This window comes from Anopheles moucheti, chromosome 2, assembly GCF_943734755.1.
Source record: "Anopheles moucheti chromosome 2, idAnoMoucSN_F20_07, whole genome shotgun sequence".
NCBI classification, from domain to species: Eukaryota; Metazoa; Arthropoda; class Insecta; order Diptera; family Culicidae; genus Anopheles; species Anopheles moucheti.
In genome coordinates, this window is record NC_069140.1 from 93,144,509 (window position 1) to 93,279,709 (window position 135,201).

The window sequence follows — 135,201 nt, forward strand, 5'->3', positions numbered from 1 at the left end:
TCGGAACGGTTTTTTTTACAAACTTGTAACTTACACCTTTCTAGCTTATGCCCATACTCGCTACAGTACGAGTTGAAGGTAGCAAGTATATTAATACAAGCGCAGCCATCTATCGCCATGGATCGATAGAAAATTTTACAATGGAACTAGAAACCCATGTACTTCTACCACTAAACGATCTATGGGTAAGGCGTAGAAAAGCTTTAATAAAACAACCTCGCATTCATTTTATTTTCCTTTTCAGATGAACATCGGTTACTTTGTCCGTACGCGCAATTCGGAAAATTGGATCTACAATAAAACGTTCAATTTCTGCACCTTTCTGGTGCGACCGAGTATCGATCGGGCCGGGGCGATTGTGATAGAAGAATTAAAACACCGTGGCAATGTGCCTGCCCGTTGTCCGCTCAAGCCGGAACGGTACATCTTCAAAAACGTCACGTTGAATCGTATAAAGCTACCAGCCTTCCTGCCGGAAACTAGCTTCGGTTTTACGGTACATTGCCTCAGAGGTCCGAAACATGAACCAGTGTTTCGTTCATACTGGTACGGACGATTAAAGAAGGTAAGAGCATAGTTGTATGCTCAGGTTCAGGATCAGATTTAGCTTCAGGAGTATATGGTATACAATGGTCAACAGTAATTAATAAATCACACTGGATCGGCACATATAGATACTAAAAAAAAGATACAGCCCATAACAGGATATACAGTATTTGCTATTCTTGTAACCCATTGAATGACACACTACTCGTGTGGTAGATTATTTTCATGTAACGGGGTTGGCCCCCGCGGTGCATTGGTAGCGGTGCCGGTTCAAAATCCCACCCGAACCAATCCTCCGTACGCAGGACTTGACTATCCAGCTTAGTTTAGTCTCTCTAGACCTCTCGAGCTTGTTGTGCCAATAAAGAAGAGGATACTCTGTAACGATGTACAATAATTATAACTTTAATACAAAATGATGTTGGATGTTGTAGATGATTCTACTACAGACAACTGGTTGAACCGCTCGTTGTGGTAGACAAACCTTACTTTATAGTTTCTGCTGCCTGGTCCGAAAGCATAAATTTAATCAGAAGAGTCATACGGTCCAACTCTGAGACGAATCCGTAAGATTTCGAATACCTCTCCAATAATTCGCTCCTGATCTCCGTGATCACAGTCGTCAGAGGGGTTGTTCCTTAAAGATATAGGGAAATTTTTACGTTATTTGATTTTTTTTAGTTTTATCTCCATCACCTTTTTTTTCTTTTAATATATTTGCTATGTAAGTTAGGTTTAAATACACAATAAAACTATACTTGGGATTGAATTGAAGAATGACCAGGATTTATATCTAATTAATTTAATGCTATGGATAAATAATCGGCATAGCTTCAAGACTTAAATAAAAACACTCTTTAAATATAAAAAAATTGTCTTACTTATTCATGGTTCAACTGCTTTAATTTAAACATCATGCTACCTCGAGATCATTTGGGACAATTATATAGCGTTTTAGAATAATTTCGATCAATCATTTGCAGTTTAATGCTACTGAATTGTTAACCCAGAAAATGGTTAAATAACAGAAACGATGCATCACTTCTAGACATCTCCTGCAGGAATACCCTAATTGCAGTACATGAATTAACGCTCGGTGCTATTACTTAATAATTAAGTCTGCCTTAAACACTCTATTATTATAATGTTTTTTTTTTGTTAACTAGAAAGCTACTACATTTAAATTTAATGCATCTTTTAGTCACTTGAACATGGTTAATACATTGTGATCTACATGGTTTTATAACTCACTTCGCAACGAACTATTCCACCCAATTTTTCAGTTCAATCAGTTTTAACCGACAAATTTCGATGCGTACGTTAATGAAATGGAAGATTGCTATATTCTTTCTGCTCTGCACAATCCTGGCCGTATCGTCAAACCGTTCGTTCAAAGTGATACCGATCATAACGGAGGTAAAGGTTGAGGATAACTTGAACTACCTGAACTCTTCCACCAGCATAATCACCACACCAACGGAGAGTAAGGTTGATTTGGCAATTACGACTAAGCAACCATTTGCAAATCTGTGGGTACGTGAAACGCATAACAATGCTTCTCCCGAATCGTAACTTAAAAATGCTTCTCTTTACTATTACCAGATGAATATCGTTGTATGGGTTGATGTTGCTGCCGGAGCAATAAAAGCTCCGATGCAAAATCAAACCATCGATTTTTGTCGGTTCCTGCAAAATCCGTCCGTACACCGGTTGGGGCAGATAATATACCGCGAGGTGAAGCGCACCGGAAGCATACCGACCAAGTGTCCGATCGCTGCGCGCCTTTACAAGTATAGCGGCGTTTCAACGGGTGCAATTCGTTTACCATTGTATTTCCCCCCAGTTAATTACGTTATGCACATTTATGTGGGTTTCAAAAACGACATAATCTACCATTCTCGTTGGTATGGTACGTTAAAAAAAATTCAATGTACGTCCAATACACGCTGCTAGGGGCTGGGGCCCTTTTTTCTGAGTTTTTGGAGTTGACTAGTCGTTGTTATTTGTAATAAAGTAGCAGCAAGAGGGGTTACAATTTGAATCCGAGCTTCATTTAGTTTAGTAGCAGTAGCACAAAACAGCACCCTATAACACAAACATATTTTTAAACATAACTTCAATATATCCTTATTCTATATGAAGCATCACGAAAATCTGTTTCATGTAAGAACATTAATTGCAAAACAAATTTAGAATAAAAATAAAAATTACAAGAGGATTGTCTCCGATTTCTCGGTTCATCAAATGTTAAATTAAGGATGAATTATTTACGAAGTAAAATATAATCCCATAATATATTCTGAATGTAACAATGAAAATAGTATTACAGTATTACTAGAAATTCGTGATGGTGCCACACACTAGATCACTAGACCTGCGATACAAAACGATGTTACTCCTCGTCCAAAGTGTCGTGTTACTCACCAATCGTCTAATAATAATGCAGCCATTTCAACCCGGTTTGTTCATAATGCATGCCACACAATTAAGAAGACACTCTTTTTAGGTCTCCGTACCAATAACCATTAAAGACGAGTTCGTTCGTTGGTGGACCACGGTGAAAATTAAGATCAAACCGGAAGCTGCTCTCCGGCAGAAAGCCGGGCAAATTTAAACGTTCAAAGCTTGTGTTGAAAGTATATGTTCCGTTCAGTATTGGGCATCGCTTCGGCAGAGTTCCTGGTTGGTTTAAATGCTCGTAAATCATTTTCAGTAAACGATCGGTTGAAGGTTGCCGTAGATATGTGCAGAAATTAATCGTCCGATTGTAGAACGCTTTGTCGTATCTGCCAGCCAGATTGCGAATATAGTAGATGGTAGAAACCTGCGTAAAATAGACAGAATTAGTAAACGAACTAGTAATTTAACAAAAAAACGTACCATTGCATTGGAAAATGTTTGCAAAAGTTCAACGCGAAATTCTGCCATGCTACTCGTCATCGATGGGCCATAGCGTCGGATATTCGCAGAAGCATTGGCATACTTGTGATTGTTGACTATTTCTACCCTCCTCACTTGTACAGTAAGCTGTAAATGAGAGCAAAAATCAATAAAACACATTATTCCAGCCGAAACGGATCCAAACCTTAGAGTCAGTGTATGCAGCCAACAGTAGGCAACAGAACAGAAACAATGGGATCCTTTTTCCGCTCGTCATTATTGTAATTCACGTAGAGTGTAGTGCGTAGTATCTTGTAAAGTACTACCCATAAAATCTCAATATTCCATTATTTAACGTCTATCTATGCGTTCCGATACGAACCAAAGATATTATGTCTGGTTGTACTTCCATCAGGTGAAAGGATAATTAGTTTTATCATCCTATTACTAAGATTATCCGTAGGTTAGGTTAATAGGTTAATTAAATTTCGATAAACACCACATTAAAATACTATTTACCCTTCAAAACTCTTGTGCAATTTTCGATCAAATCAGAATGCGTTTGTACTATTAACCGAAACCATATATCGAACGCCGTATAACTCAGGATGTTCAAGTGGATTTTCACTATAGGAGTTTACTGTCTCACCTTCGTCACCCTAACAAACGGTGCGCGATCATCATTACAAGTAATTGTACTACAGTTCATACTCGCACAAAATACTATAAAGGAATTTGCTCCATCTTTTTTTTCAGCTTATGCCAGTACTGAGTAAGGCACAGGTTGAAGGTAGCAGATATGTAAACGCCAGCGTAGCCATCTTCCGGCATGGGTCGTTTAATAATTTTACCATGGAACTCGTGTTTGATGTGCTGCTTCCACTTGTGAATATTAAGGTAAATGCAAAGAATAAGCAAAGTAAATGTTCGTGTAACTGTGTAACTCTCGGATTTTCGCAGATGAACATCGGTTACTTTGTCCGTATAGGCTACAAGGAAAATTGGATCTACAATAAAACGGTCGATTTTTGCACCCTTCTGGAGCGACCGAGCATCGATCGGTTCGGGTCGTTTGTGATTGCTGATTTGAAGCATCGTGGCTACGTGCCTAACGAATGTCCGGTAATGCCCCAGTTAGTAGTTTTCAAAAATGTTTCTTTAAATCGTGTAAAGCTACCAGCCTTCCTGCCGGAAACTAGCTTCGGTTTTACGGTGATCTGCTTCAAATACCCCAAGTATGAGCACGTGTTCCGCTCGTACTGGTATGGCCGAATGAAACGGATCATGGCATAGATATATTTTTAGCTTCGTTGTTCGATGCTGAATGCATTATGCGGAAATGTTATTTAGAATTGCGTCATACATAAAAGAATTTAAATAAAAGTAAAAGGCAGCTATACTCGCTTGAGCTGTTAGTCCTTATAAAGATCAATGTCCTACCTAGAACGTTTCGAAATTATCGACCGCTTACAACTGTCAAAACGAGCATACGGCGTTAACGAACCTATGACTGCGATTGCAATTAAATTCAACTTAAATTACAATGATTTTGACTAGTACCTATCGACGTATGTCTATCCAGGACCACTCTCTATCATGTTCGATTGTTCCCCTTTTGCTAATTTTTAAATCGAGTGATAAGGCCCGTCTGTTTAACCAACCACTTTCAACATACATACAATTTCAAATACAAACAAAGCTTCAAGCTGTGACACCAAAGGTCGTGGATCGTTAATAAACCGGGCAAAGCCAATTACGCGGTGTTTGTAAATCTCTTAATACATATTTAAATTGCTCTCTAATTTAGTAAAAAGTTTTATCCATTTTTTTTTACATATCATTTAAACAGTCATTACAAAACAATTGAAACGTGATTAAAATCACAGTCTCGTTCTTGAAGATGATGCTGATATGATGTCCTTTTTAATAATAATGTTTTCTCAATAAATATGCATTGTTTCGATGTTTAATGTTTCAATTGGTGAAGTTTGTTAGCTATGGTACGTACGTTCATTGCAATTGCTTGTGTGATGCTGCTCCAGGGATCAGTTCCACAGTTAATAGAAAGAAAGGTACAAAACGTTACATTTCATTTTGTTAATTGTTATAACTATTTCAACAACTTCCACACATCGGCAAGCTCATTCCCGTACTGTCCGCAATGGAACTGACCGGAAGTAAATATTGCAATTTTACCGGCACACTTCGTACAACGCGCAACAGTTCCTCGATGGACTGGCATCTGGACGTGCTCCAACGTGTCGTGGACGCTAAGGTGCGATAGCATGTTTAGTTGGGTCGACAGTGTAGTGTTTAAAATTCCCGGTATTATCGCTTCAGATGAATACTGGGTACTTTATCCGTACGAAAACGACGCAAAGTTGGATTTACAACAAGACGTTCGATTTCTGTCAGTTTCTCGTGCGGCCTTCGCTCGATCGCTTGATGAACCTTATACGCGATGATCTGCGGCACCACGGACCAATGCCAGCCCGCTGCCCTGTAGAGAAGGGACTTATAAGCTTTCACAACTCTTCGCTAAGCTACATGAGGTTGCCATCGTTTCTGCCTCCCTCAAGGTTCGGTGTGGTGCTGGAAATATTCACGGGCAGGCGGATGGAGTCTGTGATGCGAGGAGTTTTGTTAGGTAAACTGACAGTAGTGCCTTAGTTGAACGTGAATTGGCACCAAACCAAGGTTTCTACTTTATATATGCTAATCCTACATTGAATATGATACGAGGAAATACAGTAAAATATTTTTTTTGGGAAATTTAAATGTTGCAAACCTATATTATGCCCTAAAACAAAGGTCTTCGTTTTCATCTCTAACGAATGTGATAAAAATCCTCATACCCAATGTTACATCAATTCCATTCAAATCGTAATAACCTGTCCATCATTAGAATCAATAGCTTGATCGCTTTGCATTATCGACGTATTCTATCACACGATTGCGTGATACTTAACAAACTTAACATTACGTTGCCGTTACAAACCAACGATTCATTTTGATCTCCTTTCCGCGATGATACACACCAACCTCGATCAGAAACTCGCCGGATGGCACCACACTCATCATCAAATGGCGATCATCGATTTCAAAATTCCGCACCTCGTAGTGTCCCGTCTTTATTGGGCAACGTGTGGTCAGGTTGGAATGTTTCACCAGCTCCGAGGCAATGTAGCGATCCAGCAGATTACGCGACCTCCGAAGCTCCTTCCCGCACAGCTGCTGTCTTCCCGTGTACATCATCTGATGGTATTTTCCAGCCACTCGCTTACACAGCCGTACATCGTACTGGAATTTAAAAACAGGCACATGAACAGGCTGACCGTTAAGAAAGGAAGTTTGGCGAAACCCCCAAAATACTACCTTACCTCAACGTTTTTGTCAAGCTCTTGCTTCAGATCCAAATCAAAATCGATTGCCGTAGTTTGGTCTAGCCGACGGACACGCAAATCCACATCTAGATATTTTGGATCCCAATCGTCCGTGTAGTTGGTAATGCGCACGGATGCCTCAAGTGGTCGAACACAAACAGTGCCCGAAACAATCACCGTTATCCACACAGTCCAAAACATGATTACACTCTTCTGAGTAAAGTTTCAAATTTACCTCTAATATATACAACACGTGCATAGCACGCACTGTTGCTAACGAGAATCTTGTTAAGAGTATCAACATAATGTAGTACATTAAATTTTCGACAAGGCTCATTTAGTAAATGCGGCATCATTCCGTTAGTACGACTGATGACTTTGTAACGAACATTTGTAACGATCAAAACATTCGTGCATTCAATATGCATTTTATACACTTGGCAAGGTTTGCACATTCTGATGAATATAAATGTATCATCAAGCATAACATTATTCACTGAAAAACAACGAATTATTAATAACAGTATGTACAAAAAATTTAAATGAACCATTAGACTAATCTATCTGGATGTCATAATAAACGTCATTTAAGTAGAAAACAAAACAATAAAAAAATATTATAATGCATAATAATGTCAATTTTAAAATGCTACTACGTATCGAATTTAGCCTAACTGTAGGACAATCTTATAGAATAAAATATGTAGAAAAAATAACAATATTTGCCACAATTTTGCTTCGTTATGCAGGTTTGCTGCTTTGCCCTGGCATCTTTACTTGAAATCGCAGATGATAATTGTGAGTGGTTGTTGATTGTCCAATTCTAACGTCGTTGGATGTTTGCATCAGTTCGTTCGTCCTGTTAGAAGCGACTGTATTTTTATATGATCCTTAAAAAAATATTTTTAAAATAAAATTAAGTAATATATACATAAAACAGTCGCAGCATAATTACCTCCGCCATGTGACGTTGTGTGAAGCAGAATTTTTGCCCAACTGTCCACCGTTGTTTCGGCACCGGTCGTTGCGGTTACGGGTGTGTTACAATCGATGGCATCGGGTTTCGTACCGAAACTTGCACCAGCCGAAGGTTCATCAATTATCATTACCGGTCCACTCGTACCTTCATCAACGTTTCGGACAATGGCCAAAGGATGGTTGGTTGGGTGCATACGACTGCTTCTACACTTCCCGGCATGGGCGGCCGCTTCGCACGTTCGCAGCACCAAACGGTCGCCGGCTTCCGTTTTATAGATGACTACCGTTGACCCGGTCCCATCCATTTGTCCCTTAACGATGCCGGATGCACCGGCCGTCCTATCAACGCCACCGTCTTCCGGCTTCATCAGTTGGTAAAAACAGGCGAAAAGTCGGAAATAATATTATAGACGATATATATATGTCGATAGTAATTAATGGAAAACGATTAGCAGCAGCAAATGGGTCACATTTCTCTTGCCCTACCTCTTGTGCCCTTTGCCAACTACACACTCAAGAGTTTAAACAAATTCCGTTAAAGCCTTAAAATTGGCAAGCGACTTTTTGCCTAGTTTTGTTTCTTTTCTTCACCATTTAGCAATGCTTTCAGGAACTATCGTTACCTGATCGATTATTTCGTACGACAAAGAAGTATACGCTTCCGATGCAACGGAATGTTCGTCGAGTGAGGCAGACGTGATTGAACTTTCTTCACTGTAGTCTTGACTCTGGACAGTGTCTAGAGCTTTTAATCCAGATTCTGGAGCATCCTTTGGAGCAAACCGTTCATATTTCGTAATTTTCCAACCAATGGGAGCTATCATTTTCGGCTCTGGAATAAATAATGTCATAAGTGGGGAAAGTACCCAGACACTTTTTTATTTCCAGCCCAATTACCAGCCTTTTGAACGCCTTTTTCCCGGGTATTCGAACGTTCGTGTTTATTCACCGGCGTTTGCGTTGCCATCGTTTGAACTACCTTCACATTATGATTTTCTTTCGAACTTTTCACTGCAACCAACTCATGTTTCGAATGCTTTGCTCCTGCTTTATTCGCTGCTTCCAGGTACCGCCTAATTCTAGCCGTGAGTTCGTAAGGTCGTACGGTTATTTAAAAGGGATGTACACAAAAGCTTATACTAATGATTGATCTGTTTTAACGCGGTTACATCGTTGAATACCTGTTGCAATCGTCATCATCATCTTCAATGTCTTCGCGCTCCGTTGACTCCCCATCGCGCGAACGGATCTGTGCAAACCTTTCATCGGTGATGCGGCGTCTCAGCTCCTGCACCTGCACACTGTACTCGCTGGCTAACGCTTCACTGCGGCGTGCCGTTTCCTGCTCTTCACTCAACCGTCTCCGCAACGAGTCCACCTCCGTGCGCAGTTTTTCCGCCTCCTGTTGTTGATTTGCTAGCGCAATACGGTGCTGCTCCACTTCGGTCCGGCTAGCGGTCAACAGTTCCTGCAGCCCGTCCACCGCCGCCCGATCACCGGTGCGGGTAAGCGTTAGTTCCTTCTGCAGGGTACCCTTTTCACGTGCAAGCTGCTCCCGAATGTTAGAATGCTCTTCCAGCTCAGCCTGAAGCTTGTCCTTCTGCAGGTCGAGCTTATTGCACAATTCCTTGGTGGCTTCTAAATCCATCGCCAGTGAATTGTTTTCTTGCCGTAGCCCGTCCAGCTCCGACCGAGCAGCGGCCAGGTTTGCCGACAGCTCGTTTATCTGATGCTCGCACTCGCGAATATTTTGCTCCCGCTCGTTCATCAGCTCCACCATCGTTGCAAGGCGCTCTTCCGCTTCCTGCAGCAGTTTTCTTTGGAAATGTACGGTGAACACAAAATGAAATAGGGGATTGAGACGCTACGGGGAAAATAAATACCCAATAAAGGGTTCCAATTTGTGGCTAACCAAAACAAAACACAGACAACTCAGCACGATTTTCTACACCACTGCGGTACTATGGTAAAAATCTAATTATCTTCGATACATGCGTCTATACCTACGGCAACCGCCCGACACCATACAAACCAATCCATGTGCATCCACCAGGATTCACCGTTACGGGGCAGCCAAAATAATGAAGGTTGAAAGTTAATTCTAGTTATTTTCCAATTTACGACACTCTTGTGAATTTTTCCCGTTTTTTCTCTTTGTTCTTCATGGTTCATCTATATCCTAGTTTTTTATAGCCCGACAAAGAAAACTATCCGTCTAGTGATATGTTTTTTTTTATCTCAACAGACCCCGAATAAATAACTTCTACTGGTGCATGAAAACTGCAATAGAGCGAAAATTGCCACTGTAATTCATACACACTGCAATGTGATAGTATACTATAGCTTATTGTTATTATAATTTACGGATACTTAATAGAAGTTTTACATAACTACTAAAATATGTGCTGTCGGAATGATGAGTGAAGCAATGTTTTCAATACGATAAAACCTACTGAACATTTGATATCTTGTACATACCTTGCCTCACTGGTTTCTGCTTCGAGCGTATGATTGCTTGTCTCCAGGACGTTGACTCCTTCCGAAAGGGATCTATACCGATCGAGCATCTGCTCTCTTTCACGTTCCTGAAAAAAAAAATGTTGATACAACATTACTTTCACAAAGACAGCAAAGAGATATGAACATAAATGGTTTAAATTTTTTAGAACCACCCATAGCATGTGATATAATTTTTTTTTAAATTCATGTTAAACTTTCCCTTAAAAGTGAAACACTCATAATTTTTCGCACATAAGGAATGGTAGAATTTAATTACCTTCTCTAATAGCAATTCCTCGGCCCGCTGCATCTCCTGTACATATTCACGTAATTGCGTTTTCATCCGTTCTACTTCCTGCTGGGCATCCTTAAGTTGTCGCTTCGTTAGCGTCAGTTCGGCAAGGGCGTCCGTCAGCTCGTTCGACAGGCGACTGATATGGGGAAAGGAAACAACCCACCCCACATCGGTGGAATATGAAATCAAACCGACGAAGAACTTGGCATTAGTTTGTGGTAGAGAAGTGAAGCACGCGAGGGTATGAAACTTCATAGTGACATTGATAGATAGAGGGGATATGATAGATTCTCTCATTGTGAAAATTCACAAAAGAGTTTAAAATAGAGTTCAGAGTTTTGTTAAAAGGATACGAATTAATCAAAATTGAAAAAAGAAAAGCTCTATGCGGAGAAAACTGTGAAAATTTAATTGAAGCATTTGCTTTAGCGAAGACACTCACCCATTCTCTGTCGAAGCGTTATCGTTTTTGCGCTTCAGTGCCGCCATCTGTTTTTTAAGCGTGTCCGTTTCAGTGGAAACGCTTCGTAGAGTGCTTTCCTTATGTATGTTTTCCGTGCTAACGTTGCTGTGAAGTAGAAAATGAAAACGTTAAAGATTTAAAAATCTATAAGTTTTGAAGCTAACGTTACTAGCAAATGAAAAAAATAATAAAAATATACGATAAGAGATAGTTTATATAAATAATTAAAAATAAAGTATCCAGTAATGGTATATGGTATATAGTTTCAAATATGATAAGTTTTGTATTGCTTTTTTTAAAAACACTATGTATTAAATAAAAAAAATTAGAGCTTGGTTGAACACGCATAAATACTATGTATACAGAAAGAAAATTGAATAATAATCATTTCATTTTCCACCACTAAAGGCTCTCTCAACATGCTCCATTCTCTGCAAACTCATTGTAACAGTAAAACATTCTAGATCGTGATGAAGCAAAAACCGAACTGAAAAATTCCATTTTACTTTTACTCTCAATTCTGTCTGTTGGCTTTCATTCAATTGCTTTTTATAGCTTTTCGTTTCGGCTCATGTTGGATGTTGGAGCAGTATTTTGTTTTGTATTTTTCTGGCTGTCTGACTGTCTAGACAACTCTTGAGGACAGGAGAATCTTTCATCCTTTCAACACCTCGTTTATGCTCATTTCATGCTTTTTTCCTAGCAACAGTCTTGAGATTTTTCAGTTTTTGTATCACTCACTCTCACTCTGCTCTGTTTTACTCCCACCTTCTCTTTTGATCGTCTGCTTGCTTTTGCACCGTCTTTCACAATATGCCGCGCTCGCAGAGTTGGAATAACTCCGAGAGCTAAACAACGATGACGTTTACAACCACCAAACCAGTGACCAGCGTGGATCGTGATCATCGTTTCCAGCACTAAGCCCGATCGATCTCAGTCTCGCTGCGTCTTGCGTCCGTTACGATCGCGTTTCGTCTTGCTCGGAGTGTTCGTAGTTCAGTGGTATAGAATCGTACATTACAAGCGTGTCTCGCCTACATTAGAATTAACAAACAACATGCCGAGCAGCCAAACGATCCAAAAACTCATAAGCAACCAAAAAGGATTTGGTTTAACACTTCTGTAACAAAGAACGCATTAAGAGCGCATTCTATCCCAACGCCTAACACCGTGCGAGATCATGAAGTTATCCTTAAACAGGTTTTCAACACCCACAGCTGAATGGTAGATGGAACACGACTCAGCGTCATCGTAGTGGTGACGATTCCTTAAAATTCGAACTAAAGGAATCATCGTATGCGGCATTCAACATAAACCTAACTGGCTGTCGATCACATATTCTGGAAGGTTTTCTATGTACAAGTGTGTGTGTGTGTGTGTTTTTGTGTGTGTAAATTCCATGTACCATGTTCCAACCACGGCTACCTGTGCGTCGATCCTAACTGTCCACGGAAAGCAGAAGGCACAAACGTGCGCGGTGGTGGTAAAGATTCCGTTTCATTCAACTTTATGTGCGTGATCAACGGTGCTTGTGCTGAGTGTTGCTGTGATCGCGCTGAGTGAGAGCTTTAAACGCAATTCATAGCGTTTGTTGGAAAGCATAGCCATACCGTGATAGTAAGATTTGGAATGTTTAAATCCATCTACAATTATGTCAAAGAAAGTGTTTTGAAAATATACCTAACATCGTAAAGAAGCAAAGAATAGCTGCCCACATCCAGCCAACGCAGCACAGTAGAGTCGGTGGTTCTTTTAAATGCTTAATGTGTTACAATAAATACGTAAGTTTACATACAGTTACCTGTTCTGACTAAGAATTTCATTTATCACTCTGTACGGGGTTCGTCGCTTAACCCTGGGCATTTAAGTCTTTTGATTAACACGCTAGAAAGCAACCGTTCGATGCATAGAACGTAATAAATGAGTTTTAAACGAAGCATTGCAATGGCAACTAAAAACCTGACGCGTTATTCTTGTTGTCCCACCATTCTAACAAACCTCCGGAAACGAACCACGGCTTGCACAAACAAAGCAACGGTTCAAAGACCCAAAGAAGGGACTCATCAAACAGACATCGAGACACCGTAGACGGCGATAAATAATAACCCCTGTTTCAACACCCATGGTGGTTCTACCCATAGTGTGCTTTTCCCGTACCGCCAGTAAACCCCCGTTGAGCGTGAGTGGCAGAATGGACGACTGCAATGTTCCACTTGGCACTTTAAATTTGTTCCTAATGGAGAGGAATTTCCAGTGAGCAAAACCGGACAGCCGGCCTGTTTGGATTGCCCATGACAGTAACACCAGATGGAATTGATTAGCATACATTATCGCCTCTCCTGTCCAGTGTACAACATTTCTTTCGCAACTCAATCAATGGCGAAGTTTTTTTTCTCTCTCTCTTTGTGGAACACAATTTATATTTTTTTAAAAAGGTGACAAATTGTTGTTATTAAGAGCAAACAGGACCAAACATCTTCTATTTGTACTAGATTCTCTCTCAGATTCAAATGAAGAAATCTGTCCGAATAAAAAATGATAGTGATTAGACCGGCTTTAATTGCTGCCGATAGCCATAGATGAAAATAAAAGGATCCACACACTGCTCACGTCACTTTCCAAATCGAAATCGATATTTGCGAAAAACGAGAACCCGTCAAGCAAAGTACACAACACACGCCAAACGTAATTACTTTCATCTGTTCATCGATTCCGTGTATTTCGTGTTCAAAACCGATTAACCTCCATACGTTCTGCTCGAATTACAGCCCGAAACGATACATGCAATCGATGCACATTCGAAACCGAAACTTGCAAAATTGTTAATACCGTTGTTGCAGCAGCGCCTGTTTTCACTCATCCCCTCACACCCATCATCAGACACACACGTGCCACGTTCAAGAAGCCGGCACTGGGATTGCTCTTAACGAGCGAACCATATTTACCGCGGGGTTTCGAGATTTTAAATGAAGAAAAGCAGTCAGACCATTGCAAAGCGCCACAGTGTGCGGTATGGATGCATTGGGAAAGCAACCCCTGCCAGGCCGGTATGTTCGACATGTGCGCGCTATTGCAAACATCTCCGCGCAAGCAATGCAACATTTGTTAATGAGATACACACAGCGGCTGAACGAAACAAACAAAATTGCAGCAGCCCCTTAGCCCCCACCCCCAAAAAGCTGGCGGATGCTTAGCCGCAAACAAGACCGATCTTAGAAATTGTTCATTACGAAGAGAATGAGCCCGGGGGCGTGCCAGGCAGCGAAACGAGAGAGCATGGGTGTAAAACGAATTTAATTTCTATTTCACTTAGCATCATCATCCAACAACACCACGGGCAACTGTTGCTAATGAAGCGCGCGCGTTTCGTTTCATTTCAATTTTCCTTTCGATGCGGATGGTTAATAAGTCAAACAAAAAGCCGGCTGCAATGTAATTGCATAGCCGTCGAGTTGTATGGTCTATTAAATCTACAAAATGTTAAAGAACAAAGACTGTTACAAAAATCTTAAATGAAAATTATTTGTGGTGTTGTACACCTCAGATAAGATACGTAACAGTATCGAATAAGTTGTATTTATATCCAGTCATCGCATGAGATCATAATACAACGATGATGATCGACCGTGAACCTTCATCCATGCCCTTGTGAACAAAACTTTCTCACTGATTTCACCTCATCAAGCGATATTTGCCATAGTTCACATCCTTGTGCCTTGAACTGTGGCCAATTCAAAGTTAAAATCGTCTTACTAACCTTCGCGTTTTATTACGCATACATCCTTGAGAAATCTTTGTTAAAGCACATTCGGCGCAAAGATAAAATAAGAACAAAAACGCATAAAAACATCCGCTTCTAGTTTCCCTAACATGCTATCAACCTTCACAAATAAACATTTTACTTTACCGGCATTGATCGGAATTTAAATTTCCATTAACCGTGGCCGGTACCAGGAGGGACAACTACGAACGAAACCTCCGCTATATCACGTCTACCCGGATTTGCGTAATTTAGTCCAAATTTCGTGCGTCAAATAACCTTGTTACAAGCAAACGACCATGAAAAAGCACTTGGCTCATTGGATTTGTCACCAGAAATTCACGTGTATCTACTACCAATCGCACTACACTTAACAACTGAACTAATAAAGCTAAGTAAACACTCTATGAAAGTGATTTTCTGTTCCACTACATTCAATAGTCAACAAAAAGCACGTAGCTTCCCACACAATGGAAGCCTTAAATGTCACCCTCGTGTTGTATGCTGGTACAGGGCATGCATGCATAATTATCATGCAACAGAAGCAACACATTCATTGTCATTGCCTCTCGCAGTGCAACGTATAAATAGAAAGGTCACCGAAAGACTTACTGCATTATCGCTATTATAATGTATGCGTGGATTAACTAAAAAAAATGGACAAATGGAGATAAAGAAATAAGAAATAATGAATGAAACTCATTTCACTGGAGTTCAACGTTAAATAAGTCTTCAGGAAATAGGCATCGATATCATGGCCAGGTATAGACCAGTTAACTGGAACCTTATTAAGTTTAATTTAGATACTTAGGTCTACATAAAAGAAGAGTATTAAAGTTCATCCAAAAAACTTAATTTGATCATATCTCAAAGACTGACTTTCTCACATAGGTGAGAGTATCAATAACATTATTCTGGTATCACTTCCTATGATCTCTTGGCTTGATGAGCTGTGGTCAGCTTAGACTACAAGACCATATCCTTCATCAAGCCGGGAACTTCTGGATGACATTTTATGACTATATCCCAAATCTTCCTAAGCTGACTGTCAAACATCTTCTTGGGTAGCAGGGTCTACGTAAGTACTCGTTTCTTACTTACGTTGTTGCCAATATACTGCAGATCTTGATTAAATCTTTCGTATTACTACTACGTCCAGATATTTCTTCAATCTTTGGAGACGTTCAAGGCACATCAGAAATTCCTTCAGATGTGAACGCATACGTTACACTGCCACCACCACGAACATTGCCTCTCTTACACACCACAAAACATTGTCACATCTGTCTATTAATAACAACAGTTTAATGGCTTTTTGTCATTATTTATCCCTCACTTGCAGCTATAATCGAGGCGATCGATAAAAATTAAATATCCTCTATTACAGCCAACCTCCATTACAATTACCGAAACGGATGTACGATGCATGCAACGAAAATGTATCTTCCGTTGTTGTTGTTTTTTTTCCTTTGGCCACCATCAACGAATTTGAACAATTTCCGACCAGCCAAGGCTACATCACAAACGCTTCTTCTTGGCACACGCTTTTCAGCAAAGTTTCCCCGTTTTAATTTTTTGTTCGATTTCGTAACGGCATGGGTCGGGAGGGCATGGCCGGCGAGCAACCAAATTGACTGACGGCGAAAATCGTTTTCGGAATCGGAGCCGATGATGTACGACGGAACCGACCGGATCGGCCGGTGTTCCGGGCGTTTGCATTCGCCTGTCTGATCCGTATTACACGTCATCTTCCCAATGCCTTCCCAATATTCTCTCCTCTGGTCTCGCAGCAAGTGAGAAGAAAAAGGAAAATGATCGCTCAGTTTGAACCGCAAAAGCGAGACGCTTCGTTCATCACCATCCAAAAGATGCAACCATCTTTCATTGACGGATACGCTTTTATGCAATGCAATCGGGGTGCAAAAATGGAACCACACCGAAGAGGCAACATTGCCAAACAAGAGGCTGCGCTGAAGCGAAGGAAAAAAGCTCAATAAGCTGCACAACTGATTCGAAGATGGATTAAAAGCGTGTGAGAGGTGAGTGAGAGTGAGTGAAAACTGGAATGGCAATAGATCAACGCAGTTCGGAAGGAATGTGCTCGATCGCCGTGCCGGTGGAAAGAAATACAAACCACCAAGCGTCCCCAACGCCAGGCCAGTACAAATCTCTTTAAACCCACACTTTCAAACAATCCATGGGATCGGCTCACATGAAAAAGGAAGACACTTTTCCGTCGGTTCGTCAACATTATTTCCCTCTGGTAACTGTCTGTCTGGCGGCTCAAACGATCGAGTTATGAATTCGTTTTCAACGAGAACCGGTTTTCGATTACATTAGTAACCTCTTCCTGCTCTCTTTAACCCGTTTGCATCTAGCGAGGAACATCGACAATAGAGCAGTCTAATGTTTATCGATACAATCGCAGCCAAAGAATGGACATGAATGGCAAAAAGTAGTTCTGTTAACATATAGTTACATTAATGTAATTTTCGCTGAAGTGATCATCTTACGTCTTATTAATGATCTTTACGAAACACAGCAAAGAATCCAATTACCGTTCGGTTGGAAAACGATTTCCAACCAGCGTGCATGCCACATTATCATAAAGGTTCGTCGCTTGGTCGTGATTGAAGTCTTTCGAATTTTGAAATTATTTGCTCTATCTTTCCGATGCAAATCATCGCCTTTAGCCAATTGAAGCGTACACATGCCCAGGATTTGCTTTTATCGCACTGTGTCTCCCCGGCTTCTGTATCATTTCTGTTTCTGAAGCCTTCCTTGTTGTTGGTTTAACCTTCCCACTCACGCTCACAATTTTCTCGCCATGTGTTTGCGATTGCGTAACTGCACAAACCGGCCAATGTGTGTACTAGGTCGATTGGAATATGCAACCGAAACGAAACTTGTTTTATCCCCCCAAACTGCAAGTTGTGGGTCGCTTTTCCCACTGCAGTGACATTTCGCCGTCGAGAGCGATGCTTTCTTCCGTGCCGTCGTCGATTCACTTTGCCTGTACAGAAAGGGTTTTACAACGTTGCTGTATTCTCTTTAAAATTTAACCTATTAAAAGCCCTTTTTTAGGAGGCCTGACGTAACTTTCTAACATTATATTACCGTTTCTGCCCAATGGTGGTACGCTCAAACGACACATATTGCAAATTCCATCCACTCCCATTTTCGTCCGTCAGGCGCGTTGGCGAATATGACGATGAAAGTCCATACCGTATGTAGCCGAACCGTACGTAGCCCAATCGCACTCCCGGGAAATGGACGATGTGCGCTACCTGGTTCGCTTTTATGGATCCCCCCCTGGTGGAGGAAACTAGGTGAGCAACATCCACAGCTGTGGAAAACAGGTACGAGTTACCCGGTGCGGATTATCATTGCATCCGTGGTAAATTATCGATTACTGAGGGGGTGGGTTTAGCTGGAAATTAAATAATCACACACAGCACTTGATTGCTCGTAGCCCACAGGTGGAAAACGGGTATAAAATCAAATATTCAACTGTGCCTTTTTTCCCCAGTTTGGTCCAATTTTTTAATCTTGTCCAGGTGTTTACGTTTTCATATTTATAACCTAACGCGAGCTTTCACACAAACTGCTTTTTTCCGCAGTGACTTTTTTGTCCAGTTTGACCTCTCTTTACCTCTACCAGCGAACATTTACATGAATGTGTATCAAACAGGAAAACATTGCTTCGAATTATAATTAAATGCTTAAAAGCACGGATATTCCTCTCCGTCTCAGCGACATGGGAAAACAAGAACAAAAAAAACTCGCAAAGAATAGTTCCTTCCGGCTAGTCATCATCTGCAAATCATGGCCAGCGGTACCTTCACTGTGTCTCATTTATCTTTACTAATTCTTTCCCCGCCTATATACACCGCCAAACCCCGATCCCACTAACCGGGTCATATTGCAAATTCAAACGAGACGCGAAACACGACTAAACGAACGAAACGACTTCCCATCCGTCACTCGCGTGACGTGCCCATTGTCAAGCCCATTGTTTGCGCTGCAAGGCAAAACCCCGGCATCTGTCGCCCTTAAAATGTCACAGGTTACAGGCCTTACAGACACAGCAAGCAAAACAAAAGGAAAAGTGTTTTTCACCTCCAGCGACCGCGAAACGATTACCTCATGCAGTCGACAATTTGACATTCGCTCCGACAGCGTGTGTTTGTATGGATGTTTGTGTATATATAAATCAAACAAACCTACAAAACACACCCCTCAGTCTCCCACACACATCCCAAAGGATGGGATGTTGCAGTCTATTGCGCTCGAAAAAAACAATCCATTGAAAAACGAAACGATTCACACATTCAAACGAGCACACAGTCGCAATGGGGGGATGGAAATCGATTCATCCGGAACGATCCATAAAACACACACACACACAGTGCCGCCCATTAAAAAGAGAATTCTAACGTGACATTGATTATTGTTTAGTAACTACAACTGACACCATAATACATTACGGTGAAAGTAGATAATGCCGATATAAATTTCACTTTTGCCTTAATTATGTTCGATTTAAAGCAAACACTTGCGTAACAAAAAGGCCGACCAAACGTTGCAGCTCATAACAAAACGAACAGAAACAAATCGGTGCAAAATCCGCAAACCAGAAAAACCATCAACCAGCCTCATCAGCTGACCACCGGATCTAATATCTCGCTGGTTGGATGGATCTTAAAATAGCATCGCATGTCCACGCTCGTGTAAATAATTTGCGGTTTTAATAATCGTTTTAATCGTGGCCACGGAGCGCGGAATATTAACGCTTGCCAGCACGACAGAGCAAGCTCTGATGGTAGCCAGTGATTGATGTGGTTTTGTTCGAATGGGATCGAAATTGCTTCCTGAGATAACTGCGATAACTGCGACCCGATCAGAATACATCCACTCAAGGTTGGCAATTAGTCTAAAAATCAAAAAAAAAAATTAAAAACTGGGAAATATCTCAATCAAGCGTCACAATTTCCCACACAAATGTTGATTAATTAACGTTTGCTTTCGACATCCACAACTTGTGGCACGACCATCAACACAATAAATCCCATTCCAAGCAATCGTGAAATAACATTTCGCACAGGCTGCATAAAACCTAATTGTAGAATTTGCATAATTTTTCTGCAATTGTTTCCACGCTTAGAGCACTCACCGACCCCCACACGGTACAGCATTGCCTAGAGGGTGAGGAAATTATACAAAAAAAAAGCTCACTGCTTTAACATCGTAACCTCGTTCAACCAAGGCCGTTCGAATTGAGCATGATTGCATGATCTTTATGATCAGTTCTACTACTCTCGAACTTTAATGTGGGGCATACCGAGATTAACATACTTCGCCCGAGGGACCTCATTAAATCGGGATCAGGAAATAAGAATCCTCACCTTTAAAAGCTTTAATAAATTTCCACCTTCTGTTGCTTTTTAAATACCAACAGCACGTGCCAGCTCTACCATGATCAGCAATTCAATCGGAAAGATCCAATTGTGTTCCTCTGGGAAAAAAACTACGTGGTTGAGGGAAAAAGGTTTTGAAACCTCTGGCTTATCCACCATCCCAAAACAAAAACAGTTCATCTCATTAGCTTGGTTTTGATTTCATCTTTACCACCATAAAGAGAGAGAGAAAAAAAACTCCACACAACTAACACCGTTGCATCAGTTGGGGACTAATCACTGCGGGAATCACTACTACCCCAAACTGGATGCACAAGACATCCTCCTACCGTGGAAAAAAAAACTACACCTAAAACACTCTTACTACCTAAAACACATTTCTATCAGCACACGATCACCATCTTTACGACCTGCAATGATGATGACAATAATTTCGAAATTAATAGCACCCCGCCATCCGATTGCGTAACGCTTTATCACCTCTAGCCTTCCACATCACCCCGGTGTTGGCCGACAATTGGTGCCAAGATTTGTAGGTCATCTGCCCCGCACAGCAACACCGAGTTGGATAGACCGTTGATGTACCGATCATGGGATCGGTTGGAAGATTCGTGTCGAAGCGTTGCATGTTACAGTCACATACGCGCACGTTCGTCCGCCCGATTCCACGTTGGTCTTTAAACGCCAAAAAAAAAACCACAAGGCGTTACTTCACCCGGCGTTCGATCAGAAATAGTCGTCGATTGTTTGGGCTACCATCGACAACTCCCCGAGTCGTGCTCTTAAGTGTTGTCTTTCTTCACAAATGCTATAAAAAAAGCATCCAGCAACAAGCCGTGCGCCATCATGGTTAGATAGGGGCCACTCCAACGTAGGTACTCGAGCAAGATCGAAGGATTTGATCCCGCGGCCCTATCCGTGTGGCCGATACCGTTGCTTTGATTTTCCCTTGCGGTTGGAGTTATGTAACTATCACAAAAAGATAAAAAGAAAAGAAACTTCATCATATTCCCGGATCGACAATAGCAAAAGGGGCTGCTCCTGCCACAAAACCGGTGGTCAAGTCAACGTTGAATGTTAAGTGCTCCGCACCACCGTTGGCTTCGTATTGACGCGCCTTTGCCCATGTACAATGGTGTCAAATGCAAAAGGGTCTGTAATTACAACAACTTCCGGCATTGTGTGTTTTGAACCAGTGGCGTTGGTTTCCATTTTTTGGCCCATACTCAGCACATCACGTCGATCGGTTTTGCTCTTTTTAGCTACCGCAACAAAAACGCAATTGATAACACAATAAAAAGGCAGCGAGCTGTATGATGCCCGCTTCGATTATGATTGTGCACATGCACACTCCTTTTTACATCATCGCCTAATGGGTCTGTCGATAGAGCTGCAATCATCTTGTCACCATCCGAATTCAAATCATTACTGCCGACAAACGGATCGTGTCAATGTTACCTTAGTTGCAAAGCTAACCACCAGTCATTAACTTCATGAGGATACACACACCACCGGCTGGGTCTTGCCAACAACAATGAAAACGTTATTAGTTAGCTTACAACAATGGAATGGTTTAACGTTCGTACAAACAACCAACGATCATCACACCGTCTCCTCTGTCAATGGCGTTAAGATTTCCTGTTTTTCCAACACCAGAGAAAAAAAAGGTGTCAGAAAACATCGTTCGATTTTTAATGCATTTTACAATAACCTCCGACTATAAGTTCAAACATAACACGCGGAATGTTTTCTCTTACAAACAAAATAATAAAATTAACTACAACACCAATCGTTTTATGGTTAAAATTATTATGGGAGAACAACTCCCAGGCAGGTGTGTCACACGCAAGCACAGAATGTGATTGATGTCGGTTGTAAATGAAAGCGTATTCATGTTTTATTTATGACCGCACCGTCCACGGTCGATCGGTTTCGCACGATCGTACCAGAAAACCTGCATGACCGGGTGAGTGACGAACCGTTTAACGGCTTCCGAAACCCGTGACCTTGAAACTGGGCGCTTTACTACCGATCATAAACGATATGTTGCTTCCACTTTCATCGGTTACCTTGAGGTTACCCATCACCATCCCAGCAGCAGCCCGCCATCAACGAGAGATTTTGCGACATTCGGTGCCCGTAACACGAAACCAACCGCTCGAACTGGTGTTGGACGTTGCATAATATCTGGAGCAGATGGCAAGCGCACAAAATGGCACTCTCCCACCTCCCCCCGAAAAAGGGGTTAAATCATTGCGCCCCGAAGGTGGAATTTGGTGGAGCTAAACACCAAAACAACACCAACGAATTCGCACTGTTACGCAGCATTCGCGAGTGATTTTGTGAGTGCATCTGGAACTATTTCTGGAGCACAAGGGGCCCCGGGGGTGGAAGCGAATGGACTACATGAAATGTAGGCCATCACCACCGTGATCGTGCGAAATGGCACGAGCACTGTATTAAGCAATGGTCAACAAACGTCACACGCAGCGTCACATTCACTTTCCCTGCGGGAGATACGGCATTACGAGCCGGCGAGGTGAGGCCGGCAGTTCCAAAGGCCAAGCTAAAAACGGTCGCTCATTAAAAACCGGTATTTAGAAGACTACTTCTGCCCGAAAAAAAAGGAGATCAACAGATGTTTGTTTTGTGTGGCTCGGTGGGTAAGCGCCACCTTTTATGGATCTACGCCTTGGGCCTGCAGTGGGGAGGGAGTGATCTGATAACGACCCGACCCGATATCGGAGCGTCAAGATGCATGCTGCGTGCCACCAGCGCGCTCCAATAGATGGAAATTTATTCATTAATCACCGAGATCGTGCGGTGCAATCATCGATATTAGCTGAAATGAACATCGAAATTCACAAATAGCCGCTGATGATGCGCTGTCAAACAGGGTGAAATGTCTTATCTGTTCAGCAAGAAATAACAACCATCGATTGACGCTACCGGCTGTATGAATTTCATTTCGGCAGATGTTGCCTTTGTCTGCATCTACATGTGTTAATTAGTATCACACAGAGAGCTAACATTATACAGCTCAACACTACATTAGCGATACAAGGTGTAACTGTTCGCTAAGTAGTATGTAACATTTATGACGATAATTTACTTCTAATTAGCAAATGAAAACCTATAAAAACACCTCCAATTAACACCGCACGGCGCTGTGCACCTTACTCTACTCCAACAGCACTGTGATGAGGCATGCATCCGTATGGATGTGTATCCTGCTGACATTCTACAACCTGCAAGCGACGTCACTGGCGGCTATCGTACCACCGCCATGGAGCGATCCGAACAAGAACCCCTGCGCTGCTCAACCGGGCGGCTGGCAGCTTCTCTACTGGCCGCCGCTCAAACGCTGCTTTAAAATCTTCCAGCTCGGTTATCCCTGTCCCGACACGATGGAGCTCAGCCCGGTCGGGGCCGGCACGACCGGGCTCGGTTCCACCGCCGAATGTCGATGTCCACCGGGTACCGCCCAGTCACCGCTAACCAAGAAATGCCACAAACTCTTCGAACGGGGTCCGTGCGAGTTCGGTCAATACTTTGCACCGATTGCCGATTCGGCTGGAAGGAGTGCCATGTAAGATATACTTCCCTTTCCAAACTCTGCCTAAAGCTCCTTACATGTAGCCTCCTTCCCCCCCCTTTTATAGACCAAAACAACGCTGGGGTGTCTGCAAGTCGACGGAAATCTGTGACAGCGGAATGATCTATTGGCCCCAGGACAACAAATGCTACCAGATACACACCAAAGGCCCTTGCCCGAAGGGAAAGCTCATCAGCTTAGATAACAACGGGATTGCACGGTGCAAGGTGAAGAGAAACGTCTGTTAACGGAAAACAATTACCCTGCAATAATATTGTATCCTTTCTCTAATGCACAGTGCGAAAACGAAGGCGACTTGAGCAACTACTTCCACGAGGACACCGAAACTTGCCATGAGTTTTTCACCAAAGGGCCCTGCCTCGGTACGGGCGAACTATTTCTTCCCTCGCGTAAGTGTGCCTGTCACGAGCGTTTGCCACACTACCACAACGAAACCAACCAGTGCTACGAACTGGGCACGATCGGACCGTGCCCCTTCGGCCATACGTTTATCGTGGCGGACAGCAAACGGCAATCGGAAGGATCTAGCGGTGGCATGAAAGCGGAATGTCGCTGCAAGGATGGTTATGTGCAGTGGAAGGACGGCTACTGCTACAAGCTGTACACGCAAGGGCCGTGTGAGTTCGGGTCGTTTGTCACCGAAGCAAACGTATGTGCGGTAAATCCGTGCGACAAAGGACGGCTGTACTTCCCGCAGGAGAAAACATGCTACCGGATCGGTTCCCAAGGTCCGTGTACCTTGCATCAGGTGGTCATCTTTGACTTTACCTCACGTCCCTCGCTCGACGGCATCTCGTACAATGGTATGTGCGGGTGTTCGGGCGTCATCTCCAATCTCGACCAATCCTGCACGGATGAGGCGGATCAGATACCGCAAAGTGCGTGCGACAGTACGCCCGAAATGGTCGAGGTGAATCGTCAGTGCTACAAACTGTATACCCGCGGACCGTGCGGACCGGGTCAGTGGCTGGAAGCGAAGAAAATCCCCACGCGCATACGATCGGCAGCATGCGTGTGCCGGCCGGGTTACACGCCGTATGAGCAACCGCTCGCTAACGGTGTCATAGGCTGCCAGGCGCCCAGTGTCGGCATTGCCAGGTACTTAAACCAACGGCGTCATCTACACTCGCGAGCTCCCGGGAATCTCACTCTTCCTTTATCCTGAGTGTCCTAACCTAAACATTCCACGCACGCTTCCTCACAGCCCTCGTCTCGCTTTGTAGATACGCTTTTCGCTGTACCATCATGTGTCTATGTTTACTATCATCTGCTATCATCATCATTTGTTTCTGCTTCTTTCTTTTTTCACATTCGACACTATTTTACTGTTCATATGCTCATCTTCGCGAAAGATGGTTCATGAGCTTGCTAGGCTTTGGAACATCCGACCCGGACGAATACTGAAAATCAACAGAACTACAAACATGCCTGAACGAACCGGTTTCACTATTCATGACACACCGAAGTGCTTCAACCATCAAGCCCCATTACCACTATGAACATACCAGCACCAGACTGTAGCACGATCAAAAAGCAATAGCATAATTCCCTGTTGTTTGCACGCATTGATTGCTTCCATATGCACTCCTCAAGCGTATAGTTAAACCAAATGCACATTTCCGATACTTCATCGCTTTATACATCGATTCAGCAGCTATGAATTTTCATCCCATTTGAAAGTACCCTGCGAATTTGATCCAAACCAGTGTGCCATAGGACAACAAGATGGACAAATCAATTACCATGGGTCGTCTCTGTGTAAATCGAGCACCATTCATTCATTTCCTATTTAAGTGCGTAATGTTAGCTACGATATTTGTAAAAAGAAAACACCATCGCATCTTTGATCTAGTATCTAAATAAACTTAATAATACAAATGATATCTATTTCTTCATAACGCACATAGTATTTACTTGAGTGAATAAATTTATAATACGAGGCCAACATTGTTTCCCCCAAGAGCTTGTAATACATTCCCAGTCTTAAAATAAAAGCGATGCATTGTAGAGTGCAAACGAAAACTACTATTAAATGACCGTTTCGTAATTAGACTGAATAGTGTATAAGTACGTGTGTAGAAAGATATAGTTCTACAAATAAATAAATAAATACAGTATAAATAAATAAACATAACATTGTGCAGACTTACTCAAGCTTCCGTTGCATCCTATCAATCGTAGACTGGAGATCTTTCCTTCTCGTCTTCAAGTCGGCCAACTCCGCTTCGGCTGCGTACAAACATTCCGTTTTTTTGTCCAACTCCATCTGAAGGGCCAAGTAAAATGAATTATAATTCTGGTTGTTTTTTGATGAGATGTACTGCTTTATACCAAAAGTTTGTCTTTCTCTCGTACTAGCGCTGCGTTCGAAGTCCTGAGCACATTAACTTCTCCTTTTAGACTGCCAACCGCTTGCTGCGCATCTTCAGCGCTGCTGCCAGCGTGGAGTAGCTTGCTCTCGGTCGTACCAAGCTGTGTTTCGGTGCACAGAAGGCGATTTTGATATTGCATCAGAGCAGTATCCGATTGTTCCTGAAGTATTCTGGAAATCATAACAATATTATACGAAAAGCATGAACGAATAATCTCCGCAAATAATGTACAAATATGGACTTACTTCAAATGTGAGTAAGAAAGTTTCAATTTGCTATAGCTATCCTCAACTTCTTTCACACGATTTTGCAGTTCTCGATTTTCTTCCTTCAATAGCTTCGCCTTCATTTGAGTAGCCGCTTGTTCACCATGGAAATTACGCTTTTCTGCTTCCAGCTTCTCTATCTGTACGCTGTACTCAGCTACCAATTTATCGTGCTTGGTCTGTTCTCCCTGTTGATTGCGGGTGGATTGTTTTAGCTTTTCGCGCAAAGCATCACGCTCCTCTGTGAGTTCCCGGATCTCACTCTTGGCAACATCCCGCTCGCGCTCGATTCGATGAATGGCCGCTTGTACGGAAAGGCTCGATTGTCCCGAACCGACAGAATCAGCCGTCTTCAACCTTCCTGCGCCGGAACTGGACGCCGTAATAGGTCGATTTGGCTTGCGCTGAGAATGCAGCTCATTTTTAAGCTCCGCCAGTTCGTGGTCCTTTTCTAAGCTTTCCCGTTTCAATTGAGTCACAACACTATGCTGCCGTTCCGCATCCGAGCAGTATCGATCGCGCTCTTCCTTCATGTGGTGCAATTTCTCCTCCAGATCGGTACATCGATATTTTAATGATTGTATCTCCACCTGACTTTCAGCGCTGCTAGTTACCATGTTTTTGCCATGATGCTGATGTCCCTGTGTTTGATCTAGGGTGGCATACTTTTGCTTTAGCTTAGTATATTTTGTTTTCACCTTTTCAAAGTCCGCTAGAAGCGTTTGTTCGCGGTCTTTCAAATCGTTCAGCTGCCTGTAGAGTTGTCGCTTTTCTTCGGTCGATTGCTTCAGCGCATTTTGAAGCATCACATCGGACGGGCAGGCAGATGAGGATATGGAGCTATCGGATAAGTTATGAATTTTGTTCGCACCCGAGCACAGCTCTAGCAGGGATTCAAGTTCTCGCACACGCAGTTGCGACTGTTGTAGCTTTATCTGCAAATCCGAGTTTTTACGATCGCGCTCTATAATATTTAAGTTTGCTTCCGATTCCACCTTCATCGCAACGTTTTCAAATTCACGTAGCTCTTTCTCGAGCTGGTGATTCTTTTCCGACAGTCGGCTAAGCTTCCGGACGGTACGTTCCTGTGTTTGTTGCACCTCGTGAAGCTCCTGTTGCAGCGATAACTTTTCCTGCTGCAACGTGCTAACATCGTGACCGAGCTCGTTAACATCACGATAGCAACAGTCTTTAGCCAGTGCCGCAGCTGGACGTCCCCCCGCAAACAATGTACCGAGTCGTTGTATTTCCCTATCGCGGGAATTCACCTGCAACGGAATAAACAAATAATAAATTATACGCTGAACAAATCAAATGACTAATGGCAAAGTGTGATTCCGAAATATGCTCTCACAACTTTTCATCTGCCAATAAAACTTAAAGCATACAAAATAAAAATATACAAACTCAATCTTAATATTGTTTACGCTTGTCCGTCAACCACTGCCTTGGCTGCTAAAACCTTCAATCTAACTATTACATTCTATACCCAGGCGCTTTCACACTATTACCCCGTTCTTATCAGTTGTTTATGATCTGAAAAAGAATACATCAAGTCCACAGTTGCTATTTAATCAACAATCTAAACAAGCCGACACTTAGTTAGTGCTTTGCTTCTAACAATGCTTGCCACGCTCAGTCGGTGAATTACATTGCGTTAGTTAGTTGCAACTAAACATAGCCATGTTCACCTACAACTCTCTTACATCTGAGCTAGCGAAAGCTGTCCAGGTGCCGGTCAACGGTCCCCTGGTGGAGGTCCTCCTAAACGATCCGTCAGATCTTCCCAGCGGAGCCGCCGATCGACCAACACCGCCGGCGTATTGTGTGCTAAACGATAACTACAGATTATCCGCCGACAGAATACGGAACCTCACCGTCTACGAGGACGATTTGTGGATCGTGACAGCCCCGAAATGTGGTACAACGTGGACCCAGGAGATGATGTGGTTGCTTGACAACGATCTCAACTATCAAAAGGCATCCGAAATCAATCTCATTGACCGATCAATCTTCCTCGAGTAAGCCTCTAAAGCAGCGTTTCCCTCGATTGTTTCTACAAATTTAGATCATTTCTTCTATGAGCCAGATTTTGCACTCTAGTGCCTTCATTCGATCAAGATACCATTGCGCTAGTCGAACAGATGAGACGTCCGCGACACATTAAAAGCCATCTACCGATGGCACTGCTGCCCAAACAACTGTGGATGGTGCGACCTCGAATCGTGTACTGTGCGCGTAACCCGAAGGATATGGTCACCAGTTTCTCCCATCACTATCGTCACATGCACGGATACATGGGCACCAGGGAAACTTTTCTCGAGGCAATACTCCAGGACGTCGTCATGTTTCAACCCCAGATACCACACACGTTAGATTTTTGGTACATACGCGACGAGCCGAACGTACTTTTCATACACTTTGAAGAGATGAAGCGGGTAAGAATCGACACAGATAAGAAATGATTAAATATTTGCACATTAACCACTCGGATTACTACAACCACAGAATATGGGGAAGGTACTTGAAAGGACCTGCGAATTCCTCGGCAAAACATACACTCCAGAGCAGCTCAAACGGCTTGAAGAACATCTATCCTTCGAAGTCATGAAGAGTAAGAATGCTTGCCAACCTTAAGATAAACAGTGTCTAAATCTACCATATAATTACTATTTCCGAATATCTAGAAAATGACTCTGCCAATAACTCCATACTGTTGAAATTAATGAAGTCTATTTCGTCAACCGAGACAAAAGATAGCTTTCAGTGAGTATGCATAATAGTTGTTAAAAAATCATTTGAACCAATTTACACATTTGTTTCCACTTCACAGATTTATGAGAAAGGGACAAATTGGATCCCATCGTGAAGAGCTCTCCGGTGAATATATCCAGAAACTTAACGCCTACATTGAACGCCATTTAAAGAGCAGTGGCTTTAAATTCATGGAGTAAACAAGAAAATAGAGATCTTTGCAGCATTTAATATGATATATTAAATTAAGAATTGATTAAACTACATTCCTTTTACGGACCAAACTCAATCATGGCATCAATCACAACCACAGAAGTATGTTTCTGTTCGAGCCTTCTTGAACCAAGGTCACCCGAAAAATACAACTTAATAAATTCTTTACTTGTATGCGTGTTATACTGCGCGGTGCCAAATTCGACGCAGAACTAAACAAGCGGAATAGCGTTGGCTGCGTTAGCAAACAGGTTGCAGTGTTCGTTGTACAGTTACAGTGGCGGTCACACATTAAACTTTAGAAGAAAACTGTTCCAGTATCCATCCAACACAATCAATATGTTCTCAATTAAGCCATTAGATTCGGCACTAGCCAAAGTGGTTGAGGCACCAATGCATGGAAGCACAGTAGAGGTGCATCTCAACGATGGAAGCTATCTGCCAACCGGAGAAAACCCCCGCAAGCCGACACACTGTGTGCTAACACCGCAGTATGTGACTCAGGCCGAGCGCATTCACAACTTCACCGTGTACGACGATGACGTATGGATACTGAGCTTCCCCAAGTGTGGTACCACCTGGACGCAGGAGATGGTGTGGTTGATAAGCCACGATCTAGATTATAAAACAGCATCCGAAGTGAATCTGCTTGATCGTTCGATATTTCTCGAGTAAGACCCGTGATGAAATGACATATTTATACTGGTTTAATGAAGCCTAACGCAAAGTCGTTTTATTTTAGATTTTCCGCGTTCGTGCTCAACTATCCGGGCGATACGATCGACCAGTTGGAGAAGGCAAGCCGACCAAGACACATTCAGTGTCATCTACCGATTGCCCTACTGCCCAAACAAATCTGGTCCGTTCGGCCAAAGCTTATCTACTGTGCCCGTAATCCCAAGGATGCTACCGTAAGCTTTTTCCATCATTATCGCCACATTCACGGTTATCAAGGAAACATGCCAGATTTTCTGGATGCTGTGCTAAGTGATCAGATACTGTTCGGACCACAAATACCGCATACGCTCGACTTTTGGAACATTCGCAAAGAGATGAACATACTTTTCATTCACTTTGAAGAAATGAAAATGGTAATATCCACAAGAAAAGGTACAGATTCGGAATAATTAATTAAATGGTTCGATTGGTTTTAGAACATGAATGCTGTGCTGCGAAGAGTTTGCAAATACTTTAACAAATCTTACACCGATCAGCAGCTGGCGGAGTTGGAAAATCATCTATCCTTTGACGTTATGAAAAGTAAGTAGAACCCTTGGCTTCAGGATCACCGAACCACAATGAAAAAACACTGTTTTCTTACAATCCAGACAACAAATCAGCAAACAATTCTTGCGTGCTGGAGCTAGTAGAATCACTATCGGGGAAAAAGGTGGAGAATTTTGAGTAAGTTCCTTAGGTGTTTGATTAAATGCATCCTATATTTTGATGCATTCCATCATACATTTTCTGCATCTCTATCTCACCCAGATTCATGCGAAAGGGAAAAGTCGGCTCTCATAGTGAGGAACTGTCTGCCGAGTACATCAAACGATTTACCGATCACATCGAGAAGCATCTTCAAGCAAGTGATTTCCGTTTCAAATAAAGATGATATACTACACGATACCCCTACAAGATCAACGATCTAAAATACAGAAATAATCATTAAAAATAATTATCCATAGTTGTTATTTTATACCGTTTTAAATATCAACACTAACTGGCAGCACTGGACACGATCAAGCGATTGTGGGACCGGAATTGATGACACGCATACACATAGGCCTTTAAACTGACGGTCAATACGAAAGCAGTAGATAGAGAAAACGGTTCAAAAACAAGACTATTGCGTACGCTGGGTAAGCATCAACCTGCTGCGGTTCCATTCGTTTCGCTACCTTCAATCGCGCAAGTGCCACTCTCGAACGTTTGTGCTACAGTGATACGTGCTCTACGATCTACGATGACATTCGAATACATCGATATAGAAGACCCAATATTTCAGGCTACCTGCCGCGAACGTAACGAGGAAGATTACGTGCTAGTGCGTTGCAACGATTATGATACCGTTCCGATCAATATCCCCAACTGGACCCCGGAACCAGTATGCTTGTCAAGACGATACGAGCGTATCGGGCAGACGATCAAGGAGATGGAAGTGCGACCGGATGACGTTTGGATCGTAACGTACCCAAAAAGTGGAACCACCTGGACGCAGGAATTGATCTGGTTGGTTTGCAACGGACTTGACTTCCAGCAGGCGAAAGATGTTTCTATCGATGCGCGGTTTCCCTTCATTGAGTACGTCACACAAAATGTTATTCTACTTTAAATGCGCACACGTCGCTTAATCACACACGTTCCGTTTTGTTGCAGCCTATCCGGGCTCCGTGATCTTCCGGAGCCGTTTAATCCACTGCGCGATGCACTCGAGATGCCTTCGCCGCGCTTTATCAAATCGCACCTACCGCCAGCCTTTCTACCGAACGCTCTGTGGACGGTGCAACCGAAACTCGTGTACGTACGCCGAAATCCGAAATCGGTCGCAGTCTCTTACTATCATCACTCCGTGTCACTGCACTGCTACAAAGGAACTATGGAGCAGTTTATTCGTTCGATGATAAACGAATTGGTTTACTATTCACCTTACCATAAGCATCTGATCGAGTACAGTGAGCTACGCTATCCCAACATGCTCTCACTGAGCTTCGAAGACATGAAACAGGATCTACCGAGCGCCATTAGACAAGTATGCCAATTTTTCGACAAAACGTACAGCGACGAGCAGATCGGGCAGCTCGCCAACCATCTAGGTTTCGATCAAATGCGCCAAAATGCATCCGTCAACCGACGGCAGTGGATTGAGTACAATCTGAAGCAAACCAATAGGGCTGATAAGCTTAACGAAAATGATATGCAGTTCATTCGAAAGGGTGAAACGGATGGGTGGAGAAAGGAACTATCGCAGGAACTGATTGAGGCCATAGATCGCTGGACATTGGAGAAGGTACCACAAGACAGCAAATATGCACCATTGTTTCATTGAGTGTTTCAGATAATAGTACAAGCATATTTGTTGTGTTAATACTCTTTTACGATAACGACAAATATATGTGTGCTAATTCGAATAGAGCAGTTATCAGAAGCTTTGTGATTATAAGTCAAGATAAGAATATGTTATATACCGAATGTTTACTATGAAGTTTGATAATAAATATCTTTCAAGAAATTGGCATCATTATCAGCATTAAAAATACCACCAGCTGGATAAAAATAACTAGCGGGGATGGTGAGTTAACTCTGCTCGCTTCATGTATAACACATGACCTATATTTTTCACTTATCAAAAAACAAATGCAACTGGTATTTTTATGAAACGAAAGAACCTTTTCATAAACAACTTCTTCTGCTTCCTAACTGATAAGAATGTCGCTACACTATAATGCAGCTTTGTGTGCGTTTGCAGCAGCCAAAATCTCAAACATTGGAGTAAAGCATATACTTATCTTTTACCCACAGTGGCGGTTTATTGCGACCGTCCCACTTCGCAGACTTTCACTTTCGACCTTCGCAAACGTCAGAGCAAATTAACGTCACGGCCACTGCGCAAGAAAACGACAAGAGCTTACTATTACGGAGTCTGTGGTAGTCTCGATTCTACTCTTCGTGCATTCACAGCAACACGGTAGAGCACTTAAGTAAACATTCGAAAGATCGATCAGTTTCGATCTGACCCTCCGTCTTTTAGCACAGCAAACAGCAGCACCATGTCTAGCTCTTTCACTATTGCTGATATTGATTCTGATCTATCCTGTCCTGGGGCGTCCTCTTACGTCAAGATACAGCTTAACGATCTGACCGATTATCCCTTGGCCAGCGCACCACCACCAGCTATCATTCCGGCAAAGTTTCGCAATTATGCACAGCGGGTACGCGACTTCCAGGTGTACGAAGATGACGTGTGGATCGTAACATATCCAAAGTGTGGCACTACGTGGACACAGGAGATGGTCTGGTTGATTGACCGTGACCTAGATTACGAAACGGCACGGAACGTGAACCTCAACACACGATCCATTTTTCTAGAGTAAGTTTGAATCTTTGGTTCAATTCTATTTCCATTTTTGCAAATAAATTCCTATGTGGTACAGAATTGGTGGCATTGCCGACAAGATTCCTGTGGATACAGTTACGGTAGCAGCCAACTTGAAGCGTCCAAGACACATTAAATCCCATCTTTCGCTGGCACTACTACCAAGACAGCTATGGACAGTGAAACCCAAAATTGTTTACGTGGCTAGAAATCCGAAAGATGTGGCAGTGTCGTATCTTCACCACTACCAAATGATTATGGGTTATCGCGGCTCGAAGGAAGCCTTTTTGGATGGATTACTGGAGGATCGGGTAATGTTTTGCCCACAGGTGAAGCATGCCCTTGATTTTTGGGCCTTGAAAACGGAACCAAACGTACTGTTTCTGACTTACGAAAGTATGAAAAGGGTAAGGAAATTAGTAGCCGACACTTATTATTGTACAGTTCATAAAACTGTGATTTATTCCACAGGATCTCCGAAGTGTTGTACCAAGGGTGTGTGACTTTTTCGGCAAATCTTACACCGCCAATCAACTAGACGAGTTAACAGTGCACCTATCATTCGACCAAATGAAAAGTATGTCACTAACAATTGGTGGTCAAAACATTATGCTTAAATTACATGTTTACTTGTAGAAAATCCATCCACCAACAATGACGAAATGGTGCGAAATGCAATGAAAATGAATGGCCGAGAAGGAGAACACTTTGAGTAAGTTACTTGACGGCTACATTTGTAACATTATATACTTATTTACATTCCCATTTCTAAAGATTTATGCGCAAAGGAATCGTGGGAGACTTTCGAAACGAACTATCGCCGGAGTACATCGAGAAGTTTGATAACTTCATCGAGCAGCAGCTTGCTGGCAGTGACTTTAAATATGATTTGTAATGCGAGAAATACAAAAAAACAAAAACAGGTTGAAACGAAACGCTTTGCCTAACAGCAAACCTTACAACTGCCAACAACTCATGAAACATTACTCAGGTCGTGTATAATAAACAATAAACATGTTATCGTAAAACAATTGCACTTATACTATGAAAGATTTTATTTATGCCTATTACAATCAGTTTGTGCTACGCGTCGAATAGAAGTGTATTTCTGCAGTGAATAATTTGTTTCTAATTTGTTCGGAAAGAATAGAATAGTTTCAAGCACTAAGTGGTTAATGCATATTTTTACATCAATAATACACCTCAAATATGCCAAACTCTTAACGTTCGATATTGTATATCATAATCATAGCCTAGACAAGATTCTATTACGAATTGAGTTTGATGTTCAGTTGTACAAACAAAACATTCCAGCTGGAATAAATTCAGCTCAGCTTGACTCACCAATTTCCCAACGGCTCAACGCCACTTCAACAATTCCCAGACAGATTCTGTTATCAGTGTTTATACGTTCTATTTATCTGATTTAACTACCATCATCTCAGAAAAACAAACAGTCGTATGCATAATTAGCGTAAAGCATAATCAGTTCTCCTATAATCGCATATCAGTGCCTTGGCAGTTGTACAACAGTGACCAACTATTGCACACTTCATCCTCAGGGCAGACTAAAGATGGCATCAACATCATTCACATTCACCGACGTCACCGACGAATCCGTTGAGCGCAAAGAGAATTCTCGCGACGTACTGGTGCAATTGACTGATCTGACGGATTATCCGCTGGATGCCACTCTAAGCCCACCAGCTCCAATGATTGTGTCCGAAAAATATCGCAACTTCGCGCAGCAAGTGAGAGATTTCCCAGTGTACGAAGATGATGTGTGGATCGTGACATTTCCCAAGAGTGGCACTACCTGGACCGAGGAGATGGCCTGGTTAATCAATCACGATCTGGACTATAAAACAGCGCGCAACTCCAAATTAAACACTAGATCAACTTTCTTAGAGTATGGATAAAATTCCGGCTAGCGCAACCAAGAAAGATTATTCATACTATTGTTTTCATCCACTGCAGGTTTAGTGCAATTTCAAACCATTCTACGATTGATACGTTTAACATCGCTTACAACAGTCAACGTCCACGTCAGATCAAATCTCACCTACTGCTTCCGCTACTGCCGCGTCAACTGTGGACGGTAAAACCCCGTATAATCTACGTCGCACGCAACCCAAAGGATGTGGCCGTATCGTACTTTCACCATTGCCAAATGTTGGTTGGCTATCGCGGCAATAAGGAAAGCTTTTTTGAGGGATTGATGAACGATCGTGTTACATTCTGCCCGATGATTCAGCATGTGCTTAATTTTTGGTCGTTGAAGGATGAACCAAACGTGCTGTTTCTAACCTACGAAAGCATGAAACGCGTAAGGCAAGCACTCGAGGCTCGATACCATTTACAACACTCATTTGCATCTGTTCCATTCACGCACAGGATCTAAGAGGAATGCTGCCACAGGTGTGTCAGTTTCTGAACAAATCCTATACCGACGCCCAACTTGATGAGCTAGCAGTGCATTTATCGTTCAATGAGATGAAAAGTAAATCGACACTCCACACTGCGTGGTATTCATAATTCTCTAACAAATTATATGCACATTTTGTTCTAGAAAATCCGGCCACCAACAAACATGAAACGGTACACAGAGCCCTACAGTCATTTAACCGTGAAGGTGAACACTTTGAGTGAGTCACAATTTTCCTCTACTTTACCTATTTCGAGGTGACTTAAGCGAGTATCGCACGTCTCCTATGTTTTAGGTTCATGCGCAAAGGAATAGTGGGTGATTATCGCAACGAGATGCCGGAGGAGTACATTAGACGATTCGACCAATTTGTAGCAGAACAAACTGCCGGCAGCGATTTCAAGTTTGACTACGACTAGAAGCATACGACTCAGCATACGACTCAGCGAAGCAATCGTACAACAGATTCCAGTACAAACAGATGAACCAGTTTTCACTACCAACCAACCATCTCGCCGTACTCGCGGATTGCTTTCACTATCTCCAATAGTGTGGTCATTAAACTTGCACCACTTATCGGTTACATACGCGCCGTGCATGGCCTTGTCCCAGGTCTATGCCTCAAGTACATAAGGAATAAATTATCTGTCCCATTCCGCATATGCTGTTTGCAATCTTCTTGTCTTCTGTCGTGAAAACCATAGAGAACTCAGGAGGTAATTTCTCCTTCTTCTATTGAACGCAATCGAACGTACCCTAACGTCCAGCGTGATTGGAAAACTAGTTCGTTAGTTTAACTTAAGCTGTGCTAGGAGTAACACACGTTGCAATCCGGTACAGCTTCACGATGATACACTGCGAAAAGTATAGTAACGAGTATACCGATCGAATTGATTGTCCCGGAACGGAAAAGCACTATCGTCTGATCCGGCGATCCTTACCGATTCTTGATGGAGACAAACAATCTCCAAAGCACGGTGACCAGTGGTGTATTATGATTGAAAAGTTCTTGCCTCTCTTGAAACCGATTCAGCAGCTGCAGGTATACGCGGATGATGTGTGGGTTATCACGTTTCCAAAGTGTGGCACCACCTGGACGCAGGAGATGGTTTGGTTGCTGAACAACAATCTGGATTATGCTCGCGCTGCAAAACTAACGCTCGAAGAACGTTTTCCTTTTCTGGAGTGAGTGCTGTAGTTCTTCCCCATTATTTCTACCACTTCAAGAATAACCTTCCTATCAAGCTAATCTTAAAGACTCTCAGGTGCCCTTTCCCTGATGGATGGTGATTCCGTCGGTCGAGTGCAAGATCTGGCACGTCCACGACATATCAAATCCCACCTTCCGACAATGTTGCTTCCGGATGCGATTCGTTCCGTCAAGCCCAAAATCATCTACGTTTCGCGCAACCCAAAGGATGCGGCCACTTCCTTCTACCATCACTACCGAAACATCGTGGGATACGATGGTCCGAAAGAGCACTTTTTCGACGCATTTCTCAACGACAGCCTCATCTATGCGCCCTTCGGTGAGCATGTCCGTGCGTACTGGGAATGGAGTAACCGATCGGATGCAGACAACTGTCTGTTTTTAACGTACGAACAAATGAAACGTGATTTGCGCGGTGTGATCGGACGGGTTAGCACATTCCTGGGCAAGCAATACACCACCAGCGAAGTAGATGAATTGGCAAAACACCTTTCGGTGGAATCGATGAGAAGTATTTGGCCTTATATACCATCTTTGTTGTTGATTGAATATTAGATAAGTATTTTGTTATCATTTCAAGACAACAAATCGTGCAACATGGATGACCTGCTAGAATGGGCTAGGAATACAACTTACAGTGAGGAGCGTAAAAAGCACACGAAAAATAACTTCAAGTAAATGTGCTTCATGAACGCATCACCAATCAATCTTCCTGGATATTAATGTGAAAACTATTTCCGTATTCTATTCCAGGTTCATTCGTAGTGGGACGGTTGGATCGTACCGGGAAGATATGAACGATGTATACGTCCAACGTTTTGAGGAGTACGAAAAAGCCATCACGGAAGGAATCGATTTTGATTTTTTCTTCTAACATTTCTATTCGAATAATGATTAAATGGAACACGGTTCAAGGTTATTCGCCCCCATTCTTTTAACCTAATTGAAAGCCTATAATGTGCGGGGTTCCCCTAACCAAGCGTGACAAGCTGAAGATACAATAAATTCTTTCACCTATCCTTCCACCTACCTGGTTCTTGAGGGCATCTATGACTCCTTGCTGGTTTTGCGTTTCTACGCGCAACCGTTCGACCTCGTGCAGTACATCGACTTGTTTCAATTGGTTGCACGGACAGCGGCACGTCTGTGCAAGGGCTCCGGACTGTTGCATGCCCTGTTCGCAGCACTTTGGCGGCAGGTAGAAAGTGCCCGCTCGTACGGTTGATATGAATGGTTTTCGCTCTGTAAACATCAAATAGTACGGATTGTGTTATTAGTGCGTCGATATGATGCAGAGGAAATTCATTACTGCTGCCAACACCACCACACCACGAACAATGTGCTATATTTCACACGCACTTAATCACCTGCCCTTTACGACGATCCTTGACGCACACGCAATGGCACGCAATCGTTATTAATCGATAATAGTACCTCCTCAAAAAAACGAATACTCACGCTTGTTGGTGCTATCCTTGCGCGATTTCACACTGTCGCTGACGCCTGTTTGTAGCTCCCGGATTTTACACTCCGCCTGGAGACATTTTTCCTCCAATTGTTTCTTTTCCGCCTGCAGCGATCGTACACGCGATCGCAATTCCGTGTTCGCCAGGATGTGTTTATCTTGCTGCTTGATCAGCTCCAGGTGCAGCTCATTGCATTCGGCCAGTAACCGGGAGTTGTCACACTTGTACGGTTCCACACCAAGCTCCCAGGCAACCTTTTCCTAGAGCGTCGAAACAGGGCAGTGTAAAAAATAACAAATAAAACATGTATCTAAATTCCACGATCGCGGTTTTACTACTGATGTGATGGCTAACGACACTCAATGGTTACTACGATCCCCGTACCTGATGCAGCAGCTCAATTTTGTGATTGGCATTTTTTAACTTTTCCGAGGTTTGTATCAGATCATCCAAAATTGCTGAAACGATCCCGATGGCACTCAGTGGCAGTGGATGGCCAAACCCAAGCACATCAAGCCGCTTCCGCAGTTCACTGTGGCGGCCTTCAATATCCATTTGCATTATGCTATTCAGTCTAATGGTTACTTGAACACGTACTTTAAACACTGTTAAACTAGGATGAACACATTCTGGTTGCGGACAAAATTGCTATTGAGACACACGCCAAAACATTGCGCTTTGGACGATTCAAAATAGCAACGGTCCACCGCATTTGTTTACAGTTTTTGACAGTTCCGTCGCAAACAAACCGAAACACCAAGCAGAACATTTTTACTTTCGCGCCACCGCGATGCTGGTTTCGGGTTGGCCACAAAATCGACTACTAAATTACATCAACTAAATCAACTAATGACTGATTTATCGTATTTACTCAACATTGAAAAATATGCATAATAAAATAAGGCGGATTTTCAATCCTCTTCACATGTCATTTGGCTATTTGTCAGCTGTCAAACTACAGAAAAGTCATTCGCCTATTCGGCCGGGTGTTGTGTATTTTATTTACAGCTTCTAGTGGTACAACTTGACCGTGAACTTTATCTGCCCAAAAAACTAGTTTTTTGCAAACGTGATGCAAAATTGTTCCGCTTCTTGTGAATAGTTTCTTTCCCCATGCGCTGCCAACATGTCGGAGGTAAAAAGTAGCCAAAGCAATAGCGGCACTAGCAAGAGTTCGTCGTCATCGCTCATCACCAAACCGGCTAATTTGGAATGCAAAGATTTGGAAGAATATCTTAAATCACGACCACCTGAAGTCCTCGAAAAGCTGTACAACTATCCAGCTATTTGTCTTGCGGTGTATCGGTGAGTAAAGAATCGCGATTCCGCGCTAACTGTTTTCTAACGTTGAAGGTTGGTATTTTTCAGAGAGCTTCCCGAGATAGCGCGTCAGTTCGTTATAAGAATTCTGTTCGTCGAGCAACCGATTCCACAAGCGGTCGTGTCCTCGTGGGCGTCACAAGTCTACGCAAAGTATGTCTATTCGCGCTATTCTTAGAATTATTGGACTTATTTGAATACCATTCCAGGGAAAACACATCTGTCGCGCAGGTGCTCACCGAGCTTGGTGTATGGCGCAGCGCAGCCTACCCAGGAGGGCTGGCAGCTTGGGAGCTGTGCCCGACGTTCAAGAAGAACCTGAAAATCGCACTACTGGGTGGCGGGCGCCCGTGGTCTATGTCGAACGCGCTAGATCCGGACCAGAAGTCGCGCGACATCGACTTCCTGGACACGTACGCCATGTCTCGATGGCGTTGCGTGCTGCACTATATGGTTGGTGCCGGTAGCTCCAAAGGGATGGAGGGTGAAGGCATTTCACCTGATGCCGTACGCATTCTGCTACATGCCAATCTCATGAAACGGGACGAAACCGACGGTAGTCCGGTCATTACGAGACAAGGCTTCCAGTTCCTGTTGCTCGACACACAAGCGCAAGTGTGGCATTTTATGCTCCAGTACCTAGACACGTGTGAAGCACGTGGTCTCAACCTGCCCGAGTGTCTTTCGATGCTTTTTCAGCTCAGTTTTAGCACGCTCGGAAGGGATTACAGTTCCGAAGGGCTGAGCACGGGTCTGCTCACTTTCCTGCAGCATCTGCGAGAGTTTGGACTCGTTTACCAACGGAAGCGCAAAGAAGGGCGTTTCTATCCGACACGCTTAGCGCACAACATTACCTCGAAGAATGCATCCCACGCGACAACTCTGGCACAGGATCAGGAATCCAATGCCACCAAGGATAAAGGGTACATCATCGTCGAAACGAACTATCGCGTATATGCGTATACCGATTCCAATCTGCAGGTCGCCCTGCTCGGTCTGTTCACCGAACTGCTGTATCGCTTCCCGAATCTGGTCGTTGGTGTACTATCGCGCGATTCCGTCCGGCAAGCGTTCCGTGGTGGAATAACGGCAGAACAGATCATCAGCTATCTCGAACAGCACGCCCATCCAACGATGTTGACCGTCGAGCAGACTATTAACAGCAAATCCTCCCTGCCGCCGACTGTAGTCGATCAAATTAAGCTGTGGGAAAACGAGCGGAATCGTTTTACCTACACCGAGGGTGTCGTGTACAATCAGTTCCTTTCACAGGCCGATTTTATCACGCTTCGTGATTACGCACAATCTATCGGGGTAATGATATGGCAGAATGAGCGCATTCGTACGATGGTCGTGACAAAGAATGGCCATGACGATGTGAAGAAGTTCTGGAAGCGCTACTCCAAGGGTGGTAGCTAAGTTAAGGATCATGTTTGTTTAAGTTATATTAAGAAACTATTTGCCCCGATCGTGGAATAAAGCATCTGATTCTATGCCAACATAATTTATTGTACACAGTATTCAACTCATAACGGTTAGGATTTAAGGAATTTTCGATTTTCCCAACCTTAACTCCGCTGATGCAAATGTCTAAGTTCAAATAGCGGCGACCTAGCTATCGTGCAACGAAGACCCCATTGAACTGTCGTTAGAATGACACCGATCAATCGTTATTTGTTCTATATCTAAATCGTACTATCTTGTCGAAGGATTTGTTTCTTTACTTTGCATTTCGGAATAGGTAAAATGAGAAACGACATGCTTTACGTTTCCGAAATCAATTTATTCTCCACAACGCTTTACCGTAGCTGCTACTCGTTTCATTCTCATCTGGCATTCAAAACGGGATACAATATGTTTCCGTCTTGCTTTGTCTGCCCAGCCCGCTTGCTGCCTAAACTGAGGAGCTTCCCTAAAGAATTCAATGCTGATGCATAATATGATTCCGGAACGTCCTCACCCGAGCCTTCCACAGTTTCAATCCTAAAGTTTCTCGGCATACAGTTGCTAAATTTAGTGTCATGTTTGTAAAACCATCATAACACCGTCGGAAGGGCGGCAGTGACAGTCTGTGTTCCAAATGCTTAAGTCCTTTTTTTCATACTAATAGCATAAACGAATCAAATAAACTATTCTTGAAACCATGCTATACTGAAGTGTTAGACGTAGTATCATGACACAGAATGTTGTGGTAACGAGTTCTTATTCCAATTAATGGTTTAAGGGTACAAACAAAACTTTTTTTTCATGGAACGCCCCCGGATTTCAGTCTATATTCTACCGTCCTAATCATTCCGATACTGATCAAAACCGATTTCCACCCCGTTTTGACTGATTCTATGCAAATGCTTTTACTATCGATTTAAGTATATTAGTGAGAAAGGCAACTGTAACAAAGAAAACATTTCGATGAGTAATCTTAATCAGTAGAAAAAAAAGTAAAATCAAAACACAATTCCGTACATTTGCAGCAGCAACGCCAAAGCTTGTTTTCTTGTTACTAAATATCGATAAAAAAAATTGAAAAATACATGAGTAATATGAGACGCAAAGAAGTAAACGCACACGCACAGCTATCATTCTCGTCAAGCAGGAAAAGCAGTAGGGCAGCTTATGCTTCACATCCATTGTGTCGCTTACAAAACCAGCGACACGGAATCTTGTGAAGAATGTTTAAAATAGAGAAGTGAAAATTTTAAACCATAGGAGACATATATGCCAATGCATTTCGCGTAGTGGCTGGCACATTCACCGCGAGTTGTCCACCAGTGGGCGTGCCCCTTTAACTTTGTGCTGTGGTTTAATAAGCTTCTTTTTAATGTATATACTTGAATTATGGAGCGACACCAGACGGTTTACCCACATAAAAATCCTAATAGAACCGCACATTTGGTGACCTAAATATCTTTTCCTGGCCATATAATGCACACTGCAGCATACCGTCCATCGATTTTTCCTTCCCACTCACATAGACGACTCTGCACTCCCTTCTGCACACACGGGATGCCAAAACACGCCCATATGATAAATTACTATTTCTCGACCCTCCATGCGTCCGGTTCAGCCTTCCTTCAGTGGACAATTGTTTGCTGGGTAAGGTAGACCAGCAGTGCCTGCAACCGCTTCTTGATCGTTTTCTGATCGTCAAGCGTACAGCCGAGCAGGACACTCTCAAACTTCTTGTCCGTACAGATCGTGTTGGGATCGACGTCCGTGTAGACGCTCGTATCGGTGGTGCTGCACGCATTCAGATACTGTTGGCACTTTTGGCGCGAAATGACAGGATCAGCACTCGCGATGATCACATCGATCAAACTGTTAACGTGATGCAGTGATTCTTCCTGTGCCTGATCGCGCACGGTACACACGTTCAGTTCAACCGTGCCCAGTCGGCTACTTATCCGCTGTACGTAGCAATCAATCTCATCACGCTCATCTGGAAGAAAAGGGAAATGCGTTGGTTAGGGTTGTAATGGATGTACATTAACGTATGTAGTTATTGTTGGTTATTTCCAGAATTCCAAAGATTTCAAAGTGCATCTAAGTTATTCATAAAGGTCTGTATTCTTTGCAAAACTCAAGATTTTATTGATTTTCAACTGATTGTTCCCAAGCACAACCTCAATATGTTGCCTTAAATCGCATCTCAATGCCAATCTTCAATCTCGTGATCGCTCTGTGATCGTTATGAACGGGACTGTCCAAAGTGGTGTTAAATTGTTTTATTTTTACATACGTTCATGAGCAGTAAGATGCTCCACACATTTTACATTGGAGTAAATGTCCCTAATAAAATGTCATGCAAAATATGAAATTTTCAACCCACACTTTGTGTTCCAAAACTGAAAAAAACAGAAGAAAACCCTCGCTGAAACATGCCTTACAAGGAGAGTTTTGCATACAAAGCATGAAAAAAGGCCACGAAGCAAACCGGTTACACAAGTGGATGGCACCAAAACTGGTCAAAATATGTGTGTTCTCCTGTCACAATCCTGCTCTTCTACGTGGGTCTATTTATTTTGGGAATCGGCTGTACCCCAAAACAACAGAAAAGAGCTGGCACGCATCCAACGCTTTGTTTCGCTTTGTACTCTGCCTTTTTACATTCAAACAAAATTATTCACCTTTTGATCTAATATGGTAACAATGAATTATTTCATTTTCGAAACATGCAAATGTTTTTAAACAGACAAAAGTGTTATTTAAAAATGATAAAAAAGTACTTCGCTAACATTTCTATCGGTACAACACATTTTAAAGTTACTGTTTTTGCAATGTAATCTGCAATGAGGATCGTGGCAAAAAAAAGTAGAGACGCGTCTTCCCTGACCTATCTCAACATTAGATGAGCATGCGTCGTCTTTTTCACACGCACACCAAAAACAATTTAACCACCCCGCATCGAACATGATAATCATAACGGCCTGTGCGCGCATATCAGCTGGAGAATGAAAAGAGCAAGAAACAAAACAAAGCTCGTAAGAAGGTGGAACAACAATAGAAGAAAACAAACATTTGGTGACGCGCAAAAACACACAAATCCCACATGTGGAATGTTCTCGAACGTACTCCTATGTTCTCGAAGCTTTTTTTCTGCCGTAAATCTAACTAGATCGGACCGATTGCTGTTCCACAAATTGCTAATTATTTGTCGCCTTGTTGAATTGTTTCTTATCAGCGATAGTAGACTTCAATTATAGCGCATTTTTTCATGCAATCGCTCAAGACTTACTATCGTTTAGTCCGGTGAGGTACTCATAGTTCTTCAGCAGATCCACTGACATGGCCAGAAAGTCCTTCTTGTCGCGCAACACCATTGCCTCCTTGCGCAGCGATTCCACCTTCGTGTCCAGCTGGTCAAGGATATCGATGAACCTGTGCGGAGTATAAATTAGAATACTGAATCAGGAAAAGGATCATAATAAGAGTTGCCACTATATGGATGGTTGGCTGCATCTTGCAAATACGGAAGGTAGGAAAAATGAATTTCCTGTTACATAAATATACACTGGACGAATGTGAATTTTCAAAACAAAAGGGCAAAAGCAAAGAGACCTTTCCATCGGTGGTTTGTTCATAAAGCTGTTGTTAGCCTCATCAACACGGGGCGACCGGGGGCACTCAATGCCTGTCGCAGCACTTCCAGGTGCAATACCATTTCCACTCCCCATGACACCTGCCAGAAGGCCGCCCGGCACAAGCTGAATGTCCACCTCCATACTTTCGGCGCCGTGCGATGCCTCTTGATTGCTAGATGATGATGATGCTGCACCAAACGCGGGTGTCGATATCATTGACGAAGGTTCTTTGCTGTTTCAATTGTTCCCGGTTTATCGCCGAACACCACACTGAATTGCACTGAAGCAAATGTCTCACGAAGGCAAGTACACACGGTGTAAGTTCAGCGCTTTCCGATTGCTTTGATCACAATTGTTTCTCACCACTAGCCGTCTTCACTATGTGAACTCTCGCACGCAACAACACTATCTGCATGTGTAAATTGCGTGTGATGCTTGAAAACTTTGGGTATTTCTGCTGATGTCCTCACCAAAATTTAGCGATTGCTAAGATATCTTTACATTTCCAATTCGTACCGGAACCGAAGGAAAAAAAGAAGAAACGGTAACGTTTTAGTATGAAATTGTATGCGCACTACATTTACCTTGTCGTGCTGGTCACTTCCGACGCGCCGAACTCTTCATCGAACTGCTGATCGAAACGGCACCGTTTGGCACATCTACCCCTGGAACGGGCCCACTGCTGGTTCATGCTTCTTTCAGTATTGGCCAACCACCTTTAGCCCGCGGGCTGCAGCGTGGTGGGTTCTTTTGCTGCCTCAACAATCTTTTCCCTAGCACGTACTATAACTTTTTTTACTTTTACTAACAGTTTCACATTTATTATTGGTTTAACACTACTGCAAAAATCGCTTTCGTAGCGACAAAAATTGGACCACTCGCTACGCATCCACACTAATTACGCGCACCGAATCTATACGGAGCAGAAGAAATCCTTCTAGAACATTTTCGGGCCACAAGGTGGTGTGCTTCCACACATTATCCCAGCAGCGCCGTGGCTTCCTTTTTACACATTCGCAACACTGTGGGGCTAGGAAGCGTCTTCCTGTGAAACCTGCACCACGACCAAAACTCGGTCAAGGACGGAAAGTATAATTTTCGTGGCGGACGATAAAACAAAACTACTGTACGTCTGTTTCCCTTCTATTGTGCACTACACTGCACCAACACACATACTGCAGCTTCTCATCTTTGGCGGACTGTTTACATCGTTCGCCTAATGTCAGTTCAATACAATTTTCCGGCCACAACAAAGGCATTTGCAGTGCCTACTTTTCACCTATTCTAATCCTTAATTCCACCTTTGATTCATAGAAAAATGTGCACACTCCATACTACGACATAACTATTACTATTTCCACACGTTCTTCAAACATTTTGTTGATAAAATTGCGCTACTGCTCTAGCGCTGCGTACGGTTGACAGTGCCTTGGTTGAATGGGTGAAAGAAGGAATTTTCCAGAAGAAATCCTACACGACGGATGCGCGAGATACAGACACAACCTCTTGTCACCAGCAGCTGATGAAACCGGGTTTTTTGTTTGACCAGCAGACACACATTGGTCCAACAAAATATGGGTGGAAAAACCGCATTGACTAATGTTTTACAGCAACCGAAAGCAAAGTGACTAGTTCATGTGTCGGATAGGGGTAAAATTGCACCTCGTATGCTACAACATCGATTATTCTACGGTTCTTGAACGGTCAACGAACGCCACGGGCTTCTCGTGCGTAATTGCTGCATGCATTCTAGTGAACTACGCAGTACGACGGAGTTGCACAGCAAATGCATCGCACCAGGCATGGGGGAAGGAGCACAACACACAATGTACTGGAAGAACGACACATGGAAAGGGAAAGGGTAGGCCGCCGTGCCTTATCGACACTACCACCTTGTACTTGCCTCTACATTGCCCTTATTTTAAGAACAGAACATCGCATGTAAATCCATACCCAATTCACACCTAATTCTTCTAGCCGGCCCCTACTTTACATAAACAATCTATCATCCTTCTATCGTTACGCTATACGTAAATACAACAAGTACACCAATATTTTAGAAAAAAATCAATGTTGATTTTGCCGTTGTCAGGGGACAATTTTACCAGTGGACGGGTTCCGTTTCGATGCACCAGCAGCTCATACATACCGGAGAACAGCCGTACGGTGTATTTTTGCGAATCAGAGTTCGTACGAAGGAAATACAGCATAATGGTGCACCATGCTTACCCAGAATTGTGTCGATCTTTCTACTAAAATGACGAAATCTGCAACTTTACGATTGTTTTCACGCGGAGCACTTTTCTCGCGTTTCGACTGCGCCTGCTGCGTTCTGTGTTTGACGTTTGACGTTTCTGCTGTTGATGGTAGTAGCGAGAACACCACACGGCACAGCTTTTTGTGCTCGGAACGAAAAATAGGATGTGGGACTTGTAAATGTCTTCGCTAGTTTGTATGCTTTGAAACACAATTTACACCACCGGAAAGGGATTAACCCCTTGTATGATCGACGGTGGGAGAATATACTGTTGATTGGGGAACAATTGTAGCTTCAGGTTTCTGCTGAACAAACATGTTCAGAATTACGACATTACCGCTAGCTATACTGGATTTTGCAAGGAAGGAAAAGATAGCGTCTAGCAGATGATCAAACACAACCATCTGCTTCTGTACAGCTTTGAAACAACATTAGATAAGAGTTAAATGAAACCAAAACCTCCAGAGTGTAGACAAATATTCTTGATGCGTGTCTTTTGAAAAAATAACTTATTCTTTAGAATAACTCATATATAATCTATAAATAAACTCCTCATTCTACTGCGTTTGTTGTACTTTTTATCAAATAATAATGTAATCTTTTTAATTTTTAATTTAACGTACAAACAGAGCGTGTTTTTAAATTTGACATAAGAACTGGAAAACCCACGGAACGAATTTCAAAGTTCGAAAATATCCAAATGACAAATGACAGTGTCCTTCTTTTTTTTTCGTCAGAGGAGAGAATCTTCGTAGAGAACCCACATCCTTAGTCAAGGAAGCCTGCTCAAACAGGAACCACCACAGTCAGGGAACAGCCCGACTCGCCGGAGCGCCTACGGACTAACAACTCTTAAAGCCTCGAAACTTATGTCGGATGGCCCGCTAGAGCATTTACGTCAGCGATAGGACCTCTGGGTATACAGTAGATCGCCGCAGTACGCCATACTCGATATACGCGATTTCGCAATACGCGATTTTTTGAAAACGTGACAGGTCATAGCGTTTATCATTGTTGTTTGATTTCTACTCGGGCAATTTTGCTTTGTTTTGGGGTGGATGAAGTTTTCAACATGCATGATTAAACGAATGAGCCTGTAACGAACTGGATTTCAAAGAAATTTTAGATTGTTTTTCTGATCAACTCACGAGCTGTACTGGTTTAGTATCTCAAAGCAGCAGTTTTGTAGCGTCGGAAATGGCAGCAAACAATAAAAATGTACGAAAAAAGTGTGCCATATCAATTGCAGAAAAGCTCGAAATCATAAAAATGTTCGAGGAAGGAAAAAATTATGCAGCAATAGCCCGGCAAACAAAACGTCCACAATCAACTGTGCGGACCATTATTCAAACAAAAGACACAACAAATGTAAGCAATCGAGTTAGGAAGGAAATAGAGGTTTACAAGAACATATACAATGAAAATAAAACTGTTAAGAAACAACTATTAATGGATAACTTTGTTCAAACATCGTAGCTTTGTATTAACGTACAACATTGAACATTTCTGAAATAAATGTAATGAGTTATACATTATTATTTAAATGTGTTATTAGTTTCTTTATCATAGTAATGAAGTAGTCATAATTATTCTGGAAAGAACACCTAACTTGCTTTGATTAAATACATAATTTTGTTTGGTGTTTAATTTATGTTAACTCTTCAACTCTTCACCTCTTCAATGTGTAGTATAAACGATATGTCAAAGGAAATTCGTTATACGCGAAAACTCGATATACGCTAAAACGTTCGGTCCCAAACATTAGCGTAAAGCGGCGACCTACTGTATTTGTCCTTACTAAGGCTAACAAAACCCCCTCGGCGCCGCGTGATGATCATTGGTTAGATGTCAGGCGTTCGAGATGATCACGGAATCCACATAGGAGTCATGCAACCACCTGTGCTTCAGCCTACTCCCCTCGCGGTCGCAAAGTACGGTTCGCATATAGACTAGAGGATGGAGGGGCTGCTCCATCATGTTTCCTCAAAGTCACCCTTCATGCACCCTTTCTCACGAGTCTGTTGTTGCAGTGGCGGGTTTACCCACGTGGCGCACTCCTACAGCGGCGCATACCACGGTCTCTACGAACCAAAAACTGCCCGCAAGGAGTATGAAGACGATCGTAAGCGTTCAACTGACGTAGACACCGATTTGATTACTTACACACGTCAACTACCACAGTTGACTTTTGAACGTTGACCATCCGAGTTGTGTCAAACGTTCGCGTTCAAAGCCGGTGTACCTGCGTCCACCCATTTTGTGTGCTAGGAGTTCTATGTGTGCGGAGCTAACAGTGAAGACTTTAGGTGGCCTAAGCAGTTAGTGGGACACCAAAGTTTGATTCAGAATCCCTCCCTAGTCGGACTTGATACCATTCGTGCCATGTTTGTTAGCTTGGCCACGATACCTTGACCTTAAGCCCACAACAGAGAGGAGATACGGCACATTGGCACTCAGATGGCATTCACACAGGTGGTACCTAGGTTATCCCCAATCTTGCATTGGCCTCAAATGATTGTGGAGGTGGTGCGCAGTCTATAGCGATCAAAACCCCCGGCGGAGCAATGATATGGCCTACATATAGTGATTGGATCGTTTGGGGCAGGGCCGGATTTAACTAGTTCCCGGCACCCCTTACGGTAACCACTATTTCACCTAGCAAACACACCTAGCAGGACACAATGCATATTCGGAATGGACTATTAAGTCCTGCTGCGATATTAGGTTCGAACGTCCAATGGCAGCGCCCCCATAGTTGCAGATTACCTTTCAGTTAATAACACTCGCGACCCTGCAGAGACACCCCAAGTAGCCTGAAACGTTTGAAATCGAACCATAGCGCTGCTAGAGGGCTGCTTAGTGAAAAAGCGAACCGTGTGTGAACCTTGGGGTTGCTTAAACCGCACGCAGCGCACGATGGAACTATTGAGTTCCAAAGTAGTCGGTTAAAGGTTCCCGACGGAACTATGCGGTTCTTTTGGAAGCACACGGTACTCGATGGAACTTTGTTTACAATTTGATAGCTCTACTGTCAAATGACGGCTCCGCAAACGACGCCATCCGTTTCGGGAAGTTGTAAGTGAAAATAAAATGGTTTTAATCCGCGTAAAGGTGTATTAAATCAACGTGCTGGATTCCAATTCGCATCTGATTCATGCGTACGATTAAGGATGAGGGTCCTCCTTATGTACTCCAGTCATCATATCCTTGCGATCGCGTTATCTGCTCTTGCAACATAGTTCGTAGCGCATACTCTTCTGTGATTAAGACTCACAAACTACGGCAAAGTTCGTAGCACCCGCCGATTGAAAGTGGTAATAAGTGGCATTCGTTTGTTTTGTGTTATTGTGTAATAAAAAGTCAACGATACATAAAATATATATACAATTATTTTGCAATAATTTAATAAAAATCCGAAATAACAATTGATACCTAAATAGACAAAACATAAAAAGCAATGTACACGAAAATGTTAATTTTTTTCATTCAGATTGGTATCATTCATATATGCATTTTGTAGGGTGTGACGTAATAAAACTGAATGGCCGAATTAGTAAAGTAGTTGTTCTGCTGTCTCTGAAAACCCCTAGGTTCGAACCTCAGAAAATGATAATTAATAAATAAGAAAAAAGAAACATAAAGCCATAAATAGGAACAGCTCCACCGTGTAGTCAGGCTTTCACATTTTTTGACGTTTTGGTTGAGGGCTGCTTAAAGGTTGCTTAAAAGTTCGCGGAACTTCAAGGCTGATTATCTACTGCAAACGACCTACTTAAAGATCGATCTTTAGCGTTGCCAAATTGGCTGCTTAAGCAAATCTGGCTACTTGGGACAACGGATTATAGGGTAAACCATCCATGATTCCCATCCACTTCAGGTACCCTACATCTCGCGGCCCACAGCCGTTCCAACTTAGTTAGGCCATACTGAGTTAGTCAGGCACAGTATGTCCGTATCCAGCAGCGCCACGAGGAGGCGTGGAATCGAACTTTTGCCGGTGACTACTCGTGTTTTTTTATTTCTTCAAGAACGGCCAGGTCGTATTGCTTACAACTAAGGGTAACTTAATCTATTGTACAATTCACATTCGTTTGAAGATATTTCTTTCTCCAAACAGTGAAAGGTCACCTTATCTTGGGTGTACTCGGTCGCGGTGACTGCTCGTGTTAGGAATCAGATCGTACGAGCAATTTACCGAGGGGAGGTTTAGCAGACCACCCCCTGCCATGACAGTTTCCTTATGATCTCTCGTTCTTTTCAATGTTTCTGAACTCCTTTTCGGGGAGTTGGGATAAATGGTATGAGATCGTAGCTTGTTTGATTTCGAACGCCGTGACAAGTGCGCGTATAAGCACATCATTAAAAAATATCATTTAAGGTATCGTTTAATTCTTTAAAACATGTAAATTAATTTGTGTAAAAGACCACAATTAAAGGATTCCATGCCTAATTACGGTGCATTTTCTAGTTTTTGCTTTGTATTGCGAATAGGGATGATTATTTCAAATAATTTTCAATCAGTGAATCTAAAAAGTGGTCTTCTTCATGAGCAAAACATATCTATTTTTAGTACGATTGTGATAGTCGCGTTTACGAAAGCTTTTCCAAACATCGCCTTGTTCACTTCCTTCATCAAACAAATGGTAAAGAGATTTTGAAAAGCTTGCAAGATAAAATAATCTGTACCGTCATATAAACACTCCTGTTTCATGAATAATTGGCAATTGCTAGCTGGGGAACTCTCTATACCTTGGCTGTCAAAATGCTGCTTGCGAAACGATTTGTGTCATATGTATAAACCTCACAGCTGATAAAGAAAGAACACAAAAAACTCATCTGCTGTAAGCGTAGTGAATCATATAAACAATCAAGCGTTCCCATCTCTCGTTTCCTAATTTAGTGCATAAAAAACGTACCATTATCGTAGAACAACCACCAAGCTGATAGAGGCCAAGCATTACATTGGCCAACTGTACAATGTGGCATCGAATTAGGACGTATTAGGTGGTATTTTTCTCCGCAGACGTAACAGTGGGAAAGCAACAACAAGGAACTCTCCTTTCGCATCGTCATTGCAGTATAGCAAACATGAAATTTCCCTTCCTATCAGCGGCACATCTGTTGCTGCTTTACCTGGTTCCGCTATTGATCGATTTGCGGCACAGTTTGGTGCGGGCCGGTGACATCATCGACATTACCAGCACCGTGTTCGACAAGCTAACCGATGCAATTCCGGCCGCGTACGGCGATTTCAACTCAGACGAACTGACCGATGTGTTCGTGCTGCGGAACAACTTCCACACGCTGCAAATACTGCTCGGCAGCGACGACAAACCGTTGCTAAAGGAAGGGCCAAAGTGTGAATACAAACGGCACAAGATTACCAGCATCGTACCGGGCGATTTTGATGGCGATGCGTACATGGACGTGATGTTTACGGTGCAACCGGAAGGCGGTGACGACGCACGCACGCATGTGTACATCAACTGGGGTGCGTCGGAGGAGATGAACTGTACGGCAGAAGACGAGAAGCCACTGATCGAGATGATTGGCCAACCGTTGGCGTTGGATTACGATAACGATTTCATCATCGATCTGTTCGGATTGGATCTGGAGCGGAAGCGTACGTTCTGGATTTTCAAAAAGCCAGACGATCAGGGACAGCGTCGCCAGTTTACGGTGCAGATGGAAGGAACGCACGGGGCGGAACTGTCCGTACCCCATTCGCATGCCGTGCTCGACCTGAACAAAGACTTTTCGGCGGATCTGTTTCTCACGACGACGGCCGGTTTCGAGGTGTGGTTCGGTGCGAACAGTCAGGCAAAGTTTCGATTCAGCCACAAGATTGACTTCCCGGAGGGAAACTATAACAAGCACGTAGGGCGCGCCATCTTTCTGGATGTCGAGCTCGACGGTAGCTTGCTGCCGGTGTTTCCGATGTGCTTCGACGCCAAGTGTGTTAACTCGAGCATTATTGTGCACCATGGCAACCATCTGCACGATCTGCAGATCGATTTCAAGGACGACCATAATGACGCGTGGCATTTCGTTGTGCCGGACCGGTCGAACTGGGCCACGCAAAGCATCACTCTGCGCGGCGGAGACTTCAATCTCGACGGCTATCCGGACCTGCTGGCAACGCTCACCAAATCCGGTGATCAGATGCAAACATTCCTGCTGGAGAATGTACCGTGCGAGAAGAGCGCCTGCAACCATATGACGCGCACGTTCGTCGTCCGATGGAAAGCGTTGGCGCCATTCTCGAACGGTACGATGATGGGGTCATTTTTCGATTTCTACAACGACGGCATACTGGACGCGATATTTGTCGAACGGTACGGCAATGGGACGCGCCCAGTTGCCTTCCGCAATTCGCTCGATTACGATGCAAACTTCGTGAAGGTGATCGTGCTGACCGGGCTAAGCAACAGCAGTGGGCCAAAGATTTTGACTCCACTCGGACGTAAAAAGCGTACGTTCGGAACGAATCTACCGGGACCGCGGATCGAATATAACACTACCACGCAGGACGGTGAACCACAGCACGGTGCATCGGCCCAGCTTCCGCAGTCCGCTTACCTATCGCTTCATCTTCCCTTCACCACGTTTGGGTTAGGACGAACGCCCAACTTCGTCGATTCGCTCACGGTGGGGTTGTGGAATCATTCGCGCACCTGGACACAGCTGATACCGAACTCGCAGATGATCGTGGTACCGAACCCGATCGACGAACCGGAACGGTGGAAGGCGCAGCTGTTCGTAACGCCGAGTAAGCTGATCGTGATGAGCGTGATCGCACTGGGTGTTATCTGTCTCGTGATACTGCTGCTTATTCTCATTCTGTACGCGAAGGAAAAGCGCGAAGATCGGATACAGCGATCACTGGAAGCACATCGGTTCCATTTCGATGCGATGTAAGGCGCCTGGTGTGGGACGACAGTGGTGGACCATTTTCCGTTGCACCGGATATTTACACAGTTTTCGTGGTCAACTGGTGTATTTGAAGTCATTTTTGGATTCTTTTCAAGTTGAAGTAGGCGTAGATGATTTCAGTTTATGAAAAGATGGGAAGATCCGGCATCGACCTGTTCATATTCCGCTTCAACTTGCAAGCAAACCAGGTGTGGTTCCAGTTCCACCAATTGAATGCGAAACCCTTGTATTAAACGGTTTGCGGGGCAAAGTGGTCCACCGTAAACCATTTTTAACACTGCGATACACATAGTTTGTAAACTAATCGATAGAGTGACTTATTTTGTTTTGATCCGCTGTCCCGCTTTTTTGTTTCCCTTTTTGGATTATCCTCAAGCTGCGAAATAAACACACGGTTCCTTTTGTCTGTATCCTCTCGTTTACTGCACATCGATCCGCGTGGAATCTAGCAAGAAAAAGTGAACGTTATTCTAACGAGTCTTTATGTTAACTATTTATTATACGCTAATCGTGAATAAAGTGAAATTTAACTATCTAAAAAATAATTGATTTTACCGTACATTCGTTCCTCTCAATGTTGATCTGGCAAACTGAAGATCAATATCATCGAAAAGATCGTTTTAAGTAGTGACACAATATCAACATTCGCGATAGTTAGTGATCGAGAAATTGATGAGGTCTCGTTTATACTCTGATAGGAACATATTTTCAGGAATTTCATAGCTTTACGTGTAATGAAATTGATACCATCCAAGGAATTCGTACTAAAGACCATCCAGTTATCAGAAGCGAGGTGCGTGCTGGAAAAAGGTGCTGCGAATGGTCATGTGCTTTTGCAGGAGGCAAAGTTTACAATGCGAAGCCCGTTGTTGTTCGTCAGCTGGTGGGCGCTGAAACTTCCATTTGTGGGGTTATATACCTCCTCCCGTACGACCTGAGCGTTACAATCTCCGATGACAATCTTTAGGTCGTGTTGGGGACAGCGATCGTACTCCCTCTCCAGCTGCGCATAAAAGTTCTCCTTATCGTCATCGGTGCTTCCGAGGTGCGGATTATGCGCATTAATAATGCTCAAATTGAAGAACCTCCCCCGGATCCTCAACCTGCACATCCTTTCATTGATCGGCCACCATCCGATCACTCGCTTTCGCATTTCGCCTATGACCAGGAACGCCGTACCGAGCTCATGCTTTTCCCCACCACTTTGGTAGATCATGCAATCACTGCGACAGCCGCCCCTCAGACATCCTAACGGTGGCAAAGACCGGAAGGATACGATGGCTGGGGCACGTGCTGAGGATGCCGGACTCATGCCCCACCAGGAAGGTGCTCGCCAGTGACCCGTTCGGCACGAGGCGCAGAGGAGCGCAGCGAGTTCGATTGGCTGGATCAAGTGGAGCAAGACCTGTCGGAGATCGGGTGCAGCCGGGGGTGGAGGAATGCAGCCTTGGACCGACTGGAAACGGATTGATGATCTGGCCATGTCAGCGCGACGTGCTCAACTGTGAGCGGGCCAAGAAGAAGACCATCCAGCTAAAAATTCCTGCATTCTACGCAAAAACAAACTTTCGGATGAGCTCGGCTAGTTCAAAACACTACAAATGCTGAAGTTCTAGAGAGAGGACATGAAATCTTAATTTATAAAGCTGCTTTGACATAGATTAGGCGAAATGTAATACGATGAGCTTTATTACTACGTGCTCCCTTAGTTCGGTATCAGATGAATGAGCAGCGCTGTCAGTACGCAAGCATCTACCTCCTTCGTCGTCCAGGAGCGGAATGTGAAATCGTTAGTATTGTTACTGCTGTTAGCGACGGTCGAAGCCAGCGACGTTGTTGCTGCAGCGGCGGTCGCACATGCACCACTGCCCGGTGCATTGGAACCATCGGTCTGCATTGCTCTTGTTGGCTGTGCCTGTTCACCATCCCGGTCAACGGCGGATAGTGACTGCGCACGAACCCGCACCTCGAACGCAGTTTTGATGTGGAAAAACTGTCCATTCACTAGGTAACGAAGCGGAAACGGACGGCCACGGGTAGAGCCGCCACCGTTCGACGCGGGCGTTACGCAGACAGGTTCGGTAGCGTCCGGAACCGAACGCAACAGTATATGCGTACCGGGGATGAAATTATCGTTCAACGTTGATGTAGCCGAAGATGCGTCCGGATGTAACTGACTGGTTTCTAAAAAAAAAGGGAATAAAAATTAAACAATAGTACCGCAATTATTTCGCCACGCCAAACCCCACTTACCAATCGGTAAAGGTTGGCCGTGATCCAACACGGACCGTATCTTATCGACACGCGTATTGTAATATGCCGTCGTCCAAACGAAATCGTCCGCCGTGTTTACGACACAACTGCCCTGTACCATCAACTGATTCAATCGGAAGCGTACCCAGTTTTTAAGGACGTTTGGCGAACCAGCGCCTGCTACAGGTAGCTGACAGCCGGTACAATAGCACGCACACGGTTCATCGACAAAGAATGCATCCGGTAGCATAAGCGTCCGCTTGAAACTCATCACCAGCTTCAGATAGTCGCAGTCACGGTTTTCTACCGGCGGTGGATATAGCGCAGAGCTGTATGTTGTCGGCACAGGTGGTTTCTGTCCCCGGTGCTGCTGTGTGGTGTCTTCCTCATTTTCGGCACCTTCCGGTGCTAATCGTTGGATCGTTGCGAAGCGTCGCGACGAGGTGGAAACGGATGCCGAAGGCGCCGTGTTCACTGCTGTTCCTCCCACAGTCTGCAGCTGCAGGCCAAGCTTTGTGCGACGAGTGTTCGCGAGCGTGTTACGATCACGATCCTCATCCAGATCATCACCATCCTCTTCCTCATCGTCCAGCGATTCTTCGGCGGTTATGTTTTGGTTCACATCCGTCAGATTCGTATCGCAGTCCGCGTCACCGCTTGTGCCGGTGTCACTGTTCAACTGTATGCTGTTGAAATCTATGCTGGATTCAACCACATCGTCCAGATAGTTGGTGTCGGTGTTTTCCTCCGCTCCAACTGCACGATCGGTTGTGTTCGGTTCAACGCCAGCTGTGCTGAGCGCGGTCGCACTAGAAGAACTTGCTGCGCCCGAAACGGTAGGACGATGCTGATAGTCCTCAAAGCCTTCGTCGTAATTACCCGAACTCATCGATTGCGATTGATCACCACCGCCACCGCGATTGCTGTCAAAGCTACCCTGCATTGCATTCGCGTTGAACCGATGAGTGCTTTGGCTTCGCTGAATGTTGAGATTGGTCGAATGCTGCAGTTGAAGAGAATCGCGCAAGCAGCTGCAAAACATAAAGAAGAAAGCTTTAATATTCAGCGACGCTATCTAAGCTTCTCGAAGGACATTCATTGCACTGCGAAAAACATTTAATTTACCAAGAATTGGACAGCTCCTGATTGCGTGCCTCGTTTGCGGTACGTATTTTAATCGAAATATTCATCAGCAAATTCTCCGACACGCAGTCCATCACGGAGCGGCTCCTTAAATAGCACAAAGAAAGTAATCACATGTTAAAAATGGCCCGTCTTCGACTCACGAAACAATTTACGAAACTCACATCGCGTTTGATGGGTTGGATGTGGTCGCCACTGGCTGATACGCAATCGTTTGATCCGTTTCCTTCTCGTGCACTTCCAGATCTGCTTTCTCGCACTGGGGCACATTCTCACCATTGTCCAGCACAGTGCCTGCAACCATTTGGGCGGAACTGGAGACGCCACCATCGCCCGGACCAGCACTACTAACAATCCCTCCTATCTGTCCACCCAGTCGCTGTGGTTCGTTGGGTAACACAGCCAGTTCCTCCGCGATCGGGCTCCCATTCTTTGGATCACCGTTGTAGATCGTCACTCGTTCGCATTTGCCGTACAGATCGAACACGGGGTAAACGTGGTGCGGCAACCCAGTTGCCAGCTCTTCCAGTTGCGTTTGTCCGCAGGTAATAAGCAAACTGCCACCGTGTGTTAACGTGAGCGTAACGATTGTGCCGGGCTGAATCGCATCCAGCAGCTCACCGTACCGGGACTGCGTTTTCGTACCATTAATGTTGACGTAATCGTGCGTCACTATCCAGCACGGTCGCCGGAACAGGATGGCCGAGGTTGGGAAGGGGAACTGTGTCGGGGATGCACCGGGTGCCGCACCGAGTGCTCCAACCGCGATCGTGCCCTTCCACTGCGGGTTGATCGCATTAATGCGCACACTCACACTGTGGCCTTTGCAGAGCGGACGCGAAAGGCATACGATCGCATGGTTGTACGATTGTAACCGTGCGGCGGATTTCCGTTCGTCGAACAGTGAGACGTTTTTGCCAAGATACAGCTCCGAAAACTCCATCGCCAGACTGTCGGAATCGATCGATTCCAGCATCGAGTCTTGTTTGTTTAGTGGGTCGAGGCCCAGCTCGAGAGAGTCCTGCAGGCGGAGACTGCATGGTCGTAGCGGAGAGGTGGGCCCCTGCGACGAGATGACCTGCACGGCCATGGTAGACCCAATCAACTCGACCACGGCGAACACGTCGGCCGAATCGGGCAGATTAGTGAAGGTTATGTTCATATCTTCCGAGTTTAGTAAGATTCGCAACGTTCTGCTCGACGTTAGCTCGATCCCGATGCGATCTCCTACGCGAAGCCATTCGAGCGATGCCAGGGAACGTTGCAGCAGTGTCGAGTTGTGTCGCACTTCGTTCCCACTGACGTACCACACGTTTGCCGGTATGCGGCGCATACTGATCGGGATGTTTTTGCGCACATGCTCATCGCACAGGTTCAAATCGGTCGCACCGACCCGCAAACATCCGGCATACAGTGGGTTCACCTCGGTTATCTTGATCTCGAATGTTTCGCCCGGTACGAGCGGTCGGTCGGAGAACACGAGACAGTGCGATAGGGCCGTGTTGGTACCGCGCGAAGCCAGCGTCCAATTGTGACCGAGCGTTACGGTGTTTGCCGATATGCATGACCAGCGGTGTTTCGATTCTACCAGTGCCATCGGCTGGATTACGGATGTTGCCTGCAGGCTTTGGGAGTTTTCGCTGATCGCGTACGGGGCACGCAAATCTCCATTAGCACCAACACCACTACCCGGTCCGGTGCCGGTGGCGTGTGTCGGTGCCGTAATGGTGACCTGTGCGCACTGCCCGTACAGATCGACCACGGCGTACAGATTCGGGGCTTTCGAATCGTAAAACGCACCCAGATCGATACCGTTGATGGAGAAATGGATGGCGTCACCGCTACGCATCACACCGACCCTCGAGCCCTGGCCGAGCGAATCGAGATCGAACGGTAGATCGCTCCGAACCGTACACCCGTTCAGTAGGAGCGTCGTGCCGGAAACCATTATCGTATCGTGCTCGAGATCGGTCGCCGTACTCGGTAGGGACAGCTCGTCCGGGCGCATTGCGGTCACACCGATTTCGATGCTGCCATTCCACCGGTCGACCACCGTATCGAGTACGATCTCGAACAGTTCCCGCTGGCGTAACGGGCGGCTGCTAAACACGATCGCATCATTAAACTCGGCCAGTGCTTTCGGTCGGCAGGCGGTTAGGCCACCGTTTATGATGTGTGCATTCCGCCCATGCACGCACGTGTTAAACCGCATCCGTGGTTCGGCCGACGGGAAGAGTGTCGTGTTGGAGATGGTCGAATTACCCGTATCGGGCGTACCACACTCGGACGTATCGACGATCGACGCTTGAGCCGCCTGCCCGTACAGATCAATCACACCGTACACCTTCTCCGGTACGTTGGTCGCGGCCGGACCCTGGTCGATCCCGTTCACCCAGAAGTGTAGCGTGCCGTCATCCTTCCGCACCACGCCGACCCGATCGCCCACCTGCAACCGGTCCAGATTTTGGCCGTACTGCTCGATCACGGTCATGCCGTTGTGCATGACACCGTTCCCGGTCATCATCCACGTGCCCGTCCGGACATTCGTCATCGTGAAGGGGAAATCGAGCTCGGTCGGGCTGTGCGTCGTAACGCCCATCTCGATCGAGCCGGCCCACTTGGTGACGACGCGCTCCAGTCGCACCTGGAACAGTTCGTTCGGGCGCAGTGGACGACGCGTTAGCACCACGCCATTGTTGAAGTCATCCGATGCATTTGGGCGCAGCGCGGTACGGCCACTGTGCGTGACACTCGCGTGCGATCCGCACATCTGGTGAAACAGCAGCCGATCGAGTAGCGTGGACGCGGAACCGACACAATCCGCATCCGATGGGCTGCCGGCAGTTGTGGCCGTGTGCGGTAAACTGCTGAGCGGTAGTTCCTGTATCTGGGCGGGCATGCTTAGCAGATGGTTGCGGCGCGTTACCAGATTGCGCTGCTCCCGCTCGTCACGATCCACGATCGTCACCTTGATCGTCATCCCGTACAGATCAATAACGCCCCAAAGCGTTTGCGCCACGCGTGTTGCCGCGACGCCCTGATCGCGTCCGTTAATGTAGTAATGTAGGTTGCCGTTCGACTTTCGCATCATACCGACCCGATCACCTTCGCGCAGCTCGTCCAGATTGAACTCGCCATACTCGCGGCGCGTTCCTTTCCCGTTCGTCAGAATTCCGCATCCGGACATCATAATTGTTCCACTGCGCAGGTTGGTCATTGTCGCTGGGAACTGTAACGCCGAGGGGCAGTGTGTCGTTACGCCTACCTCGATCGATCCGGACCATTTATCAACCAACCGATCGATGCGAATCTCAAACAGCTCGTTATCCCACAGTGGCCGATGGGTCATTACCACACCATTGTTGAACTCATCCAGCGGCCGGCGTCTTTCGGCCGTACGACAGTTGGCGCTCAGCTTTACCAACGATCCGCAGCGTGTGTGAAATCGAAGCTTATCACTCGGATCGGATGTTCCCTCCGTGCTGGACGTGATGGCGGAACTGGATGAGGTCGCAGCAACCACGGTGGAAGTTGTCGTCGTTCCACCGTTTACGGACATTTCCACCGACATTGGCAGATCGATATTTTGCGATATTTGCGGGGACGCGCTCACATCTTCCGAGGAAGTGCACGCTCCGTACTCTCCGGGTAGATCCGTCAGTTGGCCGGATGTTATCGTTACTTGCACGCATTTGCCGTACAGATTTACCAGCGCGTACACCTGCCGTGGAATGTCCCGTGCGGCTACACCTTGCGGTTCTCCGTTAACGTAGAACACCAGCTCACCGCGGGCTGTTCGCTGCACACCGACACGGTCTCCTTCGCCTAACTTTTCCAAATCGAGCCCGTACGATTCAACCAGCAACAGACCATCGTTGAGCACGGAGATTCCGGACATTACCCAGGTGGTGTTGCGAAGCTTCATCGCACACGGTGGCAATTCGGTTGATTCGGGATTGACCGTCGTGATGCCGACTTCAATGCTTCCGCTCCATGCTTGTATCTGCAGAAAAGGTAACATTGCGTGAGCAGTATTCGGCCAACAAACGACCCCAGCCCGGATTTACAACGTACCTTCTCATCGATTCGCACCTCAAACAGGACATCATCTTGCAAGGGCTCGGCACTCAGCACCAATCCGTGGTTGAATTCGCTCACATTTCGCATCGCCGTGCGGTTCCCGTTCGACAGCGTAATCCGTTTGCCGCACCGGCGATGAAAGACGGTAGAGGACATTTTCACCAGCCGACCAACGAACCACCCCGAACGGCGGAACAAAAGCTCCCTAGACAAGCAAGTTTTAAACGATCCTTTGTATCACACACGGTGTTCGGGAAATTGAGATGGAAAACTTTTGACAGCTACGCACCGTCGGTGCGTGTGTATGTGTGGGCTGGAAAAATCGATTCTGCGTAATGACGTCACGGCGCAGGACGTTCGCAGAAAACAACGCACACTATTGCAAAAGGCAACAGCTGATTTTTGTTGACAAACAATTCCATCGGAAAAGGGAGGTTGCAGCACCGGGGGGTAATTATTCTTCTTAAAATGCTTTTCAAGGTTAAATTTAGGATTTATTCCTTTTCGATGTGAACGGGATGTGAAACTTACGAGTGTTAATTATTTTTTCTTTCAAGTTTTTTTTCTTGTGTTCATTGCTGTGATCTATCTCTATCGCAGAATTAGCTTTGCGATTATTTTGTTTTATAGGCTTTGATCGTGCATAGTAATGAAAAATAGTTTAATTTATAATTGTTTTCTGCTATAATTTTGAAAAAATTTTCGCTTGTCTGTTTTTTTCTGTACCCAATGAAACGCTAGAACAAACGCTTCACATGTCAAAGAAAACATTTGACATTTCGTACATGGGCTTGTCAAAGCAAAATTCGAATTGTTCTTTGTTGTCAACGGTTGTTGGCGCTTCCCTTAACGAAGCATACATTGGCAGTTCGTTCGTTTATGTGTGCCATTGGCTTGCGCGATCTTCCTATTGTGCAGTGTGTAAATTGTGGAGCGGCAGACAAACGAAAAGGAATACAACGCCATCGAGAAAGCGGCCGTTACAAAGATCGATTGATTGAAACCCCGAGCCATTGTTTAGCTTTTGATCGTATTGTGTGACTAGCTGCTAGAGTAATCCCGGAACCAAGATGTCTGCTCAGAACTTCTTCGTCGAGGATTCTACGGAAGAAGATTCGCTCATGGGTAAGCGCAGTGGTGTTGTGTTGGGGTAAAGTCGCAATTTCGCTTTATTGTTTATATGTTTTCATTATCCTACAGAAAATCAATCGTTCAGAAACTTCAGGGACGCTGAATCTATTGTGATCGATGAAAGTAAGTAGCTGACGTTTTGCTCCGAAGGGTAGCGCGGTGTGGAGGTTACCATAATTGACAAACATGATAATCTGTTTCGTTTTGTACACAGCCGATTCATCTGCAACGGTTGAGTCTTCAGTCAATAGTGTAACCAACTCATCTGCTGCTAGCGAGGAGGAAAACATGGTGCTACAGATGAAGAAACGCCAGAGTAAACGAATGTCCTTGCATCCGAGACAAGTGGAAAACGAACCCAGTGATGAGAGCGAGCTGGAAGATAACGATCGAACCTACGATGGATCCGACAGTGAAGAAGCTCTTAGCAGCGACGAAGATGATGAGGACGAGGTGGAACGTCGCGCATTTTCACCGGTGACTCGTATGAGTATTCATGGTGTTGCGGCTGTTGGCACGAGCGACGAAGAAGATACTAGCGGTGACGATCCTACAGGTGGTGGCTCTGATAGTGAGGACGAAATCAGAACTTTACCTGCTCGCAAAAGCCGTAAGAAGATAATCATCTCGGATGATGAAAATGACGATGGAACTAAGAATACGAACGATTCGGCAGGTGCTCGACGGCACGTAGAAACAGACATCAACTTATCATCAACATTCCATCAAGATAATGATCAGGAATCGATCAGCCCGAAGCTTTCCTCGACGTTAAAATCGGAAGCAGAATCGAATGTACACAACGACCAGCGTAATCAATCTCGTGAGGAATTATCCTTTAACGGTGGTCGGCATTCGATCAGCATGCGTGCTTCGATCGGCGAAAAGCTGTCTTCGACGCACATTGGAGAGAGGGTTAAAACTACCACCTCTGATGCGGAAAATCAGCCCAGCATACACAATGATTCGAGCAGTGTGAGATTAATAGAAAAATCTCAAGAAATACTTTCTGTTAGCAGCGGTGAAGAGGATGAAGTTACTTTCCAAGGTGCGACACACGCTAATGTGCAGCCGAGCGGTAAACCTGCTCAGCAGAATCTTGTTCAACCGAGCATAATCGCGTTTGTGCGTGGTCAACAAAAGCAGCGAGTGTCGCAAAGTGAGTACGATGCTAAAGTACGTCGCATGGCCGATCTAAAAAGTCAGCTGGTGCTGATCGAAGGCATCATGAAGAACAGTGCCAAGCTGCCGGATAAGGGGGCCGGTTTGGTGCGCCGTTTGGCAGAAATTAAGTCGCAAATATTCGAACTAGCGAAGGATATCGAGATGACGCGAGCCACCCCGAGCAAGGGAATAAAGAAAACGATCCAGCAAAACATTGACCAGTCCCGGCGAAGCGTGGAAAACTCACGAGATGCTAGCACAGACAGTAGTGCAGGTGCGGTTAACCGTGGCGATTTTATATCGTGGGACACGATCAAGAAAACGACGGACGATATACAACCGCGACACACGGGAAAACAGGGCATTGCTACGTTTGAAAACCAGAAGCTGCTTACGATGGACCGTTTGGCAACGTTGCACAAATCGATCGAAACTTGTCCGACGGAGGACACGCTAGCCGATGCGCCCAAGCTGCTCAAGATCGATCTGATGAACCATCAGCGGCACGCGCTGGCCTGGATGTTGTGGCGTGAAACCCAGAAACCACGCGGAGGCATTCTTGCCGACGATATGGGTCTCGGCAAGACGTTGAGCATGATCTCGTTGGTGCTGAAATCGGCCGAATTGGACCCGGACGGGGAGCTGTTGGAGCGGGAAAGCGAAAGTGAGAATGAAGCCGACGAAAACCAAAACCCGAACGGTGGTTGGAAGGCTAAGGGACGAAAGGAGTATTATGCGGGCGGTACACTAATTGTGTGTCCTGCGTCGCTTATTCGCCAGTGGGAAGGTGAGATAACGAACCGAGTGAAGCGCAACAGTATGTCCGTGTGTGTGCATCATGGAACGCAGCGGGAATCGAAACCGCGCCAGCTGGCAAAGTACGATGTTGTCATCACGACGTACAACATCGTATCGCGGGAGAGCAAGGTTGCGGCACGAGGTTGTTCCGGAGTGTACGGTGTCAACTGGGAGCGCATCATACTGGACGAGGCACACGTCATTCGAAATCACAAAAGCAACATATCCGAATCGTGCTGCGGACTGAAGGGTCGGTACAGATGGTTGCTTACCGGCACACCGATACAGAACAAGGAGATGGACGTGTACGCACTGATGAAGTTTCTGCGTTGCACACCGTTCAACGATCTGGTGCACTGGAAGCGATGGATCGACAATAAAACGGCTGGCGGTGCGATGCGTTTAAATACCATCATGAAATCGATCATGTTACGCCGTACGAAGAAGGAGCTGCAGGAACGAGGCGCCCTTACCAGTCTGCCGAGCAAAACGGTCGAAGTGATCGAGGTGAAGCTGGAGAAGGACGAGATGAACGTCTATCAAAAGGTGCTGATGTACTCGAAGCATCTGTTCGCACAGTTTCTACACCAACGGGCAGAGAAGGAGCATGCCATAAACTACGGTTTCGGTGGCAGTCGGCCCACCTTCACACAGCGCGGTGGTGCAAATTACGCATTTGATAAGGTACATCAAAAGCTGAAAAGCATGCACGATGACGACGGAAAGGAGGTTAAACAGCATCAGATTTTGGTGCTGTTGCTTCGCCTGCGGCAAATTTGTTGCCATCCGGGGTTAATTCACGAGATGCTGGCCGACGACGATCAGGGCGCCCTTGAACTATCCGGTGCAGATGAAGCAAGTCTCGATAGTGAGGTCGATCTGTTGGGACAGCTGAACAAGTTGAAACTGAACGACGTGATTGCAGAACACGAGACAAATCTTGCGAACGGTGGTGATGGTAAAGGTGAACTTTCGTTGAACCTGTCCGATAAGTTCGATCAGCCGGAAGCGATGGCAAAGGCGGCCTCGAAGGTAATGCTCAAATCGAATCCGATCTTCCGCATCGATCGTGCCAGTTCGAAGATCGAAAGAGCAATGCAGCTGCTGGAGGAGAAGATATTTGCTACAGGCGATAAGGCGATCGTCGTTTCGCAGTGGACTAGCATGCTGGAAATCTTGGGCTCCCATCTGTCGGATCGGAACGTGCCATATGTGTCGTTAACAGGTAAAGTTCCGGTCAAGCTGCGTAACGATATTGTGGTGGCGTTTAACAACCCGTCAACAAAGTCGAAGGTAAGTGAATGGAAAGAATTCCAATATTTTTTTTTGTTAAATGGATATTTCATTGGAAAGGTGTAATCTGTCTTCATTCTTCTTCGTTATCGGCTCCAACGACGCTACCATCGTACCACACATTTTTTTTCATTTGTTGGCCAGTCATATCTACTATTTTCAATATTCAGAGTTCAATTTTGACAATGACAGAATTATATTCACAATTGACGATAGAACGTTTTAAATATTATAATAGTAATAATAGCCTGGTGCTGCAGGCTTACATGTAAACACGTAAACGTGTGATGAAGCTTCGAACATTGCCAACCTGTTGAGCGAGTATTGCATCTCCCCTGGCAACGTTTATGTGTGTTGCGTGGTAACACTCGCCTGTGTGTTTACATATTATCAATATTCGTAATGAATGTGGCGTCGAAGTTAAAAGTTCTTAGTGCTAAATAATCAGTTCTGGAGCGTCTCCTCAGTTAAGAAGTGAAAATGTCGAACCGTACGTTTAATTTGCTCTGGACAGGAGCGCAAAAAGATCTCGAAAAGTTAGCCGTTAATGACTTCGAGTATCAGGCGATTGAGGCACAACATGACCGTGGGGAAATTCAGGGCCAAGTGTTTGAATTGTACCTTCGCTATCTGGTGATTTCAAATCGCTTGGAAGAGATCTACGATCAGATCGTACAGCCACAGAAAAGAATTCTGATCCGCAAGCTGCTGGACAACTGTCTCGGTCGGATGCTGGAGCTGAAGCACGATCTGGTCATCATTGACATGACGGAATTCAGCTACAACGACACGATCGTCGAAAAGCTAAGCCTAACACCGCTCAGTATGGAAGTGAACGTTCCGCGATACTTTCGACGGGAACGCGAAGAGCAGCTAAACGAACGGAAAAAGTTCATGGACGACATTCTCAAGAAGATCGGTGCCCTCGATGAGGAGGTCGTGGAGGAGGAGTTGAGTGAGCTGGAGGCGATACGGATCATTCAAACGCACGAGCGCGCCCGGCAGGGACGGCTTAGGGCTCAATTTATGAAAGAGTTGAAAATATTGAAGGAAAAAGGCAAACCGGATAGTAGCCGCGATAAATCGACGACCGGGTTGAATGCGGCTATGAAAATCCAGAAGGTGTGGCGTGGGTACGCTACCCGTCGCCAGACGCGCCGTAAGAAGATGGAAGAGATGATACTGATCGGTATGGTACCGTCACCGGTTACCTCTGCCCGGACGGCAGTGGATGAGTTGGAAGATTTGAAGCAATTTCGCTACAAACAGCAAAAAACCTTCCAGGATGATTATGAGCGTTCGTTGGTGCGCGTGAAGGAAGAGATTAGCGTGAAACAGGGCGCCGCCATGACGGAGGATATTGCCGACGAGATACGGACATGGTTTAAGGAGTACCAGAAACGAACCGGACGGTTGCCAGACTTCCCATCGGAGGAGGCGGGCGGGTCGAGACATCTGCTAAGCCGCCAAGGCACGGAGAGCGAAATGAGTCGCTCGTCGGTTCTATCGTCCAGGGAATCTAAGTTGAAGGGAAGCGGAAAGGAGAAGCTGGCTCAGAAGAAACCGGGCGAACTATCACTCGAGGAGGGACTCGATAAAGCGTTTAAACCGATGCAATCTTCCTTTCTGCCGGAGATTAAGAGTGGCATCGAGGAGTATACCGAGATTTGGAAGGGTAAAGATGAATCGCAAAATCTACGCCAGACTTATTACGACGACATGATATACGAGGAGAAGTATGCCGATGTGGAGGCGGAACTGCGCAGAATTGTGGATGAGATCATGCGCCAGGAGCTGGAACTGTTGCAGATCGCACTGGAGCGCGATCGTGGTGGAAAGAAGCTAAAGAAAAGCAGCAAGAAAGCGCGCCGCAGTGGCAAGAAGGGAAAGAAAAAGAAGGACAAGGATCTCACACCCGACCGGACGACGGAATCCCTGTTCGAGGAGCTCGTCACGAACGGAATCATCAAGAAGTATCCGGAAACGCCGATCAAAGCGTACGTGGGAGATTTAAGCTATGCAGCGCGCAGTGCACTCAATCCATCGCCGGGCGATGTGCGGCAGTTGATCAAGCAGTACTGCATTCTACCGCTCGGTTCCGAAACCATACGTAACTTTGGACCGTGCATCAAGTCGTTGCTGATCGCCGGTCCGAAGGGTTCCGGCAAGACGTCACTGGTACACGCGATCTGTACCGAAACCGGTTCGGTGCTGTTTGACATCAGCCCGCCAAATATTGTGGGCAAGTATCCGGGCAAATCGGGCCTCATCATGCTGATGCATCTGATCTCGAAAGTGTCCCGGTTGCTGCAACCGTCCGTGATATATTTCGGCGATGCGGAGAAACCGTTTATGAAGAAAATTCCCAAGACGGATCGCACGGATCCGAAACGTTTGAAGAAGGATTTACCAAAGCTGGTGAAGAACATACAGCCCGAGGACCGCATCATGCTGATCGGTACATCCGACTGTCCGTGGGAGGCGGACATGAAGCTGATGGTGCAAACGTACCAGCGCTTTATCTATATACCACGGCCAGACTATGGGGCACTTTCTTACGCCTGGAAGGAACTGCTCAGTCACTACAGTGGCGTGCATCGGCAGTTTGATACGGGTGCAATGGCGAAAATATCCGATGGTTATACGATCGGATCGGTGGTGCGTTGTATACGGGAGGTGATTACATGCAAACGGATGCTACAGCTTAGGGTGCACCCATTGACGCATCTGGAACTGATTAATGCGCTGAGGTGAGAGGGTACAAAGAATATGCGCTGAGCCTATTGATTAATTGAATATTTTTTTGTAGTGCCCTTGAACCAGTATATAAGGAGGAAGAGGAAGCGTTTCTGTATTGGTGGTGTAAGACACCTCTCGGCAGACGTCGCTCGAAACAGATGGAAAAGGACCATGAAGCTATGATGGAGATGGAAAATGTCCCTAAGAAAAAGAAATAATTTAAAGTTGATGAAATAAAATGTGTGTTTTTGAACTTTTTGTGTTACTATGTCGTGGATTAAAATGTGTAAAAAATATCATTATTAAGTATTACATTCTATCTGTACTTTTATTTTAGTATCCAATATGATTCTGATCAAAGCTTTTATATTATGTTCCACACAGATTATGCTTCTCTCGTTGACGGCCGGAGGCGTTGGATTGAATCTCGTCGGTGCGAATCATCTCTTTCTGCTTGACCCACACTGGAACCCACAGCTCGAGGCACAAGCGCAGGATCGCATTTATCGCGTCGGTCAAACGAAATCCGTTTACATCTGGAAGTAAGTATCGTGGATTTTAACGTACGCCTTTCCTTCAGCCATACTAAGGGGGTTTTTTTTCTTCAAGATTTATGTGTGCCGAGACCGTGGAACAGAAGATACATGCACTTCAGCAGCACAAGCTTGGCATCGCGGACGGTGTGCTGACCGGAACGGTGAACAAGGGCAGCAAGCTAACGATGGACGATTTGAAATCGCTGTTCGGACTGTAAACGTACCCATAGCAAGGATCCGCGCAGTTCTGCTCTGTGATATTTCATATCCTGTATTGTTGCTATTGGGCATGCGGTTCTCAGTGTGTACGATTCGCATCATGGTGTAAATGGGTTAACAAAGGAGAATTTGGTTGAAAGGATCACTAGTACAACAAAGTACAATAAGAAATACGTGGCATTTTAAAAAGATATATCGAATGCAAATTAAGTGCTTAAAATATAATTCTTTCTTTTATTAATAAAACAAACCACGCGCCTCTAAAGTAAATAGAACGTAAGCAACAGATATTTATTTTCTTTTAGAATTGTGTGGTGCGTTTGTGTGTGTGTTGCAAAAAAAAATCACAAACAATAGTTAAGAAAGTTTTATCATATTTTAACCATGTTATTATTACTTCAACTAATCTTTAAACAAATTTAGTGATCTTGCAAGCGATACGATATGCATTATTCCATCTTTTACGCTTTCCTCATCATTGTCAGTTGATATTCAAATATTTTAAATTCAATTCTCATTTCATTCGTGCATTATTCGTCATTTAATTGCTAAGTTGGTAATAATATGTTCCACCTTCAGTGAAATGGTTTAATTTCAAACATTAAAAAGATAATATCATTTCGATGCATAGTTTTGTATTCAAAGCAAACTCTAACTGTCTAATTTTGTAGTTTTTTTTTTTAACTTTCACAATACTAAACTATTTTTTGATTTTGTATAACGTTTTTTTTGGTAAATTTTTGGTATCCTTTCTGATACATTTGCAAGATTGAGTGTAGATTATGATTAACGTACTGGGGAATATAGATATAAGATGCGGGTACCTTCGTTTAAGTATTTTGTAGTAAAATTGATTCAAACTTGAGTTCACACACTGCTAAACTACAAAATATGCTTTGGCATATCCCTTTTTGCTATTGCAAACACGGTGCAAAATGACCTTCTTTGAACTAGTTCAGCTGTTTTGCCACATATGGTGCAATGTCACACGAATATGTGCGTTATATGATGAATCTGTGTATTTTTTATGTTATTTAGGAGTAAAATGTGAAAAACCAAATGAGAGAAAAACCACAGATGGAATAAAGCATCTTGTATCGCTGTTACCTTTGTTAGTTACACAATGTAACTATGTAATTAGAATCTATTATTTTGGTTAACAAAAGGTTTGCAAACACAACACACACACACTAATGTAGATGTTTTTGAAATGAATGCACTAATGCAGTATTTTCTGTTAGTACTTCCACATTGGTGATCGTGATCGTACAGGTGATTTAAAAAAAAACAACGCTACTAGACACAATTTAGTTGGCATACGTGTAGTGAAAGATGGCGGCCGATGGTGCACGCATCGGTATCAGCCTCGACCCGAGCCCATTCTTTTCGCGCACAACCATATAGTCCCGTCCGTTGATCATCTGCCGATTGGCACCATTGGCTAGTTGGCTGTTGCCGTCGTCAAACAGCTTACCGGTGCGCTCGCTACCAAGCACACCGAGCTGATGGCGGCTGAAGATTTCAGCGTACGGTGGTGGTGGTGAATCACCGGCAGTAAACTGTTTCCCCAGGTAGGAGATCCGCTCGGTAGTGATCTTTTTGGACGGTTGCTGCTGCAGCAGGTCGTTGAGCTTGCGCTGGTTTAGGTACCGGAACCCGAGCTCGCTGACAAACACCACAATCGAGGTAACAAAGCCGGTCACCATCACGAAGTAGGTCATGACGAGATCACGGTTCTTCAGCTGGCGCTCCGTACCGCCCAAATTCTGGGGACAGATTTCGGCCTTCGGTAAGCGATCGTGCAGCTTGTACTTGACGATGCCACCCTCCACCATTTTAAGCAACCTTTCAGAAGTGGATAGTAAGAGTATTAATCGTTTTTGTCTGTTCTTGTAATTTTAGATCGCAAGTACACAGTACATACTCGGGATCAAATATTCGATTCCACTCGGTGGTCAGCGGGAATCCAAAGGCACGGTTCCGCTTCAGGAACGGTGTGGTGGCGGTTGCATACGGACAGTGCAACCGTTCGATAAGCGTATTGATCTTACGCCTTACGAGATAGTCCGCGTAGATCATGTGGTCGATAGCGGGCCGGTCACGGACGAACACGTAATTCTGTTTGGCCACCTTGTCCGCAAGCGTGTCACTGTCGTTCACGTTGGTCGTGAAGTCTACGAGCCGCTTGTCAACCAGCACACTGAGGGCGTTCAATGTTTCGTCGCGCTACCGAATCGAAAACCGTGATAAGAAGCAATAGGGGGTATCAATAAGTAGTGAGGTCTCCTAATGACGCTTATACACTGTGATTCAGGCGGTGATTTAAAGGGTGTAAAAGCAAGGACGAAACGTTTAGTATCCCATCACAGAAGCGAATGATTCGTTTTCACACCTGTCCTAGTGACCGACGAACTGTTTACTAACTTATGCGTTTGTACATTAACCAGTGTGTGTGGGTGTGTTCGTGTGTATAAGGTAATCATCAATCAAAGCGTAATTTCGGGAACTGTTCTAGTGGTGACGCCCTACAACACCGGTTATATTATGAGGTGATTTTCGTGATAGGTTTACACCCATACATAATTGAGTACTTTCGCGCCCGAAAACTAACCACCGAATCAATCTGTGGTTTTTCGTGAGGCCAATTAAAGGGCGAACGCTTCGTGGAGGATTGTATAGCAAAGTCACTTCACTCGAATATTGATAGATTTACTTACATTTTTGATTGCATACTCTACCGCTCCGCCACGGATGGTTACGAACTGTTTCTCCTTCCGACGCACGTCCTCGGCGTTGTTGATTGGGAGCGTAAATTTCGACAGAGTGAGAAAGGCGGTCAAATTGGCGGTATAGAAAGATGTCAGGATCGTGATGAATATCCACCAGCTGGCGAACAGAATACGGGTAGAATCTGTGAAACGAAGCAGAGAAAGATTTTTAAAGATCAAAATGAACAATTTCCCCACCTGACGGCATGGAAACGATGGGAAACGCTTTTGGATCATTTCGAAATAGGTCTTCGGAATGACCTTATCCGCGAACCACGGTGCTGACACGGTTCATTATTGCAAATTAGCTTTAGCTGCGGTCAATTTTACCGTGTCGACCACGATCAACACACGCCCCCGGCAGATCATAAAATAATCATTCACTGGCACAAATCGACAGGCTGCACTGTACGTTATACCTTCTGCAAATCTTCATACATTACTGTTTGCTTGCTCAATCGAACGGTCAACCATCAAAGATAAGGTCAGGTAGAACTGTAATCACCCACCCCCCCGGTTCTCATAACCGTTGTTTACGGTGTGTAATATTGATGGTGTTTTACGTGAAATTGCAACCGTGGATGTGCCAACAGTTGCAACGCTGAACGCGCACAATAATCGATACAAATCAATCATATCAAGCCCTGCATTATGGTTTCAGTTTACGATATTGATTCAGCCATAACAAAAATGACCTTAAGTGGCATAAACATTTTCTTTTCCTACGATTGCAGTTGCCTGTTGCACATGCGAAGTTTAATTTTTAAACGCTGCGTCCTAAAGTGGCTTACCTCCCGTCGGTGAAAGGGTACTGCCCTGCTTCATCAGTGCACCGTACACGAACCACACGCAGTGCGGTAAGCTGTAGATGATCTGCTCCTTGTCCCGGGTGAGCCGGTGGCGCAGTATCAGCAACCCGTAAATGATCGGCCCGACGGCCAACAGCGACAGCAGAATCAGTATCCATACGTCCCGATTGAACGGTGCGAGCAGACCGGACCCGCTGGCCGATTCCATCGGGCGTACCATGATCATGATCCATTCGCCCTCGTCCAGCCCGGTCGAGTAGCGGATGTGTTGCCGCGCGTCAGCCAGTATCGGCAGAAAGGCAACGGCCATATCGGCAGATCCGTTCGCTAGCAGCTGCAGCACACTGCCGGCCATGTCGTTAGACGAACCGACGATGTTCTGCTCCGGCATGACGAGCTCGTAGGTGAAGTTGAACTTTTCCATCAGAAACTCGAGCAGATCGAAGGCAACACCGGCACCGATGTACGAACCGTTGATCTTCACCGTGTAGCTGAGGGGCCAGTCCTGTTGGTAGTGGAGAAGAATGGAATCAGTAACATCGCACAAACATTGAGGTGATCTTGGAAGAGAGTCGACTCTGATGACTCTACACTGGAGGTAGGGATGAATGACTCTTCTCAAAAGTTTTATAAGGCGCAACACTTCTCAACTGGTAAGAAAATTCGATTACGGTGACTAAGTCTGTGAATCCATGGAGGTTGGCATCTATGAGGACATCCGTGTTACTGCAACGAGAGGACGCACCATTGTCATTTTTTCGCAGACAAGCATGTCCAACATGTTCATGGAAGTATCATGCATGGTTGATTAGACATTCCTGTGTTCACTAGTACAATATTCCCGAAGGAAAGTCACTTTGCAGCAGAGCACCAACCTCAAGCCATCTGCAAGATTACCTGGATCTTCTTATGTCGGGAGAAGGCTTTGCTAAGTCTTGCCTGTATTTACCACGTATCTCCACGACAGTCTAGTTAACCTGGAGCAGAGCAAGGATTTCTTCATGTCGCACAAGCACTACAAACCCACCTGAAGTGTAGTAACACGCAATGTTGTACCGGCCAACCGTTGGCGCAGTTCTTGCATTTCCCGCTCCTTCACCTCCGCACTGGCGTCCATCTCGAGATGGTAATATTCCGACGTCTCGTTACCATCCGATTCGACCGGCGCAATACCTTGAGCATCGGCCACCGGACGCGTATCCCCCAGCACGATCACCAGCAATCCCCATGCCACTACGGTCAGCCAAGTAACGCCACTAAGCCGACGGTGGTGGTGACCGTTGGCCGGGACGTGCGTGCGCCCATCGTACGTCCTTCGCTCGCAACTATCCCAACTGCTTTTCAGTTCAATGAAACGCATCTCGAGCACATTTTTTCACCCGCGCAGCACTCTTTCGGAACGCCTGAGTCGAGGCAGATTTTCGTACAGCACGGACAGCAGGCGCAAAGCGAACGCAACGAAAGGGAACAAACGCAACACGGTGGTGCAATGGGCTAGAAAAAGGAGATTGAATCTAAGCAGTGGAAAGAACAGAATAACACACAACGAAAATGGTTCGACGGTAGAATACAGGGCTGCGATGCGAGATGTTTAAACCAACGGAACACAAGTGACATAAAAATTAAACAAAAAAACCCTTAGGAATTTAACAGTAATTAAAACCCAAAACGGAACGGAACAAACTTGGCACAAAAGTAAAAACACAAAAATTCCTCGCCCGAGCTGTTCAACACGCGCACGGCAACTCCACTAGCCGGGTGGTACGGTTGGTTCTGACCGGGTCCTGGAAAGAAAAACCACTTTCCAGGACTGTTGGCGACTTGGGCGTGTGTGTTGACGTGTTCGCACTCGTCGAAAGTCAACGATTGACTGTTTGGACACGCGGTCGTATCACATGCGATCGGATTGACCCAACAGGAAAAAAGAAACCCCTACATACGGGCACGAGAAAATCGGAAAAAAGGGATGGAAAGGTAACCCACCCACCAGGCGCAATGGCAGTGGCTTTTTGTTTGTCCACCCAAGACTTGCCTTCGTCCGTCGGTGGGGGATTTGATTGGGAAGAATAATTTCATAATAATTTCATTTATTGAACCATTTCGAACGCACCTGTTCCGCCGGGGGCATAGAGGGCAGGTCGGCAGGACATTGGCACAATGTCCTGATTTGAGTTCCTGTGCCCGAGCGGCGCAGGAGTGATGGGAGAATGGAGTAGATCCACTGCATGATACGCAACATTATATTGATTCGATAGCACAATCGCGATCCTTGTTTTACATGATAATAATTTATGCAGTACAAATTCATGTTGAAGTTAATTTTATAATTTCCCACACACAAACCACTCCAGCGCAGTTTTGATTCTAGTTCCTGGGGTGGGTCACCAAGGTCACCGAATAATTCCATCAATGATCATCAACGATGCAAGAATTTTACGCACCAAGCGGAAAAAAATGGTGCACTTTCTGTGATGACAAAGCGCGGCGGCACCGGACGATCTTATCAGCACGACCGACAGCAAATGCATTCTGATGGAATATATTGATTTGCAGAGCGTGCACCGTTTTTTTTTCTTGCGATGCATTTAGATGTGATATGGATTATGTACAATTTGTTGTGATGTAAATTGCACGCAGCCATTGATACGAGGCTGGACGTTACACTCAACTATCCGTGTACAACATGGCCGTTCGGTGCATCCCTGCAGGGAACTGGCTTCGGGAAGGGGAAACGTCTAGCAATGTATCCCAGGTGCGTTAGGTGAAAGTGGCTTTTTGCTGCCTTGACCGACAAAACCGAACGGAAATGCCGCGGTAATATTAGCGGGCATAGACATGGTCACGTGTTAGGGATCAACCGTCATTATCTGCATGCAACGCGATGGTCACAGGATGGGCCGAGGGATGCATCCGAATGTGTGCCACAGAACGTGTGACCCGTTGGTCGTTCCATGAGTAATAATTGACCGAAACAATGCATCAAACCGATATGCATTTGAAACAAGCTGTTAAAATGTGTGTCCCACTCTAGGGGTGTAGTAATTATTCAATTGTTTTACAACTTGATCATTTGCATTGCAATGAGTCATTATTATCGCTGAGCAAAAGATGAGTCTTTTGAATTAAAGATTATCTAGGTGTATATCCAAGTTTAGTTGGTTGTGTATGATATAGTTCTTGCTTACATTTTATGAGTTACAACTGTGGACAGAAGTTCTTTGAACTGTTCAAAGGTCGATCTCTGTTGCTTTCCCCTTTTGTATAGCTCATGCTAATGATGGCCTGGGTTTGATGCGCTGTGCCATATAAAATATGAGCTGTTTAAAGGTCCTCTCTCACCTATCTTATCGTCGCTTATCCATGAACCCTGGAGCAGGGATGCCTAACTGTAAATCAACCTACGAAGATCTTCAAAGTTTTGATGTTGCAAAGGGAAGAAACCATTTCACTAGAACCAGATCAAAAATGACCAGTTCAAAGGTCCTATTACCGATCTTAAGATCACTTATCTATTAATCCTGGATGTCTAATCGATCTACAAAAGTATGCCTAGATCTATATAGACCTACAAAGATCTCAAAAGTTTCGATGTTGAAAGCGAAAGAAAACATTTCACTCGTAGTAGCCCTTGAGCCTAAAATACCTCTGGATGACTTCGTGATCGAAGGACTTGTAGTTAGTCCATATATCCAAGCTTGAATATGCGATTAAATATGTTATAGCATTGCATGACGAAGGCATTGGATTCGGAAGAGGATTCACATCCTGTTAGCTGAGCTATATTAGATGCTGATGTATAGATTTGTTTGCCATTGTATACTCCAAACAGTAATGCAGTTACCTGGAAAATTCCTAAGGAAAATTGGCATTTGCCGTAAAGATTTTTCTATTTCAGTGCATTTAAGGACACTACTAATCGCATCAAGAATAACATCGTGAGAACAGTCGTATTACTTCACAAACTTTCTGGGGTTCGTTAATATAGAAAGAACCAAGAACCAATTATGACGAAGCAGCACTCGACGAGTGAAGTAAGGTGCAAAAAAAAAACGGGATACGAAACGGAACAATTGATTCTGTGTTTAGTTCAAGGACAAAACGTGCTCAATATTTACGCTATTTATTTACACGAGCCAACGAGAAGTCGGGCAGGGTTGGAAAAAGGGAAACGAAAGGACAGTAGCAAAAACCCCCCACAAATCAATTCTAGTTTTTCCAGTTCCAACACTGCCCCCGGCCGGACCCATTGCGAGTGCTACCCCGAAACTACCGTACATCATCCCCATGGTAACAAACAAAGGTTGTTTAGCTCGTGTCTAGGTCCCAGCCTTTTTTTCCCTTGCAGAATATTCCAGGTTAGGCACATTCGCGGTACAGTGTTGGTGCGCTCTTTGTTCTGAAAAGTTTTGGATTGGTTTGTTTGGCGCAGATGCCTGAGGAACAGATCCCTCTGGATGACTACCAGCGTCCAGCATCGTCGTCCTCGTCGGCACCAAGATCCCGCCAGCCGTCCGTTGGGGAGCTGCAGGAAAATGGGCCTCCCGATGGTGGAGGTGGCCATTTTGTGGCTATAAGAAACATGCTGAATGCGACGCGTAACCGACCGGTGGCACGTATTGCACCGCTGGAACCATCCTTTGTTCCAGCACCGCAACGATACTTCCCCATCGTAATACCCGCCGAACCGACGATCGAGGAGCTGCTGGTAATAAGCTGAGTGAGTTGTGTTGTGGTTAATTAATACAAAACATGTTTACTGCCAGCGACAAGCAGCCGGAACACAGGATCTAGCAACGGTGCACGAGATAAAGCTTAAAGTCATATCGCACATGACCAGTCTGCAGCGAATACCATGCTTCATACCGCAGCTGCGATCACTTATACTGGAAGGCAGCATCGTGATGACCTTGCGGGACCTAGGATGTGATATGACGTTCCTGCGCTATCTGAACGTGTCTCGGTGTAGTTTGAAGCACCTGGACGGAACCACGGGGCTTGAATCTCTTGAGGAGCTTGTAGCGGACTACAATCTAATCGAGGAGGTGGGACCGTGTTCGAATTTGACCAACATCAAGAAGATTAGTCTGAAGGGGTAAGCGGGTGATCGACGCTCCAATGGGTCGGATTCGGCACATATTACATTGTCTTTTCGCTATTCACAGTAACCGGATAACTGATTTGGGCAGTGTTACATTTCTGGCTCTCTGCGAAAAGCTGGAGGTGCTGGATTTGAGGGAAAACTTCGTATCAGAAGATCCTTCCTTTTGGCACGTGCTCAGAACGAACATTCCACAGCTCCGGTGTCTGAATGAGACACAGTTCCGCGAGGTGACAAGCGACGAAACGGACCTGTCCAGTTCGGACTATCGATCCTCCAGCTCTGGAAGTATTGAAGATGTTCAACGGGGCCGATGGGATGGTATGGCGACATCTTCCAACGGAAGAGATGATATTCAGCCACCCAGCGATAGAGTGACGCGCCGTCCAATTACGGCTACCGTCGAAAGGCGAGTTACGTTGGAGCTACTGGATCAGCAACGTCCTTCCACTGCTGGTACGATGCGAGGGAAGTATCCAATACACCATCAGCTAATATTATTATTCACCCCCTTAGATACGGTCAAGATAAAGGCACAGCTAACATCCGGCGAACCAGTTGTCGGAAGTGTTATCACGAAGGCACGCCGAAGACGTCGTCAACGTACCGCCTGGGGCGAATCTACATCGTGCTCCAGTGTCAGCAGCTCGGATTCTTCCTTTTCGAAAGATTTCCCCGACCGTTTGCCACAGAAAGCGGTCGACCTCGAGCTCGGCGTGATCGGTGTAGCGGGTCAGGGTGAGTCGTCCCGCAGCGCACACCACAGACAGCCGGAATCGGCCACCGGAACGGACGACGATCCGCAGAACCTGCTGCGTGCGGCACGGTTGTGGCGCCAGCGATCGCTGCAAACGCGTGAAACTATTCGCGAGCAGGAACAGATGCTAATTTTACGGCAACTGCACGATGAGGAGTAGACATGCGACGGCTGGAACGGCTGATGTTGATGCGAATGCGCATGTGGAGGAGTTTGTTGTAGAAACATTGTTTGGCAATAGATGTTACCGTAGAGGTAGAAGCAAAAACTCTTGGAATAAAGCACCTGTTGAGTATGTTTGGGTTTTCTGAGCTAAACTTTGGGCCCGATTACATGCAGCTGATGAGGAGCGCTTAAGAACAAATAGGAATTCTTGGAGTATTGAACACGTGTTTATGCTCCTGTCCGTCGCAATTGTTGACACAATCATCATGATGAGCTTCTGCTTCACTGTAAGCCTTTCCATAACAATTGTTGCATATTTCTTTTACCACTATCTGCTTCTCCGGTTCATTATTAACCACACGAGTTGGCAGAGTTGGATGGCCTCGTAGAAATTCGGATATACTTTTGTTGACCGTTTTAGGATCATCCTGATGCATAAACTGACCTACCCGTGGCACAAAGCGCGTCTCCAACGGTTGATGTACGGACAGCAGTAACGCGTTGTACTGCTCCGCATCGATTAAGCAATCTTTTTCCCCAAATAGAAACAACCCCGGCATGCTGGACGGTTTGCGTATGCGGAAGTCGTACTCCTCCAGGAAGAAGTCGATAAAATTTTCTCGAAAAGCTTGCAGCGCTCTCGCTAGTGCTGATGGTTGGGCAAACGTGTACTTGTATGCTTCCAGATCTTGTGGTTTCGCATTCGCACCAAGGAGTTCGTCAAACAGCGCATAATCACCAGTACGTCCGAGAAGCACGGGTAAACTGCCGCCGTACAGCAGGAATGCAGATTTCAGCAACGTTCCTACCGGAATGGCACTACGCTCGAACAGCTGCTGCAGTACGCCTTCCGAAGGCGTACCGAGCATAACGTACTTGGACACCTTCTCTGGATACTGGTTAACGAACTGCCAGCCCAGTATTGCTCCGGCACCGTTCCCCACCAGAATGCAATCGGATTTCCCTAGCGCGATGATCAGCGAAGCGATAATCCGTGCTAGATTGTTGATCTTGTAGGTGATCCGGTAGAGCGGTGGTTCCGAGCGACCGAAGCCGGGCAAATCGAGTGCTACCGTCCAGTAGTCTCGCGAAAATTCGTGCATCTGATGGCGCCAGGTGTACCAGAAGTCGGGCAAACCGTGCAGGAACAGCATCAACGGTTTGCTGCTCGATCCCTTCTCGACGTAGTGCAGCTTGATGTCCTTTGGAGAATGATAGAGTTTAAGGTGCTTATTAGACAAGCGCTAGGAAGCGCACCCAAGCTGCCGGACTTACGTGAATTTTAATGTACCGATGTGTGCCCCATTTGCTGTGGTTTAGCGTATCCGGTGGGTTGGGTCGCGGTGCTGGTATCCAGTACGATACGTTCAGCCACCGGATTAACCGTAGCAGAAACTCTCCACAAACGCGCACCGCACGTCTCAAACAACCGATCACTAATTGATACATTACCGAGCAATAACGCCCGGTAGGCTTCGCTCGGTGGATTTATATCGCACCGTGGCCATGGTCGTGGTCGAATCAGTGGCCCTTTCGATTCGGAAGAAGGTGGGCAAATTAATGCGATGCATTGATCGAATGTCGCACGCGAAAGCATCGCGTTGAGGAGCAGCTGGCTGTCTGTTTGTCGACTAATTGATTATGGAGTGCCTCGAGCGCTCGAGGGAGAAGGTGAGAAACGTTATTTACCACGGGTAAACTAAGTTTTCCAACATTTGTTTTCCGCGCGCCTTCACCGATCGCACTCACTAGCGACTAGCTGCGGAGTAGGAGTTGCATATAAAAGATGTTCCGCATATGGAGTGGGTAACAATCACCTGTGGCACTGCGGTGCCCTCTGTGAAGCAATGTGGACAGTGTTACTGATCGCTTCGACGGTGTGGGCTTTTGTAGCGTTGCAGTGCGATGCGACAGATAATGTGCCAAACGATCGCGGTAGGCTGGGCAAGCTGTTCCCACTAACGATCATACATATGAACGATCTTCATGCACGGTAATTATGAGTCGTTCGCTGGAGAGGAGGGTACTACTTCGTTGCCCTAACGATGATTTCTCACCAGATTTGCGGAAACTTCAGAAAGATCGTCCAAATGTAAGGCAGGTGAGGGTGACACGTGCATCGCCGGCATTGCACGGGTATTCCACATCGTGCAGACGCTAAGAAAGAGACATCCCAATCCACTGTTCTTCAATGTCGGTGACAATTATCAAGGCACGATCTGGTACAACTATCACCGGTGGAAAGTAGTCGCGCGGTTCATGCAACTGATGCATCCAGATGCGATGGTAAGTTGCTTTTCTGCTGAAGTTTATCATTTACATTCCGTCTTTATCGTCTCTGCTTTAACGCTCCACTCCACAGACACTCGGAAATCATGAGTTTGATGATGGATTGAAAGGTTTAACTCCGTATCTGGAAGCGCTTGCAAAGGAAAAGATTCCAACGCTGGCAACAAATTTAATCCGATCGAAGGAACCGTTTCCCGCGTTACCTCCTTCGGTGACACTCAAACGGAATGGACGATCGATCGGCATTATAGGGGTGATAGCTGATAACACACACGTGAGTTCCTAGCAAAAGCCGTGTGGGTAAACCGTCTCTATTGGACTGTCAACTTCCTTGCAGGAACTTTCCAATACTGAAAGCATCACATTTTCCGATTCTGTTGCTGCGGTACGTACCGAGTCGGAGGCACTAAAGCAACGGGGCGTGAACATTATACTGGTTCTGTCCCACTGTGGTCTGGAGGTCGATAAACGGATCGCTCAAGAAGCGGGTGATCACGTGGATGTGATCATTGGAGGACATTCGCATTCGTTTCTGTTTCCCAACGCTTCCAGCAAACCGTACAACAAATTGGATAATATACTGGACGATTACCCGGTAGTGGTGAACAACAAGAACGGGCGTAAGGTACTGTAGGTTGAGAAGGTGATCTACTCCAAGATCGCTATGCTATGCATTAAAAATCTTCCTTTCTCCTATTGTCATTAGATCTTGATTGTGCAAGCCTATGCCTACGGTAAGTATGTAGGCCGTTTGACGACTTACTTTAACTCGCAAGGAGAAGTAGAATACTGGGACGGATTCCCGGTGTATCTCTCCAACCGAATTCCACAGAGTCGCGCGGCGCTAAACATTCTGGAACCCTATCGGAGGCAGGTGGAAGCTTACGGTGCGACCAAAATTGCCGAAACCAAGATTGATCTCGTGCAGAACACCTGTCGGCTTAGAGAGTGTAACTTAGGATGCCTTGTGGCGGATGCGATTGTCGACTACTACACGAACGAAACGTTCCACCCGGTAGCTATCATCAATGCTGGCAATTTTCGAACACCAATACCCAAAGGATGTACGTATTTAGAGTTTGTAAATGCACCAAAAAAAAATGCACACCAACGAACACAGCGCTCTGCATAATGCTCCACAGATATTACAAACGAAGAAGCAATCGGAGCGAGTCCATTCTCCAACACGGTCGATCTGGTGACGCTGCGCGGTGACGCACTGTGGAACATCGTCGAGCACTCGATCGTGTGGGACAGTGTGAAGCGCATGAACGTGGCACAGGTGTCGGGATTGCGAGTGGTGGCCGATCTCGATCGCGCACCGTACAATCGGGTACTCTCGATCGAGGTACGCAATTTGCGTGATGGTATCACCTACGAGCCATTGAACTGTACCGCCTATTATAAGCTGGTGACATTATCGTTCATTGCCACCGGTAAGGATGGATTCCGCTGGGCGTTGGAGCGAATCGATCGTCAAATCGGTCCACTCGATTCGGATGTTTTTATCCGGTACCTAAAGAAGCTTCAGGTGGTAAACGAAGAAAATTTAACCTGTGGTAGAATGATCGTAAACGGTACGATCAAGTCGTAATCGATACTGTAAAAGAGATGCGTAAAAAATAGTTAAATGATTTGTGCAATAGAACACGTGCGTTTAGACGGTATGATTCTTCGATGACAAACGTTACGGATTCTTTCATGTGTGATCTTCCAACTTTGAAGTCTTTTTTTCATACGAAATCATACAATAAATTATGGACTAGTAATCGATTCGATTGCATGGAATAAAACCTCGTAAAACAAAAATAAATATCTGTACTCGGCTTCGATCGTATTGATTACATCATTGCAAAGATCACACAGCTGTTTATATATAGCAAATACCGTGTGGATCGATTCGTTGTTTGGATAGAAATCTCCCTATTGTTTGCTATCAACAGCGTAAGTTTCACAATCAACGCAATATTTATGCTACCAAATGCTTGCTAATTTTAAAGAAAATCTCTTTACCGATGAAACCGATCTTCATGCTATAGTATTATTTCATCTATACGCTAATTTTACAGCATGCTCATCCTTCTGATGATTTGCGGTGAGAGCCACAAATTAGGTCTATCCACCGGCACAGACTAATGCCCTTTTTTTAGCTATATTTTGCCCTGTCCACTCCGGTAACAATAATCAATCAGAAGTGCTGCGAGCTAATCGGATGCAGCGGCGCACCGGCAACTGTTCACCGGATCGGGATGTACCGTTGGGATGCATCTCTAACGTGAGGTCACGATATTACAATCATGCTCATCTCGCACTCGGGCTGGTCGGCAGCATCATCCGACCACGACGGTGCTGACCGCGGTGCACCATAATTATCTTGCTACGGAAACGCTGGCGGGAGATGGGAATGGGAGCGGTAATGTCGCTTGATGGGTAGCAACAAAGAGTGACGATGGCGAATCTGCCTTCCATTACAAACCGCAGTAGCGCGGTTGTTAAACCGTACGACTATTGCCACTGTACGATGAGTGACGTATTCATTCACACGCTGTGGTGCAAAATTATTAGCTTATAAAATATAAGGGCATAAAAGTTCTTGTGAATGAAATATATCTCCCTATAACATGTATTTTTTATTACGCTATTTTAATATAAAAAAAATTAACACTCTTTTTTTGACATCATCGACCACGTGGTGCATGAGTGACTTTGTTAAGCTATTAAGATAAATTTTGGGACTTTTTTAAAATTTGATCACAGCACGTGTACCACACCGGTCGTATCGTACTGTACATTGCTATTTCACCCGTCTGTGCACCCTTCGCGAAGTCCTCCCTTCATCTTATCGTACGGTGTTTGGCGCAAACTCACTACCACCGCGTCGAGCGGCGGCGTCGTCTATCGATCGCGACAAACAACCGGCATCAGCGTCGCACCACGCTCAGTGCGTCGTGGAAGTCGGTGTGCACCACATCACACAATACTCAACAACCGCAGCGACAGCACACGTTGGCGGGGCCCAACCCAAAATAATCAACATATCGCCAAAACGATCACGATGGTCCAGTACTACATCCGGGAGTCGATACAGTTCGTTGTGGCGTACGCGCTCTGTGTGTTCTACAGCTTGCGCGTGCTGTTCGGCATACTGGTGCTGTTCGTTACGAAACCGCACACGAAATTTTGGACCACAAAGGAACGACCGGTACCGCCGGATTGTCTGAAGAACCACGAGTACGGTGTGGACAAGTACCAGAATGCGAATGTAAGTGGCGGTGATCTTCGGTGAGGTGATCAGAGCTCAAGGTTACAACCGATCTTCGGCATCTTTGCAGGGCATCCGCATCCATTACGTGGAAAAGGGAGATCCGTCCAAGCCGCTCATGGTGTTTGTGCACGGGTTTCCCGAATTTTGGTTCTCGTGGCGCCATCAGCTGAAGGAGTTCTCCAAGGATTACTGGTAGGTTTTACAATGTTAACCGTTGGCAAAAGATCTCCATCGTGATTGATTTAATGTTGTCTCGAATCTCTTCTTCCAGGGTTGTGGCGCTGGATATGCGTGGGTACGGTGATACCGAGAAACCTCAGTACCGCTATGCATATCGCATCGACAACATGACAGAGGACATACGGTGCCTGGTGCGTGCATTAGGTAGGTTCGAAAGTGTACATCCAGCCACCTGGAGGGCACAAAAGGCGCTAAGTGATTGAAGCTACTGTTACCTGTACCAAAGTTCACGACAGCCGCATGACATGCGTATTGTGAGTGATTTCGTACAAAAAAGAACGAGAGGAAGCAATCGAGATAAGAAACTCACGCGTAGATAATGGACCACTGCCGTCGCCGGTAAAGTTCACCAATCATTTCGGCACTCCACACCTCACACATCTTTGGTTGTGAAATTCCACTCCGTTGCTAGATTGGTGACAAATGGATCGGTGGCCACTTCTATGATTGAGTTAAGCGTACATCGAATCGGGATGTGTTTTGTTTGCGTTAGGCCGCGGACAGTGTGTGGCGCACAATTATGCAACAGTCAAAAACAGTGATGATGTTCATTGATCGTTTTTTTCCCCCCACTCCTCTTTGGATTCGGAACCCAGCATTGGACACCATTTGGTAATTCTGAGATGTTGGTTCGAAAGGTGTGATAAATTTGAAGGTTTTGTTTATCTTCATCCACTTTGTTTACCAATTACGATTAGGAGGACAAGCGAGAAGCGTGGGTCTGTTCCGCAGAAGGTGTACAAACTCTAGTGTTGGATGAATCAGATCAGATGAATGAATCTAGATGAATCTGAATGAATTCAATAAATGAAACTGTAGGTCTATTTCAAATATTCATGAATCCTCAAAGATTTATGACTTCTAATGAGCTTGTCTCTTCTCCCATGAATCTTTTGGTAGTTGATTCTTGATTCGAATGACTCCTCATACGAATTCATACGAATGACTCTTCACAAAAGTTTTATTATGCACAACACTAGTACAATACAGTACAGGCACATATGTTACTTCTGCTATACCAAATGCTAGTAATTAAGCATGAATTCCCCCCAAAAAAAGGGTTCCAGTGAGCGTAACTATTTAATGAGCTTCTCGTCCACTACTGGGCAAAGTCCCTAAGAGATAAAACTGTTCCGATTAACCTTCACCTTCGTATTTGAGTGGAGATAAGGTTGATAGATGGTGGAATGGATGGTGGTGCACGACTCACTATCGATTACCTTAACAACATTCATACGACAGCACCGCATAGCAGTTTTTATCGTTAAAAATGCCATCATTAACGCCGGTGAGTCATTATTGCGGTGATCAAACGCACTACGATCTTGCTGGACATGAGGTGAACTGCAAGGTTTGGTTAGATGTTTATCTGCATGTGCCTTGGTACGCGTTTTGGAGTTCTAGGTCAAATGGATCATAAAATTGTCTCCACGTTGTACGATCGATTGGTTTGTTTTATGTGGCCGATCGTGATGTTGCTCTGTGAAGTTGGTGATTGTGATAGGTATTTTAAATCTCGCGCCGAATTAGACAACAATGTAGACGTTTTCCCTGTATGCCATTTCCCTTTCTTTCTCTAGGACGCCAAAAGTTTACACTCGTTGCACACGATTGGGGCGCAGTGATCGGATGGCACTTTATAACGAAGCACATGGACATGATCGACCGATACATCATGATGGATGCTCCATCGCAGAAAATAGCTCGTAAGCTTTTCTCCACCAGCAAAACACAGTTCAAAATGTCTTGGTAAGCAGTAGCCTCCACTTTTGATCTCACACAATTGATTAATTAAGATCGATTTCGTTGCTTTGCACCCACTACTAGGTACATCTTCTTCTACCAAATGCCATGGCTGCCGGAGTTCTTTGTGCGGCTTGGGGACTTCCAAATCTTTAAAATGATATTCAGCCAGCACGGTGGTCCCGAAGTGGTTGAGGCATTTAAATATACCTTCTCCAAGCCGAACGGTATGACGTACCCGATCAACTACTACCGGGAGAATTTCCGGTTCTTCACGAAGAAGCTGACGCCGCCCAGGCCGAAAACGTTTGCCCGGGGACTGTATTTGCTGGGCGAAAAAGATCTGTACATCTCGAAGGAAACGGGCCCGCTCATGCAGCAGGAGTTTGAGAATCTTGAGTTCCGTGTTGTGCCCGGTGTCGATCACTTCCTGCAGCAGCACAAACCCGAGGTGGTTAATCAGTACATGCGAGAGTTCTTGTCCAAGAATTAGTGTACTTTGCGGGCAGGAAGAGTAGAAATTGTTTTGCATTTTCTACTGTTTTATTTCTGGAAAAAAGTTTTGTTATTAAAAGCAAGTTAGTAACGTATATACAAACTTCCCTTCTTTGATTCAATTTTTGTTCCACCCATCAGCCCTGGGTTCTTTGCAAACCTTTCTACTGCCACCGGCATTACTGCCGGCGTGCGGAGACTGCAAAAACATATACGCACGCACACGTGCGCACATTCTCACACATTTTGCCGCAGTGTGAAAATGATTAAACACCACGGCGCGCGTGGGTGAGTTGGCAAAAGTTCGCACGGCATATCCAACAAAATCCCTCCGGTGCAACAAAAAGAATCCGGACCAAGGGTGTCCTCTGGCCCATCCGTCCCGGCTCTTGCCATTGCACGGAGGCTCTCTTCTCCGAGAACTTGTGCGAAGATGTGCGAAACTTGTGGCGCTGCTAACGACGGAGAGCGTATCGGTCACGTCCACCGTCGCGATTGACGTCATCAGCCGAAGTTGACGTCATAAGGACGAAAGGATTCGTTGCCTGCATGCTGCATCAGATGCTTGGTGCTTGGGCAGCATGAACCGGGGGGAATCGCACATTGAATCGAGACGTGCCTGCAGGGGGGTGGTCCGGATAGGGCTGGCAAGGGACGGTGTGCAAGAATGAAGAAACTCTCCGGTTTTTACTACGGTTCATTCATTCGGTTCTCCCTGGGCATCCACACACACACAAGCATCAAACACTCTCATAGACACTTCCGTGTGGACACGCGTACCACATCACACCACAAGAAGCTAGGTGCACAGTCAGGACCTCTTCAAGGTATCTCCATAAATGGGAAAGATATCTTTGCGGTGCGAGACACTGCAGTTATGCTGAGGGTACAGAGCCACTTCATCATCCACATTTGAGAGGGTCATAATAGTGCTTTTATCCTCAACGCTGAAGAAGGATAAAGCAGTTACCGTATCAAAGAGTTCCTCTGGAGCACTTTTATTGACCATAGCGCGTAGCGAACAAACAAGGCGTTCGTCCATAAAACTCAGAATTCTGAGAAAATGTACTCCGGGACAGGCAAACAACAACAAAAACGCCACAAATCGTAGTAGCCGTCCATCAGCAGAAATGCGTTGTCATGGTCCATAGTAACCCGTTGGTAGGAAAACAGTTACAACGAGCTGGGGTTCTCGGTTGTTGTGTTGCGCGCGTTACACCGGGACAGAGCATCTTGCATTATTTTGAAACGTCACCATCGCCGTTGTGCTGCCCAGTACCCACCCAAGGCAAGGGCTGCATGCCTTATTGATGGTGCCAAAACAATCACCGGCGATGGAAGGGTTGGTGTTGGCAGCTCGTAGGATAGGCAGGTGGGGCATGTTTTCGTTACACAGCACATCGAAGTCGTAATACATATCGCCCACTGCACACCACTACTACCACTACAACCGATACGCGGATCGATAGCGCCCTTTGGCAAAGGATGCGTGTGCGCATGGTCACAGCAACAATCCATCCCTACACAAGCAACGGGCAACCGACAGCCGCCCGAAGTCGCACTACGCAATAGTTGCACACGCTGCGAGACACGACGGCGGCAGGACTGCTTGCAGGATATGTTGCTGTAATCGCAACAGGACCATTTTCTCCCTGGTGGAGCTGATTGCTGACCAGATGCAGGTACCGCGCTCAGTCGTTCGACGAGTCCGGTAGCGCATGAACGTCGTTTCGAGTGGCTTGCACCCAGAGCGCACCTTCAAGTACGGGACTTCTGACACACCAGAATTCCTTACCCTTCTCCCTTGTGGTCTCCCTTTCAGTGTTGTGTGTGTGTGTGTTTGGCACCGTGATCCTCCAGAATCGATGATACAGTAATGTGACTATCTAGTAGGCGAGTGCGTTCTCCCTGAGTGTGTTGTCCTAGATATTGAGAAAACCTGTGCCTACTCCAACCCAAAAAAAAACACCCGAGTCGTACATTTCCCTACCATTTTCATCTATCGCTGACGCGGGCGCGTGTGTGTGTGTGTGTTGGTGTGTTGAAGTGTTGTGACACAATTTCCCATTCTTCCCTGCCCACAAGTGCGCGGGTTGGGTTTGTTGTGGTCAGTGTTTGTACAACGGTGGTACTTATACACACGGTGGCCTGCCAATGGAGACGACCGCTCGCGTTCATCAGACCAAGGCGAGCTCGAGGCACCGGAGCTCTCGAGCACGCCGCAGCGCAACACCTCAGCGGCACGAGCAGACGGAAGCGCGCGGCCTCGAGGATGGGCCCACGCAATCCGCCGCAGATCAGGAGCTAGCGGAGGCGAGTGGTACTAAAAATAGATCCTCCACCGCTATTCGCACCGTGCGCCGTCCGGACACACCGGAGCACAGTGGTGGCAGCACCACGACCAATGCGAGCAGCAGCGCCACGGGCACATCGGTACCGACGCAGCACTATCACTACAGTGCCAGCGGGGACAGTGGTCCGGCCCGGATCGCCCAAACGCCGCGCAGCGCCTCGCCCACCATGGCGACAACCGAGCTGGACGCACCCGTCAGCACGGAGGGCGACGTGGTGGAGGTGGTGGCCGTGGATCTGGCCAGCGGTTTGGCCGTCCTCGGCACGGTACCGGGCCCAACGGATGACAAGCTGCAGAAGGGCATCCTCGGCTACATGGACCGCCAGCTGAAGGTGCAATCGCTGTCCGATCCGCAGAAGAGTCCCGCCCAGCGGAGCACCCGCAGCCGGAGCAGTCTGGAGAAGAGCCCACGGCGAAAGCGCAGCAAATCGGAGTCGCGAAGGCGTCGGGAGCGGAAAATTCTGGCCGCCGGCGAGATGGAGGTCCGGCAGGCGAACGAAACGTTGATGCGATACCTGAAACAGTGCTCGGACTTTAACGATGCGTCGCTGTCGGGCGATTTGGAGATACCGGAGCATCTGGAGGATCGGCGGGTGCACCGGAAAACGAAATCCCAGCGGGAGCGCAAACTTCACCAGCTCCAACCGGATCGGGCGGGTGGCAGGACCAACGGTAGGTGGTCCAAAGCTTTTTTTTGTTATCCTCCCAACAACCCGGAACAAGGGATGCGCATTCTCGTGCACCTACACCCCTCGCTTCTGTTTGATTTGTCGCTGTTATTATTCGTGCGGCATCGGCAGGCGGATGCGTGATGCTAAATTTAGCACGTTCGACCGTCCGGTGTTATATTTACAGCAAACCGGGCCGGGCCCTGCCCGGGTTGACAAGGGAAATTGTGCTGGAAATCACCGACCGGTCCGAGTTGGCGGATTTCGATTTTCTAGCGCGCCACCGTGTGGGTGGTAGTAGAACGTTTTTCGCTAACGGCAATGAAGTGGAATTTCGCGAGAACACCTCCTAAGAACTAGCCGTGGATGTGTGCGTACGACAACATCTTGAAATTGCTATTAATAAGCTTTCCTTTACGCTTTATCGTTGTGTGCTTTGACGGAGCGATTACAACACCACTGGGCACAATTCTTTGTTCCAATGTTTTAACCGAACAACATAAAGCTCAGCTGACGAGTACTTAGACAAGGACGTCTTGTAAGGTTTCCCCATCGGAAATCCTCGCAATAGGACGCCAGTTTTTTGGTAGGAGACGGCATACACGTAACAGAACATTTATTAGATTAAGCCCAGTTGCAGCCGGAGAACGAAATGGAACTGTTTATCCAAATTAGCTCACCTTCGTCACGTAATATTAACGGCCCCCGTACCTCAAAAGACCTTCAGCCTCCAGGTATAGCGGGCAGAATTGATTGGCAATCGAAGTTTGGTTTGAGTTGGGTCGCAAGAACTAAACCTTTACAGTTCGTTCAGTTGTTTTATGTGAACGAACGAACTTCGTTCGTCAGAATATGTGACCGCAGTTCGCAAATAGTTCCCCTGGTTAAATTATCTATAAAGACAAGGTCGGGTGAATTGTGCGTTAAATGGAAAAGTAATTAAACGAGCTGAGGAGTAGGTTGAACGACATATAACGCTGAACGGAATGTAACGCAGGTGGAGCGACCTGGAACGGCAGGTTGAGTGAACTACCCGTCGACTGTAGAAACGGCAGGTTGAGAACGAACTGTATGAGTACGAGTTAAAGAGTGTCAAAAAGAACGAAAGTTCTGACCCGTTCGTTGCGTTCTTCATAAAGAACGACCCGGTTCGCTCAAGTTCATACAAAACACTAATGATTTACCCAATCCCCAAGTTTGCCAAATTTGTTCCCTTTTCAAAAATTACCATTTCCAATCACATCACCGGAATGCGATACGCGTAGGATACCGCGAAACCAGACGGGTCCAGCACCGGTATAACCGGTGCGATGATGGTGGTGGCTTACGTTAGCAAATCGATAGGAAAATGTTAATCCGGTGGATTTTCAAAATCGACCACTCTCCGTGCGCTTACGGTCCCGAGATCGGAACCCCTGCCGTATCCCTCCTCCTCGCCCTTGCATCCGACAGAAGGAGAAACAGATCGAAACCCCACCCCCGACTTTTGCGTCATTCCGCTGGCCAGGCCACAGTGACGCGTTGGTGTGGGCGGCATCGTGAAAATCCGGGGTGTCGGTTTTGTTCGTGTGCGGTACCGCATTCGTGTCGGTATTGGTGCGTGGCTTTCCTTGGGTGCTGGTGCTGGGCGCAATGACGTCACGCCGCCCTTTTCGGTGTGCAGGGTAGGGTTTTATCAATATTATTGTGTCGCCTTTCGTTTTTCTTCTTGTTCTCGCATCTCTCACTCTCTCTCTCGCTCTCTCTCTCTTCCGGGTGCGGTTCGGTACCGTTCTAGCCGACCAGCAGCTCCTTCGAATCCTTCTCACTCAGAATAGAAATCAGACCGCTGTGTCCAAATTTAGCATCTGCCACCGATTGCTATTGCGGTGACGCTGGAGGGTGATACTTTCCTTAGCGATCTGATCCTTTGATGGAGTGCGGGAGTGGAGGCGAGAACCAAAAAGAACGCCCCAAATTAGTGGCTACTAAAATGGAGAGTCTATAAAGATTGTGTGTGTGTGTGTCGAAAGCACGCCGATGCCCAACTCCCTGAGGGTAATGGTTGGTGGTGTTGCTTTGTTGGTGAGATAGATAAAACCGAACGTGACGATTCGTACTGCTTTTTCCAATGCCTGTTTGATGGTTTATTTTTGGGTACTCAGCTTTTGAATGATTCAACGGTCGGGGTGACGCTCCATAAATCTGGCACTTTTATTGACTTTAACATCTTGATCTTGATGGGAGATTCCTTTTCCACCTTTCGGCGCGAGGTGTTGTTTGTTTTTTGCACTTAAAAATCACCAATAGTGTTCCACCCAAGGGAGTGGGTACCATGCTGACCTTTCTTACTCCAAAGTGCGAGGGTCCAATCGGGTCCTTCTACAACACACGGTAAGATTTGGCACTGTGTTCGCCACACTTGGCATGCAGTTTATAGTCTCTGCCACGTAGTAACTTGTACCTTATCTCAACACATCCTACCACCAAAACTCACCCCACACATACAAACACACATCTTCACGCAAGGACAACCACCGAATGATAACTGTGCGCCGTGAACTTTAGCCCCTTTGTGCTGGTGACCTTTACAGAGCGCTCGGTGTTTGGGGCGAAGGCAGCCGCCGGTTGACATTTAGCTGCAATCGAAGTAAGCATCTTCGCCGCCCAAGATCCCACCATCCAGGGGGGAGGAATGTGGTTGTGTGAAGGAATGGAAACGGAAACGAAACCGGGGAATAAATTCGTAGGAAAGCTAATGATCCAACGCTATCTCCGCGCGCTGGTGGAAAACTGGATGGCGTACAACAGGGATCGTAATGATAGGACCGCGAACTTCGCAGAGTCTTTGCTACCCTGTGCGCCATGATTACGCGTTCCGCCAGACGCTCCCACGCGCGTGGTGGACACGTGTGCCGCTGGTGGAGGGGTAATTAATTCCGGTGAAGATGTGTGTTGGCTTTTCATTTCATTTTGCTTTGTTCTTTGTTGTTGTTTTGGTTTTGTTTTTTTGCTTGCCTGTGGCTGGGGGAAAATGGGATTATCGCGGCAAAACACGGCAACAAGACGCAATGTGTGTCCTGGTGTTGTGTTGGATGGTGGGCCACATTTTGAAAGGATTTTTTAGCTTCCAAGAAGCGTAATTTTAACGTTTTTGCGCAATGCAAATGGGTAAAGGGAGCGGAATGTGCGGTTGTGCCAAGCACTTTGTGAATGTAAATGGAAATGATTTGCGGTAATAATGTCGCTTTTCCTGAGTCACCGGAGCTTGAGATGTTTTCCCGTAAATTGTACAATTAAACTGCTACTCCTGCGTTTGCCATTTCTTTAGAACGCTTCTTCTTCGGTTACATTTTCTTACAGCCGACGATCTCATGAGCTATCACGGGGAGATCTACAATCCCTTCACACCGGTCGTGTCGCCAACGACCGAAGCGGCGGCTACGCGTATTGATAAGATGTACATACAGACTGCTAGCGGTTATCGACCAGTTGACAATACCTACTCGTATCATAAGTCTAGGGTACTAATCGGTGGAGATCCAGAAAGCAATAGGTGAGAACGCTCGGAACGTTTGCCGTGCATCCGACCAGAGGCACCGTAACATACCGCATTGTTGTTTCTTACTTGCAGCCATACAATAAACACCTCGGTACATCTGTCCTGTGCGGTGCAGCGCGTCTGGCATCTGCTATCGACCGTCTGCCATGGTTTGCTCGGTGGCCTGGCCTTCGCCCATCTGCTGTTGATCTGTACGACCAAACCGTACGATTGGGTCGATGCCTCGATACGCCATTACTCAGCCTTCGCCGAGTTGTACGCCAACACGTTCTACTGCTTGGCCATCGTTTGTATGGTTTCAATATTCGATCGGTAAGTAGCAAGGCGTAGCAAGGGCACGTGCCTTCCCAGTGGCGTTATACTAATCCCCTTACCGTCTTCCTTAGGATGGACATTGCGTACGGTGGTGATACGAATATTTCATTCCGCTCCATCTTCATCATCATGATCTACGTGATGACGATCATACTGAGTCTGTCGGCTGGCACGATGGACGAACGGCTCTATGTTACTTCCACGCTAAACGTCACCGTCTGGGAAGAGGAGTTGGTAAGTACGGGAGTACGTGGGGTCACCGCAAAAGTCAACCATTACTAACATGCCACCGCATTGCAGGAAACGAACAAGGTGCTTAGCATCTGGAATGCGCTATCCATTGCACGAAGTGTTGGTGCCATCTTTGGCTGGTTAATCGTTGGCTTCCTACCGAACCAGGACAATTTGTACGATCAGCTGCTCGAGATGGAAAAGTATCAACTGCAGTAGGCGGCTTTTTAATCAATAACCACGGCGAGCCGGTCACCTTCGCAAACCAAAACACCTATCGTAATCCGTTTTGTACATAGAACCGCACCTATATTGCGTTATACGGCTATAGTGGACACACAAAGTACTAGCATAGAGTTACAGAACAATAATCACGCTTACTGTCACTGTCGTGTAGAGGCCCACTTTCATTCGTTCGTGACGTTGGGGCGGGGACACTAGGCTATCAGGCAATTAACCGTATCGGTGGTGCGTTGAACGGTTCAGCATCAGCTGAATGTATTGCAAATCAGGAATCAGAAAGCATGAAGCGGTTGTGGTAACATTACGGGCATACGCACGGATGTACGGGCAGGGAAAGATGCTGTTGCATTTCCTATCCAATAGTGAAAACTGGCAAGGACTGATAATCATTGTGCTGTAATCTATACGATAGCAATCGCAAGAGGCACACGTGTACATTTACATACCACTAGCAGGCATGGTAATGGTCGGAACGGCATGATATTAGGATATTGAGACAATTAATTAATCTGTAAGCGTATTGTTATCATAAAACCATGCATCCACGCTAAGGCGAATGTGCTGATTTCCATACACCATAAACCAGAAACATAAAACCAACCATAGAATAAAGTTTAAGTGCGTTTGATTTTGATTCACGTGATATCACATTGGCAGTACGACTGAATTAGAGTTGGGAGTTGGGATGATTCATGAATTTATATGAATATTTGAACAGAATGAATGACTGTGGATCTTTATTTTGACGATTTATGACTCCCTAAAGATTCGTAAATCGCCAAAGATTTAACAATCTTCAAAGATTCATGAGCCCTTATCTTCGTTAATCGACAAATTAGAAACCAAAATAACAAATTCTACTAAATTGATATAAAATGTGCCATTGTTTTATTAAACGGAAGTTGTCGGAAATTTAAAATTCTATTCCCAAGGTGCATATATAGACCACATCCTCCGACGGACCACCTTTGCTGTCTGAAGCGCCACGCAAATGAAACGTCAACAGAGAACGCAAGTAAACAATAACAAACACGCTACTTTCGGTGCCGGTTGTGCAATGGATGAAATATCGACGATTGGATTTCAAATCATTTCTTTAGCAAAGGATAAACCGGAAGGCATCAACAACGATGACCTTTCGGAATCGCTACAAACCGTGGCGCCGGAGAAGCGCGTCCAGGCGCTGAACAAGCTGTTGCTGGATGGTGTGCTGGAGATTTTGAAAAAGGGCAACACGCTGATATACCGGATGAAGGATCCCGGCAAGAAATCGTCCGCCCCGAAGGACATCGACAATGAGGAGCGCGTCATATACAACATTGTGGAGGAGGGTGGCAACAAGGGCATCTGGATAAGGGACATCCGTGTGAAATCCAACCTGGTCATGACGCAGTTGAACAAAGTGCTGAAACAGTTGGAAAACAAGAAGCTTATAAAGGCGGTTAAATCGGTTAACGTAAGTGTTTGCCCGCGTGGGACTGTAAACAACCGTAGCGTGTCTATATATTCGCTTGCTTCTTTGTATTTTATCAGGCCAGCAAAAAGAAAGTCTACATGCTGTACAATCTGGAACCGGATCGTTCCATAACCGGTGGCGCATGGTATCAGGATCAGGACTTTGAGGCAGAATTTGTTGACGTGCTGAATCAGCAGTGCTTACGATTTTTACGCATGAAGCGCGACGCGGCACGGACCAGCGGCGAGGGACCGTTGGCAGTGCAGAAGCTGTCCGAATGCTCGGTGGCAGACGTGCACCGATTCATCTCCGATCTCGGTATCAGTAAGATCAGTCTGGACGAGGACGATCTGGAAACGATACTCAAAACGGTAGTGTATGACGGCAAGGCTGAACGTATCGCACAGATCAACGGGGGGTTTCTGTATCGAGCGATAGAGGCGCCCATTGCTGCGCCCGGTCTGGTGCAGATGCCGTGTGGCATTTGTCCGGTTATCAAAAACTGTGCTGACTGTGGTGAAATCACACCGAAGCTATGCACTTACATTAGTGAATGGTTAGATTGAGTACGATAATAATCACAACAAAATGCGTCTTTATTGCTATTGCGTATTTGTTGAAGCGGATATTTGTTATTAACAAAACAAAGTATGAAAATACGATAGAGATTTTCAAACCATTAAATATCGTTTCTAGTTAATAATATGCAAAGAGGCCTTCATCACTATTCTTTTCTGCAAGGAAGCAATCTTTGTTTGTTTTGCTTGTATGCGAAGGGAAGCGAGATAAATGTGGTTTAACATCCGAAACACACATGTGCTGTACATGCTGTAACTCTCACATGGGCATTGTGCTTATCGTGCTTAGAAGCTGCCCGAAGCGGCACTTTGAGAAGAAATGGAAAAGTGTTGCTTTTTGCATAAAATTTCATTCATCATTGCATGCCGACCGCTTCGTTTGATAAGCGTGTCTTGTTAGTACGTACCGATCCGTCCACGAGTGTAGTTCGTGTGCCATTTTACGATCGAGAGTGAGTTCCAGCAACCTGCGCTTCCATTATGGGGATATTAAGTTTAAAGGGAATAACCCTGTTTGGTTGCTTTTTCATAATTGTTTTAACTGAGATTGACGGCCAAGCGCGCCGTATCGGTAAGAAACGGCCGTTGGAAGGCCAATCTGCAGCAAAAACAATAACCATTATTCATTTTTTGCCTATATCAAGCGGTTCCTGCCCGTCGTCCATTAACCAGGCAGTTAGGGACCGCATGTTCCCCGCCATACTTTCCCAACGGTGATCCAAAAATTCGAAATCGAGGCAGAATGATGCGGTTCGATTGTTCGTACGGTTTCAAGCTGGTTGGCAATCGGTACTCCAACTGCCAAAATGGACGCTGGGATACATCGATTCCGGTTTGTGTTAGTAAGTAGCATGTTGAACGTACGCACGTAGATCAGGAAAACAGGAGCAATCATGTGGCTTTTACTTACCAGAGTCTGGGTGCGATATGCTGCCACTGGTGAACTCCGGCTATGTGCTGTACGAGATGAACAAAGCGTCCGCATGGCTTTCGTGTTTTGATGGGACGGAGTTGGCCGGATCCAGAAACACGTACTGCAACGGAACGCACTGGGACCGGCCACTGGGTGTTTGCCGTCGGACGGGCCAGGGTACGCCAACTAGCTGCGACTTTGAGGGTGAATCACTGTGTGGTTGGTCAAACGACGTACTGCACGATTTCGACTGGAAGCGAAGCGACGGAACGCTAAACCCACGAGCGCTCAGAACTGGGCCCAAGTACGATCACACCACGATGCAACCGAAGGCAGGACACTTCATGATTGTCGATTCCAGCGAACAGCTTACGAATGACACGGCCCGCTTTGTATCGCCCGTATTCGAAACGGAACTTAGCGTTGGTTCATGCTTTCAATTTTACTACCACATGTACGGCGAATCGGTTGGCACGCTGAACGTATACGTCAAGCCGATAAGCAGTGATCTGTACGATCTGCAGCCCGTTTTCGTCCAACAAGGAAACCAGAAGAACATTTGGCACGAAGGACACGTGGAGATTCCAGTCCAATCGGAACGGTTCCAGATCGTCTTTGAAGCAAGCCTTGGATTGCGCTACAAGAGTGACATTGCGATCGATGATGTTTTTCTGTTGCAGGGTGACAGCTGTCGCGTACCGGTTGAGGATAGTGAGGAACCTCCGCCGGAAGCCGAAAACGTTCCGGTGAAGATTGAATCGTGTGAAAATCGGTGTGGTAGCAATATGGCAGCTGTCCTGAACAGCAGTGATACGATCGTGCACTGTGAGTGTCACGACGACTGTGTGACTAGCGAAACCTGCTGTCCTGACTATCGCGAACGGTGTGTTTTTGAGATGGTGCCGGTCGTGGGTAGCAACATAAGTACGACTTCCACAGTGCCCACAACATCAACTACGGTAAAGGTAACTACTCCGGAACCTACATCCACAACGTCCACGGTTGTAGTGACTACTAGTTCCACTACCTCCGCGCCTACTACTACAACTAGGCGAACAACGGTTACTAGCACAACTGCCAAACCGACAACATCTACTACCAAACCAACACCGACTACCCCCAAACCAACCACGACTACCTCCAAACCAACCACGACTACTTCCAAACCAAGCTCGACTAGCTTCAAACCAACTCCGACTACCACGACCAGTACTACTCCGAAAACATCGACAACCTCCACCGTTGCTTCATCCACCACGAAGAGATACAATCTACGTCCATCCCGACCGAGGTATGTTCCGTTAACCTTTAGACCCCGGTTTTCCACCCCCTCAACTACGTCCACTTCAACGTCGACTACTTCGACGTCCACCTCCACAACGGTGACCACGACATTACTCAGCACCACGACCCAATCTGACATAGCATATGAGCCGACAGCGCAATCCACAACGGAAGAGGTGATTGCACCCGGTTTGGCTATTGCGGCAAATGTTCCGGTGGAAAAGCTCCAGAAAACACCGAGCTTGATGAAGTTCTTCATCTACGCAATATCAGCAATAACGTTTTTCCTATGCATTCTAAGTTTGGCGTACTTTTACGCACGAAAATCACGCTCCAATGTGTTGGCGCGTTTGAAGGAGAAATCGCAAAAGAGTGGCTTCGAGGATATTCGATTTTTGGCCGGTGAGGAAGATCTGGATTTTAACATTACACAGACGCAAGATGCGGATGACGATGCGAAAGGGGACAAGCAGCCGGCGCTGGAAGCAAAGCAAAGAACGGAAGTAAAGCGGTCTACGAAGGACACAAAGTCTGAAACGGATCGACGATCGCATGGGTATGACGTACATGCGCATGGACGCAAAGGAGATGAGCGTTCCGATAGTGATGATGATTCGACGGACGATGAACGTGGAGGACATGGGAAAAAGATACACTCAAAGACGAACAAAAAACCGTATCAGAAATATGTAAAACACCATGACGAGGATATGGAATCGACCTTACTGTGAGGCGATAAGCAGCAGTGGTGGCGCTGTGTCGCGGTCAACATAACCGGAATAGCAATACGCTGGGAGAAAACCCGATAAGAAATTGGTGCCTTTTTGTTTGTTTGCCTGTTTTTTTAAAGCACTACAGGAAATGCGATGCGCATATGCGTGATAAACAAAGGAAGCAAACGGAATAGTGAACCAATTACGGAATGAAGTTTTAAAACGCATTTGCATTGCTCTTCGAACCGGATTATCATTTTACGCCTTTATTTTACCACAATTTAGCCGGGTGTACTAGTTGTCGATAGTTCTGATTTATTAAGGCGCGGAAAGGAAAACAAACTTTAAAAATAAACAGTTTAAGTAGTACGGCTCACCGTTTGAATTAAATTACTATTATAATCTGAATCTACTACCAAGATTTATCCTAAATTTACTAGACCCCATCAACGGTCATTTGAAATGTGTGTAAATGTCAGCCATCATGACCGTCGTTGGCATTTGGCGAAAAACTGTCAAATACGTGTTATTGTTGTACGTGTCACATTCGCTGTACGAAAACAAACCGTGGCTGTGCTGTTTTAAAACTGTAGTTCGATTCGTATTTTTTTTTGTTTCTGGTAAAATGATCGTAAAATTACGAATATCCCGACATGTGAAGAAGGTATGTAGTGAAATGTGTATTTTCCAAATGTTCCAAAGTTGTGTACTTATGGTGTGTTGTCGTTTGCAGCGTATTTCCGATCCATCGTTTGCGGGCACGGGAGAGCTGTACGGTACCATATGCGACGGAGTTCCGACGGTAATTGGATTTGCGCGGATACTAAAAGAGACGAATGAATCTGCCGGCAGTAATAATGTGCAGGTTGATTCGCCTACTCCGATTCAGCGTAGTCTACCGAGTGGTCTTGATCTAATCGGTTGGGTTAAAACTGGCCCATACGTAGATCCAACCGATTTTCTGTTGAAATCTGGCCCGGATGCGTTTGTGACGGATAATCCGGTTTACTTACACTACACTGGAGAAACTGGAGCGGAACTGCAGACGTTCATCTTCGAGCAGAGGAAACTGCAGTCGGTAGAATGTGTCACGTTCGAGGATGAGTTTCTTTACCGCGAGTACTATCTGCTTCGCCTGCAGTGTACGCTAACGTTGGTTTGCGAGCAGACGGAAAAATCGGTCTGTGAAAATGCATTCCGTTTGCGCAAGCAGCTCAGTTCGGGTAGTGTCGCGTTTACCGTACCGACTGCCCCGGGTGTAATGTTGAGCGACTACGCTGTGACGGGGATCGATAAGGAGGAAAATGTAGAAATGTTGTACGCGATGGCAACGGCCCCGAAACCAGAACACGATGATGGTTTCGGTGTGGCTGGTGGTGGTCGTGTAAAGGCGAAGAAACCGCAGATTAGCTCCAAGCCACCGACTGGATACCGTGTGATTGATTTCGGACTGTTGATTAAAAAATCGAAGGACGAACTGGATGAAAAGCTTCGCCGGGAGGCGTGCAACGTGACGATCGATCGGCGTAATGACGGCCAAACAGTGAAGGTACCGTTCCAGGTGGACTGTCTAAGTATGGTGCACCGGACGAAGAAGCTGGACAAATGTTTCGACAATATGGTGGAGAGTGTGGACTGCTCGTTGGGTTTGATTGAGGCGGGATTGCTGGAACAGCTACGACACCAGCAGCGATTGTACGTGTCGAAGTGCTACCACATGCTGCCCAAGGACCTGGGACATTTTGTGACCTGCGTGTACCCGTTCGGTGACGAGGTGAACGAATCCGATTCGTTTTTGGAACGACAACGTGCAAACATGCACAAACAATTTTTGCTAAAACTGAACCTACCCTATTTCCGCAAAGGAAACGCGTACCAATTTCAATCAGGCAAAATTTTGACCAATCCCCATGAAACGCTTAGCGCGCCACGTAAGTTCACATGCACGTGTTGTACCGCAAAACATCCTGTCCATGATAATGGGTTTGTTTTTTTTTTTCTTTTCTTCCGTATTTCAGATCCCGACGGGCGAACAGCGCTAGTGGCTGGCGTTTACACCTATCACCATTACCTGCAGGATGATTTCGATGATAAGGGTTGGGGATGTGCGTACCGATCACTGCAAACGCTCGTCTCGTGGTTTAATTTGCAAGGTTACAGCTCGGGAACGATTCCCACGCACAACGACATACAATCGTGCCTGGTGCGCGTCGGTGACAAGCAGCGAAACTTTATCGGTTCACGCCAATGGATCGGTTCAACCGAAGTGTCAATCTGTCTGAACGATATGCTCGGTATCGACTCGCGCATCATGTTCGTCACGCACGGCAGTGAGATGGCGTCGCGCGGTATGGAGCTGCTGCAACACTTCCAGCAGGAGGGTACTCCGATTATGATCGGTGGCGGCGTACTGGCCCATACTATACTGGGTGTGTCGATGAATGCTGAGCTGGGCGAGACGAAATTTTTGATTTTAGATCCACATTACACCGGGACGGATGAGCTGGGACCGGTACTCGGGAAAGGGTGGTGCGGATGGAAGGGAGAAGACTTTTGGGACAAAAGCTCACACTACAACCTATGCATGCCAATTCGGCCGAAACGATTGTAAGGTCCGATATTTTGACCCATGGAATTAAAGATTACGAAATTCATGTCTAAATATAGGTGCATTGTTACTGCTTTATAAAAACCTTGTAAATGGTTTATGCATTTTGCACGGTATTCTCACTAAAGGATGGGTGTTTGCGACTTATACAGGAAAGTTTTCTGGCAAATTTACATCGATGGCCGATTGACTGCTAAATATATTAAAATAAAATATTTCATTTATCAAACAATGTTCACAACATAAACAAACCGTGTTTTTAACGATATTATAAAGTTGCGGTACTCATATCCCTCTCAAATCGCCTGAACATTTGTCCAAAAATGACGAAACCAAATTAGAACTGAAGATTGGTATTGGTTGGTATGGCGGACTACTCAGCTAGGGGTAATTTAAGTAGAGGCACAAAAGTAATGAGATTTTAACCAAATACGAAGAAGACGGAGCAATTGGCGCTCTTGATAAGCTGCTAGTAAAACATTATGTATAGTAAAAGCTTTCTTTATAATCTCTTTCGACTCAAAAAAGCTCGATCGAATGCATTCTTACATACCACTGCTTCCTTTTATTTACACGAAGAAAAGAACATTGCTAGCAAGGGTGACAAGCGATTTATTAAGACAGGTAAAAGTTACGAAAACACAAAAAAAGTGGTTCACCAATGCAATTGTTAGTAAATACACCGTGATGTCTACCTATTATACCCAAACTCAAATAAAACTGCCTGCTTTGTGTGCGGAAAAAAAAGCCCCACGTGCATACCCAGTAGGCGTAACATGTTTCTTAATGGCGTCGAATCGCGTAATCAGCATTGTAAAATTACTACAATGGCGGTTTGACAGAATTGTTTTCTTTTTACTAAAAAATACCTTGCCAGACATCCACCACTGAACATTGATCTTTTTGTAAACGTGTTTTTCGAAGGATGCGTTCTGTTCTTCCTATTGACCATAAGCGCTTGAGAATGCTATAAGTATGTTCGGTCTAGCAATGTTTGCTACGAAAGCTATAACACTACAACGGATGTTTTGTTTCTTTACGCACTGATTACCTTTGGTGTCATTTAACTCGGCAGTGAACAAAGGAAGCGAAGCGGTATGTCGCATACCGTCAGGTCACGTCTCCACTATCGACCGCATATGCACTAAGCGAGGTAGTGGTAAGGGCCTGAAAATAACGCTACTACCAAGAGGTCATGACCATTAAGATGCGTACCTTTGCACGACATATCTTAGGCACGCCAGCAACCGTGTAGCGCATTGCGTGAAAATTTGCAGCTTTTAACCGGTACGAGCAGCTCCCCTATCCAAATGTGTTAGTTTGGTGTCACCGGACAACGGGTGATAACAGCAAGACGCTTCACAATGAATCGACCATACGAGCTTATCAGGCACGGATTTCGAGATCGCGGAAAAGGCGTCCTTGGCGAGAGGGTTATATAAGATAGCTGTAGTGCATCCGACATGAATACAGAGTGGATCGAGTAGCGGTAGTGTGCAGTAGTTTCTCGGTATAAGGATAGGCACCTGCAGGTAGTCGCTGGTGACCTGGCGAATCTGTTGTCGTTAGTGGAGTTTCTGTGCAACAGACAGTTTATGAACAGTAAGATGGTGTGGCGTTTAGTTAAGGATCACATTTGCTGGTGGCTGGTGGCGATAGTAGTGTCGCAGTGTGTCCTAGAGCCATGTGAGGCGAAGAAGTGTGGTGTCATATGTCGAGTGCGCGATCCACTAACGATCGGTAATAGTTACATGTTGAAGGAGTGTTTGTATGAGATACATCCGGTGGAGAGCACACAGAACGCAGATGGAAGCGGATTTAACATGCATTCTAGTGACCGCCGTAATCGATTGTTCTCATTGTATGGTGGTTCGACTTGCGAGTACTTCGGTAACATGATTCAGACGGCCAAGGGACAGGACACACTGGTGGAGACGATTCGTCGACAGTTGCAGAAGAGTGAATTCAAGGGATTGGATCTACAGTGTGATCCGGTCCAGGCTCGCGTCACGCAGCAAACGTACGCCGAGTTCTTGGAGCAGCTGCGCAGCTTCCTGGGCAACACCTACGTGATCATGGTTACTATGACCAGCTGTCAGCCGGAACCAAGGCTCGTCGAATCGTTCAACCGAATGGTCGACTACGTGACGATCAATCATGCCGAACAGGTAGGACGAAACTGTACGCACCCAAGATCTCTGTTACATCGAATGTGTTTTGCCTTATATTCCTTCTCGTACAGCCTTCGATGCTCACGAATGCACTGATGTACGGTTTGGCCCGGCATCGTGTACTACTGGCGACTCCCTATCCTTCTACCATCAGCTGTCCGCTGAACAACGACTACTCGCTAAACGAAATGCTGAACCAAATCGAACAGCACAAACTGTTCGGAGCGATCGTTGAACTTGATCGCGACGATGTGAACAATGTTTGCGGCGAGGGCCCATTCCCACTGTTCCGCAAGGTACTGGATCGTCTGTGCTCGAATGCTGAGTGCAACTTTAGTGGATTCGTACGTGATACTCGCGACTGCGGGCAGTACTACAGCTGCGACAATGGATTGTAAGTTGGGAATTGTAGGTTGAGAGTTGATATTGTTAACCGAGAATATTGTTTGTTATTTTTATACTATCCTTAGCAAAACGACACATCATTGCCCAGTCGGACAATCGTTCGATTTATGCCAAAGTAAATGTCAACCAATCTTGCAAGTGCAATGTAACGAAACGACGTGTGTAGTTAGTGGAAATTTACCCAACGGTTTGACGCCCATAAGGTACCCAATTCCGTTTCCAAACCCCAATCCAAGCTGCCCGAGAGGCGGTGGTAATAATGGTGGTGGCAACAATGGTGGTGGAAACAATGGCGGTGGCAACAACGGTGGTGGCAATAACCAAACTTCCAACTGCTGCTGCGATGTGCTGAGGAATCTAACAGTCTTCCTGAACAATACGGCTCAACTGTCGCAGTTCGTTGCATTAGTAAAGGATCTTGGTGTGGATGATCTAGTCGGTACGCTCCGTCCGTCCCTACAGGGTCTTGTAGATTTGATTGGAAATATTGTCGATCCTGTAAATCGGCTGCTTGCTACTTTGCTGAACGGAGAGAAATTGATGACTGACACCATGAATGGAATGACCGGTATGGCCGGCCAAGGCGATTTAATACAAACTTTGCTTTCAGTCGTTACAACGCTTCTACAAAATCTATTGGGCGGTGTGCCGTTAGCTGGAGCAACCGACGGTCTTCCCTTGTTGGGTGGATTGGGAGCATTGGGTGGATAGGAAGAAAATAAAAAGTTAAAATTATGTAAGATCGTCGCTCGGGAACGATCTTCTTTCAGAATATCTTTAAATTGTTTTTAGTATTTGTTGCTCATAAATTAAAATAAATCAATGAAGGAAACCCTGAATGAAATGGTTCAATAGCCCTTATATTTTCGGTGATTTATCAAGATAAAGATAGATAAAGAGAAGGTCCTCCTCTGTCCATGTGGACGACCCTTAAGGACTTTGCCGGCTGGGTCGTTTGGTGTTATGCTCGTGACGTGACTAGCCCACCGGAGCCTGGGGAGTATAATCCGCTGTACCACTCGTAATTGTACCGGTTCCTCCATTGTGCTTCCACGCATACGGCACGTAAAATCCTTCTGAGATCTTCCTCTCGAACGTTGTTTCGTCAGATTTGGCCAGAGTTCAAGTCATAGAGGCAGATGTGAGTTTTGGAGCTTAAAAATTCTGTATAGTTTTATCATATTTGTCAGAGAGACAGTAGAGAATGAAAGTCAGTCGGGGATTGGAACTGCACGAGTACGCACGTCTTTTCTCTCTTGTTCCGAAATATAACAAGTTTGTTCGTAGAGATAGGTGATTTGAATAGAGAAGTTTCCGCAGGCTGTAGAAAGACCGGTTGGAATCAATTATATGTAAGCGGATACTAAAAACGAGCTGCAATTAATGTAACTGTTTTAGTCCCGTAGAAAGTATGTACGTTTCGCTATATCAGATTGAACATACTTCATTGAACATCTGATATTTCGACATTCTGATCTTCCTCTAGTGTACGTGATATCAACCATATCGCCACCTAGTATTCGGTAACCTTCACCTCGATGATCGAATCGAAACTACTTACTTTGGAATTTAACCTAGTTGCGATGTAACCTAGTGTAATGATGCGATGTCATGATGACGCCAGACGTACTATATTTACTACACTTAGAAAGTGAAGTAAACTCCATCAAACTTAGTACTTAAATTTTAACTTTCTGATACCTTCCTAGATAGAGTTTCATTACAGCAAACAATGTCACAATCGGTATCAGTAATCGTAGTGTTGCATAAAATAAACTGTTTAGACAATTTGTGGATATTCCTACGATGTGGAACTGCTACGAATATCCTTGAGCCTCTAATCTCTATATAGCCTCTAATACCTATATTATCTTTTGCAAAGTTCTAGTTTCTGACCTTCTATTTAGTATTGCTGCCTACTGAGTTCGTTGTACTGTAAGTCATTCAGTGGCATAGTCGCAAAGCATCACAAATCCATATACGAATCCGGAAATTGAAATTATCTTTTCTATTTACTGTTTAAATCGTTTCTATTTAGTGTCGTTTAACTCAAATGACTGGTGGACAATGAAGACATAAAGCATTAAGCACATGGAATGCCAGGATAGAAGAAACCACTAGGTCACGTCCCCACTATCGACACCGTGCATTGTAAGCGAAGCTAAGGCAGTAGCATGAAAACAATCCCCTATGTCGCACTCTCCGTCCGTTACTTTCCATCTCTTTCCTTAGTTTGAGTACGCATTGGAGTGGAATTTTGGACCCCTCGTCACGGTGCTTCTCTACAAACACTCTAGGTGGCTACTTCTTCAGTTTTCAGCTTTATGAAGCTTATCTCAAATATGCGACCGCGCGAGTAGCGCACTGCGTGAAAATTTGCAGCTTTTTGCCGGAGTTGTAGTTGTACCTGTCCAATGATAAGACGCTTCACAATGAATCGCCATTACACGCCACTATCAGGCACGCTTTTCGAGATCGCGTCCTTGGCAGAAGGGTTATATAAGACGGACACAGTGCGTTAAACAACTGGACAGAGTGTGTTAAGAAGCGGCAGTGTGCAGTAGTTCCACGGTATTAGGATAGGCAACTGAAGGTAATCGCTAGTGACCTGGCGAATCTGTTGCCGTGAGTGAAGATTCTTTGCAACAGACAGTTTATGAACAGTAAGATGGTGTGGCGTTTAGTTAAGGATCACATTTGCTGGTGGTTGGTGGCGTTAGTAGTGGCGCAATGTGTCCTAGAGTCATGCGAGGCGAAGAAGTGTGGTGTCATATGCCGTGTGCGCGATCCACTAACGATCGGAAATAGTCAAATTCTTAAGGAGTGTTTGTACGAGATACATCCGGTGGAGAGCACACAGAACGCAGATGGAAGCGGATTCAACATGCATACAAGTGACCGCCGTAATCGATTGTTCTCATTGTATGGTGGTTCGACTTGCGAGTACTTCGGTAACATGATTCAGACGGCCAAGGGACAGGACACACTGGTGGAGACGATTCGTCGACAGTTGCAGAAGAGTGAATTCAAGGGATTGGATCTACAGTGTGATCCGGTCCAGGCTCGCGTCACGCAGCAAACGTACGCCGAGTTCTTGGAGCAGCTGCGCAGCTTCCTGGGCAACACCTACGTGATCATGGTTACTATGACCAGCTGTCAGCCGGAACCAAGGCTCGTCGAATCGTTCAACCGAATGGTCGACTACGTGACGATCAATCATGCCGAACAGGTAGGACGAAACTGTACGCACCCAAAATCTCTGTTACATCGAATGTGTTTTGCCTTATATTCCTTCTCGTACAGCCTTCGATGCTCACGAATGCACTGATGTACGGTTTGGCCCGGCATCGTGTACTACTGGCGACTCCCTATCCTTCTACCATCAGCTGTCCGCTGAACAACGACTACTCGATAAACGAGATGCTGAACCAAATCGAACAGCACAAACTGTTCGGAGCGATCGTTGAACTTGATCGCGACGATGTGAACAATGTTTGCGGCGAAGGCCCATTCCCGCTGTTCCGCAAGGTACTGGATCGTCTGTGCTCGAATGCTGAGTGCAACTTTAATGGCTACGTACGTGATACACGCGACTGCGGTCGGTACTACAGCTGCGACAATGGATTGTAAGTGGAAGAAGGATTTAGCATGTTTGGTATGTGGTTAAACAAAAACTATTGTTATTTCATTTCAATTTATAGCAAAACGACACATCATTGCCCTGTTGGCCACTCGTTTGACCTCCACAAGAGTACCTGTGAGCCATTTATGAAGGTGAACTGCAACAGCACGACGTGTTCAGTATGTGGAGGTCTACCAAATGGATTCGTACCAATCCCATACCCCGTGCCATTTCCAGTACCAAACCTGAACTGCTCAATCTTCGATAACGGTGGAGGTGGTGACAACAACGGTGGTAACAACAACACACAGAACTCCGATTGCTGCTGCGATGTGCTGAAGAACATCACGCTTATATTAACCGGTAGTGATCAATTCTCTCAATTGGTGCAATTGCTTATAGACCTTGGGCTAGATAATACTTTTGGGGAGCTCCGTGAAGCGTTGGTGAACATCACGCCCCTCATTAGAAATATTGTGGACGAGCTGAATAAGCTCCTTAACCTGGTTCTTAATGGACAGAACACGATGAACAACACAATGGGAGGAATGACTAATATGGGAGAACAAACAAACATTATCAATGAAATATTGAAATTGTTGGTCAACATTGTGAAAAATTTGCTGGGTTCTTTGAGTGGCAGCCCGTCGGGAGGTGGTGGCACCCCATCGGGAGGTGGTGGCACCCCATCAGGAGGTGGTGGCACCCCATCAGGAGGAGGTGGCCTCCCATCGGTAGGGGGCGTTCCGGGCCTTAGTCTCAGTGGAGCCGGTGGTGGAATGGCAAATGTTCTAGGAATTCTCCAGGGAGCTGGAGGTGGAGCTGGTAATCTTGCTCTCGGTTTATAGTTCACTGGTTCACGGAGAACCTCGGAGTAGTATTTAACGCCACCTCAAGCAAGGCTGTTGTCAACATTGTTACTTTAATCGTGATTTTTTCCTAATTCGTTCTATCTGTTGACCTCTTACTGCAAACTTTTCTGTTAAATAAAGCTCTTAAACACTATCGCTTTCGTTTCCATTCTTCATAGTCTATACTCGCTTCATTTTTCTTACTGTTGCCTCTGTCTAATCACACTCGGTAGTATCTGCGGATATACACGACTCGTACATTATTATCTCATGTAAGTACAGATCTCATTTGCTACCTTTGATATATTGTTGCTTCTTTTCGATTTGCAAGGATTACTGGTAGATCGATCAACTGCTCCAACTGTGTGCACGGTAGCAACCCTAATAACACCTCCCATAGTTCCCACTACGATACCACCCGTAACTGCTGCACCAACCTGTTCTCCATGCAACTGTTCTCCTCAGCAATGCAGTGGTACCGTGTCGTTAATGGTGCAGATAATCAGTCAATTGTTCCTAAGTTTTCTCGGTAGGTGAAAATTTTCCAAACTGCCTTCTCCATTATACTACTGCCATCCTGTTTACTACTGTTTATCTATAAAACAAACCCTGCGAATTTAAATAATACAAACTATCTTATGAACGCACGTGAAGGAAACAACAATACACCATGCACTACGGTTTCGCCGGTATGTACTCAGACGAACCCGTTGACGTTAAACAACATTCAATTGCTAATAGGACAGCTGAAAAACATCGGCGTAGTGCCGGAGTTATTAAGAGTAGTCAGCCAAGCATTGGTCGGTTTGTTGGGTACGTGTCAGCAAATGCAGCTCTACAACTGAAGACGAAATTGCCGGATCATTCACTAACAACTATATATTTTTTTAAATAATTTAAACATACAAAGGTGGTCAAACTCTACCAATCGGAGTAATTACCCAGTTACAGAATGCTGGCGTTGTGCCAAAGCTCCTGGAAGTCGTGAGTCAAGCGGTTCAGGGTCTTTTGGGTAGGTGTGGAATCTATCTTGCATTACCACTTAGCTTAAGGGCTTCAATGTTATTGCAGGCGGTGGAGGAAGTACAACACTGTTGCAAGGACTTCCGAGTACGAACGCACTGCTAGGCACAAACAACGGTGTGGTGCCCGGTTTGCTGCAAGTCGTCAGCCAAGCGGCACAAGGTTTGCTGGGTACGTTTGAATATGTAAAAGAAGCTGAGCAGTATAGTTTTATTCATCATTTTCTTTGTTTCCCAATGGAGGAGGAACAGGAGGCGGAGGACTTTCACTTCCACTTGGGTTAAATGGTGTGACCGGTGGGTTAACCGGTGTGGTCCCCGATCTGCTGCAGGTCGTTAGCCAAGCCGTGCAAGGATTGCTGGGTATGTAACGATAGTAAATTGTGCAATTGAAATAATTGTATTAAAACTAGCTCTTTTTACTAAAAGGTGGTTCGAGTTCGTCGACATGCGTTGGAACAGGTCAAAACTGTGCACTTCAATCATACAGCGGTGCACTGGAGCAGTTGTTAATTCTTTTGTTATCTCTACTGCAAAGTCTGTTTGGTATGTTGTTAATGTGTATTATGCTGATGCATGAATGTAATAGATAAATTTGATTCATTTTCCATTCCATCCCTTTACAAAAGTAACATTAGATGCGGCTTGTCCAATAACACTGCCACCAGCAACGCTATCGCCGATACTAACCTTACCTACCATTGTCATTCCTCTGAAAAACTCTACCACCCATCGTAATGCTTTACTGCATTACACTACCGATCGTTTTCGGTGGGTTGTCCTTCGATTACGAATCAAATTTGTTTATCGGAACGATGTGCGTACCTTGGTGTTATAAATCAACTGCCCTTGATCATCGGTAACCAAGTAAACAAAACTGTTTTGCTATTTTTTCAACCAAAGGAATCTTACAGTCCGGTGTGATACCCGCAGTTACTGTTCCGGTTGTTACACTTCCGGTAACACTTCCACCGGTAACGCTACCCACACTTCCACCGGTAACGCTACCCACACTTCCACCGATAACGCTACCCACACTTCCACCGGTAACGCTACCCACACTTCCACCGGTAACGCTACCCACACTTCCACCGGTAACGCTACCCACACTTCCAACGGTAACGCTGCCCACACTTCCACCGGTAACGCTACCCACACTTCCACCGGTAACGCTACCCACACTTCCGGCAATAATGCTGCCTGGCATAACGCTTCCATCAGTAGTCTTTCAGCACAACAATAACAGCAGTAGTCTGGGTGGTCCGTTGGTGTACCTTCCGCTTCAAGTAAATCTGGAACTGCTGAATGGTTTATTGTCGGCCCTTCTTACCTTATTGCCGCTATTGCTTGGTAGGTGTTTTGGGAGGAACGCTTTTTCATATTCACGTTCCCTCTCCGGCGTTAGATAAGCAGTCTTACTAATGCGTTACTTATTTTTCTTCTCATTTGGATGGATTTTCCGATAAATGCAGCATTGCTCCCGTCACTGCTGGGTGCCTTGCCCTTGCTGAACTTACCTGCGGGTCTGGCGAACACTGTGACTGATCTTCTGGACAATCTGGGTGTTCTTGGTGGTGTACTACCGGAGGTACTGAACATGACACAAACTCTGTTACCAGCGCTGGGGGCACTGCCAGTGAATCTTACCTCTCTTCCGGTAACGCTTCCCACCCTTCTACCACAAGCGGTCAATGTTATGATTGATCTTCCGACAAACCTGGCTAGCTTAGGTGGTGTATTGCAAACCATTATAGGACTCCTGCAAAGTTTACTCGGTAGGTGTTTCACTCACGCATAATCTTATCGTTCAGGACCTAGTGTGTTGCTGTGTTTTTGCTTACTAATTCTCCATCGAAACATTCTCACATGCACAGATAATTATTTTATCATTGACATTGTAACATAATTCTTATTATTAAACAAATGCTTTTCTCTCTTTCATGAAAAACAGGATCGCTCCTTGGTGTGACGGTACCATCTATGACGATGTCTACACTTCCCATCACAATTCCTACGATAACGATACCGACGCTTCCTGTTACAATTCCGACACTTACAATTCCAACGATACCCATTACAATTCCAACGATACCCGTTACCATTCCAACGATACCCATTACAATTCCAACGATACCCGTTACAATTCCAACGATACCCGTTACAATTCCAACGATACCCGTTACAATTCCAACAATACCCGTTACAATTCCAACGGTGCCCGTTACAATTCCAACGGTATCCGTTACAATTCCAACGGTACCCGTTACAATTCCAACGGTACCCGTTACAATTCCAACGGTATCCGTTACAATTCCAACAGTATCCGGTACAATTCCAACAATACCCGTTACAATTCCAACAGTACCCGTTACAATACCAACAGTATCCGTTACAAATTCAGCGTTACCCGTTACAATTGCAACAGTACCCGTTACAATTCCAACAGTAACCGATACAACGGTTTCCGTTACAATTCCAACGATTTCTGATACAATTCCAATGGTAACCGATACGGTACCAACGGTACCCGTTACAATTCCAACGGTACCCGTTACTATTCCAACAGTAACCGATACAATTCCAACGATACCCGTTACTATTCCAACAGTAACCGATACAATTCCAACGATACCCGTTACAATTCCAACGGTAACCGATACAATTCCAACGATACCCGTAACAATTCCAACAGTAACCGATACAATTCCAACGATACCCGTTACTATTCCAACGGTAACCGATACAATTCCAATGGTACCCGTAACAATTCCAACAGTAACCGATACAATTCCAACGATACCCGTTACTATTCCAACGGTAACCGATACAATTCCAACGATACCCGTAACAATTCCAACAGTAACCGATACAATTCCAACGGTACCCGTTACTATTCCAACGTTAACCGATACAACTCCAACGATACCCGTAACAATTCCAACAGTAACCGATACAATTCCAACGATACCCGTTACTATTCCAACGGTAACCGATACAATTCCAACGATACCCGTAACAATTCCAACAGTAACCGATACAATTCCAACAGTACCCGTTACTATTCCAACAGTAACCGATACAATTCCAACAATACCCGTTACTATTCCAACGGTAACCGATACAATTCCAACGATACCCGTAACAATTCCAACAGTAACCGATACAATTCCAACGGTACCCGTTACTATTCCAACGTTAACCGATACAACTCCAACGATACCCGTTACAGTACCAACGGCGACAGTTGCACCATTCCTACCTTCAGTCATATAATGCAGTCATATAATGAATAATACAAACATAAAATATTTGGGTATCATTAATAAATTTAGTACTGTGGAAAATGTTGGAACGTCTAATAATTGTCACTTCATAATTTAAATTTTTGAATTTACCATCTGCAATTACTACTTCTTCTTTATCGAAACAACAAGCTTAGGAAGTCTGCCAAACTCCAAGACCTGCCATTTCTGACTTTCTTTAACTTTAATTACTCGCAGCCGGATAGTCAGTCCAGCGTACGGAAGATTGGTACGGATGGGATTTTAGACTGATCCTGTCGTGTATCTATTAATACACCTCCATCTTGAATTTAGCGCGCATTTCATTAAATATTATTATAACTTCATGCTTGAAACAAGCAACGAAACCCATCCAATAGACCAACCACATTTTGCGTAAGGGGTTATTTCACTAAATTGGATGCTTTACACATAATTAATTCGTGTAATTGATTATAAGCCATCTCATATACGTATTGCATCTCTCCAGATCAGCTTACGTGCTTTCATATGGTGCTGTCAATACTTTTCCCCCTTTCAGGATTAAGGGGAACCGCACAAGAACGAGTTTTAATATTCATGAAATGCTTTCATTTCATTAAGGACAATATAAAAAGGGATAAACGATTGTGCTAAAGACACAAAGAATGGACGGCGGTATAAAAGATTGAATCGATTGGAATGGAAGAAGAGTGTAAAGGCAAGAAGATAATAAAAGAAAAAGAACTGTATGGAACGAGAAGCATTCCTTTACGTGTAAGTGAACTTCTTGCTTCGATCCACCGGTAAGATTTATGAGAATTTGTTCCTAGTCTTCCGCAGAGAAATGTTAGCTTTCGAGGGGTTTCATTGACACTTGACGTCTGGGGACTTCTTGTGGTGCTTGGTTGCGAGAAATACTGGACTTGAATATTTTCTCTGACCATTGCCTGGGGGTGGAAAAGAGCACGAGGTTAAAGAATAACACAGTGGAACGTTTATTAGATTTCTAAATCACATAACGTCTGACAACCGCAATCACAGCAGTCAACCATTTGACCGGCCAATATGTCTCAAGTTCCGAGCAGCTGGGATAGCAATTGCTTGTTAGATAAGAAGCTTCGAATCTCCACGCTGTACGTGGCCATCTCAACACACTGATGATGGATTGGTCGGGCCTGGGCCGGGCCTGGGAGCGGTATGGGCTTGCTGCATGGAGCGATCGATGCATCATAGATGGCGTAAGGAACGTGTTTAGGATAAGTGTGTGATACCGAAGAACCTCGGGTCATTGCTAGGTGCATATAAAAGCAACCAGCGCCAGAATGCTTTACCCGAGACGGATTTTCGATACATCTTGTGGGAGACCATGGGGCCACGGATGATAGTGCTGGTGTTGCTACAGTTTGTTGCATATGCAGCGGTGGAACGGTTGGATATTATCTGTCAGATTCAGCTGCAACTACCGATTGAAAGAGCATTAGCCAAAGAGCTTTGTTCCTGTAACATGTTTATAGTGAATAGCGTAACATTTGACATCGATAAATCAACTGTACTGACGCGTGAAGGTAAGAAGTTGCTGCTTTATACAACATGACAATAATAGTTAATTAGGTATACTCTTTAAGAACTCTCCCGAATAGACACTATCAAGCAGAGTAACCCAACGGCCGATGTGCTACTTACGATAGTTCTTCCCTTCAACGTGACCACCCTTTCGGTACATCAGAAACTCAGCGAGCGCATCAACATTGTGCTGCGCGACAACGTGCTGGACGGTGTTGATCTGGATTACGACATTGCACTGCTCGATTACTACGAGCAGCTTCGCTATGCCCAGTTTCTACGGCGATTGCGCTCGATACTAAGCGATAAATACGCGATCATCACCACGATCGGATGCCATACGCTGGGAAGTTCAAAAGCGCTTCTAAATTCGTTCAACGATCATCTGGATATGGTGAGTGTCGTTGGCGTGAATATGCTGGAGGATGAGCTAGTAAACCGCCGCAAAGAGGAGTTTATGTTGCGCGAATATGGAACAGAATTCATTACCCGTCTTCTGCAAGACGGATTGCGTGCGGAGAAGATCGTGCTCAGTGTGCTGACGGTCGGAATTGTGTTCAATCCCAGCAATTATCGAGTAACCAGATCGCTACAGCGCAGTCACGTTGGAGTGCTCTCCTACGGTCAGGTTTGCGAACTGCTAGAGGAGAAGCAATCAAAGTGTGGTTCTTATGCGTCCAGCAAACGTCCTGCGTGTTCTTTATTCGCGGGAAATGCTGCGATCGTGTACGATAGCGAGCAAACGGTACGAGCACGCGTCCACCAAGCCCGCGACCTTGGTGTGAGAGGTGTTTTGATGTTGCCGAATTATGATGATTTGGAAAACATCTGCAACGGAGGTTCGTTCCCATTGTTGCGAAGTTTATTGGATGAAGTAGCAAAGATCGAAACATCGACCGATAGAGTTGCGTTAGTTTGTGATTCGAAACAAAAGTATGGCGATACCGAAGACCGTGCCATATACTACACGTACTACAATGGAAGGTAAGACGTGCTCTTGGATCTCGAATTGGAACACCGTGGAGATATTAAGATTTCGTAACTTTATTTCCTAGATTTGAACAACATCGTTGTGGCGCTGGAACTCATTTTGACGCACAGCTACAACTATGCACTAAGGATGAATACCCGCAGATCGTGCTGATGGACAAGGAGCGTAAAGCAATTACTGAAGCACTTTCCAGACATTCATCGACAGAACTTAAAATTGGAAGTACACTTTCTGCAACGTCGAATTCCGAAGTGACGGAGACAATTCAAACGTTCGCGTCATTGGAACAATCGTTTAAATCTGCAGTGCAAGCACTCGAAAGTGCCCTAACGTACTTGGACAACATAATTTACAAAGTATTGAGCTTGATGGAACGGATGGAGGATCTTGAGGAATCACTTAGAGATAGAACAATGGTACTAGAATCGACACAGCCGCCAAAAGTAATTAAATCATCCACTCAAACCGTTAGCGAAATGGACAATTATCCAACGGCCATTAGTTTAGTTATGGAAGATACAGAAACTGACGCAACCACTCGCCTGGAAACCACTACCAGCCGTACTGTGCTGGAAAGCTCACTGATACCGGCCGGTTTACCATATTTCTTCTGATATGATATTAAAATAAAGCATTTTTTGTGTATTGCAGCGTGCATGTGCAGCGGTATGGTTATCGAAAGTTGTGTCGTTACAAGTAAAAACCAACCACTGTTCAAATATGACAGCAAGTGGAACAATTTTGCATGACTCAGCGCCAGCGTCACAGTGTGCCATGAGAAACGATTGTGGTGTACCGCCGAAGAGGTGCAGTACTGCCATCATTATCATGGTAGCAAGTAGTGCTACGAAACCTTTCGAACATCATCACCGTACCACAGGCCACACAAGTTGGCGTTCGTGTTTGGAAACCTGTAAATTCTTCGCCACGCAGGTCCACCCTCTCCGCATCACACGGGACCATCGGGCAGCAGCAGGGCAAACAATGTTTGACTGTTTTTGTCTTTGGCCACCGCTACCGGCGGCCGATGCGGACAAAAACGTGCCATTTCAAACTTTTCCCAATCAGCGTGTACCGTCATCGGTGGACAGCTTGCCGTACGTTGCCGAATTCCTGCACCAGCTGCACGGTTACCGGGTGCGGTATGCACCGTACCTTTACCGGTACGCCCTGCTCATCAACGCCATCGAAACGGTTGTATATTTTGAGTCGCTATTGATGACAGCACACTGTAGACTACGTAGACTGAGGGGAAGGGAGTGTGCTCACCGCAGTGGTCACGGGCACGGGCGGTTATTATCCACCGAAAAAGCCCCATAACCTCAACGTTGGTGTTTGTAATATCTTTCACGCTTTCTGTTTCATCGTCTCCCGCTTTGATTCCGCTTTTTTGCAGGTGCTGTCGGTGTATGCAGTGCTGACACAAGCCGGGTGGGACCATCGGCTGCAATGGCGTCCACTGTGGCACATTCCGAAGTATTTGCGAATCAATTTTGCCCTGGCCGTGTCACTGCTAACCATTTACTCGAATCTGGCAGCGATCGTTGGTTTGCTCACGGTTAGTGTGGGTGTGCTATATAGGGGTGCAAAAAGGAAAAAAAGTAAAGCCAGCTAACGTTAACGGATGCTGACTCGACGACCTATTTAAGTGATACTGTGTTACCAACCGGCTCCTGTTCCTCCCGTTCTCCCACCCACTCTAGTATCGAACGTTTCTACTTTGGCCGTCCATTTGGCTCCATCTCGGCACGTTTGCGCTGGAGCTGTGGTACCTGATGGGCAACAAACGGACTACGCTACCGCCGGTTTGCTTACGGAAGTTTGACCTAAATGTTTGCCAAAACGAAACGGACAAATGGCGGTCCCCATTGATGGTTTTCCTGCTTGGCTTCCATCTATCGATAGCGATCGCTGTTTACCTGAACGTGGATGACCTAAAGCCCGTTTCAGGTACGGCACACGGTACGGATTGGTACGGTCTGCGTTCATTTTAACCGAAACCACACACCGGAAAATGAACACACACGCGCCACGTGGAACTGTTTCACGTTCCAAAAGCGGGACAACTGCCAACGCAGCATTATTCCCAGTGTCGCGTGCTTCAACGAAGATTAGCGAAGGTGATTTACGGTTGTTATGGAAACACACTAGATGGCGCTACTGATATGAAGGTGCGGATCTCTCCCAGGATAAGTGAACCTATTTAGTGACCCAATCATAAAATACACAGTGGTATGCGAAATTTTCGTATTGCAAAAACACAAATGGTAATGCTAGATTTATTACACCGTTGGGAGTTTTGGTTTGGTGTTTGGTGGCTTAGTTATGAATAACAGTGTGTGAAGTAACTATACGAACAGTAGTTTTTAGAACTAAACATACATTTAGAGAGATATATAACAGTAAAGTTTCAAAGTACTTTTAATAAAACACATTTTTCAAAGGTGGATTGATATTCCGTTCTTCAGATTCACAGGTTGTGTTCTCTTCGCAGGTTCAGGTCAGGTTCTAGGATTGTAAATATATTTTAAAATTTCAAAACAAAAAAAAAAAACAAACAAAAGGAAGATTTGACCATCTCATTGCGGATTTTTATTTTTTCTACCACTCTATTTTTTTTTTTTTTTTATTTATTCAGAGACGGCCAGGCCGTATTGCTATTTTTTTTTTTCTACCACTCTATATTGTTCCAAATTTATTTTGTCATTATGTTGATAAATATTTCCCTTTTCTTAATATTTTTCTGTCATCTTTATACATCTTCTGTTTGTTTGTGTAATCCCATTCTACAACTTTCCTCGATAGCTAGCGAACTAATCGTTATGAAGTGAAGAAATAACACTTATTTTCTCGTTTTTGTTGTTGTTCTTGTGTAAGTTTAAATATAGTATATCATGCGTTTACAAGACGTTTAAATTAACTGGTTGCTTGATATGATAATATTTTTATACATCTTTTTAAAGGTTTTGCTAAAGAAAAACGTATGTGATCGTACAATTATGTAACGCACTGTATTTAGACTCTTTATAACAAATGTTCAAACAAATCAAAGTAAGCGGTTATTTATGCGGTTGTGCTGCTGTTACCGAATTATTGTTTGTGCGGACCCTTGTTTTTGGCGCACAAACTCGCAAACTTATTACTTAAGACTGCGACCTAACTTACACTGCACTTACCTACAAACACATGAGCTTCTTCACACGGGAAATGAGCTTTTTTGTTTATTGTTATTTTACCGAAACGCCAAACATTCTTCGTCGGCCCATTCCTCACACAGGGGGGCCAATGTAAGCAAAACGTGGTTATGTCAACATTAAGCGCTGGTCACGTGTTGGGCCATTTCTTCTGGGTGATTTAGTGCTATACGCCTCAGGGCGTATAACCATCTGCGAATGATAGACATTTTAGCCCGACTGATGAAAGAGACGGAGAAGGGTGGGGTAGTGGGCGGATGGAAAGGGTGCGAGGGGCTTTGGGTGATATCACTATAAGGAGAAACACAGATTGATTTGTTGCCATTCGAACATGAGTTGCAGCTGGTCATCATCCCGATGCTGGGTGGGTAATCGAGTTTCTGGCAACGACGGGAAACCTATGCAGTGCTTCAGCGTCCTTGCTCAGGCTCCAGGCCGGGTAATAAAGTTAACTGCAGTTTACCGAGGGATAAATTTATTTATTCGTGCCTTCTCAAGAAAACCTATCATACTCAACCATCCGCATAGTCATCGGGGTTGAACTTTCCCCGGATGAAATTGCAAAAACTTCTGCGCCGTCTCCACCAAGGAGCAGGAGCTCCGGTATAAACGGTAAAGTTGTTTTACGTTGTGGTGAAAATTGAAATCCAATCTTAGAAATACGAACCTGGTTTCGAGGTCCCCGGGGTGCCATTGGACGTGAACGGCTCTAACTCTCCAGCCTTGTGGTTTGTCGGTGGTGATGCACATGCTGGCCCATGAACTTCCTGTTGCTGGTTTACCGAGCGAAGATTAGCTGTGCTGGAAAACGGGAATGCCTTGTTGATGCCGGTGAACGTAAAGACCGTCATGTAAGTAGAGCGAAGCGACACACACTAAATGACCTTTCAACTCTTACCTTTCAACCCGAGAGTCGTTCTTGAGAGCCAATCATACTGCTGAACGTTACAGCCCTACTTTCTTCAAGTAGCTTTTAGTCCCTACCATCCTACCACGCCATCTCGTAGCAATTTGATGCCCGACAACTCCCCGAGATGGGGAAATGTGATGACAAAGTTTGTTTTGCTTTAAAACAACACCCTCTGCTGGACGCATTCATGCGCCCCGGTCCCGGGGACCGATTCGCTGCGGTAAGTTCCATTCAGGCTGGATGAAAGCAGAAACTTCCAGCCAGGAAGTGGATTTTACTGTATTTCACCAACCGGGTTTGTTGCGTTGTGTTGTGTGATGGAAAGAACGCGCACTCGGTGGATTGTGGCGGCCTGTTAATGAAGGGAAGCTACTTTCGTGCTTCACAAGACACATCGGCGCAGTGCTGCTGCGAGCTAGCATGGCGTTCTTGTTCATTTTTCTTCAGAGGCCAAACTTTCTTTGCGGTCGGAGATGTCGTGGTGTTGTGAAGTGGCCGGGCAGTGTGTTTGAGTTGTTTCTTGATTGTGTGGTAGGCTGTCGCTGCATGGCGAAATGTAGTGGCCCATCGCACAGGTGTAGAAAGGCACTAATGTTTTTTTTCTCTTCCGTGCTTCCATGTGCAAAGTTCTTCGACATGAGCGAGTAAGCAACAAGCCCCATGAAGGGCAAGGTCTATAGGGCAAATTCAACTTTAAAAAGCACCCAAGCAACTTGAATGTGCAAGCGCCTACACGTCGCTGAAGTGTTGCAACACATTCGCGCCGTTCCCTTCAACCAGAAAAACGCGAAACACTTTCTTCCTCGCTGGTGGTTTGCTAACGCTTTTGAATGAATTTCGTTTGCTTGAGAAGATGCGGTTAAGCGAGTGCAGAATCGTGCAGCTAACATATCGTTTCATTACGTGGCACTGGCGTGGCTGCAAAATTCATTCTCCCGTGTCCATTAAAAAGGCCCCAGAAAATGAATGCGAAAGAAAACCCTTCAAATGGCTTTCGGGTGTGCGAAACGCCTGCATTCATTTGTTATCGTTGATGGATTGAAATGTGGCCGGTTGGCAGCTGCAGTCACATTTGCTTTCGACGTGAAACCAAAAAAAGCCGACCGGTGTCGGATTCGGTGCTTTTCGTTGCAGTGGACGGGCAGGAAAGTTGATCTTTGTTTTGTTGGTTCCAACGGCAGTTGGGAAAAAAGGGTTTTTTGTTTTGTGCAATTTATTTATTTGCCATTTTTTCACACATCCCTGTGTTGGTCCGGAAAGTTTTCCACACTGGGAAAGCGGCAGACGGGGGTTTGCGGATGGTGCTGATGAAATTATAATATAAATTGGCATCGCCTGTTGACAGTGTGCAGCGGCCGACCATCCACTGAGTTTGGATCGACAGAGTTAATAAAAAGTAGAAATAAAAACGGTGGTTAACATGCAAAAAGCTCCCGACAAAGTTACCACAGTTTATTGTAGATCGTTTTGGTATCAAATGGCTTATTTGAACACTCGTAATATAGTGCTAACAGTCTTGAGAGTATAGAACAAAGTATAAAGAACAAGATATAGTAAAGAGCAAACTGAAAGGGAAAAACAACGAAATATAATAAACTAAATTTAAAGGAAATAAACTTTAGCGTTTAAATGTGTTTTAACAGTCAATTTAAAATTTGAATTCAAAATCTGACAGTTTACTAAACGGGTTAATAATGGCTACTTATCGAAGAAATAAACGATCGGAATCGGGCTCTATCTCTTTCGTCGTAAGATCGATGTGAACAGCGCCCTCTGTTGGCAATTTGGACAAGCCAAGCTTCTACAGATGAATCGTTCATACTATCATTTATCACACTCGAATCGTGTAATGTCTCATGGCAAATGTTTTGGGTAATCTTTGCAAAAAATCAACCATTCTACCGGCACAGCTGCGTTCGGCGTGGTAGCTTGTATGCATTACAATCTTTACGTTATATTTGAAAAGCTAAAAGCTTCGCTTAATCTTGTTTGACGTGCAATAAAATGTGTACAAAACCACCTTGCATCCAGAACCCTCACTATCATGTTGGAGCTATTGGAATTCAAAATGGAGTTGAAATTATTTGCAAACATTTGCCGTACCAGTTACCGATCTGAAAAAAAAGGAAAGGAAAATGAGATTGTATGGCTTACCGGAAGCGACCTCATGGTTGATACGTCCAAGCTCTAGGGAGACCTAATCCTTGCGTTGAACCCTTTCAATGCAATTCTATCGCCCAATTGCAGACACGATTATTCTCGCCAGATTGTCCAAGACGAATGGGGATGCTTTGTGTACTTTTCCTGCATCGTTCGGACCGAAAGCAGTATCTTCGGCTACACCGGTCAGCCAGCGGTTGCCCCAAACAGGGACTGGAAATTTGGGCGAATTTCTAAGAAATGGTGCAATCGAGCTTGCGAAGCATGGCACTACGTCAGCTTGCACTGTCCGTTACCGCGTGCACATATTTAAACAACACTACGCCCGCTCCACTGTTGAACCTTTCATGCTGTGGTTGGTGGTTCTTTGTTCAAAAATCCCCACAGAACACAGAACCTGAACCTCGTCCGCTCGTGTTTCTTGGTCCAGCGATGGAAGGGCAAATCGGGCACAAGCTGGGCAAACAATCACCGTCCAAAAACCAATGTAGCTGCGTAATTCAATTCGGAAACTAGCCCACTCGGTTTGCGGTCCGGTACATTCCACCGGTACTAGCAGTGTTCGCATCGCATCGCACTCTCGGTACCGGCACTCTATAGTTGTTTCCTTCCATCACCGCGCAGTACATAACTGTTGGAGAGCTATATTTTATCGTTTGCAGCAGGCAACAGGCGCACAATGCACGGTAAGCTTCAAACGTAACAGAAGCGTCCAGCTGCACATGGCCGCCCCTTAAAATTCGGACAAGGACCAAATCCGGGCATTACTCGTCGTTTGTCGTTATTAGTATGCAGCAGCTACGTTTGTTAAATTACGACCTCCTTATCGGCTTAGCTGCCCGGCAAAAGTTGGCCGCCAACGTGCTAATGGGGATTTGTGTTGCGAACCGTCGTGTTCACACCGGTACATGTCGATGTTTTCAACGATAAATGCTTTCGTGAAAGGAGCACGAGCACTCCTTATGGGACGTATGGGTCGGTAGCATACTCTTATTAGACGTATAGCGCATCTGACATTCGCCTTGGAGGCGAAATTGCTTGTCGGTGCAAAGTTAGCATAAAGTGTTTAATTATATTCCGAGAGTAATGCAGCACATTTTTGGGAAAATGTTTTTGGATCCATGAGTTTGTTTCAATTTCGTTGCATACTAAGTTAATACAATACAGTGCTGCAATACAGGTGTTTTGTATTCACATAGGATCTTACAATTGTCTGGCTAGTTGCTCTGAAACCTAAATTTCATTAGTAGTCATCATATTTTTGTGTGTGGAACAGATTTTGAGAGATTAATTTCATCAAATGTTTGTACTTTTTTTAACGACTTGATTGATCATGTCTTTCAAATCATCGAATACAATAAGTCAAGAGCTTCCTGAGCTTCTTGAGTATTGTAAAATCAATTCGAATTTTCACGGAGATATCTCATAGCGTATCTACTTCTTTTCTTGTTGTCTTTTAAATTGCTACCTTACCTATTCAGGAGTTAATTTCGTAACGTAAATGAGTTAACTTACTGGTAAATGAGTTAAAGAATCATTAGCGCGTTATTTAACTCATAAGTTACGACTCTTTACGAAAAATTTTAACTCACTCACACTCGCTCACACTGAGCACTGAGTGAAATAGTTTATATTAGCAAGGTATAGTCTACGCTGAGATTTAATAGAAAAATATAGTAAGGAAACTACAAAAGTACAAAATCAAGAACTTATATCGACGCTTCACATATTCTACAAATGTTAGAATCTCCTTCTCCAGAGATGTATCCCATGCATCTGCTAATGCAGCACTAAAGAAGCACTATAGCTATAGCCTTATATGCCTTATATAGTGATTGAATATTTGCAATAATAACCAGTGAACTACTTAGAAGAATTGATCAAAGTGTGTAAGTAACACAAAAATGTTAATCATTTTATGGGAGTAAATAAATACACTATTCACATAAGTAGTTTTATTCCACTGTGTTCTCTGTCATACGTGGGTCCATGCACTACTGCACCATCTGTGCATTCACAAAGCGAAAGCAAAATATCGTCCCGATACTGAGTGGTTCTTGGCGATAGAACTTTCTATTCCCTACCCTGCTCGAAAGTTGCCCCATAGCAGGATGGTGGGAAATGTTGGAAAGTTTCGGGAACGTTTATGTTAGTGGGACATCTTAACGATGTAAAGAATGTAAATGCTGAGAGTCGCCACCGTATTTCAATTTGTGTGGAAGTATGTCAGAGCTTAAACATTGACTCAACTGATTGCAGCGATTGAGTATTGAGCGTTCGGATGTTCGCATACCCCAACCAACACCCATTAGTAAATAAAACATATACCTTCCTCAATTATCATCATCGCTGCGCAGCAGCACATTTATTGTTTCGTGTTTTTGAAGGTGTCTTTGGTTCCTTCCTAGCTTTTAGGACTTTATTCATTTGCTTTACTGCATTACTCATGGGATTGGTTTTGCACTGTTTCAACGTGTTTAAACATATTCGCTAACATGATAGTTGTATGGTTGTCGTTTCCCTTTCTCTGGCACACTATTTACATGCTCAACGACAACGGTTCGCTCCTCTACATTAACATCTGTTTTTTTTTTTTTTTGTATTTGTTAAGTATTTTATGTTCAGCTCAACAGTTTCACAACATCTTACAGCAACAGCGTTATCCTGTTTAACAATTCCGCTTCCATCGCCCGTACTCCAACCTTTTGTAGTTGTTTTTTTGCGGAAAACTAATCCGTTTTCCATCTCCCTCCCCTTGTATGTTACAGCAAAATGTCCCTTTCCGTGGGTTAGGTTTGTATTTTCTTTTACATGAAGAGCTTTGCGCTCCCCATGGGTAAATAAACATCCGTTAACACTTGTCCACTCCTCCTTTATTATCCTCCAAAGCGGCACGCCTTTGCAAAGCGGTCCTGCGGTACACGCGTGGTTGGTTAGAAAAATATGAATATCTGCGCATACACTTCGATAAAAAATATTATCATAAACAGCAGCACGGCACTGTCCGCCTGCCGGCGCAACTCTGCCGTGGCGTACCGCAGGAGCTTGCGATATTGTCAAACGGACGCAACCGAATTGCTGTCGTACGCAACGAGCAGCGAATCGTCCTCGTCGCTTCCACTCCCGGCACTCCTCGCCTCCTCCGGCTCGTCTTCCTCATCCCCCGGCCAACGGTACAGCCCACGGCTAATGGGTTGATAGGTACCCTTCTGGCTCCGGCCACCCCCACCGCCGATCATATTGTCATCCGTGTCCGTCGTCGCTTCGTCCCCGTTGTCGTCGTCGTCGCACACTGCTGCCCGGCCCGGTTCCAGGTCGGCGTCGGCGCCATCGCACGGTATCCGCACGATCAGGTGGGTCTCTTCGCGGAAGGACGCTAGCGTCTTTTCCGTCTCGTTCGAGTTGTGTCATAGCTCGATCAGCTCCGGTCCCTTCCAGGTAACGCCCGCACGCAACAGATTATAGAACCGTGTTACCGCCCACATGGCCATTATCTGTGAAAAGACAGGGCGGAAAAAATGGGATATGGGGTTCCGAGCTGCAAAACATCGCACGTCTCTCGATGTCTACTTACGTTGATGACAGCTCGCGATATGAAGAATGCTACCTCCGCCTTGCAGAGCGAATCAAACTGCCGGTTCACGTGATCTCGCAGTACGTTCGAGTAAACCATTGCGACCGCTTCCAGTGCCATGAAGGTGATGAATCCGATTATCCACGGTACGACCAGACCTATGTTTTCCTGTTGTACGGCGACGAACGGTGGAGGAGAGTCAGTGCGTCCGAAACCACGAGTTCACCCTGAAGAGGACGAATTCCCCGCAAAAAAAAAAAGATCTACTTACCCGATAGATTCCAAAAATAAGCACCACACTGAGCAGGATCATCGAACATTGCGTACCGATGATGGCGAAGTAGGCTATCTGTACACCTGCAGCGATACGAGACCGGTGCGAACGGCGGCCCGATTAGAGCAAAACCGAATAATTGGATACCGATGGTGAAGTTAAGCGAGAATACGCACTTACCGTAGTACACATCCTCCAGGTCGCCGTACTTTTTCACGTTTACGCTGATGCGCCACGAGTACAGCAGCACAACCAGGATGGAAATATTCTGCCAGGATGGGTGAGCAGTCCATAGAAACAGACCGGAAAAGAGACAGTGAGAGAGAGTGAGAAGGAGAAGGAAAGATTACACTCAACGCCTACTGGTAGGCGAATTCGAAGCGAAAAATTTACCAATAACATTGTTATGTATATCACTCGGGTACATGTGGAGAAATCGCTCCACATAACAGCACATACACATCCACACACTCACACACACACCTGCCTATCTGGCATTGCTATCCGATGCAATTTACCTAATCTTTCGCATAATGGCCCACCGTTAAGGGGCTTTAATTCGCACTCAATCATGCTCCAGTCAGCTGGCCGGAAAATAAATTGGTATCTCCAGAGTCCGCATTTCACCACCTGTGTACGGGGCCCTTCCGGTTCGGGGAAAACCAGTGGCGCTTTACAGCGAATTCGCATCGAGCAGCGAACGGAGTAGGCACAGAGTTCACAGGAAATGGGTGGTCCAACTTCTTGAAGATACATATATCTTGGAATTCGTCGGTTTGATTTCAGGGCTAGGGCTAGGTGCTCGGCATAGTGGTGGATGTGCATTTAGAAGCAATTATAATGGATCTAATTTAATGAGGATCTTAACAGGTGCAACTTCTTCAACTTGAAGACGTTTCAGCGATTCTTTCATGTTACTCTGTTAGGAATTCCGTACTAGACGTCAAGCGAATTGGCACCGTAACCCTCATAAGGACAAGAGTTTAATGGCGTGACCTTGGAGCTACCGATTGACTTGGGCGCGAGATGACGGTGGACATCATTAGAGGCGGCAGTAATTAGCGACTTTTAATAGATGTTACATAAAGCTTCAAGAAGTTCCAATATATCGCGTGAAATTCCAACGAAGCACCATTAGGAAGGACAAGTTACTGGAAGCCGGTAACGAGCTATTAGCAAGCACGTGGTGCTCACTTAATATCTCGTTACTCGTTGCACTTCCGTTCCGACCACCGTTGAACTAGAGCCGACATCTTCCCCTCCCAGCGAGCGCAAGTTTTTTTGTTTCGTTTCCACTGTCTTCCATCATTTGAGCCCAAAAAGCTCGTCGATGTTTAATTAGCTGGAAAACAGACCAGCGACGGACAGTATGGCCCCGCAGGGCAAAGGAAAAGCATTTCCCAACCCCGCAAAAACAAAATAATGTGGAAAAAGTAGAGAAACAATTCCCGCGCTTACCAGGGTGTAGATGGCGCTCGTTAGTGCCAAATGTTTGGCGTGCAGCATCCGGCAGCAACCATTAGCGCGCAGCGGACCGTACGGATACAGGATGGCAGACTTCATGGTGGTTGGCTGTTTCGTGTTAGTTTCTTCGCGCCCGGCAATGCTGTGCTGCGGGTTTCCGGCCAGTGCACGGCAGATAACTATTTCTTCGCGCGGCAGCTTATGCTTTTAATGTGTGCTTCCCTTCCAACGCAACGTTGCTACTGGCCACACAATTTAGTGACTCTTTATCTGTTTGCTTTGCTCGTGCCGGTACTAGCCGGCGCGCTAGGGTTTTTGGGATGCAGTGTTGGGGTGCTGTGCTCTAAAATTTCCGTTGGCAGCTGCTGGATTAATGCTGGAAGCCCACCCGGCACAACACTCTACACGTGCCTGAGCCACCGTCGGTGGTGCAGGGTCGGTTGCAGTACGACCGCAAAACGGATGCTATCGAGGTGGGTTACATTGTAGCGGTTGGCCAGGTCCCGTCCGATAGGTTTGGTGTTTTGCAGTCGCTGAGCAGGAATCATTTCACTTAATTATGTTTTGCCTCGTCCGCAACACTTTTAGCGCGTTGCAAATGCAAGCCTCCAATACACGGTACGGTTGTAGCAATAAAATCTGTTTTCAATTTTATTGTGGTAGTTGGCGGACTCTCCAAGGATTTACAATGCCACAGGATGCACTCTTGGGATACCGTACCGTCCAGAACTCTTGTTTGTCCACTGGGTGGCCTGTGAGCGTCAGATAAACACTAACACCCCTAACTATTCTTAGTATCTCCAGCGTGTCCGGCAGTTGTTCACAACAATGTACAAAGTGCACTACTTTCTCAGTACTGTCAGCAGAGTTTATGCGAAACTTGGCACGCTGGCTACGCACGGGAAAGAACAAAACAAAAGAAACGAAGTACATTAGTAACACGGTGCAAAAATGTGTTGTTGTCGCTGTGTCTGGAACGAGAGCTGTGGGAAAAGTGCGACGGAAAAACGTTTGAAAAGCAGCAGAAAATATTGCAAATACGCGCGTTCCGTGGCTTTGGTTTGGTGCATTTCTGCTGCCGGCAAGCCCCATGGACTGGACAGTCTAACTTTGCCATCCCACACATAACCCGAGTGTTCCGCGAGCCGTGAAAGTTATGCAAGAGTTATTTCCTTTCCGCACGGTGGAGTGTAACAATTTGCCGCCCGCTTGGTGAACGTTTCGTTTGATAGTTTGAATTTTTATGTCACATCTTGGTGCATGAAGTTTACCAACAGTAGGCGACGATCTGCGACTGCGAAAGCTCGTACGATGGGGATGAAGCGACGAAGCAGTAGACGAGAGAGGGAGCGGGATGGGAAGGATTAAGCTTTTTTACATTGCAAGTTGGTCCTGCAACGAATACTGGCCTGGTCTGGCCATTGTTCAGAGTGAGGGTTGATTCAGAGGGTTGACATTTCCGACTCGTGTTTTAGTTGGAGAGGGCGACTTAAGTTCGAAGCGCTCGAAGGTATTTCCATTTATCATTCCTTTCGCACTGCTCAAACCGTGGGACCGTGGGACCGTGAGCGCGCACTCCGGTTCGGGTTTACGGAACGGTGCTTTGTGATGAACGGTTTTGCAGCAACGGTGCGGCGGACGTTTTTCGATGTACTGAAGTTGAAAGGTGCTGGTCGAGCGTTTGACACTTTACACTTCAGCGTTTCCGGTGCCGACCGACCGAACCCGTCGCAACAACGGCGGACGGAAATAGTTATTTGAGGCTGTGCTGTTGTCACCAAAAGGGGTTTTTTTTTTTATTTTCTCCATGAAAGAAAAGGCTTTCTGCGTGCAGTGGTGGCCGTTTTCCATGGAACAGACCATTGTATGGTGGTTCGGGTTTTTCAAATGGCGACCAGCAACTGAACCATGCTATTGGCGTCCCACATTATAGCTCAGTTGAAATGTTGAAAAAAACAAAAACGCCACACACCAACCCTGGGAAAGAGAAGAAAGTAAAGGAATAGCAATAAAAAGCTGTATTACTGATGATTAACAACATTTGTTGGGCTTTTGAACTAAAAAGAGAGAAGCAAAAGACGAACAAAAAAAAACGCACACACACACACACACACACACACATCCCCGATCTGGGAAATGGAAACAGATTCCATACGGACGGCTAGTAACAGTGAAACTACTTTGCGCTCGCTCGCTACACGCATCCAAAGTGGGTGGGAAAAAATACATTCACAAGGGATGAAATTATAATAATTGATTGAATTCGTCCTTCTCGGTAAGTTCTCAGTTAAATGGTGGTTTGGTGGTGGGAGATCGTTCGGTTGTCGGCGTATCGCACTGGAGACATTTGTCGGCCCGCTGGTGGGAAAATCAATACGGAAAGTTGCTCCATTTGCCACGAGATTGATGTTGCAGGCCAACAAAGACGGGACGATAAGAAGCGGCGGGAAGTTGCGGATGGTGCGGAAACCGCTCCGCCGCGCGCTACATGGGGAAAGTTGCCGGGGAAATGTTTCTTCCGCCGGGTGGAATTGCTTTACCGTCAGGAGGTTATAAGGTTGATTGAGTTGGAAGTTTTGCCTAGTAGTGGCTGTTTTTGTTTGTTTGTTTCCTGCCTCCCTTCTCGCTGCTGCGTGTGTGACAGATATGACGTATTTCTCTATGCAAGGCAATAAATAGAAAGCAAAGATTCGGTGGAAAAAGGAAAACTTTGCTGGAAACAGTAGCGTTGCGAGGACGGTTTTACTTTATTTATTGTGCACTTCAAAGAAGTTTCGTTCGTTTTTGTGGGGGTGACACATGAGTACCGTGTGCTTTATGCTATTTTATGTCATGTACGAATTTATGGCTTAACCTATATGTCACTGTTAATCGATAAACGTATTAGTTGAGTATGAGTACTGTTCGTACATATGTTGCATAACTAACTGTCCTAGTCTTCAGTCTATTACATCAAATGTCGTGGAATGAATCTCTTGTGTATTAAAATCGCATGAAACAAGGACGATTAATATTCGACTAACTGAAGTTGAATGTTGTATAAAATCAAATAATATTTTGTACTTTAAACTGTAAAATTCTTGATTTGAATAACTAGCTTTCAAGATTTGATCACAGAGGGCGCAATACACTTGAATCCATTGACTTAATTGATAGAGCCTCGATCTCTTACCGATAGACTCGAAGTGAGAAACAAAGTTAACTTGGGCAACGAAGGCTCGATTGTTTTGCTTCTGCGAAACAAAACCACATCTGAGGAAGTCGGTCTCTGGTTGTTAAAGGTAAGCACTTCCTTCAGCATGTGTTTCAGTACCTTTGGTGTAGTACCTACCTTTTGGTTACAAAATGATGGACACAAATACTAGGAAATATAATAAAGAACTCCACAAAGACATAGAAATTCAATTGAACTCATTGGATTCTTTTGAAAAAAAATGCATTTTATGAAAGTTTGGCCGTTCGCATGGAGAGAAGTTATTCTTGTTTTCAGAGTTATTTGATTACTTAGGAGTAATTTTCGATATTTATCGATATTTTGGTTTAAATTTTTTATCTGATATCCTGCTTATGCTTTAGGAAAACTGTTAATAAAGTTTTTTTTTATTTTCGTTTATTTATGAAATATTTACCCTTAAAATATGTTATTATTTTTAAGTTGTATTTTTTGCCATTTCAATTTATTTTTAAGGATCTTATAAAACGGAATTAAACGATAGATATTGAAGAATATATTTTGTTATCCTCAAATAAGCTTTTAACTGCAATATTTCATCAAATCATATTGAAAGCTAAGTAATGCATCCTTGGATGAAGAATTTTCATTTTAATCACATGAAAATCAAAAAAATGTCAAAAATTGTAAGGATTGTTTATAATAATTTATTAATTAAAATTGTTAAAAATGGCAAAATATTTAGCGCTCGGGATTGAAAAAACATCTGCCGGACACAGGCTGCACAGTAGGCTGCAGTACACAGCAACCTGAATAAATAGAAAAGTTAGTCTCTGTCCAAAGATGCAAGATAAAAACAAAATTAAATTAATTTTTCCAAACAGGAAAAGTTTCAACCGACACCATTTGCTTGTCACCGGCGCACCACCATTGATGGCGCGGGGAAAGGAAAAGCAGAAGAGATGAACTGATAATATTAAATTGGGTCTGGCTGGAAACAAAAAGATAGCAAACGCAGTGAAATGTACCCCAGGCACACCATGAATCCATCAATCTGTTAAGAAAACTGTTGTTGAAATGCGTGTTTCCCTTTTACAGCAAAGCGGGAGGGAATCTTTCGCACCGACTGTTTTACGCAAACGATCGATGCGGCCCGAAAATAAAAGACCCCATACCCGGTGTGTTAGCGTTTGGTGATAAATTTTAATTTAACCAAATAGCTCACTACCACCCAGCGAAACCACCCCGGTTGGATTGAATATTCATTACCATCGGTTACGGCGCTAGACGATTACAATGGCAAACCGCTACCAACCGGTACCGCACATTGCCTTGGAAAAGCGCCACCATTCATCCCCCTTTCCGCGGAAGGGTGGAACTGCGAAAGGAAGCAGCAGCTGCGCGTGTATGTGTGAGCGCGCGTGAACGCGACGCGGATCATATTTCCTCGCCTTTAAAGCCACAACCGCCACCAGTGCAGCGCCATGCCAGCTTTTGCCTGCCAGCGGCAAAATGGCGCGCCGTCTGGTGACTGGGGTGGAGAATTCATAACTTCGCCCCCTAACCCACGCTTGCAACCAACCGCCCAAAAACACGTTGACCTCCAGCGGCTTCATGTTTAGCCGGCATATGGCGGCTGGCTGGGAAAATGTTGCGTGGCAGCATAAACCACAGCGCGCGAACCGAGCAAACCCATTGGCTTAATCACTTGGCAACCGCGGAATGAACTTTCGCACCGGGTCTGTATGCAAGTACGGGGAGTACGCCACGCCACGCTATATTACGATGGCCACCAAAAAAAACGAAAACCAACAACGGAATTCGGTGGGGGTGGGGGGCGTGTGGAAAACCGAGCACCAAGCACAGATTGTTTTTCGTTAGGATTTGATGTTCTTTTTTTCTCTCTTCTCCAAAAATCATTTTTTCATTCGTAAATTTGGTGAAGCAATTCAAAAGGGTCGGATTCTATGGCGAACCCACCCTCCCCCCCCGGTACCCCAATGGACAAGGGTGGAATAGAATCGCTTGGTCGGGGTGGTGTAGGAACAGTGCTTTTGTTGTGGGTTTTCCAGGCTTTCCCCAAAGTACAGGATCGCCTCGTTGGTTGGTGAAGCAGAGCGGAAGCGCGTTCAGAGGACCCGTTTTTGTTTGTTATTTGTGCGCCCCAGAGATGTGCGTCTTCGCACCGTAATGGTTGTGAGCAGGATATATTGTGGAAGGCATATTTGAATACTGCCGAAGCTGCTGAAAATCATGCCGGTATGGGAGGGTGGAAGGCAATACGAAAACGATTGAATATTGCATGAGAGTAAGACATGCTTCAGGCCGGTGTGCAAAGGAAAAGGAAGCCAGTGTACACAAATTCAATGTCGATCGCGGGTCATAAATACCACCGGAAGCACTACTCTAAAGCAACACGAGAGATGCCCGGCGTGTTGGTGATAAGGATCGTGTCGTTATTCGTTTCATTCTTCCTTGCGGCGCCTTCATTCTCATTGAACGCCTTTCAGTTTACGGGTTTTCCCACCGAAACATGAATCTTCATGAGACCGGGGCTGTTACGCCCGTGGAGGATGATTTTCTCTATCCTGGCTTGGAAATAAAGATCCGGTGCTACGCGCCTGCTCCCTCACACCACCACCACCTCCTTCCTACCTGCAACTCCGGCAGGTGAAGACAATAATGACGTCCCATTGCGTGTATACCGTGCTTTGCTTCGTGTACGGTGAGTGACTTTTCCTTCCGAAACACGTCCACGAAAGTGGAACCCTGTTTTAAAGCTTTCGCGCCCGACGGGCGCACACACACACACACATGCAGCGCTATTTTGTTGAATCCGAGACTAAGCTGGTGCCACTCCAGTTCGCGGAACGAATATAGAAGCACGGTCGCACGGTCGCAAACCGGCCGGCCTGTTGGTTCGCTCAGGGATAATCTTAAAGCGGCACGCCTGTTAGCATAAACGTGATACGCATTTAAGATGTGTGATGGTGGTGTGTTGTGTGGTTGTTTGTTTTTTCTCCTTCGCTTTCCAGCTTTTCCAGCACAGCGTTTTTCAATGAATGCAACCGGAAATGCAACGCCTCGAGCGAGGAGTATTCCCATGCGGTGCATCCGGTTCGCCACCGGGGGGTTCTCATTATTAATTTGATGATTTCAATAATGCATGAGCTAGGGGAAGCAGGGTTTTTAATTGAATTGGAAAAGAGAGAGAGAGTGAGAGAGAGAGAGAGAAAGGAAGAGGAAAAGCACTAAATTGGTATCTGAAATACGTACCAGGGGGTAAGAAAATATGCTGCAGGTTAATGGCGCATTGCAGAGAAGTTTTCCCACGGAAAAGAGCAGCCATTATGTATCGGTTGTAATTTTAAAAGGAGTGCGCTACACATTGGTTCGTTTAATGATGCTTTTTGATGATTAATGATTAATGATGATTAATATTGTGCTAACATTATTTATTCAATAACAAATTGCAATAATGAATATTGCAATGAGGATTTGATAGTAAATAGTCGATGAGTAATGAGTACAAGCGAGCCCACTACTAATCATTGCAGAGTTGTGTTTACATTATTGAATGCTTTCGGATGTTTGAGATTTTTTATTCAAAATTTTAGCGATTTTCAACATAGTATTGTTATGTATACTGATGTTTAATAGCGCCCTCTTTCGTCAAACTGCGGAATATGTTTGGCAGTTTGTGTCAAACTTTGACAGTTATATTTGAACATCGCAACGTGAATAGGTTAATTATACTTTACTTGCATTATGATACTAGTGTGTTTTGTATCAGAAATACATTATGTTACACGATTGGTGATCAGCCATCAGCACATTGGTTCACTTCCTTTGCCAAGTACTATCCAGTATCGGAAGAAAAATACCCAAACCCCTAAGGTACATGAGACTTTTGCCAACGGAATTGGAAAAAAAACTCAAACATGTGACTGTTGAAACTGTATAGCAATTTCAACGGAAGATAGCGTCTGAAAGCACAGGATAATTCGTGGTTGCTGTGGACTTCCCGAATAGGGGATCACCCTCAACGGAAGAGACCGTGTGAAAAGTCCAATACATTTATGTATCTAATAGTGTGGAACGGAAGAGACTGTCTGATAATGCAGTCTTACATCCATGAAGTCCTCTAATGCCCAGGACATCCTTAATGGAAAATACCTTTTGAGAAAGCAGGCTCAGTTATCTGCGAATTCCCTTAATAGCTAGTTCACCCCTCAGTGTATCGGATGATGTTTAACGTTAGACAAGAGTTCAGGAGTATGATAAGATATGAATACCTTGGCATATTTCTTGATAGATTTCGTGTTTTTCTTGAGTGTATTCCTGTGAATGTGGTTCTCTCAGAACCTAACAAAGACATTCTATTTAATTTTTCGTTGTATGACAATAAGGCGAAGAGCTTTAATATTTATAATGAAAATTAGATTATTTTCAT

General features: G+C 45.2%; 28 protein-coding genes across 28 annotated transcripts in view; 19 read left to right on the forward strand and 9 right to left on the reverse strand.

Annotated features, from left to right (window-relative positions):
* Positions 1-3,031: 3,031 nt before the first annotated feature.
* Positions 3,032-3,703, reverse strand: LOC128298876 (uncharacterized). Its single transcript, XM_053034679.1, has 3 exons — positions 3,632-3,703; positions 3,427-3,573; positions 3,032-3,370 (listed from the first exon to the last, which is right to left on the reverse strand). Exons 1-3 carry the CDS (start codon positions 3,701-3,703, stop codon positions 3,032-3,034), a joined length of 558 nt encoding a protein of 185 aa, XP_052890639.1.
* A 2,702-nt stretch (positions 3,704-6,405) lies between these two features.
* Positions 6,406-7,010, reverse strand: LOC128298789 (uncharacterized). Its single transcript, XM_053034574.1, has 2 exons — positions 6,807-7,010; positions 6,406-6,726 (listed from the first exon to the last, which is right to left on the reverse strand). The coding sequence occupies exons 1-2, from the start codon at positions 7,008-7,010 to the stop codon at positions 6,406-6,408; spliced, it is 525 nt and encodes a 174-aa protein (XP_052890534.1).
* Positions 7,011-7,550: 540 nt separating this feature from the next.
* Positions 7,551-8,092, reverse strand: LOC128300261 (uncharacterized). Its single transcript, XM_053036267.1, has 2 exons — positions 7,765-8,092; positions 7,551-7,681 (listed from the first exon to the last, which is right to left on the reverse strand). The coding sequence occupies exons 1-2, from the start codon at positions 8,090-8,092 to the stop codon at positions 7,551-7,553; spliced, it is 459 nt and encodes a 152-aa protein (XP_052892227.1).
* Positions 8,093-8,824: 732 nt separating this feature from the next.
* Positions 8,825-39,301, reverse strand: LOC128296739 (centrosomal protein of 135 kDa). Its single transcript, XM_053032221.1, has 10 exons — positions 39,021-39,301; positions 38,629-38,896; positions 38,201-38,412; positions 26,455-27,743; positions 26,169-26,379; positions 25,988-26,103; positions 11,024-11,149; positions 10,564-10,717; positions 10,266-10,372; positions 8,825-9,604 (listed from the first exon to the last, which is right to left on the reverse strand). Exons 1-10 carry the CDS (start codon positions 39,195-39,197, stop codon positions 8,953-8,955), a joined length of 3,312 nt encoding a protein of 1,103 aa, XP_052888181.1. The 5' UTR covers positions 39,198-39,301; the 3' UTR covers positions 8,825-8,952.
* On the forward strand, positions 23,422-25,241 carry LOC128296753 (uncharacterized). The gene is made up of 4 exons (XM_053032236.1): positions 23,422-23,810; positions 23,884-24,043; positions 24,115-24,935; positions 25,190-25,241. Exons 1-4 carry the CDS (start codon positions 23,422-23,424, stop codon positions 25,239-25,241), a joined length of 1,422 nt encoding a protein of 473 aa, XP_052888196.1.
* LOC128296763 (luciferin sulfotransferase-like) lies at positions 28,120-29,429 on the forward strand. The gene is made up of 5 exons (XM_053032246.1): positions 28,120-28,496; positions 28,565-28,913; positions 28,984-29,089; positions 29,163-29,241; positions 29,309-29,429. The coding sequence occupies exons 1-5, from the start codon at positions 28,159-28,161 to the stop codon at positions 29,427-29,429; spliced, it is 993 nt and encodes a 330-aa protein (XP_052888206.1). The 5' UTR covers positions 28,120-28,158.
* Positions 30,084-30,882, forward strand: LOC128296773 (luciferin sulfotransferase-like). Its single transcript, XM_053032257.1, has 3 exons — positions 30,084-30,533; positions 30,597-30,702; positions 30,771-30,882. Exons 1-3 carry the CDS (start codon positions 30,153-30,155, stop codon positions 30,848-30,850), a joined length of 567 nt encoding a protein of 188 aa, XP_052888217.1. The 5' UTR covers positions 30,084-30,152; the 3' UTR covers positions 30,851-30,882.
* On the forward strand, positions 31,384-32,602 carry LOC128296758 (luciferin sulfotransferase-like). Its single transcript, XM_053032242.1, has 2 exons — positions 31,384-31,743; positions 31,819-32,602. The coding sequence occupies exons 1-2, from the start codon at positions 31,406-31,408 to the stop codon at positions 32,486-32,488; spliced, it is 1,008 nt and encodes a 335-aa protein (XP_052888202.1). The 5' UTR covers positions 31,384-31,405; the 3' UTR covers positions 32,489-32,602.
* LOC128296767 (luciferin sulfotransferase-like) lies at positions 33,210-34,430 on the forward strand. The gene is made up of 5 exons (XM_053032251.1): positions 33,210-33,529; positions 33,594-33,942; positions 34,007-34,112; positions 34,172-34,247; positions 34,310-34,430. The coding sequence occupies exons 1-5, from the start codon at positions 33,210-33,212 to the stop codon at positions 34,428-34,430; spliced, it is 972 nt and encodes a 323-aa protein (XP_052888211.1).
* On the forward strand, positions 36,808-38,044 carry LOC128296760 (luciferin sulfotransferase-like). Its single transcript, XM_053032244.1, has 4 exons — positions 36,808-37,145; positions 37,218-37,681; positions 37,751-37,844; positions 37,924-38,044. The coding sequence occupies exons 1-4, from the start codon at positions 36,808-36,810 to the stop codon at positions 38,042-38,044; spliced, it is 1,017 nt and encodes a 338-aa protein (XP_052888204.1).
* A 371-nt stretch (positions 39,302-39,672) lies between the features above and the next one.
* LOC128296750 (general transcription factor IIH subunit 4) lies at positions 39,673-41,454 on the forward strand. The gene is made up of 3 exons (XM_053032234.1): positions 39,673-39,941; positions 40,005-40,109; positions 40,166-41,454. Exons 1-3 carry the CDS (start codon positions 39,763-39,765, stop codon positions 41,373-41,375), a joined length of 1,494 nt encoding a protein of 497 aa, XP_052888194.1. The 5' UTR covers positions 39,673-39,762; the 3' UTR covers positions 41,376-41,454.
* A 1,497-nt stretch (positions 41,455-42,951) lies between these two features.
* On the reverse strand, positions 42,952-45,746 carry LOC128296772 (BAG family molecular chaperone regulator 2). Its single transcript, XM_053032256.1, has 3 exons — positions 45,619-45,746; positions 44,689-44,831; positions 42,952-43,392 (listed from the first exon to the last, which is right to left on the reverse strand). The coding sequence occupies exons 1-3, from the start codon at positions 45,723-45,725 to the stop codon at positions 43,028-43,030; spliced, it is 615 nt and encodes a 204-aa protein (XP_052888216.1). The 5' UTR covers positions 45,726-45,746; the 3' UTR covers positions 42,952-43,027.
* Positions 45,747-52,146: 6,400 nt separating this feature from the next.
* On the forward strand, positions 52,147-54,763 carry LOC128296745 (T-cell immunomodulatory protein). Its single transcript, XM_053032229.1, has one exon. It carries the CDS (start codon positions 52,380-52,382, stop codon positions 54,207-54,209), a length of 1,830 nt encoding a protein of 609 aa, XP_052888189.1. The 5' UTR covers positions 52,147-52,379; the 3' UTR covers positions 54,210-54,763.
* A 1,086-nt stretch (positions 54,764-55,849) lies between these two features.
* LOC128296737 (neuralized-like protein 4) lies at positions 55,850-61,875 on the reverse strand. Its single transcript, XM_053032219.1, has 5 exons — positions 61,695-61,875; positions 57,785-61,623; positions 57,603-57,707; positions 56,478-57,508; positions 55,850-56,408 (listed from the first exon to the last, which is right to left on the reverse strand). Exons 1-5 carry the CDS (start codon positions 61,854-61,856, stop codon positions 55,930-55,932), a joined length of 5,616 nt encoding a protein of 1,871 aa, XP_052888179.1. The 5' UTR covers positions 61,857-61,875; the 3' UTR covers positions 55,850-55,929.
* A 789-nt stretch (positions 61,876-62,664) lies between these two features.
* Positions 62,665-69,833, forward strand: LOC128296738 (transcription termination factor 2). The gene is made up of 5 exons (XM_053032220.1): positions 62,665-62,825; positions 62,901-62,954; positions 63,046-66,086; positions 69,210-69,367; positions 69,435-69,833. The coding sequence occupies exons 1-5, from the start codon at positions 62,771-62,773 to the stop codon at positions 69,577-69,579; spliced, it is 3,453 nt and encodes a 1,150-aa protein (XP_052888180.1). The 5' UTR covers positions 62,665-62,770; the 3' UTR covers positions 69,580-69,833.
* On the forward strand, positions 66,567-69,043 carry LOC128298705 (dynein regulatory complex protein 11). Its single transcript, XM_053034477.1, has 2 exons — positions 66,567-68,836; positions 68,896-69,043. Exons 1-2 carry the CDS (start codon positions 66,567-66,569, stop codon positions 69,041-69,043), a joined length of 2,418 nt encoding a protein of 805 aa, XP_052890437.1.
* Positions 69,834-70,833: 1,000 nt separating the features above from the next.
* Positions 70,834-74,534, reverse strand: LOC128296746 (glutamate receptor ionotropic, delta-2). The gene is made up of 5 exons (XM_053032230.1): positions 74,185-74,534; positions 73,140-73,662; positions 72,298-72,491; positions 71,505-71,806; positions 70,834-71,425 (listed from the first exon to the last, which is right to left on the reverse strand). Exons 1-5 carry the CDS (start codon positions 74,515-74,517, stop codon positions 70,888-70,890), a joined length of 1,890 nt encoding a protein of 629 aa, XP_052888190.1. The 5' UTR covers positions 74,518-74,534; the 3' UTR covers positions 70,834-70,887.
* A 3,037-nt stretch (positions 74,535-77,571) lies between these two features.
* On the forward strand, positions 77,572-79,292 carry LOC128296752 (uncharacterized). The gene is made up of 4 exons (XM_053032235.1): positions 77,572-77,862; positions 77,921-78,249; positions 78,320-78,711; positions 78,772-79,292. Exons 1-4 carry the CDS (start codon positions 77,587-77,589, stop codon positions 79,170-79,172), a joined length of 1,398 nt encoding a protein of 465 aa, XP_052888195.1. The 5' UTR covers positions 77,572-77,586; the 3' UTR covers positions 79,173-79,292.
* Positions 79,293-79,365: 73 nt separating this feature from the next.
* On the reverse strand, positions 79,366-80,731 carry LOC128296757 (epoxide hydrolase 4-like). Its single transcript, XM_053032241.1, has 2 exons — positions 80,453-80,731; positions 79,366-80,379 (listed from the first exon to the last, which is right to left on the reverse strand). The coding sequence occupies exons 1-2, from the start codon at positions 80,624-80,626 to the stop codon at positions 79,366-79,368; spliced, it is 1,188 nt and encodes a 395-aa protein (XP_052888201.1). The 5' UTR covers positions 80,627-80,731.
* A 268-nt stretch (positions 80,732-80,999) lies between these two features.
* Positions 81,000-83,178, forward strand: LOC128296747 (apyrase-like). The gene is made up of 6 exons (XM_053032231.1): positions 81,000-81,170; positions 81,238-81,463; positions 81,540-81,740; positions 81,804-82,091; positions 82,173-82,530; positions 82,609-83,178. The coding sequence occupies exons 1-6, from the start codon at positions 81,025-81,027 to the stop codon at positions 83,058-83,060; spliced, it is 1,671 nt and encodes a 556-aa protein (XP_052888191.1). The 5' UTR covers positions 81,000-81,024; the 3' UTR covers positions 83,061-83,178.
* A 737-nt stretch (positions 83,179-83,915) lies between these two features.
* Positions 83,916-87,263, forward strand: LOC128300268 (epoxide hydrolase 3-like). The gene is made up of 6 exons (XM_053036280.1): positions 83,916-84,016; positions 84,293-84,728; positions 84,799-84,923; positions 85,003-85,115; positions 86,552-86,720; positions 86,799-87,263. The coding sequence occupies exons 1-6, from the start codon at positions 83,916-83,918 to the stop codon at positions 87,205-87,207; spliced, it is 1,353 nt and encodes a 450-aa protein (XP_052892240.1). The 3' UTR covers positions 87,208-87,263.
* A 1,966-nt stretch (positions 87,264-89,229) lies between these two features.
* LOC128296749 (uncharacterized) lies at positions 89,230-95,155 on the forward strand. Its single transcript, XM_053032233.1, has 5 exons — positions 89,230-90,234; positions 93,573-93,765; positions 93,844-94,083; positions 94,158-94,320; positions 94,387-95,155. Exons 1-5 carry the CDS (start codon positions 89,364-89,366, stop codon positions 94,534-94,536), a joined length of 1,617 nt encoding a protein of 538 aa, XP_052888193.1. The 5' UTR covers positions 89,230-89,363; the 3' UTR covers positions 94,537-95,155.
* Positions 95,156-95,598: 443 nt separating this feature from the next.
* LOC128296768 (probable DNA-directed RNA polymerase III subunit RPC6) lies at positions 95,599-96,721 on the forward strand. The gene is made up of 2 exons (XM_053032252.1): positions 95,599-96,016; positions 96,094-96,721. The coding sequence occupies exons 1-2, from the start codon at positions 95,618-95,620 to the stop codon at positions 96,580-96,582; spliced, it is 888 nt and encodes a 295-aa protein (XP_052888212.1). The 5' UTR covers positions 95,599-95,617; the 3' UTR covers positions 96,583-96,721.
* A 353-nt stretch (positions 96,722-97,074) lies between these two features.
* LOC128296742 (zonadhesin-like) lies at positions 97,075-99,763 on the forward strand. Its single transcript, XM_053032225.1, has 3 exons — positions 97,075-97,165; positions 97,239-97,436; positions 97,508-99,763. Exons 1-3 carry the CDS (start codon positions 97,075-97,077, stop codon positions 99,520-99,522), a joined length of 2,304 nt encoding a protein of 767 aa, XP_052888185.1. The 3' UTR covers positions 99,523-99,763.
* Positions 99,764-100,065: 302 nt separating this feature from the next.
* Positions 100,066-102,732, forward strand: LOC128296744 (ufm1-specific protease 2). The gene is made up of 3 exons (XM_053032228.1): positions 100,066-100,168; positions 100,238-101,435; positions 101,523-102,732. The coding sequence occupies exons 1-3, from the start codon at positions 100,130-100,132 to the stop codon at positions 102,113-102,115; spliced, it is 1,830 nt and encodes a 609-aa protein (XP_052888188.1). The 5' UTR covers positions 100,066-100,129; the 3' UTR covers positions 102,116-102,732.
* Positions 102,733-103,719: 987 nt separating this feature from the next.
* Positions 103,720-105,399, forward strand: LOC128300275 (uncharacterized). The gene is made up of 3 exons (XM_053036291.1): positions 103,720-104,280; positions 104,355-104,677; positions 104,754-105,399. Exons 1-3 carry the CDS (start codon positions 103,720-103,722, stop codon positions 105,397-105,399), a joined length of 1,530 nt encoding a protein of 509 aa, XP_052892251.1.
* An 11,585-nt stretch (positions 105,400-116,984) lies between these two features.
* LOC128300294 (uncharacterized) lies at positions 116,985-117,994 on the forward strand. The gene is made up of 3 exons (XM_053036314.1): positions 116,985-117,194; positions 117,397-117,558; positions 117,704-117,994. Exons 1-3 carry the CDS (start codon positions 116,985-116,987, stop codon positions 117,992-117,994), a joined length of 663 nt encoding a protein of 220 aa, XP_052892274.1.
* A 7,646-nt stretch (positions 117,995-125,640) lies between these two features.
* LOC128296774 (uncharacterized) overlaps positions 125,641-135,201 on the reverse strand; it is a 28,395-nt gene continuing 18,834 nt past the window's right edge. Inside the window, exons 2-6 of the mRNA XM_053032258.1 lie at positions 127,571-128,468; positions 126,293-126,380; positions 126,110-126,195; positions 125,839-126,006; positions 125,641-125,758 (exon numbers count right to left, since the gene is read on the reverse strand). Of these exons, the coding sequence (XP_052888218.1) occupies positions 125,672-125,758; positions 125,839-126,006; positions 126,110-126,195; positions 126,293-126,380; positions 127,571-127,675 (534 nt within the window). The 5' untranslated portion in view covers positions 127,676-128,468 and the 3' untranslated portion in view covers positions 125,641-125,671. The remainder of the gene's footprint in view (positions 125,759-125,838; positions 126,007-126,109; positions 126,196-126,292; positions 126,381-127,570; positions 128,469-135,201) is intronic.

Coding starts and splice junctions, on each gene's coding strand:
- LOC128298876 (XM_053034679.1), bottom strand. CDS start 3,703: ATGACGAGCGGAAAAAGGATCCCATTGTTTCTGTTCTGTTGCCTACTG. Junction 3,574..3,631: donor CTGCATACACTGACTCTAAG/GTTTGGATCCGT, acceptor TCTCATTTACAG/CTTACTGTACAAGTGAGGAG. Junction 3,371..3,426: donor AAACATTTTCCAATGCAATG/GTACGTTTTTTT, acceptor TATTTTACGCAG/GTTTCTACCATCTACTATAT.
- LOC128298789 (XM_053034574.1), bottom strand. CDS start 7,010: ATGTTTTGGACTGTGTGGATAACGGTGATTGTTTCGGGCACTGTTTGT. Junction 6,727..6,806: donor AGCTTGACAAAAACGTTGAG/GTAAGGTAGTAT, acceptor TTTAAATTCCAG/TACGATGTACGGCTGTGTAA.
- LOC128300261 (XM_053036267.1), bottom strand. CDS start 8,092: ATGGATGGGACCGGGTCAACGGTAGTCATCTATAAAACGGAAGCCGGC. Junction 7,682..7,764: donor CACAACGTCACATGGCGGAG/GTAATTATGCTG, acceptor ATAAAAATACAG/TCGCTTCTAACAGGACGAAC.
- LOC128296753 (XM_053032236.1), top strand. CDS start 23,422: ATGAGGCATGCATCCGTATGGATGTGTATCCTGCTGACATTCTACAAC. Junction 23,811..23,883: donor TCGGCTGGAAGGAGTGCCAT/GTAAGATATACT, acceptor CCCCTTTTATAG/ACCAAAACAACGCTGGGGTG. Junction 24,936..25,189: donor CCCAGTGTCGGCATTGCCAG/GTACTTAAACCA, acceptor TCTTCGCGAAAG/ATGGTTCATGAGCTTGCTAG.
- LOC128296763 (XM_053032246.1), top strand. CDS start 28,159: ATGTTCACCTACAACTCTCTTACATCTGAGCTAGCGAAAGCTGTCCAG. Junction 28,914..28,983: donor ACTTTGAAGAGATGAAGCGG/GTAAGAATCGAC, acceptor CTACAACCACAG/AATATGGGGAAGGTACTTGA. Junction 29,090..29,162: donor ATCCTTCGAAGTCATGAAGA/GTAAGAATGCTT, acceptor CCGAATATCTAG/AAAATGACTCTGCCAATAAC.
- LOC128296773 (XM_053032257.1), top strand. CDS start 30,153: ATGAAGCCTAACGCAAAGTCGTTTTATTTTAGATTTTCCGCGTTCGTG. Junction 30,534..30,596: donor ACTTTGAAGAAATGAAAATG/GTAATATCCACA, acceptor GATTGGTTTTAG/AACATGAATGCTGTGCTGCG. Junction 30,703..30,770: donor ATCCTTTGACGTTATGAAAA/GTAAGTAGAACC, acceptor CTTACAATCCAG/ACAACAAATCAGCAAACAAT.
- LOC128296758 (XM_053032242.1), top strand. CDS start 31,406: ATGACATTCGAATACATCGATATAGAAGACCCAATATTTCAGGCTACC. Junction 31,744..31,818: donor GCGCGGTTTCCCTTCATTGA/GTACGTCACACA, acceptor GTTTTGTTGCAG/CCTATCCGGGCTCCGTGATC.
- LOC128296767 (XM_053032251.1), top strand. CDS start 33,210: ATGTCTAGCTCTTTCACTATTGCTGATATTGATTCTGATCTATCCTGT. Junction 33,530..33,593: donor ACACGATCCATTTTTCTAGA/GTAAGTTTGAAT, acceptor TATGTGGTACAG/AATTGGTGGCATTGCCGACA. Junction 34,113..34,171: donor ATCATTCGACCAAATGAAAA/GTATGTCACTAA, acceptor GTTTACTTGTAG/AAAATCCATCCACCAACAAT.
- LOC128296760 (XM_053032244.1), top strand. CDS start 36,808: ATGATACACTGCGAAAAGTATAGTAACGAGTATACCGATCGAATTGAT. Junction 37,682..37,750: donor TTCGGTGGAATCGATGAGAA/GTATTTGGCCTT, acceptor TATCATTTCAAG/ACAACAAATCGTGCAACATG. Junction 37,845..37,923: donor CACACGAAAAATAACTTCAA/GTAAATGTGCTT, acceptor ATTCTATTCCAG/GTTCATTCGTAGTGGGACGG.
- LOC128296739 (XM_053032221.1), bottom strand. CDS start 39,197: ATGCAAATGGATATTGAAGGCCGCCACAGTGAACTGCGGAAGCGGCTT. Junction 38,413..38,628: donor CAAGGATAGCACCAACAAGC/GTGAGTATTCGT, acceptor TGATGTTTACAG/AGCGAAAACCATTCATATCA. Junction 26,104..26,168: donor GAGAGAAAGACAAACTTTTG/GTATAAAGCAGT, acceptor TTGGCCCTTCAG/ATGGAGTTGGACAAAAAAAC.
- LOC128296750 (XM_053032234.1), top strand. CDS start 39,763: ATGTCGGAGGTAAAAAGTAGCCAAAGCAATAGCGGCACTAGCAAGAGT. Junction 39,942..40,004: donor ATTTGTCTTGCGGTGTATCG/GTGAGTAAAGAA, acceptor GGTATTTTTCAG/AGAGCTTCCCGAGATAGCGC. Junction 40,110..40,165: donor GCGTCACAAGTCTACGCAAA/GTATGTCTATTC, acceptor ATACCATTCCAG/GGAAAACACATCTGTCGCGC.
- LOC128296772 (XM_053032256.1), bottom strand. CDS start 45,725: ATGAACCAGCAGTGGGCCCGTTCCAGGGGTAGATGTGCCAAACGGTGC. Junction 44,832..45,618: donor GAAGTGACCAGCACGACAAG/GTAAATGTAGTG, acceptor TACTCCGCACAG/GTTCATCGATATCCTTGACC. Junction 43,393..44,688: donor CCTCACCGGACTAAACGATA/GTAAGTCTTGAG, acceptor CTTTTCTTCCAG/ATGAGCGTGATGAGATTGAT.
- LOC128296745 (XM_053032229.1), top strand. CDS start 52,380: ATGAAATTTCCCTTCCTATCAGCGGCACATCTGTTGCTGCTTTACCTG.
- LOC128296737 (XM_053032219.1), bottom strand. CDS start 61,856: ATGTCCTCTACCGTCTTTCATCGCCGGTGCGGCAAACGGATTACGCTG. Junction 57,708..57,784: donor TCCAACCCATCAAACGCGAT/GTGAGTTTCGTA, acceptor GTGCTATTTAAG/GAGCCGCTCCGTGATGGACT. Junction 56,409..56,477: donor CGGCCAACCTTTACCGATTG/GTAAGTGGGGTT, acceptor CTTTTTTTTTAG/AAACCAGTCAGTTACATCCG.
- LOC128296738 (XM_053032220.1), top strand. CDS start 62,771: ATGTCTGCTCAGAACTTCTTCGTCGAGGATTCTACGGAAGAAGATTCG. Junction 66,087..69,209: donor ACCCGTCAACAAAGTCGAAG/GTAAGTGAATGG, acceptor TGTTCCACACAG/ATTATGCTTCTCTCGTTGAC. Junction 69,368..69,434: donor AAATCCGTTTACATCTGGAA/GTAAGTATCGTG, acceptor TTTTTCTTCAAG/ATTTATGTGTGCCGAGACCG.
- LOC128298705 (XM_053034477.1), top strand. CDS start 66,567: ATGTCGAACCGTACGTTTAATTTGCTCTGGACAGGAGCGCAAAAAGAT. Junction 68,837..68,895: donor GAACTGATTAATGCGCTGAG/GTGAGAGGGTAC, acceptor ATTTTTTTGTAG/TGCCCTTGAACCAGTATATA.
- LOC128296746 (XM_053032230.1), bottom strand. CDS start 74,517: ATGCGTTTCATTGAACTGAAAAGCAGTTGGGATAGTTGCGAGCGAAGG. Junction 73,663..74,184: donor TGCGTGTTACTACACTTCAG/GTGGGTTTGTAG, acceptor CACTACCAACAG/GACTGGCCCCTCAGCTACAC. Junction 71,426..71,504: donor AATCGAATATTTGATCCCGA/GTATGTACTGTG, acceptor CACTTCTGAAAG/GTTGCTTAAAATGGTGGAGG.
- LOC128296752 (XM_053032235.1), top strand. CDS start 77,587: ATGCCTGAGGAACAGATCCCTCTGGATGACTACCAGCGTCCAGCATCG. Junction 78,250..78,319: donor AAGAAGATTAGTCTGAAGGG/GTAAGCGGGTGA, acceptor CGCTATTCACAG/TAACCGGATAACTGATTTGG. Junction 78,712..78,771: donor GCAACGTCCTTCCACTGCTG/GTACGATGCGAG, acceptor TCACCCCCTTAG/ATACGGTCAAGATAAAGGCA.
- LOC128296757 (XM_053032241.1), bottom strand. CDS start 80,626: ATGTATCAATTAGTGATCGGTTGTTTGAGACGTGCGGTGCGCGTTTGT. Junction 80,380..80,452: donor ATCGGTACATTAAAATTCAC/GTAAGTCCGGCA, acceptor CATTCTCCAAAG/GACATCAAGCTGCACTACGT.
- LOC128296747 (XM_053032231.1), top strand. CDS start 81,025: ATGTGGACAGTGTTACTGATCGCTTCGACGGTGTGGGCTTTTGTAGCG. Junction 81,741..81,803: donor TGATAGCTGATAACACACAC/GTGAGTTCCTAG, acceptor ACTTCCTTGCAG/GAACTTTCCAATACTGAAAG. Junction 82,092..82,172: donor ACAACAAGAACGGGCGTAAG/GTACTGTAGGTT, acceptor TATTGTCATTAG/ATCTTGATTGTGCAAGCCTA.
- LOC128300268 (XM_053036280.1), top strand. CDS start 83,916: ATGGCGAATCTGCCTTCCATTACAAACCGCAGTAGCGCGGTTGTTAAA. Junction 84,017..84,292: donor GTATTCATTCACACGCTGTG/GTGCAAAATTAT, acceptor CCCTTCGCGAAG/TCCTCCCTTCATCTTATCGT. Junction 84,924..85,002: donor GAGTTCTCCAAGGATTACTG/GTAGGTTTTACA, acceptor CTCTTCTTCCAG/GGTTGTGGCGCTGGATATGC.
- LOC128296749 (XM_053032233.1), top strand. CDS start 89,364: ATGGAGACGACCGCTCGCGTTCATCAGACCAAGGCGAGCTCGAGGCAC. Junction 90,235..93,572: donor GGCGGGTGGCAGGACCAACG/GTAGGTGGTCCA, acceptor ATTTTCTTACAG/CCGACGATCTCATGAGCTAT. Junction 94,321..94,386: donor CCGTCTGGGAAGAGGAGTTG/GTAAGTACGGGA, acceptor ACCGCATTGCAG/GAAACGAACAAGGTGCTTAG.
- LOC128296768 (XM_053032252.1), top strand. CDS start 95,618: ATGGATGAAATATCGACGATTGGATTTCAAATCATTTCTTTAGCAAAG. Junction 96,017..96,093: donor AGGCGGTTAAATCGGTTAAC/GTAAGTGTTTGC, acceptor GTATTTTATCAG/GCCAGCAAAAAGAAAGTCTA.
- LOC128296742 (XM_053032225.1), top strand. CDS start 97,075: ATGGGGATATTAAGTTTAAAGGGAATAACCCTGTTTGGTTGCTTTTTC. Junction 97,166..97,238: donor CGGCCAAGCGCGCCGTATCG/GTAAGAAACGGC, acceptor GCCTATATCAAG/CGGTTCCTGCCCGTCGTCCA. Junction 97,437..97,507: donor ATCGATTCCGGTTTGTGTTA/GTAAGTAGCATG, acceptor TTTACTTACCAG/AGTCTGGGTGCGATATGCTG.
- LOC128296744 (XM_053032228.1), top strand. CDS start 100,130: ATGATCGTAAAATTACGAATATCCCGACATGTGAAGAAG. Junction 100,169..100,237: donor TATCCCGACATGTGAAGAAG/GTATGTAGTGAA, acceptor TGTCGTTTGCAG/CGTATTTCCGATCCATCGTT. Junction 101,436..101,522: donor TGAAACGCTTAGCGCGCCAC/GTAAGTTCACAT, acceptor TCCGTATTTCAG/ATCCCGACGGGCGAACAGCG.
- LOC128300275 (XM_053036291.1), top strand. CDS start 103,720: ATGGTGTGGCGTTTAGTTAAGGATCACATTTGCTGGTGGCTGGTGGCG. Junction 104,281..104,354: donor CGATCAATCATGCCGAACAG/GTAGGACGAAAC, acceptor CTTCTCGTACAG/CCTTCGATGCTCACGAATGC. Junction 104,678..104,753: donor TACAGCTGCGACAATGGATT/GTAAGTTGGGAA, acceptor TACTATCCTTAG/CAAAACGACACATCATTGCC.
- LOC128300294 (XM_053036314.1), top strand. CDS start 116,985: ATGTTTGACTGTTTTTGTCTTTGGCCACCGCTACCGGCGGCCGATGCG. Junction 117,195..117,396: donor TCATCAACGCCATCGAAACG/GTTGTATATTTT, acceptor GCTTTTTTGCAG/GTGCTGTCGGTGTATGCAGT. Junction 117,559..117,703: donor CGATCGTTGGTTTGCTCACG/GTTAGTGTGGGT, acceptor CACCCACTCTAG/TATCGAACGTTTCTACTTTG.